The sequence below is a fragment of the Myotis lucifugus genome, unplaced genomic scaffold, assembly GCF_000147115.1.
Source record: "Myotis lucifugus unplaced genomic scaffold, Myoluc2.0 scaffold_178, whole genome shotgun sequence".
Lineage (NCBI taxonomy): Eukaryota > Metazoa > Chordata > Mammalia > Chiroptera > Vespertilionidae > Myotis > Myotis lucifugus.
The window spans coordinates 2436723-2580901 of NW_005871226.1; the positions used below are offsets into that span (position 1 = coordinate 2436723).

The 144179-nt window shown below is 41.9% G+C and overlaps 4 protein-coding genes, 1 non-coding gene and 1 pseudogene across 11 annotated transcripts in view; 4 read left to right on the forward strand and 2 right to left on the reverse strand.

Annotated features, from left to right (window-relative positions):
• The first annotated feature begins 12704 nt into the window (after window positions 1-12704).
• CUNH20orf196 (chromosome unknown C20orf196 homolog) lies at window positions 12705-72711 on the forward strand. Its single transcript, XM_023760318.1, has 2 exons — window positions 12705-13036; window positions 71524-72711. Exons 1-2 carry the CDS (start codon window positions 12859-12861, stop codon window positions 71964-71966), a joined length of 621 nt encoding a protein of 206 aa, XP_023616086.1. The 5' UTR covers window positions 12705-12858; the 3' UTR covers window positions 71967-72711.
• Window positions 72712-74231: 1520 nt separating this feature from the next.
• LOC106698426 lies at window positions 74232-75742 on the reverse strand (annotated as a pseudogene).
• Window positions 75743-91713: 15971 nt separating this feature from the next.
• On the forward strand, window positions 91714-103208 carry CHGB (chromogranin B). The gene is made up of 5 exons (XM_006096440.3): window positions 91714-91865; window positions 96574-96620; window positions 97118-97211; window positions 100438-102185; window positions 102991-103208. The coding sequence occupies exons 1-5, from the start codon at window positions 91817-91819 to the stop codon at window positions 103072-103074; spliced, it is 2022 nt and encodes a 673-aa protein (XP_006096502.1). The 5' UTR covers window positions 91714-91816; the 3' UTR covers window positions 103075-103208.
• Window positions 103209-107025: 3817 nt separating this feature from the next.
• On the reverse strand, window positions 107026-120114 carry TRMT6 (tRNA methyltransferase 6). Of its 2 annotated transcripts, XM_006096441.3 has the most exons (11): window positions 119853-120114; window positions 116152-116279; window positions 114577-114686; window positions 114017-114108; window positions 113811-113894; window positions 113439-113563; window positions 111562-111920; window positions 110858-110943; window positions 110160-110262; window positions 109968-110054; window positions 107026-108659 (listed from the first exon to the last, which is right to left on the reverse strand). In XM_006096441.3, exons 1-11 carry the CDS (start codon window positions 119978-119980, stop codon window positions 108468-108470), a joined length of 1494 nt encoding a protein of 497 aa, XP_006096503.1. In that variant the 5' UTR covers window positions 119981-120114; the 3' UTR covers window positions 107026-108467. The 2 variants fall into 2 exon arrangements, with proteins under 2 accessions (XP_006096503.1, XP_006096504.1); XM_006096442.2 differs by lacking the exon at window positions 114577-114686 and having other exon boundaries at window positions 119853-119980.
• Window positions 120115-120261: 147 nt separating this feature from the next.
• The window catches only part of MCM8 (minichromosome maintenance 8 homologous recombination repair factor), a 42679-nt gene continuing 18761 nt past the window's right edge, over window positions 120262-144179 (forward strand). For 2 of the 6 annotated variants that reach the window (XM_006096443.3, XM_023760312.1), the window contains exons 1-12: window positions 120262-120406; window positions 122652-122804; window positions 124636-124719; window positions 127434-127516; window positions 127890-128039; window positions 130257-130360; window positions 131355-131553; window positions 137189-137274; window positions 139062-139213; window positions 139599-139794; window positions 143258-143288; window positions 143933-144073. In XM_006096443.3, coding sequence (XP_006096505.1) covers window positions 122657-122804; window positions 124636-124719; window positions 127434-127516; window positions 127890-128039; window positions 130257-130360; window positions 131355-131553; window positions 137189-137274; window positions 139062-139213; window positions 139599-139794; window positions 143258-143288; window positions 143933-144073 — 1374 coding nt within the window. In that variant the 5' untranslated portion in view covers window positions 120262-120406; window positions 122652-122656. The other 4 variants (XM_023760310.1, XM_014462367.2, XM_023760311.1 and 1 more) reach the window with 4 other exon arrangements.
• On the forward strand, window positions 124038-124109 carry TRNAM-CAU. The gene has a single exon. It is a non-coding gene; the product is annotated as a tRNA-Met (tRNA).

Below are 144179 nucleotides of genomic sequence, written 5' to 3' on the forward strand. Positions count from 1 at the left end.
TTTTATAAAACAAGAACAGCAGGAAATGTGAGGCTGCTGACTCCGGGAGTGTCACCGCAGACATGCAGTGAGCACTCTACCTTCCTAATGAGTCTGTCAGGCCATCCACAACAAAGGAGGGAGCCGAATGGAAAATAATAAGCCCAATGAAAGGCATGTCTTCACACTTTCATTTTCTACATCAATCGGTTTGGAGCATTGGAGCTTTGTAGTTACACATTTCTCTTCGTGTATGCTTTTGTTAATAATTTTCCCCTCTCTAGGCCTTTAAACAAGCCACTTTAGCAACGAGGCACTCTGATGTGGAGTTTTTATGGCACACAGGAAGGATGCTTCTAAAACACAGAGATTTGGGTCACAGATATCCAGTACGGGGCTGTGTCTGTTCTATTTTAATAATATTTAAAAAAATAAATTATGACTTCAACGTTTTAAAATTACAACTTATTTTCAATTTTTTAAAATTAAAACTTACCTTCAAATTATTTTCTAATGCTAAGACTGTAACCAGATGGCGCCCAGGCCTGGAATGGGTCTGCCTTGGGCCCGGCAGCAGTGTGTGGGTTCTTGACTCTGTGCAGGAAAGATTTCAACACAAGTCCAGCTGATTTTGAGAGTACGTTTACTATAGCTGGGGACAATGAAATGAGGGAAGGGCTTAGAATAGAAAAATCAGCAGGAGACAGCTTAGGTGGGGCTGCTTTAGCTTTTTAAAAACGTTATAGGAAAGAAGTGGGCCACGTGGACTGCATGAACTCACTGAGAAGTAAAATCACAGTGACAGCCGAAACCGGTTTGGCTCAGTGGATAGAGCGTCGGCCTGCGGACTGAGAGGTCCCGGGTTCGATTCCGGTCAAGGGCATGTACCTGAGTTGCGGGCACATCCCCGGTGGGGGATGTGCAGGAGGCGGCGGATCGATGTTTCTCTCTCATCGATGTTTCTGACTCTCTGTCTCTCTCCCTTCCTCTCTGTGAAAAATCAATAAAAATATATATTAAAAAAAAAAAATCACAGTGACAGAAGTGAGCCAAGACAGGACTGCGGCTAGCTCACTTCAAAGTCAGAGAAAAAGGGCCCTGGGAGACAGGTTCAGGGGGTTAACCCAGGCTGAGCTGCTACTGCTCACTGCTCCCCTGGTTGCAAGTCTTGTGTGGACCCTTAGAGTTTAGGAGAAAGAGAGCAGAGATACATGCCTAAAGGAGAAAGATGTGGGTGTGCTCTAGAAAGAGAGCCCCTGTGTCCTTTGTCTTGAGGATCTTTATCTTTCATTAGCCAGTGGAAATCCTAGGGGAGGCCTCAGGGGAGGGTCTTAACAGAATATTCATTAGTTTTCCAGGTGTGTCCTTCAATATGTTGATTAATGTAAATGTGCATAAAGAGGGGTCAGGATTCTTTACTGGTTAGTTTTGTGTGTTTTTTTAGAAACAGGAGCAATCAGGGTGTTGCAATGGTTAGTTTCATTTTTATTTTATTTACTTATTTACTTTAAATATGTTTTTATTGATTTTTAGAGAAAGAAGAAGGGAGAGAGAGAGAGAGAGAGAGAGAGAAGAGAAGAGAAGAGAGAGAGAGAGAAACATTAATATACGCCCTCCTTATGTGCACCCCAGGTATGTGCCCTGACCAGGAATCCAACCAGCGACCTTTCAGTGCATGGGGCGATGCTCAACCAACTGAGCCACATCGGCCAGGGCTGGTTAGTTTCTTTCTTTCTTTTTTTAAAAAATATATTGTTATTGATTTTAGAGAGGAAGGGAGAGAGAGAGAAACATCAATGATGAGAGAGAATCATTGATCAGCTGCCTCCTGCACACCTCCTACTGGGGATGTGACTGCAACCAAGGTACATGCCCTTGACTGGAATTGAACCTGGGACCTTTCAGTCCACAGGCTAACGCTCTATCCACTGAGCAAAACTGGCTAGGGCAGTGGTCGGCAAACTGTGGTTCGGCAAACTGTGGCTCGCAAGTCACATGCGACTCTGGCCCCTTGAGTGTGGCTCTTCCACAAAATACCGGCTCTTCCACAAAATACCGACTTCTGCGCATGGGCCATGAAGTTTCAATTGCACTGTACGTGCGCACCCGCACGTGGTATTTTGTGGAAGAGCCACACTCCAGGGGCCAAAGAGGCATATGTGGCTCGCGAGCCATAGTTTGCCGACCACGGGGCTAGGGCAACAATTGATTTTTACATTTTTTAAAATATGTTTTTTTAAAAGAAGAATAAGTGACAAAGACTGGATATGGCCCACAAAGCTTAAAAAAATTTACTATCTGGTCTTTTACAGAAATAAAGTTGCCACGCCAGCTCTGAGGAATCCAGGCACCTGCTATAAGGACATGCATATAGCCCTGTGGAGAGGCCAATATGGAGAGGAACTGAGGCCTCCCACCCACAGCCAACACAAACTTGCTAGCCATGAGTGTGTCACTTTGAAAGTAGTCTCCCAACTCCCACCCAAGTCGCCAGAGGATTGCAGCCTCAGCCAATATTAGCCTGTCTCCTGGTGAAAGACACTGAGCCAGAACCATCCATCTAGCCAAGCCACTGCCCAATAACTGACCCACAGAAACTACAAAAGATAATGACTGACCCACAGATACAAAAAGATTATTGTTGTTTTAATAATTCTTCGAAGCAGTAGAATATCCTATATAATAAAAGGGTAATATGCAAATAGACTGAATGGCAGAACAACCAATCAAAGCATAATATGCTAATGATATGCTAAGGCTCCTTAATCACTCACTATGACATGCACTGACCACCAGGAGGCAGACAGTCAACTGGTCAACCAGTCGCTATGACATGCACTGACCACCAGGGTTAGCTTGCTGCTGGGGTCTGGCCGATTAGGACTGAGCAAAATGGGCCAGAAATGCTCTGGAGCCCTCCCTCAATCCCTCCCTGGCCAGATCATGCACCAGTGGGGTCTATCAGCCTGGCCTGGGCCCTCTCGCAATGTGGGACTTCTCAGGGGATGTCCGAGAGCTGGTTTCAGCCCCATCCTGCAGGCCACTCCCCTTGGGAGGGTGCCAGACATAGGGCTCATGGCTGGCGAGCGCTGCTGTGGCAGTGCAAGCCTCTTGGATCAGGACTGATTGGGCATGAGCCCACAGCAGGCACAGTGGGGCCGGGATGAGAGGAAGCGGCAGGCAGGACCTGCAGGCAGCCTTGGACTGTGGGTTTTGGCCTGACTCCTACAGGCCACCCAGAGGGACCCCACCCATGCACGAATTCGAGCACCGGGCCTCTAGTAAGTATATAAAACTCTTCATTACCACATTGTACCTGCTGATTTCTAAGCTTTGTAGTAGTTCCCAGAAGACTTGAGGCATCACATTCCAATAAATGGGTAATAATCAAATTATTTTTTTAGTATTCAGAAGCATTATCAGTGTCTGTAGCTAGAGTCTTCAAGTTGCATTTGTTTGCTGCTGACATGGAATACTTTCATTAAATCTAACATTCAAATCCTAAATTTGTGAGAGAAGTGATTTTATAATTGCTGGCCACCAATCCATCACTTATTCCAACAAGCAGGGTTTTTTAAGTAGTCCTGGAAGGCATTTATTGTTCCCTTTTTACAGATGAAAAAAAAAAAAGGCTCACAGAGGTTAAAAGGCTACTGTCATAAAATTGATTAGTAAGAGAGCTGGGATTAAAGCTCACTCTCCTAACTCCATATTCAAGCTGTTTGTTGATCCATCATTGAGTATAGACAATCCAGGGTGGTTTTGGGTGTTTTTCCCTAATATTGAGGGATGTCCATCAAACCATTTTTTTTAGCATCTTCACTATTTGCCTACCATTGTGCAAGTGTTGATTTCAGATACTAAGGTCCAAGTTTATGTTCGTTATAAGTACTCTGTATGAAAATATAATTAATCTAACCAAAAGTAACCTCACAAGATAATCTGATCATAAATTCCTAACTGGGCAAGTCAGGGTAGGTAGTCATGCTCAGGCCTGTGAAAGGATTGTCTTCAGTTTATTTATTTATTTTTAAAATATATTTTATTGATTTTTCACAGAGAGGAAGGGAGAGGGATACAGAGTTAGAAACATCAATGATGAGCAAAACATCGATTCAACTGCCTCTTGCACGCCCCCTACTGGGGATATGCCCGCAACCCAGGTACATGCCCTTGACGGGAATCGAACCTGGGACCCTTCAGTCCGACGAGCCAAACCGGTTAGGGTGGATTGTCTTCAGTTTAAGGAGCCCTGTCCATTGTTTCTGTGCATCTAAGTTAACACACCTTTGAAATGCCTCTTTCAGATCCATCCGAAGGGTAACCACCCTTGAGAGAGCACATAATCTTGTTAATTGTCCTGTAATCCAATCCCTGCCATGCTTGGGTGGGGATTAAAAAAAAATGTTAAACTATTTTCATTCTTTGTTAATTTCTCTCTACTTTAGTTTTTTAGTGCAGACATTCACATTTTAAAAATTTTTAAATAGTTTTTCTGTTCTCTGTAGTGTCCACCAAGCGCATTTTATTAATAAACCTTCTCTAGAAATTGCCCAAACTAGCCATGCGCCCTGGAAAGCTTGGGCGAATGCCCTTAGCCAAGATGGCCGTAACTACCTTCCATTGCCCTTGCTTGCCCTCAGCAAAGATGGCCCCAGCGACTTCCTTTTAAATTCACTTTTCCCTTAACAAACATGGCTCTTCCGCTTCCGGATTCCAGCTTGTCGCTGCTGCCTGATGGTGAGTGTAATTGACGAATATTTTGGGCGGGTGTCTGGGTTGATTCAGGAGTGCCTTGGGACTCGGGGTAGAGAGGGGAGGGGGTGCCCACAATGCTTTAGATCGTTATCTCACAATTGGGACGTTATGGCCGCTTCCCCTGGCACACTTCCAATTTCCTGCCATGCACCCCCTCCTCCACCCCAGGGTGCGGCCTCTGCAGCTTCAGCAGCCTTAGCTTTGGGGATCCCCGGCGTCTGCAGGCAGTGTGTCTGCATGAGCTTAGGTTTTTCTTCTTTAAAAAACCAAAAAAAAACACACCAGCTTTGTTGAGCTATAATTCACATAAAATAAAATTCACGTTTTTAAAGGTTTGGTGACATGTGACTATAGAAAAGTTTTGTGAATTTCTTTGAGCCTGTTGTCTTTCTTTTTTTTTTTTTTTAACCACTAGCTTTTTAAAATTAATGTTTTCAAAATTTGTCCTTGTAGCATGTGTCAGAACCTCATTCCTTTATTGCTGAAAAATATTCCAAGTATGCATATAGCAAATTTTATTTATCCATTCATTAGTTGATGGACATTTGGATTGTTTTCACTTTCTGTCTATTATGAATAAAGCTGCAATTAATATTTGTGAAGGTTTGTGTGAACACATGTTTTTATTTCTTGAGAATGTACCTACAAGTGAAATTGCCTGGACAAAGTGTAACTATTTATCCTTTGAGACACTGCCAAACTGTTTTCCAAAGTGCCTGCACCATTTTACTTTTTTTTTTTTTTTTAATGTGACTATCCAGTTATCTCAGTGTTGAAATGTTGAAAGGCAGTCTTTTCCCTGTAGAACTGTCTTGGCACCCTGTGGAAAATCGTTGATGAATAGACATATTTCTATAGAAGACATACAGATGGCTACAGACGCATGAAAAGATGCCCAACATCACTAAACATCAGGGAAATGCAAATCAAAACACAATCAGATATCAGCTCAGACCTGTTAGAGTAGCTATTATCAAAAAGACAATAGCCCTGACTGGTTTGGCTCAGTGGATAGAGTGTCGGCCTGTGGACTGAAGGGTCCCAGGTTCGATTCCAGTCAAGGGCATGTACCTTGGTTGTGGGCATGTCCCCAGTAGGGGGTGTGCAGGAGGCAGCTGATCAATGTTTCTCTCTCATTGATGTTTCTAACTCTCTATCCCTCTCTCTTCCTCTCTGTAAAAAATCAATAAAATATATAAAAATAAAAAAAGATAATAAATACCAAGTGTTGGTGAGGATGTGGAGAAAAGGGAACTCTAATGCACTGTTGGTGGGAATGTAAAGTGGTGTAGCCACTATGGAAAACAGTATGGAGGTTCCTCAAAAAATGAACGATTCAGCCCTAGCTGTTATGGCTTAGTGGATAGAATGTTGGCCTGTGGACCAAAGGGTCCCAGATTCTATTCCTGTCAAGGGCACATAGTTGCAGGCTCCTCCCCTGGCCTGGGCCCTGGTCAGAGCTCATGCAGGAGACAACCAATCGATGTATTTCTCTGTTCAATGTTTCTCTCTGTCTTTCCCTCTCTTCCACTCTAAAAGATCAATGGAAAAATATCCTCGGGTGAGGATTAACAAAAAACAAACAACAAAAAATGGACAATTTAGCAATTTCACTTCTGGGTATTTATCCAAAGAAAACAAAAACACTAATTAAAATGATATACCCTATGTTTATTGAAGCATTATTTACAATTGTCAAGATACAAAAGCAACCTGTGTTCATCAATAGATAAATGGATAAAGAACATGTGGTATATTTACTATATAATAAAAGGCTAATATGCAAATCGACACAACGACTGGTTGCTATGACGCACACTGACCACCAGGGGGCAGACGCTCAACACAGGAGCTGCCCCCTGGTGGTCAGTTCACTCCCCCAGGGGGAGCACCGCTCAGCCAGAAGCCCTGAGCTGGGCTCATGCCTGGCAAGTGCAGCAGCAGTGGCAGGAGCCTCTCCCGCCTCCACGGCAATGCTAAGGATGTCCAACTGCCAACTTAGGCCCGCTCCTGCAGGGAGCGGGCCTAAGCCATCAGTTGGACATCCCTCGAGGGCTCCCAGACTGCAAGAGAGCGCAGGCCAGGCTGAGGGACCCTCCCCCCCCGAAGTGCACGAATTTCATGCACCGGGCCTCTAGTATATATAGAATGGACTATTACTCAGCCATAAAAAGAATTAAATCTTGGCCCAGCCAGCATGGCTCAGTGGTTGAGTATTGACCTATGAACAAGGAGGTCACGGTTTAATTCCTGGGCAGGGCACATGCCTGGGTTGTAGCTCGATCCCCAGTGTGGGGATTGCAGGAGGCAGCGGATCAATGATTCTCATCATTGATGTTTCTATCTCTCTCTCCCTCTCCCTTCTTCTCTGAAACAATAAAAATAAAAAAGAATGAAATCTTGCCATTTGTGACAACATGGATGAATCTAGAGGGTATTATACTAAATGAAATAAATCAGAAAAAAATACCATATTATTTCACTTATATGTGGAATCTAAAAAAGAAAGCAAAACAAGATAGAAATAGACTCATAGATACAGAGAACAAACTGATGACTGCCAAAGGTGAGGGGGCGTGGGAGGATTCGAAAATACGTGAAGCGCATTAATAGATACAAACTTTCAGTTATAAAATAAATAAGTCAACAGGATATAAGGTAAAGCACAGGGAATATAGTCAATAATATTGTAATTACTTTGTATGGTAATAGATGGTTATAAGACTTATTGTGGTGATAATTTCATAAGATATATAAATATTGAACCACTAAGTTGTACACCTGAAACTAATATAATATTGTATATCACCTATACTTCAATTTTAAAAAAAGAAAATCAATTGACCATAAATGTAAGATTTTACAACTGGACTCTCAATTCTATTCCATTGATCTATATGTTCAATCTTTTGCCAGTACTATACAATTTTGATTATTGTAGCTTTTCAGTAAGTTTTGAAATTGAAAAATATGAGTCTTCCAACTTTGTTCTTCTTTTTCATAATTGTTTTGGCCATTCTGGGTATTGCATTTCCATATGAATTTTTGAAAATTTTGTCAAATGTGTACAAAAAAGAAAGGCAACTGAGATTTTGATAAGAATTGCATTGATCTGTAGATCAATTTGGGCAATAAAATATTAAGTCTATGAACATAGGATGTCTTTCCATTCATTTAGATCTTCAGTCTCTTTCAACATTTATTTTGTAGTTTTCAGTGTATATGCCTTATGCATTTTTATTAAATATATTCCTAAATATTTTATTTTTTGATGCTATTGTAAATGGAATTCTGTTCTTTTAATTTCAATTTAATTATTTCTTGCTAATGTATATAAATATATGAGTTCCACCTGGCCAGTGTTGCTCAGTGGTTGAGCATCAACCTATGAACCAGGAGGTCACAGTTTGATTCCCAGTCAGGGCACATGCCTGGGTCGTGGGCTTGATCCCCAGTAGGGAGTGTGAAGGAGGCAGCTGATCAAGTATTCTTTCTCATTGATATTTCTATCTCTTCCCCTCTCCCTTCCTCTCTGAAATCAATAAAGATATTTTTTAAATTAAATAAATAAACAAGTTCTGCATCTCAACCTCTGTCTCCAATTGGACTTTCTTGAGGCTTAACCCCAGGTTCTCTCCTCTTCTTTACTTGTGTGTGTGTGTGTGTGTGTGTGTGTGTGTGTGTGTGTGTGTATACATATTTTTAGAACCATTTGAGACTATGTTGTAGACATCATGTCCCCCTACCAATATATATTTGAGGGGCATTTCTAAAGAATAAGGTCATTCCCTTATACACCAGGTTTTGTTGAAAACGGGAGGGAGCAATTTGGGCATGTTGAAAAGTCTAAGTGACAGTCCAGTGGAACAGAAGTGAGAGAAGGGATTGTTGTCCCTGAAGGCTGTGGACAGATCCAAAGAGTGGCATCTAAGGCCCAGGCTGGCCCCTTGTCATTCAGGCTCTTTTAAGAAAGGAAAATATGCAATTCTGGAGAAGGAAGTTGAACCACATATGAAAAATTTGGGGGCAGCCAGGCCAGAGTGGCTCAATTGGTTGAGCATCTTCCTACACACCGAAGGGTTTCCAGGTCGATTCCCGGTCAGGGCACGTACTTGGGTTGTGGGTTTGGTCCCTGGCCGAGGCATGTGCAAAGGCATCTCCCCCTTCCTCTCTCTAAGCACGTCCTTGGGTGAAGATTTAAAAAGTTTTGGGGCAAAAAAGTAATCATTGTATTTTACTTGCCAGCCTACATGGTTTCAGACTATAATGAGAAGTGTCTCTTCTATACCTATTACTTGCTTTGTGCTTTACATGCACAAATTCTTATTTGTTCACATACCTAGTTTGGAATGTATTTGATGTTTAATGTGAGTGATTCTAAAAGAAAAGGTAGATGTCACATCAGTGTACTGTTTGTTTTCAAAAAGGATTTCTTTTGTTTTACATTGATAACAACACCTTCAGTTGATGGTTAATTTCAAGGCACCTTTGCAGGCAGGCATTCATTGACCTACCTATTTGATCCCTTCCAGAAGATTCCAGAGCAGTGTTTGGTAACATGAGGAGAGAAGGAGGAGCCACTGATAGCTTTCAGCAGAGATGTTTGCTGAAACTTCAGGCCTGATTGGCTAATGTAGCACGTGTGAAAAGACAGGACGTTCTTGCTTCTTTGGGCACATTAATCACTCCACTCCTTTCAGAAGCAATCAGCTGATGTCTTGGCCCACTCTCTGCTAGAGCAAATGTTCACAACAGCATGTGACTTGATGTCTTCAAACAAGAAGGGTCTTGCCAGGTCTCTCTGTTGATTTGTTTCCATCCACCTCCTCCTATCTGTGCCTGCTTAGGTCACAGTATGGAGGCTGTGCAGACAGAGGAGACTGGGAGGTCTTGGTGCTGAGTTCATCCTAGCTTGGTACTTTCTAGATGGGTTTCCTTGGGCAAGTTACTCTACTTGTCTCTGTGTCTGGGTCTGACTGACTGTAAATTAGGGTAATAATTGGATTACCTGCTTCATAGAGCGGTTGCAAATAAAGCTCAGCACAATACCTGGCATGCAATGAACACTTGATAAATATTCTTATTTTTTTAAAGATTTTTTATTGACTTTTAGAGAGAGAGGAAGGGAGAGGGAGAAGGAGAGGGAGAGGGATAGGAAGAGGGAGAGAGAGAGAGAGAGAGAGAGAGAGAGAGAGAGAGAGAGAGAGAAATACTAATGTGAGAGCAAGACATTCATTGGCTGCCTCCTGCACACACCCCACCGGAGACAAACCCACAACCCAGGCATGTGTCCTGACTGGGAATTGAACCCCACAAACTTTAGGTGCAGAGGATGACACCCAACCAACTGAGCCACACCAGCCAGGGCACCTACTCTTATTATTATACTAAAGGCCCGGTGCACGAAAATTCGTGCAAGAGTAGGCCTTTCTTCCCCTGGCTGCCGGCACTGACTGCCCTCCGGCACCCAGGACTCGAGCTGGCTTCCCTCGGCCCCCCCGTAGGCACCCAGGACCTAGGCTGGCTTCCCTCTGGCCCCAGCTTTGTCAGGAAGGACATCCGGAATGACGCCCGGAAGATGTCTGGTCTAATTAGCATATTACCCTTTTATTATTATAGACTGTCCATGTTATTCTGAAATTGCTTCTTTCATTCAAACATACATCTTTGAGGTCTTTCAAGTTCTGACTATCATTTTAATAGTTGCATAATATTACATAACTTGGAATACTGCCTCCTCCCAAACCCCTTTCTTCTATCTTCTCTACCTCAGTTGATAATACAATCCAGGTGCCATTCCTCATTGGCTCTCTATTTCTCCTTAGTTCCTTTATTCATTCAGTTATTTGGTTCTATTCTCATTTTCCTTCCTAACTATGTTCTCAATCTGCCCCTGCTCCTGACTGGTAGTGCCCTGCCCTGGTTCACAAGCTCTTCGTCTCTCACCAGGACCACTGCAGGTGAATGAATTCCTGTTGTGTTTTTTTGTTTGTTTGTTTGTTTGTTTAATATATTTTATTGATTTTTTACAGAGAGGAAGGGAGAGAGATAGAGAGTTAGAAACATCGATGAGAGAGAAACATCGACCAGCTGCCTCCTGCACATCTCCCACTGGGGATGTGCCCGCAACCCAGGTACATGCCCTTGACCGGAATCGAACCTGGGACCCTTCAGTCCGCAAGCCGACGCTCTATCCACTGAGCCAAACCGATTTCGGCTAATTCCTGTTGTTTTTGAGATTGCCTGCCACTGGGTGTAGGCCCTGCAAAGCCACCTATTTCCCAGCTGCCATATCTGCAGATCTGACTGTGTAACTCCTCTGCAGAGTACATGGTGGCCATGGCAGTCATGATGCATGATGTCTAGAATAAGCTTTATTGATGACAACAACTTATGAGCCAGAGAATAGCAGAGGATCCAGGATCTCCCCAGGCCCATGGTTATTTTACAGAGAGATAGGCAGGGTTGGATGCACTGCAAGGAGATCCCCCTCCCGCGATTAGAGAACCCAACCTACAGGTGGATATAGACCCAGGAGGAGTAAGGAACAACTATTTTTATTTATTTACTTTTTCCACAACTCATTAAAAAAAAGATAATTCCTGTCTTTTAAAAAAATATGCCCTTATTGATTTTTAGAGAGAGAAGAACAGAGAGGGAGAGAGAGAGACATAGATTGGCTGCTTCCTCCACTCCCCCTACCAGGGATCTAGCCCAGAACCCTGGCATGTACCCTGACCAGGAATCAAACTGGCAACCTCTTGGTGCATGGGATGACACTCAACCAACTGAGTCACATTGGCCAGGGCGGGAACAACTCATTTTTAACAAGAAATGTCCAAACACTGAACCTAATAAGCCACTTTCACAGTCCCCAGAGCTCAGCTAAAGAGTTTGTATATCTCCCTGGCTGGTGGCTCAGTGGTTGAGCATCGATCCATGCACCAAGAGGTCACAGGTTCGATTCCCAGTCAGGGCACATGCCCAGGTTGTGGGCTTGATCTCCTCGTGCACGAACAGCAGGGGGTGTGCAGAAGGCAGCCGATCGATGAATCTCATCATTGATGTTTCTATTTCTCCCTCTCCCTTTCTCTCTGAAATTAATACAGTACATTTTAAAAATTAATAAAAACATATTAAAAAAAGATTTTGTATATCCAAGTTGCTGACAGCAGCCAGCCTTGTTGTCCTCCCCAGACTTGGCACAGGAGGAGGAAAGGGTGCCAACTAAGACCACAGGGTTTGTCTCTCCAGTTACACAGTGCATGACTGTTCCTTGACTCTCACTTTAAACTCCTGACACCCCGTGCCACTGTGGTTGCCCAAGCTGGTTCTTCTGGTGTTCACACTGTCCCCTGGCCATGGCCTGGCCTGCCTTATGCACGGGGATTGCCTCCTACCCCTTTCCAGGCTCCACTCTGTTTTGTCATTGTGTTGACATGGTATGTTTCAGTGTTTGGATCACCCCAAACTGAGCAACTTGAAGGAAAAGCCTATCACGTTCATCTTTACATCCTCAGAGCCTGGCACCTGGCCTGGCATGTCAAATAATTGGCTAAATGCATGTTTGAGTAGGCCACAGAGGAAAATGCGAATCGCCTATAATCTCACTACCCGGAAATTAAACCACTGGATTAGTTACCAGTAAAATTGATTTGGGATACGCTCTTCAGGATTTGGTTTTTCTAGCTAGAGGTCTATATATTTCACGCGCACGCATCTCACACATGACATTTTATTTTACAGAATCTGGATCAAATCCTATCGTTTTAAAATCCATTTTTATGGAATAGCTCATGAACAATTTCCCTTCTCATTAAATATTCTTGTAGTCCTTGAATGATTTCATCCTCATCAGGCTCATGGGCTATTTTCCAGCTGGACTTGTTCATGGTTTCTTTCATGACAAGAACATTTGTTTCTCATGAGGAAGAAAATACGGTAAACAAATACTGGGTCTAAAGGACAGACAAGGAAGTAAAGACAGATTATCCTGGTTCTACTGTGCTTTGGCCTTTACGATTCTGGGACTTCAGTCCTTCAAGTCGTGACTGTCTGAATGGAGGCTTCTCTTTGCAATGCCTTTTGTGTTGATTGTTTTATTTTTCCCGTGGCAGGACTATGGCAACTCCGCAAGCCACTCCAGACAGCCAGTCAGAGGAGAGCAACTCTCTGGAGCTGCCGTCTGCTTGTGACATAAGAGATTACGTGCTGCGGGAACCCTGCCAGGAGGCCCACAGCGAGGCTGCTAGTTCTGCAGAAGGCCTTTCCGTTCTTTCCTCTTCTGAGGTGGATCCAGGTAAGGAGCAGAGTTTAAAACAAACTAACACTAAAAAAGACAACAACAAAAAACAAAAAACCCTAACATATACAGGGATGCAGTAGTTTGTTTCTCTCTCTCTGTGAAATGATTCAATGGCTCAGGTAGAAAAACGTCTCAACAAAACCAGGGAGACACTTCAAAGGACAGCCTCCCTGGTGTAACCACCACCAAAAGCTATTTCCTGGAAGCTGTTTTGTTTTGTTTTGTCTGAGTCCCTTTCTGATCTCCATCCAAATGCATCAGAGGCAGGGAAACACTTGGTTCAACAGGGAGAGTGGGATTGTTTTTTGGTTTTGTTCTCTTAAAACTTCAGAAAATAGCAGTGTGGGCCAGTTATGTGTTATAGACAATAGCAATAAGGGCTTTAATATTCCTCATATGAAGGATACCCTGAATTTAGGTAACAACTTTTCTATAAGCTTCTCTGACTCAGTTTACCCAAAAGTCTGTTATTTAAGCTTAATGATAATTCCTTGACGTAGTGACCATCCCTGGTTGTAAAGCTCACGTCTTCCCCCCATTCATTGCCCAGTTCAGACCTGCAGGTCCGCAGACCTGCATTCAGAGCCTGGCTCTGTTCCTCCAGAGAATTCAGTGTGGGCTCTGTTTTTATTTTTTATTGACTTTTGGATGAATAAACCATAGGAAAGCAACTGTTATCATTTCCAATTTGGTTGACAATTCTATAAGGGAGAAGCATGTTGAAAGATTTATATTGGAGTATTTGTTAATAATCTAGACATTTCATGCAAAAAAAATAAAGGTTCTTTTAGAAGTCCTGAGAGAGGTCTAAACATGGGAAGGCATGCTCAAGTGTTGAGACAAACATTTTGCAGGTATCAGTGGCGTAGTGCTGGGTCCGACGGTCTGGCTTGAATTCGGGTTTTGCTTCTTCCTGTGGTTTAACCTTGGGCAAGTCACTTGGCCTCTGTTTTGGTTTCCTCATTTGTAAACTGGAGATAATAACACCTACCTTGTTGTGGAGCGATATCATGAGAATGAATATGTGTGAGGCACGTGGTACTGGCACATGGTGGACTCTTGGAAATCCTACTCTTCATAACCTCGCAGCATCTGGGCCATTCAACCCACTACCACGCTGGCCAGGCTCTCTTTATCTTTATGGCACCCACCTCCAGGGCACCCTTCGTGCTGCCTATCCATCACACACTGTTTTCCTGAAGTTCATTCTCCCACCTCCTAGATGACTGTTTTATATCTTCTCTTCTCTTTGCAAACCTCCGTGACCTCCTCCTTCAGCCTTTCTGACACCTGATTAGCTGATGATCTGGTGAGCTGATTTTTAAAAAAATATTTTTTATTAATAATAATACATATATATATATTTATTTTTTTATTGATTTCAGAGAGGAAGGGAGAGGGAGAGATAGAAACATCAATGATGAGAGAGAATCACCAATCGCCTGCCTCCTGCATGCCCCCTACTGGGGATCGAGCCCACAACCCGGGCACGTGCCCTTGATCGGAGTCAAACCCGGGACCCTTTAGTCCGCAGGCCGATGCTCTATTCACTGAGCCAAACCACCTAGGGCTGATTTTTGTTTTATCGAAAAACCAGAAACAATCAGAAGAGAATGACCACACACACACTGCACATCCACCAGCTTCCTTTCCTCCTGTATCTGTGGCAGACCTATCCTGTTTTATCCTTCACTTCTGCACTAGATCCTGGCTTCTCTTGCCTGCTCAAGGTCGTCGCTCTGGCAGTCTTCTGTGCCATCCGATCCCTCTACTGGTCATTCTCATGAAAACACGCTATCATATTTCCCATCTTTAAAAAACATCCACCCTAGCTCTCTCATCACTGATGTTTCCATCTCTCCCTCTCCCTTCCTCTCTGAAATAAAGAAAAATATACTTAAAACAACAACAACAACAAACCATCCACCCTAGATCTAAAATTTTCCTCTAGTTATAGTCTTGTTTCTCTCTTCTTTACTACAGAAAAACTGCTTTCGCCCTAACCGGTTTGGCTTAGTGGATAGAGCGTCGGCCTGCGGACTGAAGGGTCCCAGGTTCGATTCTGGTCAAGGGCATGTACCTTGGTTGCAGGCACATCCCCTTTGGGGGTGTGCAGGAGGCAGCTGATCGATGTTTCTCTCTCATCAATGTTTCTGACTGTCTATCCCTCTCCCTTCCTCTCTGTAAAAAATTAATAAAATATATTTTTAAAAAAAAGAAAGAAAAAGAAAAACTGCTTTCTCCAGTTCCTTCTGTCACTTTTGTCAGGGTCACTGATGACCTCCACATTGTTAAGTCCAATGGACACTCCTCAAACCTCATCCTTCTTGCTCTATCAGCAGCATTTAGGCAGTTGACCTTTTCCTTCTTGAATTCTTTCCTCAATGGGTTTTCTGGGAAGCAGCCTGTTATGGTTCTTTTCTTACTTTACTTTCAATTTGTTCTCAGTCTGCTTTGCTGGTTTCTTCTTGCCTCTCCAGCCTTTTAATGTTGGAGAGCCCCAGGGCTGAGTCATCAGATTTCTTCTCTATTATCACTCACTTCCTGAATGATCTTACCCAGTTTGGGGGTCTTAACGCCCTCAGTACCCTGATCAATCTCAAATTTCTCTTTCTAGCTTGGCTCTCTAGCTTGACACTTAGACTATCTGTATATTTGACATCATCACTTAGATTTCCATTAGAGATCTTTTTTAAAAATTAATTTTTTAATTACTCTGATTGCTTAAATTTGACACATCCTAAACCAAATTCCCAATACGTCTGCGCCAAGCATGTCAAACGCGTGACCCACGGGCTGCATGCAGCCCACAGTGAATATTTTTGCGGCCCAGCCAATATAACTGTGTAAGAAACATTTTAATACAAATTTCGTAACTTAATTTTTACAATATCCTGTTATACATAATTATTAATAACGAACTACAATGTTCGCTAATGACTGAATACTATAATTGTGTTGCATTCATTTCCCTTATGTGCCTTACACTCAGTGCACCATTTCTCTCCACTAATACTAGCAGTGAATATTTTAGCAGCCGATTGCCACGTCACTAGTCTTGTACTGACCTGATTGGTGTGCACAACAGGAAATATTACGCTTTTGGAGAACAAGAAAAATAGGTTTATTTGCATTATGCTTATTTGTGCAGTTATTCAGTGTCTGGTAAGTTGATGTTCAAGAAAAAATATTAATTTTTATTAAAATTGTCTGTTATTTATGTTAACGATTACTCATTTATTTCAGCCTTTTGTATTTAGCATGTCTCTATCGAGATAAATCTACATTTCTATGAAAATTGAAGCTTTTGGTTTTTTGCGGCTCACATAAACTTAAACCTTGTTTATTTGGCCCGTGTTAGCCTTTGAGTCTGACATGCTTCGTCTACACCTTCCTTAGTCCCTTCCCCCTCATATACACATACACACACCTGTTATTTGAGGCTTTCTCATCTCAAAAAAGCACTTCTATCCTTCTGTTTACTTAGACAAAAATCTAGGAGTCATCCTCAATTCCTCTTTCTCTTGAACCTCACATCCAGCTCATTGGCAAATCCTGTCAACCCTACCTTCAGATTAAATCTAGAATCTGAACAGTTTTTGCCATCTCCATTGCTACCACCCTGGTCCCAGCCACTATCATCTGTCTTCTGGATTACTGTCACAGTGTCCTAACTGGATTTTTCCACACCCACCCTTATCTTCCTACCATCCCTTCTCAACACAGCAACCGGAAGGATCCTTTTAAATCAGATCATGCTAGTCCTTGGTATTAAACTCCCCATGGCTTCTCATCATGGCTTCTCAGAGCAAGAGCCAAAGTCCTTACCATGCCCTTTGGGCCCTGGGCCTCTCTGATCTCACCTCCTACCATCCCCACCCCTAAACCCCTACTTGCAACAGGGCTAGGCCTCTGCCACACCAAATTTGTTCCTCTACCCTATAGTCTCACCCTTCAGGGAGGCCCACCCCTGCCTCCTGTGTCTAAGAGCCAGCTCATGCTGATGCTCCTTCCTCATAAGCTTCCCCAGCTTTAATCTTCACCACAGATCTAGTGCCATCCAGCAGCCCATATATATGATGGTGGAGCAGGGACCCCTGAAAAAGCCAGGTTATAAGGCCATGGGCCCAGGCTTAAACCTAACTTTTATAAAGGACTAAAGGCCCAATGCACGATATTCGTGCAAGAGTAGGCCTTCCTTTCCCTGGCTGCCGGAACCGGCTTCCCTCTGGCACCTGGGACCTGGGCTTCCCTTGCAGTCCCGGCTTCGTCTGGAAGGTCATCTTGTCTAATTAGCATATTATGCTTTTATTATTATAGACTAGAGAACCGATGCACAAAATTTGTGCAAGAGCCTTGGCCCCGGCCTCCGCCCACCGCTGCAGCCCCTCCCAGGGGCTTCTGCCGCCTCTACCTCGGCCCCCACCCACTGCGGCTTTGTCAGGAAGGAAGAACGTCCAGAAGGATGTCTGGTCTAATTAGCATATTACGCTTTTATTATTATAGATTCCCCATTTCACCTTGCAGTTGCCTCTGGCTATGGGCCTATTACTCTCCTGCTCTTCCCAGGCTTTTAAAAAAAATTTAGTTTAACTTTATTATTAATATTTTTTAATCTTTATTGTTGAAAGTATTACAGCTGCCCCCTTTTTTTCACCTGTTGACCCCCTCCACCCTGCTCGCACCCCCTCCCCAGGTCTTCCCCACACTATTGATTGTCCATGGGCTGTACATATATGCTTGTAAGTTCTTTGGTGAATCTCTCCTGTCCCGCACCCCTCTGAAATGCGTCAGTCTATTGTATCTGCTGCATGTTTCAATTTCTCTGGATCTGTTTTGTTCATCAGTTTATTCTGTTCATTATATTCCACATATAAGTTGAGATCTCTGACTGGCTTATTTGCTTAGCATAATACTTTCCGGGATCCTCCATGCTGTCTCAAAGGGTAAGAGATCCTTCTTTTTTACAGCTGCATTCCATTGTGTAAATGTACCACAGTTTTATAATCCGTTCATCTACTGTTGGGCACTTGGGCTGTTTCCATGTCTTAGCTATTGTAAATAACACTGCTATGAACATAGAGGTGCATATATTCTTTCTGATTGGTGTTTCAGACTTCTTAGGATATATTCCTAATAGTGGGATCATTGGGTCAAATGGCAGTTCTATTTTTAATTTTTTGAGGAAACTCCACACTGTTTTCCATAATGGTTGTACCAGTCTGCATTCCCTCCAGCAGTGTACTAGGGTTCCTTTTTCTCCACATCCTCACCAGCACTTGCTGTTTGTTGATTTATTGATGGTAGCCATTCTGGCAGGTGTGAGGTGGTACCTCATTGTCATTTTAATTTGCATTTTTCTGATAATTAGTGACATTGAACATTTTTCATATGTCTCTTGGCCTTTTGTATGTCCTCTTTGGAGAAGTATCTATTTAGGTCCTCTGCCCTTTTTTTCAATTGGGTTGTTTGTCTTTCCTTTGTTGAGTTGTATGAGTACTTTATATATTTTGGAGATTAACCCTTTATAAGATGTACTTTTGGCAAAAATGTTCTCCCATGCAGTGGGTTCCCTTTTCAATTTGATGCTGGTTTGTTTTGCTATGCATAGCTTTTTAGGTTGATGTAGTCCCATTTGTTTTAGATGCTAAAATCCTCAACAAAATATTAGCAAATGGGATCCAACAATATATTAAAAAGATCATACACCATGATCAAATGGATATTTTTTCCAGGGATGCAAGGCTAGCACAATATTCGTAAATCAATAAATGTGATACATCACATAAACAAATTGAAAGACAAAAACCACATGATCATATCAATAGACACAGAAAAAGCATTTGACAAAATCCAACACCCATTTTTTTAAAAAATATTTTTTTATTGATTTCATAGAAGAAGGGAGAGGGAGAGAGAGAGAGAAACATCAATGATGAGAGAGAATCATTGATCGGTTGCCTCCTGCACACCCACTACTGGGAATCGAGTCCGCAACCTAGGCATGTGCCCTTGACCGAATTGAACCTGAGACCCTTCAGCCCACAGGCCAACACTCTATCCACTGAGCAAAACCAGCTAGGGCCCAGCACCCATTTTTTAAAAAATATGTTTTTATTTGTTTTATGGAGTGGAATGGAGAGGGAGAGAGATAGGAATATCAATGATGAGAGATAATCATTGATTGGCTGCCTCCTGCATACCCCCTACTGAGGATTGAGCCCCAAACCCAGGCATGTGCCCTGACTGGGAATCAAACTGTGACCTCCTGGTTCATGGGTTGGTGCTCAACTGCTGAGTAACATCGGCCAGGCCCAACACCCATTTTTAATTTAATTTATTATTTTATTTTATTTTATTATTTTATTTTATATTTTATTATTTTATTTATTTATTTAATTTTATTTACTTTACTTTATTTATTTTATTTCATTTCATTTCATTTCTAGAGGCCCGGTGCATGAGATTTGTGCAGTGGGGCTGGGGGAGGGGGAATTCCTTCAGCTCAGCCTGTGCCCTCTCACAGTCCAGGACCCATTGGGGCTCTCACAGTCTGGACCCCCTTGCTACTTTCTGCCCGCCTGCAGCGGAGGCGGGAGAGGCTCCCACCACTGCCACTGCGCTCACCAGCTGTGAGCCTGGCTTCTAGCTGAGCAGCGCTCCCCTTCTGGGAGCACACTGACCACCAAGGGGCAGCTCCTGCATTGAGTGTCTGCCCCCTGGTGGTGAGTGTGCATCATAGTGACCGGTCGTTCCGCCGTTCGGTCGATTTGCCTATTATGCTTTTATTATATAGGATTTTATTTATTTTTTATTTTATTTTTAAAATCCTCACCCAAGGGTATTTTTCCATTGATTTTCAGAGAGAGTGGAAGAGATAGGGAAAGACAGAAAGAAATATCAATGTGAGAGAAACACATCGATTGATTGCCTTCTGCATGAACCCTAACCAGGGCCTGGGCCAGGGAAGAGCCTGCAACCAAGGTACATGTCCTTGACTGGAATCAAACCCGGGACCTTTTGGTCCATGGTCCAAGCTCTATCCACTGAGCCAAACCAACTAGGGCCCAACACCCATTTTTTATAAAAACTCTCAGCAAAGTGGGAATAGAGGGATCATTTATATATATAAAACCCTAATATGCAAATAGACTGAATGGCGGAACAACTGAACAACCGAACAACCGGTTGCTATGATGTGCGCTGACCACCAGGGGGCACGCATGGACCATGGCAGGCGTTGGCAGCAGGCGCAGAGCGTGGAACATGGCGGGCATCGGCCACAGTGGGATGGTAGAGCAGGGGAGCGGGGACGCCAGACCAAGGCAGGGCGCTGGTTGCTGTCATCGGGGTGAACCTCTGGTGGTTACTGAAAATTCTTTGCTCCCATGCGCTGCACCTGCTGCCGGCTCCGGCCCCACTAGTACCCACTGCCGGCGCTGGAGCCAGCCCTGATTGCCCCTCATGGCTTCTCCACCTCCCCCTGCTTCTGAGGGGCGATTGGGGCCAGCAACCACCTCTCGGACCCACTGCCAGTGATGGCCCCGCTTGCACCCGCTGCTGGTGACAAAGCCGCCGCTCGCACCCACTGCCGGCGCCTGGTGCTGGTCCCAATTGCTCAGCGCCATCGCCCCTGAGGGCTTCTCCACCTCCCCCTGCTCCTGAAGGGCGATTGGGGCAGCAGCTGCCGCTCGCACCCGCTGATGGCACTGGCCCTACTCGCACCCGCTGCTGGCTCTGGCGCCAATCTCTCCACGCCATCAGCAGGTGTGAGCAGGGCTGGTACCATCAGTGCATGGGAGCATGGTGGCAGGAGCAGGGCTGCTGGCAGACAGGGAACCATGGCAGGAGGGGCCAGGCGAGGGCACGGAGGATGGGCCAAGACCCACCCCTGTGCTCACCACAGCCTTGCCACCCACAGTTCCTTCCAAGGTGCATGAATTCATGCACTGGGCCCCTAGTACATAATAAAGGCCATGTATGACAAACCTAGAGCCAACATCATACTCAACGGGCAAAACTAAAAGCATTCCCCCTAAGAACAGCAATAAGACAGGGATGTGCACTTCCACCACTCTTATTCACCATAGTACTGGAAGTCCTAGCCACAGAGGTCAGACAAGAAGAAAAAAATAAAAGGCATACAAGTTGGAAAGGAGGAAGTAAAACTGTCATTATTTACAGATGACATGATATTGTACATAGAAAACCCTAAAGACTCCAGGCAGGATTTTTTTTTTTTTTTTAATATATTGATTTCAGAGGGGAAGGGAAAGGGAGAGAGAGACAGAAACATCAATGATGAGAGAGAATCGTTGATTGGTTGCCTCCTGCACACCCCACACTGGGGATCGATCCTGAAACCTGGGCATGTGTCCTGACCAGAATCCAATCATGACCTACTGGTTCATAGGTCGAGGTTCAACTGCTGAGCCATGCCGGCAGGGCCAGGCAGTCTTTTTGAAGGAGTTGCCTACACTTCTTCATTCTATTTCATCTTATGATTGTTCCTCATTCCTGGGCACATGACCTCCATCCCCAGTACCCACTAGACCAGTGGTTCTCAACCTTCCTAATGCCGTGACCCTTTAATACAGTTCTTCATGTTGTGGTGACCCCCAATTTCATTGTTACAAATTGAACATAATTAAAACATAGTGATTAATCACAAAAAAATATGTAATTATATATGTGTTTTCCGATGGTCTTAGGCGACCCCTGTGAAAGGGTCGCTCGACCCCCAAAGGGGTCACAACCCACAGGTTGAAAACCACTGCACTAGACTAAGCCTTCTCTTGCTCAGATGCCAGTGACCTTCACCAGAAGCCACACCTAATGGACACTTTTCTGCCCTTATCTGTATGCTCACTGCCACATTACTGTTCATGCCCTGGAGGAGGACATTAGTGGCAAGGAACACGAGACTTAATAGCACTTTCTAAGAAACTAGTGGGTTGATAAGAACCTGAAAGTATTAGTCAGAAAAAGCTCAGAAGCCTTAGTCATTTGTCATTTCAGCCTCGGTACTCAAAGGTAGGCGAGGCCGGGTTATATTTGTTTAAGTAAATAGAGCTCAGCTGTCCTTAAATGACCAATGAGCCACTTCTCATGACGTGCTGATGCAGTAAACAGCCTGTCACCTAAGCCAGGCACAGGATTACGAAACTCCCTCCCTCTGCCCATCCTGCTGAGATAAGGCAAACGCCCCACACCCCAAGGTCTTCCTGAAACTCCGTTTCCATCCCTTTCCCCTCAGTGCCTTTGAGATTTCATCATCTCCCTCCACTTTCCTGCCAACTCCAGTCAAAGCTCCTGCGCCTCCTTGTCAGGACTCTGTTATCTGGTGTCAAGGGTGTTTGTTCAAAATATTTAACAAGCAGTTCGGCAGCACTGCAATATTTTAACAAGTGGCAAGGCTGTACAGGTGCACGCCAGCTGAGCAGAGGACCCTGCTGGTGTCTAACTACTCATTAACACAGGCCTGCCACTCCTGTTGGGCCTGTTTTTATGCTGACTCAGACCTCAATGCCACAGCTGAGCTGCATTGTTCTCCAACTTGAAGTGCGCCCCTTTCTCCCTAGTCTACTCCAGTCCACTCCAGAGACTGCTGAATCGAATCCATCAATTAGTCCTGAGTACGTCGCTGTTGATGTACTTGAACTCCTGCCTCTACAACACTTCTCTCCTTCCTCTTTTGTTACCGGGCAGAAGGAAAGCACAGAGTAAACAGAATAGAAGCCTCATGTGAAATAGCAAATGGTCTTGGATGAACCTCTCAAAAGCCAGGTCACAAAGGTTTCCTGGAGGGCAGTCCTGTGTGCATTACGACAGCTTGACAAACTCCGGGTGGCTCACATGGCGTATCTCATCAGGGCCTTCTGAAACCTTTGTCCTGGAAAGCACCCAAGATACATACTAACACAGGACAAAGGGTTTCTCTGAAGTTGTGCTCCGACATTACAATACGAGGTGGAAAATCTCAGGCCTTTCCTCCAACCTGAACTTCTAAGGTCAGTTGTTGGAGAAATTGGTTGCATGTACACAGCAAGTTGAATGTTAAACCCAATTAAGTCTTTGATGATTAAAGGCTCTCACTGACAGACAGCTATAGTCTAAAGTAAATAGGACTTTAATGCCTCCTTATTCTTAGGGAATCTGTCAACATCCCAATCTTCAAAGGCCATTTTATAACCTGTGTATTTAGGCATTTCACCCAAGAAATTTGATACTTAAAAGTAGAGTGAATATGCCTTATTTTCTTTTAATGATCATATTGTATCTATTTGTAATTCTAGAAAATTTTATTTTCATATGAAATAATAAGCTCTTAAATCCAGAATCTCAAAATAGAATTTGTACAATTCTGGATGTGTTGTTGTCATTTTGAATAGGTGGCAGGATATATTTTAGACAGGGAAATAATGTTAAAGACATTTGTTTTTTTTTAGAAGAAGAAAAAAGAAATAGTTCAATAAAAATATATTTATATGAGCATTCAAAATCCAAGTATTTACAATAAGAAACTTTTAAAATAAAGGTGTCAAAATACAATGTGGTAAACAAGAAGTAATACCTATAGTACATAAAAACTTGGATAATAAAAGTACAACAAAAATACTTACCAATATATAAAATATCCTGTTATATCTTAAATCATAATTACATTTAAATCTCCTTATATTTTTTAGCATTAGAAATAAATTTTAAGATAGGGAGGAGAAAATGACTCAGAGGAAAGAAAAGAGTGAAATAAAATAGGTAGAAAATTATTCATTTTAATAATATTTTTAAGTGATTCTTTGAAGATACAAAATAAATTTGTGAATGCACATGGCAGGCAAGCCCTTTGAAAGAATACTTTCTCATTGTAATGGACTGATTTCCTTCTTTAATGAAAAGAGCAATGCTAGTTTTAGGTACAAAGATTAACTTTTTCTCCTCGGGTTTTACTGACTTCTAAAATATGGATAAATTTAAAAGTGAAATAAAATGAAAATAAAACCTCATAAAACAGACAAATTTCATATTAAAGTTTCTTTTAAATTGAATTAAAATACATTTTTATAGGTACATTAAAAGATATCCAACCTAGTGGCTCATGACCCAGCACCTTCTAAACTGGACCTGAGATCCTGAGGAAGGGAAGGGAGAGTGAGGACCCACATCTCTGAGAAATCATACAGCAGAATCTGGTACTTCCTGTTATATATCAGGTTGACGGGTTTGTGTTCTGTCTTGTTTTTTGGAAAGTCTGAGTATTTTGTAGGACAGTGCATCTCTGCATTTGTTTCCACTTTCCGGATTGAGTTACGTGGATTCGGCCACCTAGACTTAATTTTCAGGTCCCAAATGGGATTTTGAACTCTGTGCTTGCTACTGTTGGAAGGCAGCAATGTGTCCTAATTGTGTGGCTCCAGTAGTGATGGGTAAGCCGTTAAGTGTATCTGATGAAGGCCCATAGAGTTAGTGAATGGCATAGCTTCTGGGCCAGGGGTTTTCAAACTGTACTTCAGGCAGCCGTTTAGGGACTACAGGGTCGGGATTGGAGGAAGTACTGAACTTATGGGGGCCCTGGACTCTCCACTGTTGCTCATCCATGTCAGCTTATTTACTGTGTGAGCTTCCAGATAAGCATTCACTGAAAGAAAGGATGTCAGGGCCAAAAAGAGTTTGAAAACCACCCAGCTCACCTACTTGTCTCATTTTCCGCAAAGGGAAGTGGAACCCCGGGATAATGAAGAAAGTCATCAAGGTCACAGAATAACCCGGCAACTCCTGTTTCTTAGGTGACCCTCTGTACAGACTTCTAACTGTGACTTTTCTGTCCCTTTTAAAATATACAGATATTTCTCTATTTAGGCTGCTAAACTGTAGATAACAGGAAACAGTCACTAGAGATGGTAATAGTTTAAGAGAATTCTTTTTAAAGGCTCAAGAATGCTATTTGCCAACCGTGACGTCTCTCGTCTCTCCTCACTTTTGAGTTTCAAGGACATGTGCTGTGGGAAAAGAGACTTGTTTACGTCTGTACTTCGCTGCAGTCACAGTTTTAAAAAGAAATCCCAGCTGAGTTGAAAAGCAGGCCGTGTTCCTGCTGAGAGCCACACCTCCAGGCATTTATCTTCCCAGTTCAGGTGTCCAGCAATGCCCGCTGGTCTGACCCGATAGCTCCTCAAGGGCTTCCCCAAGTGAACATTCACTCATGACTTGCCACTCAGCCGTGTCTTCTTAAAATATGGGAAAACAGCTTGATTAAAGTCGGTAAATACACACCGTCAGTAGTATCATTCACTGTTATATATTTACAGGACAGACATTGCGCTATGCATTTTATATATATACACTGTTCCTTCTAATTCTCACCTCTGCCCTCAAGAAATAAATACTATTGTAATCGTCATGTTACCTATGAGGAAATAGAGCTTTAGAGTGAGGTGAGGTATTAATGTGTTGCCTAAGGAATGGTGGAATGTTGAGGCTCAAATCTGGGTCAGGCTGACTTCAAAGGCAGAACTTGAAAGAAATTGCAAACATCCAGGAATGAGTAAGTACTAAGCAGTATTAAGTCTTAAATACTTACATTTTTTCTACTCACTCAGAACACCTTCAATATCAGCACCCTCTCAGGGGTGACCAGGCCTCGGGTTCATTTGACCAGCGTTGTGTCCACTGTCCACTGTGTTTCCCTTACAACCTCTCCTCTTCCCATTGTTGAAGACACTCTACCTACCTGCAGGTTAGTCAGAGAGAAGGCATTGTCTTCTCAGTTAAATTTTTCATACCAGCTTCTTATGTTAAATCAAAGGGAAAAACCCCACAAAAAACAAGGGAAGAAAACAAGTTGGGAATTTTAACTCTGTTTGCTGGAATGAATGAAACCCTTGATAACTTTTTCTATCCAGAAGAAATGTTCCCATCTGGCCTGGGAACTCTTCTTATTCTTGGCTCTTTGCCCTTTGAAGTTGTAAATCATGCTTTTTGTCTGTTGAGTGGCTGCCCGTTACAGACCAGCAAGCTCCCTGAAATTTTTGACAGAGCTGGGTTTTGCTAACATGCTTGATGTTAGAAAAACCCAGGTTATTGAAGCATAACTTTAAAAATATATATATTTTTATTGATTTCAGAGAGGAAGGGAGAGGGAGAGAGAGTTAGAAACCTCAGTGATGAGAGAGAATCATTGATTGGCTGCCTTCTGCATGCCCACACTGGGAATCGAGCTTGGGCATGTGCCCTGACCGGGAATCGAACCTCGACCTCCCAATTCGTAGGTCGATGCTCAACCACTGAGCCACGCTGGCTGGGTGAAGCATAACTTTTAAGGGTAAATGCTTTTTAATTAATTCCTCTTTGCCTGTCAGGGTTCATGTTTTGTTCTCTGTCTTGTCTAATCACAATGTCTGCAGCTGCTGCCTTCTAAACCTAGACCCTCACATGTGAGTAGAGAATAAGGGTACAGTGCCTGGCACATAGGTGCTCAGTAAAGGCTGGTTGAATGAATAAATAAAAAACACATATTAGTGAAATTGTGATATGATTTTAAAATAGACATAAGGTATCACAGTACCTTCATTGCCAGTTTATAACTTTATCATATTTAAGCTATGATTGATCTTATGTGTATTATAGGATGAGAAAGTTTCTAAGTTAAATAGAATATACTCTTACATAAGCCCTGCAGATTTGTTCAACTCAATGGCAAAGTCTTTAGGCTGGCTTGAACTGGTCTCTCTAAAGCCCCCTTATTAAAGTATGTAACTAAGTAAATAAATAAATAACCAGCAGAGAAATGAACATCTGCTGTAAGGATACCTAAGACTTCTTTTTTTAAAGCAATTTTCTTAAGAAAACTGTATTCCTATCACATTCTATAGCGTACAAGATTTTTTCTGCTTACAAAATAATGCAATTGAGTGGAACATTTAAATAAATTTTAAAAACAAACAACCACAGGTACTGAGTCCCATCCTATATAATAAAAGCCTAATATGCAAATCGACCAAACAGTGGAATGACTGGTTGCTATGATGCGCACTGACCACCAGGGGGCAAACGCTCAACACAGGAGCTGCCCCCAGCCCGCAGGCCCCAGGCCAGCCAAAGTGGGTGCCAGGGGGCCCCCCCGATTGCACCGCCGGTTGACCCACAGATTGGCCCTGATCACTGGCCAGGCCTAGGGACCCTACCCGTGCATGATTTCGTGCACCGGGCCTCTAGTTTCTTTATAATATATTTAGTAATTATGTCCAGAATTTTTTTTTTACAAAGAACTCTTAGAAAATACTAGGGAATACTAGGAATTAATTATCTAGCAGTGCCAGATAAACCACGCAGACCAATTAAAAAATGGGGAAGTTACCCATGAGCCAATGACATGTTAGAAATAGAGTTTGGGGGAAAATGGGTTAAAATAATATCCATGTTTTTAGGTAGTACCTACACAGCTGCTCTGGGTCTAGAGCTGAGTCTGTGCCTGGCAAGCTCTTGCTATTGGGCAGAGTGTGAGTCTACTGCCCTCTAGTGGCTACTTTTTAAAACATATTCTTGAGCCTTACCAAGAAAAAGAATTTAAATGTAACATGTCTTAAGTCTTTGTAATTCATTCTTTGCAGATTTTTGTGCCTACTAGGAATCAGACTAAAAGTTATTGGAGCTTATTTTACTCTTTTGAAATCTGAGAAGCTAACTTGTCTTGAGGCCAGCAATGTTAGGTCTACTTACTGGACATGCATTCTGTAACCTGAGGACACCTTTTCATTTATCTGGCTAGATTGATTGCAGGCTAATGCAGACATAAAGAACGATGTCTGGTTTTTCTCTGCCCATTGTGCTTTTTAAAAAAAGAAACAAAACAAGGATAAGACCAAAGGGTTTAAATTCACTTTATCTGATAAAATTATAGTAGCTTTAAAGGGTAATGAAAATTTTAAAATCTTTTGGGATTTCTAATCTGACAAGATGGAGTAGCCCTATTTCTCTCTGCTTCTCCCTGCTAAGTACAACTGTAAGCCCCGGAAACACAACAGGCAAGTAAATGGGAACATTTTGCAGGGGTAAGAAGATGAGTTGTTTTGGAGCCCCAGACTGAAGGAACAACATCAATGGAATAAGGTGCCCAGGACCTCATGCATCCCGACCTGAAATCTAGCCACAAGAAGGGGCCCAGGAAGGAGTCATTTCTTTCTGGGATTGACCTGTTGTCCATCCAACATCACGAGGCTAGCTTAGCACCCAGAAAGAGGGAATTGATAAAAGACCCACCACAGGAAGTGGCCACAGGAAGTGGCCTGAGACTTACATCCCCTGCTAAGCCAGACTTTGGCAGCCAGAAGGCATAAGCAAGGGGATTCTGCCAATGCATGAACAGTGACCTGGTCTGGAAAGTGCCTTTATGCCGGTGGGCCTGAGACTGCCCTCCCCCACGCACATTCTCTGGGGATACTGAAAAGGGGATCCCACCTAAATAAGCAGCTCAGCCTGGGAAGCCTCCTCCCCCCCCCCCAGGAGGTCTGAGCTCTCCCTCCTCCACCACGAGGCACCCATGGGCCAGGCCAGTCCTCAGGCAGCCCCAGCATGGGCCTGTGGGAGCCTCAGCAGTGCCAGAAAAACCACGCAGACCAAAATAAACAGCAAAGGCTCTGAAAATTACACTGTCATTGGAACCACAGCCCACAAAACTAGGCCACGGACTGCATGCTAAACCTAAAGAGGGTATTTGGGTGTTGAACTAAAAGACCAAAATTCTCCAAATGTAATATTCTCTAAACATAATAGACAAAATGCTCAGGATACAATCAAAGATCACCTATCTTGACACCAAGACCTCAAGATCACAACTCAAATGAAAAAGCAGTCACAGACATCAACATGATGAATCAAATGTTGGAATCATCTGACAAGTATTTTAAAGCAACCACCATGAAAATGTTTCAGCAATCTGAAACAAGTGAAAAAAATGGAAAAACCTCAGCGAAGAAATACAACTTATAAAAAGAAACAAATGGAAATGATAGAATTAAAAATTTGATAAATGTTAAATTATTCTTCAGGTTAAATTCCTAGAACTAATTTTTTTTACTATTCTTTTAAATTTCTCTTTGTTATACTCACCTGAGGATATTTTTCCATTGATTTTTATTTATTTTTTATTTTTAAAATCTTTATTGTTGAAAATATTTTATATGCCCCTCTTTTCCTCCCATTGACCCCTTCTAGTCCCTCCCTGCCTGTACCCACCCACCCCCCACCCCCACCCCACCCCAGGCCTTCACCACCCTATTGTCTATGTCCATGGGTTATGCATATGTGCAAACAAGTTCTTTGGTTGATCTCTTCCCACTCACCTCCCTGCCCAGAACTATTTAATGGCCCCATTTCCACAGTGCAGCCAGGAGGTGCAATCCTTTCAGTGGCCTGGAGAGGGGACAATTGGAAATAGTTCTCAGATAGCTTTACTGACTCCCTCAAAGGCCTGGGTATAGGGGATCTGATGGAAGGAAAAAGCCACAGCTTGAAGTGAGCACAGGGAAGAACTGTGGAGGGTGGGAGCTGCTGCTGGAGATATGGAGAACAGGAGGGACGTTGTTCAAAAAACAGTTATTTAGCCTGGTCCTTGTGGCTCAGTGGTTGAGTGTCTACCCATGAATCAAAAGGTCACTGGTTTGATTCCCGGCCAGGGCACTTGACTGGTGATTGATGTTTCTAGCTCTCTATCCCTCTCCCTTCTTCTCTCTCTAAAAAAATCAATAAAAACATATTAAAAAATACATATATAATGTTCTAGAGAATAAAGGTTTAAAAAACAACAAAAAACCAACAACAGTAATTTATTAGAGTACTGTAATAGGAATAGCCTGGTAAATTGACACCCAGGTATATCCCAGATATGGAAGAATTAGAAGTGCTCTATTTTAAAATTTAGAAATTTTTGATGTTTAAAAAATTGTTAATGTGCTGTGAAAATTATATAAATTCTCCCCTATAAAGTCTTGTGTTCGAAATCATTGTGCCTACTACAGTGCCTGTTACATATGTGCTCAGTAAATACTCACTAAATTGAATGATAGCTCTAATCTTACTGTGGGAAAAAGCAAACTTTTTTTTTAAATTATCATCATTATCATCATCAATCTGTTATCCTATTTCAGAGTTAAGATTGGTTTTGGAAACAGATCAGTGTCCTGATCCCTTGTGAGGTCACTTTAAGGAAGTTTTCCTGCCCAGCAAGCTGGCAACATCCAAATAAAAGGCTTGGGAATTAGTTCATGACTTTCTGTTTTTTAGCAGAGTCCTCATTTTCCTTTGCGACTTCCTTGACCCACACCCACCACCCTGCCCCTCTCACCTTCTTAGCTTTGTGAAAAGACGTCCCTGCTCCTCCAGACCCAGCTTTCCTGTCCTATCGGGACTCTGCAGATACTAGAAGTGAGGAGCGGGCTCTGGAGTCAGACCCGTTTGAGTTAAAATCTGTCATGTACTTCTTCTCACTTTGTGCAAGGTACTTCATTTTTGGGGCCTCATTTTCCTCATTTGCAAAATTTGAATAATGCTGGTACCTACATCATAAGGCACGGTGGTGAGCATTAAATGAAGTGATGCTTGGAACATTCTTAGGATGGTGCGGGCCCTTTGTGAGTACCTGATCCATGGTATGAGTTGTACTGTTGCCATCAGCACCACCAGCCCTCCAATCTCCAACCACACCCAGCTCCACGACTTCTCCCAGGAGGAGTCTCCATGTCTCTGCCCAGCTTTGCCGACCAGGATGGTGGTCTCTTGGACATTAGTTTGTTTTGTCATTTCCCAATACTCCAGAGTCCCAGGATGCCATTTTTAGGACTAGCTTAGTCTCAGGTTATTTCTAGCTTTTAACCCACATAGCTTCAAACAGTCATTTACTAGCTCTGTGCCCTGGTTTCTTTCTCTGTGAAACAGGAATAATACCTTTTTCTTCCTAATTCCCAGGGATTTGGGGGGTTTTTCTCCCCTTGTTTTTCTTCCTTGATTTTATCTTTTTTAATGCTGTCTCATCAACTTTTATGTGCCCTTAAAGTCACCCTCAGTCCTTGATGGGGAAAGGTAGAGCTATAAATAAATAAACACATCCTATATAATAAAAGCCTAATATGCAAATTAACCAAATGGTGGAACGACCAGTGGAACAACTGGTCGCTATGATGTGCACTGACCACCAGGGGGCATATGCTCAATGCAGGAGCTGCCCCCAGCCCACAGGCCCCAGGCAAGCCAAGGCGGATGCCAGTGGGCCCCCCCCAACTGCCCCACCAGTTGCCCCACAGAGGAAGGCAACTGGTGGGGGGGAGGCAGGGCCGCTGGCAAGTGGGTGGCAGTGAGGGGCGGGGGCTGGCCAGCAAGCGGGCTAGTGCTGCCCCCCGATCGCCCCGCCAGTCGCCCCACAGATGGGCCCTGATCGCCAGCCAGGCCTAGGGACCCTATCCATGCACGAATTTCATGCATTGGGCCTCTAATAAGTAAAATAAAGAGTAGCTGTGAAAGAAGTTCAAAGCATCATACATACAAAAGACATTTTTAGCTGTGTGTTATCAGTAGCAGATATTGGAAAGTCCCCTCTGTCATTATGTCTGTTGAGTTTAGAAATGTTCAAATTATTGTAGACTTTGTGTGATATCTCCAGAAAGTGGGATATAAGAAAAATATGGAGGAGATAAACTTGTGTGGATCCTTTGAAGAGAGAAGTTCTGAAATAGCTAAGCAGCAAAGATAAGAATATACTTTTAACACATGTGGCCACAAGTTCTTAAATGCAAGAATTAGCATAGAGGTCATAATACATCTCTCAGCCTCAGCAAGTGCTCACTGCAAATGTCACACACAAAGGGAGTAGGGAGTCATTTACAAATTAGCTGGTATTTACTGAATGTTTATTTGGCCTTTCTCCAGGTAATCCTTGAATAAACATAGGGAGACATTCTGTATTATCCCCATTTTACAGCAGAGAAAATAGGCCCAGCGAGGTTATTTAAGCAAGGTTACGGTGGATCTAGACTAACTCCAGGGCTTTGTCCGTGGCCACCGTAGTCGATACTGCACCTTAACCCAGTGGGTCCTTCCAGCCACAGCCTGGTAATGCCCACTGCCTCCCCAGGTTTCTCCTATTGCTTACACCATGGGATTCTCTGTCACACACTACAGGGCCAGGACCAGGGCCAGGACAAAGCAGTAGGGTTTACATTTTGCTCTGGCTTCTATCTGGCTTGTTTGCCAGCCCTGGCCTTCCCTTATCGCTGTCCTGGGTTTATTCTCACCCTCCTTGGCATACACCTGATTAGCCCACAACACTCAAAACTCAAGAGGGACTGTATTTCAATAGGTCATTGTTTAAGGGGTGGGAAGTATTGGTGATGGTCCCTTTTTTTAACTGAGATAATATTGGTTAATAACATTGTGTAAATTTCAGGTGCACATCATTGTAAGTTGATATCTGTATAAGCCCTTGTGTTCTCACTTTCCTTTGTCATCTTATATTTGAACCCAATTTGCCCTCCCCCATCCTTTACCTTCTGGTAATCACCATTCTGATGTCTGTACCTGTGAGTTTGTTTGTTTTGTTTTGTCAATTCGTTACTTTTTTGTTTTATATTCCATGCTAGTATATGAGTGAAATCATATGATTTTTGTCCTTTCTGTCTGACTTCACTTAGCATGATACCATCAAGATAATGAAAGTTTACATTGTCGCAAAAGGCAGTATTTCATCTTTTTGTGTGGCTGTTTCAATAGGACATCCCTGAAGGCTCAAAGGCATTTGTTCACCTTGTTTGATTGCAGATCCCTTTGAGAATCTGATAGAGAGAATGAAAACTGTCCCCAGAAAAAAAGGGGAAGTGTAAATATAGTGTGAGGTTTCAGGGACGCCCTCCCCCTGTATCCTAGGCCTGAATTTAACATTTGAAGGAATAAAGCAAGAGCGACAAGAGGAGGTGGTAGTGGGCTTGCTCTTTAGGGGTCGGGCACCTGTCTCCTGCCTCCTTATCAAAAGAGGAAGCGGCCTGCTCCTATAGCTGGTTCTTTAAACTAATGCCAAACAGTATAGAGCAAGAAACAAAGAATCTCGCTACCACTCTGCCTCCTGTATGTTTCTTATGTGACTTTAACCTGCAGATCAGTTTTATTGGTTCAGTGTCTGCCACATCCTTTCATCTTTCACTATCTTAGAGTGATCTGTGACTGTGCAAAGACACCTCAATTACGGCCAAGGTGTACCCCATGCAGAAGCTGCACTTGCTGCAGGCGTCCGTCGTCCATCAGCCGTTTCTGTCACCTAATGGTGTATCCCAGTGCCACTTGACATTCTGTGACTGGCACAGAAATGGTGCATCAGACAGGACCTGGCATACCGAAGCAGGATCTTGTTGCATGCGATGTTTTCTATTGACTCGGTCAGAAACTTGATGTGTTTGAAGGCAGGGGTAGAAAAAACAACCTGAGAAATTCTATGTATTCAGACTCCTTGGCAGTTTGTTTACTGAGAAGCGGGCTGTGTGCTGCTGGGGGTGAACTAAAGCCTTTGCCCTGCCCAGGAAATCTTGGTGGCGTCCAGGCAGCAGGAAGCCTGGCAACCTTCCACAGTGATCAGCTTCGGGGAAAAAAAAATTCCTCACCCCAAATGCCCCTTTCCCTCCCAGAAGATAGTATTGTCTTCATGCCCAGCTCTTGATCTAGCACTGATGAAGCCGTAGTAATATGACTGTGTTTCTATTTCTCCGTCTCCTTTATCAATCGGTTCCCCAATCTCCCCTTTGGTTTCTCTAAATTAAGAAATTAGACCTTTGTACAAGTGGTACATTTTTCAATTTCTTAGAAAGGGTAAAAGGTAGATATTATGGAGCAGACAGCAAACTAGGAATGTAAATGCTTGAACTGTACTACATTTGTGATCAGACAGAGGTGGGCCCAACGTGACAGGGCTGAGGGCTGGGCCAGGCAGAAAGTACAGCCTTTGGGGCTTGAGGGGTTTCATCACTTTCTACTTAGTGTCCTTAGACGTGTTAAAGAACTTCTCTGAGCCTCATTTTTTTCATCTGTTTTATGGGGATAATAATGGAATTGGATAGACAATAGGTGTCACAAATGACAGTCTCCACCCCAACACTGTTTAACCACCAGGCTCAATGATCCATAATGTATGGGTTTATGCATTGTACCTTTCTTCCTCCCTGTTGAAAATGAGAACATTTGCTTATCTCTTTTCTTCTATCATATATCAGATACCTTGTGAAGGTTACGAAGCACTGAACATTTTCCTGTATTGCTGTGAGGAAGCGGATTATCTGCAGTAAATGCCCTGTGTCCATTTCCACACTTCGCAGTCAGGCATGCGGTTTTGATAAACTACTTCCCAAGTGCTGGAGGGATTAGGTTTAGGCCTAAAAGAAGCCATGGTGTTGTCTCGGGAGCTGGAGAGGTTCCTGGCATCTGCTTCTGGCCCTTGGCAAAGTCAGCGTCACCATATCACTGCAGAGGGAGGGAGAGTTGGCTTTCCTGGCCATCTTGCCGGCCCATGGTATGCTGATCAGTTAAGATCCCAACGTTCCTTGTTTATACCCGTGTTTTCGTTTCTGTGCGCCTGGGGGATGTGAACTGAGTATCCTGGCGTGGGGGAAGGTGCAGAGTGGAGGCAGTGATAGTTGCCAGCCCTCTGTCACCACCTTCTCTACTAGAATGACATGCATTGTATCTTTCCACTGAGGAGACTTGGTTTTTAGCACCTGGAAGTGAGTGAGTGGCCTGGTAACCATTGCCTGTAATTTTCTGCCCGAGATTTTCATTTTGTTCATGAACACACTGGCTTAGAAATCAGTTGGCTAGCAGCCGAGGGCCAGGACAGTGCCCTCAGCACGCAGCGGGAGCCCTGCAGAGCTGTGCCTCTTCTCAGTCGGCCTTTGCTTTGTGTCCCTTGTCTGTGCTGGGCCAAGGGCAGCTCTTGCCTACATTTGACTGCGCTTGAATTGTGACTCAGAATTGGCACAGTGATTTCACTTCGGTTAAAAAAAAATCCAGAAATACAATCTAAACTCCCAACTTCTGAAAATAAGTGCTCATTCTAGTTATTCAAAGCAGTTTCAAAGTTACAGAGTCTTATTTCTGTGGAATGTTCTGATTTGGCGAGTTGCAAACCCTAGAGTTATTTTAACTTTGCTGAAAAAGAGGTACTCCTTAGATTTCCTTTTTGAGGACATAGCCTTTCTTTGCTAAGCCTCAGGATTCATGCTCCCTAGAATTCATTGGTGATTTCAGGCAACGAGCTATAGAGAACAACCCAAAGTATATCTTTGTTCTTTATGTAGATTTACCACAACTCGTCTTGGGGGGAGGTCCCCACTTTGGTATAATGTATGATAGTTATGGTACTTGTGATAAAGGCATTAGTCACTTTTTTCTTTAAAAAAATAACTAGACGGGTATGAAGTGAAAAAGCAAAGGCCTTGTCTCCATAGTGCTTCTCCCTAGAGGTAATCAGTGTAAATAACTTCTGTGTATCTTTACAGGTATTTTTTCTACACAATTATAAACATATGCATACATACAGGTATATATACATACATATATGCATGCACATATTACACACACATAAACAGCACATATATCTATTTTTTAGAAATACAAATGGCATTTTACCATATATACCAATTTTTTTTTATCTTGCTCTTTTCACTTAATGCTATATCAAGGCATCTTGCCAAACTAGTACATGTAGATCTCTCATATTTTTAGTGGCTGCATACTATTCCATTTTATCATTGAACCATAATTTATTTAGCATGATGTCTGTTTAGGTTGTTGCCACTTTTTCTTTCTCAATCTTGTGGCTCTCTTTGTACATATCTTACCCAATGCATTTGGTGAGTGAATATTCGCACTAGTTGAATTATGTCTTGAGAATTATATTGCTGTATTTTAAATATTAGTTAATATTGCCCTGGCTGAGTGGCTCAGTTGGTTGGAGTATTGTCCAATGCACCAGAAGGTGGTAAGGTTCAATTCCTGGTCAGAACACACATGGGTGCATATGGGAGACAACCAATTGATGTTTCTCTTTCTCTCTTTCCCTTCCTCTCTCTCTAAAAATCAATAAAAACATGTCCTCAGGTGAGGATTACATATTAGTTAATATTTATGATGAAGCCTAATGGTTAAGTAACAAAAGATTTTCTTTAAAATGTGCAAGAAATATTTACAGATGGTGGAAGTGTTATAGAAATCAGTTTGAGTTAAGTTAATCTTATTACTTGCTAAGAATTAATTCATGGTAAAATATTTGTTTTAGAACATCAAATTTATATACCATAAAGGAATTTCTGGGGGTGGCCTTTTTAATGAGTTGCCATAGTCGCAGATTCAGAGCTGTGACACGTACATCATTGGAGTGTGCTTCCAGAGGTGGAACTAAAAATAATAATTTCTCCTAAGAGGAGGTGAGAAATGTTGGGGGTGTATTTTTCTTTCTAAAACTGTGTTCATAAGTGATTAAATGACGGCTTTAAAAAAATCACTAAAGAACTAGATGTCTGACTAAACAGTAGAAAGCATCTGAACGTACATGTTTGCACAATATTAGACAATGAATAATTACTGTTTAGAGTAAATCTTGATAGGATTCATAGATAAGGCTCTCTTTAAATAAACCCATACAATCAGATTCATTTGCTCTGAGTACACAGCTAAATCTCTATTTTCCCTTTATGGGCACATTCCCAAGGTCATGTGTCTGATTAGCGGCATCCATGTAGGAAAAAGCTGTCTGTCTCGCCCTGGCCAGTGTGGTTCAGTTGGTTGAGCACTGTCCCAGGCATCCAGAGGTGGCAGGTTTAATTCCCAGTCAGGGCTCGATTCCCAGTAGGGGGCATGAGGCAGCCAATCAATGTTTTTCTCTCTGTTTCTCTTTCTCCCTCCCTCTCTCTTCCTCAAAGCAATAAAAACATTAAAAAAAAAAAAAAAAAAAAGCTGTCTGCCTCGTATGAGGTGGGCTCCAATGTCATAGCCCAGCCTGCTCCCGAGGGAACGGCCACCCTGCCCAAAGAATGGCCCAGTGCATTTGGCCTTGGCAGGTCCTGCTCCAGCCCAGGACAAGTTTTCTTCTGACTACTGATATCCTATATCTTGTAACAACTGCCTCCATCCTTCCTCATTTGTGTCGGTAACTTCAGCATTTACTCTACAACGGTGGTTCTCAACCAGGGATGAACTCCCCCCGCCCCACCCCCCACCCTCCCGCCCCCAGGGGACATCTGGCAATGTTTGGAGGCATGTTTGGTTGTCACAGCTAGGGATGTGCTACTGGCCTCAAGGAGGCGGAGGCCAGGCATGCCATTAAACACCTTACTCTGCACAGAACCGCCCCTCTGTCCCTCTGCCAGTTCCTGGAGCTCTTTCTCTGTGAGCTCCCTCTCCTCCAGCACTCGGCCTCACAGGTTCCAGGCACCTCAGGCTCCAGTCTCTGTCACCCCAGGGAGGAGACCGCTGTCCTCTGCTTGGCTTCCTCCTCCGTGCACTGCGGACCAGAAAGTACCCCTAGGCAAAACGTTGGGGCAATCAGACATCTTACTGTTCCCCTTCTCTCAGGGAGCAAAGTCCTATACTACCTGTGTCTAGTACCTGAAAACAGTTGTTCCATACATTTTGTCTGGCTTTCTTATTGCTCACAGCAGGAGGGCAAGTTGGGCACCAGTTACTTTGTCATTGCCAGAGGCTATTTACTCAGATTTTTTTCTCTCTTGGTATTTTTCTGCAGTAAGTAGAGGCAGGGATCCTGTCCCCACTTTATAGATGTGATGACACGGAGTTGTCAAGAGTGAATAAGAGGCTTGAAATCACAAACTGAGTTGTCAGGATGGCAGGAACCATGGATCACGTGACCTGGTCCTCGCCTCATTAAACTAGATCCCACCTGCAGAGCTGAGCACACCAGTGGGTGTTACTGGTAACCCTGGCAGAGACAAAGGCAGTGGAGCAAAAGAGAAGACGGTAAAAAAGGTGGTAAAAGAATGCGGTAGGAGAAGGCTCTACAGCTTCATATTAGGAGAGAAATTTGGGACAGCTATAATAATCCCAAGAGTGCATTAGATGTCACTGTCTGTCACCTAATAAGATACTGAAATAATAGCCACTGTTTACTCTCCCTTACCACTGTGCTGAGAGCCTTCGATGTATTATCTCATTTAGTCTTCATTCTCTACCTAAAGAAGAAACTATGACCCTTATTGTACAGATCAGGAAACGGGGCAAAGTTAACTGCCCAGAGAAACAGCTAATGTGCTGCCGTGCTGAGACTTGGCCAGATCTGCAGGCTCCTCCATTGTGGGTTCCCACAGGGGTTGCCTCTTCCTGACTCATTTTTGTTGACTTGCCTAATATTTTCCCTACGTTATTCCACCTCTTCGGGGGCACCATTTATTTTCTTCTGGCTTTAAAAACCAATACATACTAATTGTAGGAGAATTTGAAAATACAGAACATTAGAAGGAAAAAAAAATCACTTATAATCTTTCTTATCCTTATCTGTTATTTCCAGTCCCAAACTTTGCTTACTGTAATGCTCACCTTTATAACTGCTTTGCCTTCGTCACATGTGGTAAGTACTCAGTGAATGCTTATTAATTTCAGGCACCATAGGAACTACATAGAATATTTAAAACATCACACTGGCTGGAACAGTTACACCTTTATGTTTAGGCCTAAAGAACAACTGGAGTCCTAACCGGTTTGGCTCAGTGGATAGAGCGTCGGCCTGCGGGCTGAAGGGTCCCAGGTTCGATTCTGGTCAAGAGCATGTACCTTGGTTGTGGGCACATCCCCAGCGGGGGGTGTGCAGGAGGCAGCTGGTCGATGTTTCTCTCTCATCAATGTTTCTAACTCTCTATCTATCTCCTTTCCTCTCTGTAAAAAATCAATAAAATATATTTTTTTTAAAAAAGAACTACTGGATTCCAGTGGATACACAATGAGGACTTGATTGTCTTTCTAAGTGCATCCGGCATATGCCAAGTTAAGTTTCATGGCCCTTACATAGCTCCTTGCACCATGCTATACACATAGGCACTCAACAAGATACTTTGAGTGATTGATGGACCTTTAGAGATGAAAAGTCAATTCAATGCATTTGTTCATCAAATGTTCACCGAGCACCTACGACTAGTATGTGCCAGGCACTGTGCTAGCTCCTGGGGTGAAGTGAGAGCTAGATGCAGTCTCTGCCCTCTTGGGATTTACCTCCCAGTGATAGAAAACCCTAGAAACTGGCCTCTGAAGTGTTCAGAATAGAAGACTTCATACTCCCACAGTGAGAGTTGTTTGTCATGAGCAGGTTTAAAAAAGAATAGCCGTGAAAGACCAGGTAGAGTTCCTGAAATAAAGAAGGGGAAATGATACTTCGGGCTGATGTTAGCTGATAGGTTGGCCAGCTGCCATACTGTCTCACAGGAGGAAGGTTTTATCTGTCTCCTTTGGTCTCGTCTTCTTTTCATCTCCAGGTTTGCTGTCTGAGCTCTAGCCCGGGCCTTTGATTTACAGTGTGCTGGAGAGAGAGGCCAGGGATGACAAAGCCAGCCAGGCCGTGCCCGAGAGCCTGACGTGTTGTCCTAGATCCGGAGCTGACTTAGAGCCACACGGAGGGTTTCAGCAGATTGCACAGGGAGCACCTGCTGGGAAGGCAGCTCCCCTGCAGCCCCATAAAATAGGTTCCCAGTTCTTCTTTGGATGAGTTGTCCCTGCTTCTGTTTAAGGCTGACTCCTCCCCTCGTATGTAATCCCCAGCTCCTCTCCTAGTCACGGACATCACACCTCCAATTATCTCCTCTCTCCTGGATTTATTGATTTCTCCCTCTTGACTGGCTCATTTTTAGTGACAACATGCTGTAATATCTCCCATCTTAAAAAAGAAAGAAAAAAGAAAGAAATCCTCCCTTGATTTCATATTGCTCTTCAGTATGCTCTACTTCCCCATTTCTCTCTTCCTTTTTACTAGTATAGCAAAGGGCTGTGAAAGATGAATCTAATTTGTCGATACTCACTTTCTCCATTCTTCCCTTCCCGGTTTCTCTCCAACCCACTCCAGCCTTCTTCCTCTCCTCCCACCCCTCCACACACTCCACCACTGCTGTTGTTATGGCCTTATTCATATGGCCACACTTGGTAGCCAGGGAAGTGGGCAAATGCCACCCACCTGGGAGCTCATGGAAGAGGAAGTCAGATTTGGGGGCAGATAGGGTGATGCGAAGGAGAAAAGGGGACCCTTTCAGAGCTGCTACTTGTAGCCTAATGGAGCAGGAAACAATGTTTCCTCTCCTCTGTGTCAACCAGAACTGAAGAATTTCCAGAACCAGAGGCGATTCCGAATAATGCAGGCCCTGCCCACAGGTGTGGGGCTGCCCTTTGTGTAGTCAGAGCTGGAGGAATAGACCAGAATGCTTGCTTCCTGCGGCAGCCGGCCCCCAACCTTGACTTTAGAAGATGGAGGTTGCTTTTTTAGAAATTTATCTCATGTAAAGGATTAAATTCTTTATTAGTGATATCCATGAATGTTGCTATCCAGGAAAGTAATTTTCTTCTATATCATTGGTTAGTGTGTTTTTTTAATAAATAAGAACTTGAATTCTATTGCATGAAAAGGTACAAATATATATTTGTTAACCAAGATATATATGCATTTGTTAACACAGATATTTTGCTTTATAACTTGCACCTAAGATACCGGTACATGTAGCTGGTTCATTAGTTGTAATGAGGTTGCATTTTCAAGGGGAAAATGCACCCATGGAACAATTTTATGACAAAATCTCCAATTTTCTACAATGTAGATTGAAGTTTGAGTCTTCCCAATTTCATGTGAAGTTCCTAAATTTAGATTGCCTTTCCAAATCCTAATGTTCAGATTGCATTTTTCAAATCTAAAGTCATGGATCAGTTACACACTGTGGTCCATACACAGACCTTGGCCTTTATAGTTATCGGAGGCCTTAGTTTCCTTTTAGAAACCACTGGATGGCTTAGCGTGTTGTAAATGGGGATTAAGTCCCCCCTCGTCGGGACTTTAAGGATGATTTCAACACAACTGCAGAAATTTTACTTGGAGAGGCATGTGAAATGAAAGGATTTACTGTACTCACAGATCCTAGAGGTGGGAGGCACATGGGAGGAGCACCCTGGAAGCAGACTCAACCAAGCAGGAAGGGAGCTGAGAGTGAATACCCATGGGCAAGTGCCTCTATTGGGGTCAGGTACAATCCCTACACAAGCAAAAGGCATGAGGGGATTTTATTGGTGTATTTAAATGTCACTCGGTCACAGGGGAGGGTGATAAGAGGAACAAACTATAGCAGGAACCAGCCTTATGACACCAAATGGACCTAGTCACTTGGCAAGTACTCACACCTTATTATGGGGATGTTGAGTCATCTGAAGTTTTCAACATTGACAATACACTTAGCTAAACTAAAATACTTTATGAGATCTCTCTTGTTATACCCAAAGAAAGGGTGTACTCTTCTTTTTTTTAATCCTCACCCGGGAATAAGTCTATTGATTTTTATTTCTTTAGAGATAGAGGAAGGGAGAGAGAAAGAGAGAAACATTGATTGGTTACCCCCCATATGAACCCGAAACCTAGGTACATGCCCTGACCCCCTGACCGGGAATCGAACCCACAAACTTTTTGTTGTTGTACGGGATGATGCTCCAACCAACTGAGCCACCCAACCAGGGCGAGGATGTACTCTTCTAAAACAAATTAGCAGTTTGAACCTGAAAGGATATTCACACTAGTGTCAGCTTTTCTTGGCTCCTGTTAATATAAATGTATGGAACATCACTGATTGATAAGCATCATCTGCTGGCTGCCCCCTCTTGCACAGAAAACCAGCGTGTGCCTATGATCATGGCAACCTGCTTTTGGTGTTGAGTGAACAACTGCAGAAATGGACCAGTCTCCGTAGTCCCATCTTTATCTGTGCGTGGGACCCGGCCTGAGGATATGAGCAGAATAAGGCAGAGGCAGGTCAGCACCATCAGAAGCTATTATCACACCCCCACTGTGTGCCTGCAGGCCCCCGGCCGACGCGTCTAGAACTCGATATTGGAGTCCTCATTACAGCCTCAGCTGGGCTGGCACGCTTGGCAACCCACAGTGCAAATGGAAAATGTGAGTCTGACGAGGGAGCGTTTTTCTTTTCTCTCTCCTTAAAGAAAGTGATTGCTGTGGAAGTTATTTCTGATGTTAATAGGAACATGTTGTCATGGCTCTGCCGGCCGAAGGAAGACAGCCTGAGCTAATAGAGTGAAATGCCATTTAAAGTAAGTCACAGTAAGGGAGATGCCCCTAGCACCCCTCATTTTCCCGAGCACTGTTGTTTTCATGGTCTTATCTGCTGCAAGAGACCTGGTTATTACGCCCTTGACCATGTGGGAAGCACAATTTGCATTTTCTGGACCACTGTGGGTTGTGATGTGAGCACCATCGGAGGGAGCCCTGGGCCAGGCGGAAGGAAGCGGCCGCCCGCAGAGGCCAGCTGACGCCAAGGGTTTTTCTTTACCGTCAGTGGATATGAGCTTGGCTGCAGGTTATATCTCTGTGCCGTTCAAGCCATTTAGTATTTTTAGGTGGTAACAAAATATAATTAAACTCTTTTAGATGCTAACAAAATACAATACAATACGTAAGCTCCTACAGGAAAAATCATCTAGTCTTATGGACTCTGTGACCACAATCCTTTTCCCATATTGAAATAACTCTGTGATATGTTCTCGATAATACGGGGTTTTGTAGAAATGTAATTATGGTTTCACAGCAGACCTGACTCATTTATTTGGACAGTCATTTTTTAAGGATTTCTGCCATTCTGATACCCACACAGAGCTCTGCATTGTCACCCAGGCAGAGTTTGTATAAGGTAACACGGTTTTCTCCAAGTAGCCTTACTTCAGCAATCTACGCACATGGCTTCCCCAAGAGGCGTCATCACCAGGGCCTGCCACCTGCAAGGTCTTGAATTCTGAAGGCTCCTTTCCTGCCCCCGCCAGAGAGTCAGTCTGGCACAGAGGCTGAGAACACGACTCTGGTACTAGACTTCCCTGGATTCGAATCTGAGCTTCACCGCTTACTAGCTTGGGACTTTGAGAAAGTCACTAGATCTCTCTGTGTCTCTGTTTCCTCATCTGTTAAATGGGCTGCCTTGACATGATTGATGTTAAAGCCTGTGGATAGCGCCTGGCACGTGGTAGGTTTCACATAAATGCTGTGGTCTGGCTAGTCTGTGATTCCACCTCCCCCATCACCCTGCTCTTCACTGTCATGACCTTTCACCCTCTCCCGCCCCCTGCCCCTTCCTTCTCCCACAGGCGTCTCCCTCTCTGCATTTGCCTCTAATGCCTTCATCAGCCACCCTGATTTCCTTGCTGCATGACTGTATCAGTTCAGGTTCTGGTGGGGAACAGATAACACAGTCTAACCAGGTAATTTGTGGGAAGCTTAATAAATAGAATATGTACAGAGGTCTGAGCAGCTGGGAGGAAACCGCAGGGGAAGCACAGGACCTGGGCCTAGAAACCCGGAGCGGGTGTGCCCACAAGAGCTGTGTTGCGTGGGCTGCCTGACCAGAGCCGTGAGCTTGTGGAGGGATGCAGCCACCATATGGCAATTTCCCAGGAAAGGAGCCAGGGAAGTAAATAGTCCATCACCTTTCTCCCTCCTTGCATCTCCTGCCAGGCCTCCCTGTGGTTCCCAACTCCAAGACAGAGGGCAAGGGCACCCGGCCATGTTTCTGCCCTCTAGTCTCCTCCCCCGCCACTCAGCCAGTCTGCAGGCTGCCCATCCAACACGTCTTGACATTTGCACCTCTTTTCAACTTTTTGTGACCATTCCCTTGCCCTAGAGTCCCCTTCTCTCCTTCTTGGCCTAGAGAATGTTACCTATTCATATGATCCAGCCCCAAATGCCCTGCCTCCTGTTAGTTTCCTGACAGCTGACTCTCCATGTACTTCATTAGGCTGCATTGCGTGTTGTGGTCTGGGGGCCTATTTGTGGGACTGTAGGCCAGACCATTCACTGTTGAGGACGGACCACACCATACTCATCTTGGCATGTATGTATGTATGTATGTATATATGTATTTATGACAGAAGAGGTGATGTGTTGTACACATTCCATTCAGCCACCACTGTTATCTAGGCATTCTTTTGTGGCACCTTCAAGTGGCTGAAATAAATACGAGTGCTGAAAAAAATTAGTTGTATTGAAATGACTAATGGAAAGATGTGATAAATGTCACTCACCTGGCTAAAGATGGTGCTAGTTATGGTCATGAATTCATCATATTTAATACTGGTTAACTAAACCACATGTTGTGCATATCCAGGTCACTTCCTGACACCCTCCCCTCTCATCCAGATTTACTTGCTGTCCATTCACTGTGGGGGCACCCAAATGAGACTTACTAGAATTTATCTGTGTAGTTATTTATTCCTTGTTTTACCTTCTCTTCCAAATCTTCATCTGCATGAGAATAGAGACTATATCTGTGATATTCATCACAGAGGCTCCAGACCTTAGAACAGTGTATGGCACATAATAGATCCTTCAGAAATATCTGTTGAGTGAATAAATGTATTGGTCACAATACTATGCGGCATGTCACAACCTCAGGAGGCCAGCAGAGTGGAGATTTTAGATGCCATGGAAGGACCCATGAAGTTCCTTTCCATGCCCAAGTCACTCATTGCTGCTCAAAGGAGTCATTTCTTCATGACCCCGCTCACCCATCATCAGAGCAGCCACCCTTTCCACGTGCATGGGAGTAGGACTTGGACCAAGAACAAACTCCCTTTTCCTTCAGTCATCATAGGGAATATAATATTTGGGGAATTATTTATCTGAAATTATTCTATTTCTCATTTCTCTTTCCCAAATGCTGCCAACCAAAATATATTTGATTGTTATTTGGACCATTTCAAACCTATTCAGTAATTCTGAAAATGTATAATAGGCATTGTTGGGACTGTAATTGAAAATTGGCATCATTTTATATTACTCACTATTGTGATAGTCTAACCAGATTTTATTATGAATTAATGACTTCAGGGAGTTCTTTTTAAAGGTCACAAATGATGTTTAATATCCTCAAAAAAGATTTTACTTTTTAGAAACAGGAAGTAGCAACACAGCCTGGAAGCCTTAATTTATTTAAGCCCTACCATTGCGCAATCATCTTTTCATTTGCCATTTTTCTGAGGTTTAATATTTTGGGAAAAAAATGTTCTGAAAAGGAAATCAAACTTGGTATTTGAGATAACAGGGCTCTTATGAATCTTATATAATGAAGATAAAAAAAGATTCTGACAAAAAAAACAACAACCCAAACAACAAAAAGCAATTAATTTGGAAGGACTAAGTAGGATTGTCTAAAATGAAAACATGACAAAATTGGACAGATGGACTTCAGAAACTTGCAGAATATTAACTCTAGGCCCATGTTGTAACAGGTTTTCACTGACACATCTGTTGAAAACTAATTGCCTCTTTTCTGCCTGATAACTGAAGTTGAAATTTGGGGGTTTTGCAATAGAAGCAATTAAAAGCTCAACACTGTCATATTTTTCATTAATTTACCAGTGAGGGGTTGGATTTATATGGATAATTTGATTTATTTTGAGGATAATTATCATTATAAGTGTGTTTTACTAGACAGCTTGTCCTTTGTAATATCATTTGCCTTAACTACAGCACAATTTCTTCTGCCCTTCTGGTTTACAGCCTCTTCTTTAGGAAAAAAACACACACAAGCATAGACAATATCTATGAAGAAAATATTTTTAAGGTAGATGAGAATGGAATGGTTTGGGGGCTCTCAATCTTGGGTGATAGAAGATGAGATTTGGACCCGCTGTGGTATAGGACACCATCGTTAGAGCTAGGAACAGGCAAAACCAGAAATGGGTCCTTAATCCTCAGATGAGCTATTACACCTATACGTACTTACAGTGTCTCTAAAAGCTGAACATTTGTATACCCTGCAACCCAGCAGTTCCATTCCCAGGTACAGCCCTGAGAGAAATGCATCCATATTTTCATGGAAAGACACGTACTAAGATAGTCATAGCAGCACCAGTTATAGCAACCATAACTAGAAACTACCCAAATGCTCATCACCAGCAGAATGGACAAATAAGTGGTTATGTGTTCATACAATGGAATTCTGTATTTCACTGCAAATGAATAAACTGCAGCTCTATACAACAAAATGATGCTTCTCACAAGGTTGAGTGAAAGAAGCCAGATACCAAAGAGTACCTGCTGTAATTCCACTTGTATTCAGCATAAAAATGACAAAGCAATCTAGATGATTCAGGCACTTTCATATATGGTTATTATAATTTTCCAAAGAGTTTAAAATATATCCATTTAAAAACAGGACCTCGCTATAATTTTCAAGCAGACTCATTAGAAAAGGCAGAAGTTTACATTGACACTTTGACTGAAGGTTAAAAGGCACACAAGTACTGCACTGTCTTTTCTTTTGTTCATCCTCGCTCGAGGATATTTTTTCCATTGATTTTTAGAGAGAGGGAAAGAGAGGGGAGAGATAGAGAAATATCAATGTGGGAGAGACACATTGATTGGTTGCCTCCTGCATGCACCCAGGCCAGGAGACTGAGCCTGCAACCGAGGTACATACCCTTGACTGGAATCGAACCTGGGACCCTTCAGTCCTTGGGCCGATGCTCTATCCACTGAGCCAAACTGGCCAGGGCAGTACTACACTGTCTTTAAGCAGCCCATGTTATCTACCAACAGAAACTACTGAGACACTTCAACTCAGCTGTGATCTTTTTGTGAAGGACCATGGGAGCTCATCCAACCCCCATCTCCCTTAGGGGTCAGCTCTTTCTCCGGTCCAGTGAAACCTTCATGGCACTCTGACCTCTGTGCTCCACAAGCTCTGATTATAGCCACTTTGAAAACAAAAACAGAAACAGAACATGTCTTAGCAGTTGATAGTGCTCTAGGGGTTTTATTTCTTTGGATTCTTTCTTGACTGCAAGTTGATCAAGGCCAACAGCCCCCCCTTTCATTTCTCCATCCAGGGTCAGGCATTTGGTGGACATTTAATATATATTTGACAAATGGCTGTTGCCCTTGAAGAAATAGGAAAGAACAGAGGTTCAGCTTGAGGCAGAACAAGCATTTGCTTTTAAGTGGCAATAGTTGTGTTGGTTCCTTTGAGTTGCCTGTATTTGATTTTTCTAATTCCTTTGATCTCCGCTTCTCTCTGAAAATTCTCTTGTAGAAGATTGGGAAATATGAAAAGGCACAAAGAAGTAGAAGATAAACACCCATAATCCTTCCACTCAGAGAGCAACACTTTGATTATTTTGCAGTATTTTCCCAGAATGCCACTGTTTTTATGCTCCCTGTCCTCCTCTCCCACTCTCCTGTTTCTTGTTTTTATTTTATTTCTTAAGAATGATGGAAGTACCAAAACCGGTTTGGCTCAGTGGATAGAGCGTCGGCCTGCGGACTGAAGGGTCCCAGGTTCGATTCCGGTCAGGGGCATGTACCTGGGTTGCGGGCACATCTCCAATAGGAGATGTGCAGGAGGCAGCTGACCGATGTTTCTCTCTCATCGATGTTTCTAACTCTCTATCTCTCTCCCTTCCTCTCTGTAAAAAATCAATAAAATATATTTTTTTAAAAAAAAGAATGATGGAAGTGAGTCTAGGGGAGAAACTTCTCCAAATTTTTAAAGGATTTTTTGGTAGAGTAGAAAACGTATGTGTTACTGCCTCCGTTTTCTTTACTCTCCATATGTGAAGGTGTAAGTTAGATTAAGAGCTGGACTTTCATGCCTTGCTATAGAATAATATAACGTGACATGATCCAAGAGTTCCTCTAGGATAGACCATTGTGTTGACTACTATTATTGCCCTCAATCACATCCTGAAAGCAGGTGAGATCTTTCAGATTCTTAGATATTACCTGTTTTAGACCTTAAAATCCCATTAATCCTAGTTCTCTGCCTAGAATTTTAACAGAAGATTTGCCTCTCTGGGCTGAGATTTTTGGGTGGTTGCACAAGGCTGTGCTGTTCTTGATGTTTCTGGAACTGCACAGTAACTACCTACACCAGTGCTGTGTGGCTGCCATGGCTGCCTTCCTTGTCATGACCTGGAGCTCCAGGTCTGTCATGCTCCTGGTACATAGAGTGAACTTGACACGGGTGAACATAACATACAGTATTTGTATTCTTGCTTTCCTCCTAAAATAGTCTTAAAATAGACTCCTGTTTTTCCTTGACCTGTTTCAGGTTTTCCCCCAGATTACTTTGAGCTTTGTCCCTAGTTTCTCTTTAGACTCCTTAAGAATTCACATGACATTCATTTAAATGAGATTATTCATTGGTAAGAAGAAAAATCTCCCCTGTAAACACTGACATACTATTTCTCTTGACCTTTAAAATACCTTAATGGGTGCACTGTTTTGTTTGTTCAACTCCACTCTGGTTGGGGGCCATGTGACCTTTGCATTATCTCTAGGCCTCTGCTTAACCATGTTGCTATAAATGGTTGTTTGTCCTGAAGAGAGTCTGTCTAAAGTGAGTACCCTACTGTGTGTGCGTGTGTGTGTGTGTGTGTGTGTGTGTGTGTGTGTGAGAGAGAGAGAGAGAGAGAGAGAGAGAGAGAGAGAGAGAGAGAACAGTTGTTCAAAAAAGAGGAAGAGATATATAGCTTGGACTCACATCTTCATCATTTCCATTTTGTCTAATTTGGCCTGTGCTCAGTTACCCGAAGTGGCCCTATACTCCTCTCTCCTGGAACCCCATTCATCTGGGAGGCACCTGCTGTGTTTTGATTCCCTTCAACATTGTGACCTTAGAATATAGGTATCTGCTTATGGGTAAGTTTATTGATGTGATATTTTGTTATCATTATCAGGAAGGCAATGCTCAGTTCTTGGGAAAGCCACCGTTCACGTCCGAGCCTTCTGGAGGCCTCTGGGCGAATGGTTCTCCTATCCCGTGAGTCCTTTCCTTCCAATGCTAGTATAACTTTCCAAAGTAAAAAACAAACAAACAAACAAACCTGTTGGAGAAATTAACAATGTGTAACTTTATGCAGAGGAAGAACTAGGAAAGGGATTGTTTCTATAATAATAGAGGGAAATGAATATTACAGTTTCATCCAGCTGGGTGACTAATTCCTTTAGTAAAACAGCTTTTTTTAATTCTCAGTAATCTGCAGTCTATGAGATCCATGAGAATCTATGAGAAAAACTTGCAGAGTATAGATGGGTGAGAAGGGTAACAATAAGGAAACAGCAGCTAGCATTTCTCAAGCACTCAGCAGAACTTCACTGCATCATTCATTCCATCGGCCTCCAGTTCTGTGTGTGAGATACTACCGTGCAAAGGCCTATGGGGAAAAGGCCTGGTTAATGTCTTTAACCCCGCCATCTTGAACTTATTGTACAATCAAATCCCCCTTTACATGGAACACCTGCTGCCTTCTGCAGGACACAGATGGTATTCTGCAGACAGTTTGGAAAATGAGAGAGGTTTAGCCATCTCACAGCCTCCCAGGGCCTGAGCTGGGACCAGACACACTTGCCTCCCTCAACCCACAGCCAGCTTTCCAGATTCTTCCCCCTAATTGTGCTGGTGATGTCTTAGGATTGTCCTTTAGCATTAAAAGCTAGAGCAGTGCATTAATGCATTCGGTCTCATTCACTAAAACCAGTTACCTCAGCACTGTACCCCTTTGGTGTCCCACCATAGACAGGACAGGGCCACTGCTTCTAGGAAGTCACAGTTGGATATGGAAACAGCCACACACAAACTTTCAGGATGGAAATGGCGCTGAATACTGTGTACTGAGCGCAGGACCTGGGGTAGGGGACAGCCAGCTCCACCTGGAAGATTGAGGAGGCCTCACAGAGTAGGGGCATGACACTGGGTCCCCAAGGAACAGTAGATTCTCCAGGTGGAGAAAGCCAGGGAGGGGAGGGTCAAGAACGAGTTTGGCAAATGGCATGGCTTTTAGCAGGGTGCTAGTGGAGGGGCACAGATGGTGTTTAAAGTCAGCTCTGAGTCACTATGAAATGATAGAAATTCAAGGAGAAGGGTTTGGAAACCCTCCAGCAAATTATTTGACCTTCTAATCTCTCGGTAACCATTTCCTGTCTAGCTCATAAATGGAAGTTCTCTGTAAAAGTGTCACACAGGAGAAGTTGCAGAATAAAGAAAAATGGTTCTAATGCCTTAGCCTGCAGAGGGTTTACTTTCACCCTCTTGCGGGGCTTTTTACTAGCGAGTTGCCCCATGGCCCGGCGCTGACAAAGGCCCCTGTGCTGTGGATTCTCGATTCTTGCCCTATCTCCAGAAATGACTGAGTGGAGGTTAAATACAACTTCTGAAGCAGGCCCAGAAGACACTCAGCTTCTGAATGTGATAGTGCTTGAGGTGGAAACTCTATTTTCTGTCTAATTTTTTTCTTGTTGCCTTGGCAACTAGTGATTTTTTCCAAACTTTTGATTTTTCTCAACAACGTGAGCTGCTTCCTTTTGATCTAGCTTAGAAGTGTGTGGATCTGATTCAGAGAGTCTCTAGTGTGTTTATGTTTATAGATTTTTTAATTTTTAGAGTCTTCGCAGGGTTGAACGGAGATAGATAATTGCACATTACTGTTAGCCTGCCTGACTCTCCAAACAAAGGCAAGTGGTAGTGATTTTTTTGGTCTGATGTCAAATAGTATAGAAATGATTCAGATTCACTTTTAAAAAATGGTTTTATTTGAAAAACGTGCTTGTTAAAAATGACCAGCGTGGCTCAGTGGTTGAGCATCCACCTATGAACCAGGAGGTCACTGTTCAGTTCCTGGTCAGGGGACATGCCCAGGTTGTGGGCTCAATCCCCAGTGTAGGGTGTGCAAGAGGCAGCCAACTAATGATTCTCTCTCTTTCTCTCTCTCTCTCTCTCTCTCTCTCTCTCTCACACACACACACACACACACACACACACACACCATTGATGTTTCTATCTCTCTCCCTTTCTCTCTAAAATCAATAAAAAAAAATATATATATATATATTTTAAAAAGGGCAGCTGTAAAATACAGAGACCTCTGTAAGACAACTTGTATTTTCTTAAAGTGAAAGAATGGGTGGGATCCAAGGAATCGAAGAGGTAGCTGAACAACACAGGAGCATCTCCAAGTAATTTTCAGGAAATAGAGCAACAAATCTCAAAGTTAGACGTTCTAATCAAGGAATTCTTCTAACAACTGGTCTCATGGATGACCACCCCTCCCTGGTTAAGTGGGAAAGCATGACTTATTACTGCAAGCCAGTGACCCCACTACAAGTAACACCTTAGAACATAGTTTTATTCGATTTACTTTTATAAAATATGTCTAAATATTGTAGCATTTGGCTTTTTAATGTCTCTGACAAGGCCTGTGTGGAAATCGTTTCCATAAATGATAAATGCACAGGCTCCTTCCGTCTCCCCCTGGCTTACTCGCCATGGCCTTCTGGCTGGTCCTCATCCTCACTAAATCTGTTCCCATCTCCGCGTGTAGTGCCGATGTAAATAAGACTGACTCCAACTTTGTACCTCCTTGGTTTCTTTTCTGTTTAAGTCTTCATGCTGTGAACTCAGACTACCCTAACTATTCTCAGCAAGCATACCGAAGCCTTATGGTTAATGATTAGCTGTGTGCTGTAAGCTTACAGTGTCACCATAGAGATTCCTGTCAGTAACAGCCAGAATGGTGCAGCAACTGAGATAAATATCAAACTAGGTGTTAGTGTCAATTGTAAGCAATTATCCATCACAAGACCACCGGGAGGTATGGTTCCTGGCTCGTACTGCATTCTTTGTCTCTCTGTCTTGTCAATCACTTCATGCTTTAGCTATACTATAAAGCATTTAGCAGAGATTAGCTGCACACAGACTGCTGCATTGCCTGTTCCCTCCAATCCTACCCCTTGTAAGTTAACTTACCTCACAACACATTCAGTGATAATTTATGGCATTGCCTGCATCGTTTTCCGGTCTCAAGATACCTTTACTCCACATCAGACACTCAGGGACTCTGCATTTGCCATTTCCTCTCTCTGGAATCTGGCTGCCCCAGATATTTGCATCACTTTTCCCCCTCATGGCATTCAGGGCTCCAGTTAAATGCCACCTCATCAAAGAGGACTTTCTGCAGTTTCCTTGTCTAAAACAGCACCTATATCCATCCTTCTCTGGCCAGTGCAGAGATGAGAGGAGCCATCTTTGGAAAAGCTGAATGATTATCAGTCACCCTATATGAAGTCCACCAGTCCATAAGCCCTACCCATGGCAAGGGCTTCCAAATTAGCTTTTTAATGCCTTACCCTTCAATTATGAACTCACAGCCAGTGATCACCAGATATTTGTAGAAATCCTACATCAGAAAATATAGAGACCAAGTCTAATAAAAACTAAAGAAACTGAGATGGACCACAAGAAATCTGGAAGGAAGGAAGGAAGGAAGGAAGGAAGGAAGGAAGGAAGGAAGGAAGGAAGGAAGGGAAGGAGGGAGGGAGGAAGGAAGGTTGGGGCTGGAAAGAGAGAGAGAGAGAGAGAGAGAGAGAGAGAGAGAGAAGAGAGAGAGAAAGGTAGGAAATGGGAAAGAGGAATCATCATAGAAATAATACAAGAAATTTAGTAGAGCAACAGATGGAAGACCCGGGTCAACAGCTGTGGAGCAGGCCTGGAGAGCAACCTGGAGAAGAGGCTGGAGGGCTCTCAGAGGGACGTGACGAGGACAGCTGGGGACTTGAGAGATTATCCTGTCTTTCTGGCATGTAGAAAATTATACTGAGAGGCTCTTGTAGGGTGTGGATACAGTTAAAGAAAGTTACAAAGCAGCCCTAGCCGGTTTGGCTCAGTGGATAGAGCTTCCGCCTGCGGACTGGGGGGTCCCAGGTTCGATTCCAGAAGGGGGCACATGCCCAGATTCCAGGCTCTATCCCTCCCCCGCCCCCCATAGGGGTGTGCAGGAGGCGGCCAATCGATGATTCTCATAATTGATGTTTCTATTTCTCTCTCTCTTCCTTCCTCTCTGAAATCAATAAAAAAATATTTTAAAAAAAGAAAGTTGCAAAGCAAGCAGAAAAAATAACTATTCATCACAGAAACAATGATATTGTACAATAAAGGAAACATTCTTAGTATGTTTAGCAGTGATCAATTTTATATAGTTACAATAATAGAAACACTGAATGTTGACTTAATAAAAAAAAATTGACATAACCGTAGAGAATAGGTGAAGGTGCCTGTGCATATATAAGTCCTAGGGATGTCAACATATGTGATATAATTTATCATATGTGATTATATCAATTAGATGGATAAGATTTAAAAAACCAGAAGGAACGGCAAGTTGAAATGTAGACTTAGAAATGGGAAAGAGGATGGAGGAGGTTGGGCACCATTGTTCATTGTAAGACTTTTAGCCTCATTTGACTTTAGAAAGCTATGAGCATATATTACTTTGATAAACAAACATTAGTAAGAATTAAAATGTAATTGTTCAGCAGACCTTCTTCTGTGCACATGTCGCTGATACAATTTGATGTACATTTGAAACATAGTCCAGCATAAGACTGATGTCCTTGGCTGGCAGGCTCATTTGTTTAACCAAATCCATTTTCACTTGCATGTGGAGTAATTAAGTCAGACTCTTTTTATCGGAAGTCCTGCTGAAGACATTTATCATTTCCTCTACACCATGGGAATAGATTGGACTATGGCTCCTGGCTGTTGAGACTGTATGCTTATTAAAAATGGAGAGATGCATGCAATACTAAATTGAGCTTTTTAATTACTTTAGATTTAATGATGTACCTTTGCCATGTTCTTAATCTTCAGCAAATATTTACCCTTCCCAAACTGGCAGATTTGCAATTCATAACTTGTCATGTCAAATGACGCATTTTCTCTTTCCTCTGCCCCCAGAAGGATCTCTGATCAAAATTATGGTCTTTTAAAAATAGCTGACACATTCTCCTTTGTGGAGAACTTTTAACATTTCCATCCCGACTGTCAAACCTCAGAGGGAAAGTAGGGGAGGGTGGGGGTAAGGGGGAGAGATCAACCAAAGGACTTGTATGCATGCATATAAGTCCAACCAATGGACACAGACAACAGGGATGAAAGCATGAGTGTGTGTGTGTGTGTGTGGGGGGGGGGTTATGGGGGAATGAGGTCACATATGTAATACCTTAATCAATAAAGAAATTAAAAATTGGAAAAAAAATAGCTGACACATTCTCCTTTGTGGGGAACTTTTAACATTTCCATCCTTTGATTTGGAACTGACCCTTCTCACTCATATCAACCTTAGTCTGTACTTATTGATATATTTATTTTGGATACAGTTAATGTTTTTATTCTGCTATCTGGGTCATTCTCATAGAGAGATGGGTGGGTGGGTGGATGGATAAATGGAGATAGATAGATAGATAGATAGATAGATAGATAGATAGATAGATAGATCAAAACTACACTAAGAGTGTGTAGAAATACAGTTCAGATATCAGAGGATACATCAAGCTTTGGTCTCACAGTTTCCAGTCCACAAGAGCTGTGTAATGGTCATCTTCCCAAGCAGAGGTTAAACAGCCATCATTCTAATGCATCTAACACAGTTTCCAAAACCTTTTGATGAAAGTAGAATCAGGAAGATGTTCCATTAGAAAGTCTTGAAGTAACTTCAGGATACTTTTGAATATCCTTTTAATTTATACAGTGGAAGTAATGTGAGGAGCTTGAGCTGAGGTGGTTATTGAAGCCTGGGTATGGGCATCTTCAGTGACTATTTAGTGATAGAATCTTTTTTGATCCCCCCTCATCCAAAACACTTGCAAACACTTTCTAGACCAAAAATAAAATAGTCAAGTAAGTTAATGATACCTTTTTGAAATTTGAAGCTGAGAAACTATGAGATGAGACTTAAAATTCTAGCGGTGATGTTAGGATTTTTGAGTAAAATAAATTGGAAGTTGTTCTTTGTGAGCACAAAAATTTGTATGTCAGGACTGCAGGCCTCACGCCCATGAGCTTGCCTGTGCACTGTCTTATTATTCTCTAATATGCTTTATGAGTCCTTGGGGCATACTTCCTGCGTTTGCATCCTGACCCTGGCACTTCTAGCAGTGTGTCTTTAACCAAGTTTCTTAACCTCTGTGCCTCAGTTTCCTTATCTGTGAGTTTATCGATTAGCCCACACAATGCCTATTCCAACCTCGTCGTACCATGATTTCTTGTCTTACAGAGGGTGGAAATTCCATTTCCAGAATCTCTTGCACAGCCAGTGTTCTGGATGTAAGTTAGCTCTGTTAATCAAATGCATTCCCATAAACCTTTGAATTTAGACCTAGATTGTGTGGGAAGAGAGAAATGGGGCCAGTACATTCATTTTTAGCTGGTGTGTCTAATGGCAGAGGCACATGGTTCTGGAACTAGCAACTGTGGCGATAGCTTCCTGATTCAGCAGGCAGCTTCCTATTGAGAAGCTTCCAGTTGTAGCAGAAACTGTGTTACTTTGGTGCAGCCTTTGTAGCAGCAGCTTCCTAATTCTTTGGGTTCCTAATAGTGATAGAGGAGTAGCCCCTTTGGCTGTTTGTTGGAGTAGCAATTCCTAAAAGCTCAGCCTAGAGTGGGTTTCTGCAACCCTCCCAACAATGATGTGAACTGTGTTATACTTTTTAATACTGCTCTTTCTGCTTAAAGCAGCCAAAATGATTTATGTTGGCTGCAACTGAAGACCATGAACAGTCAACTTACCTCATAGAATTGTTGTGAGGGTTCATTAGAGAATGCATTTACAGTACTTACAACATTATCTGGCATACTTTTTAAAAAATAAATGTTTAGGGCTTTTTCTGGCCCAAGTCAATGGTATACCTACAACCATAAATAATATAGCTATTTATTAGTTTGTTGATTTGATCATTCATTCATTCATTCATTCATTCAAACAAATATTTGCTGAATGTCTATTCTAATGAAGACAAGTTCTAATTGCCTTAGGGTAGTGGTTACCAACATAACTGAACATTAGAACCTTCAGGAATCTTTTTTTAAAAACTTAATTTCTATGCCACATCCAAGACTTAGTGAAGACAGGAAGTGTGTGTATGTGTGTAGATATTTTTTAATTGAGATACAATTTTTACATAAAGTATACAAATCTTACATGTTAAATACAGCTTGGTAGATTATATGTACATACCTGGTTAACCACTGTTCAGATTAAGAGACAGAAAAACAGAAATGGGCATGAAAGATTTACTGTGTGCATGGGTTTTTAAGGGCTCCTTTTAGGAGCTAAAGTTACAAATGCATTTGAAGTTTTGCCACTCAGAGGTCAAAAAAATGTAGTCATCTGGAATAACCAGTATAATTAGGTCATCTTACTCTTTTTTCTTCTTCATAATACCCTACAAATTTGTATTCCTTTCTAGGCAATAAGGCGGTTTTATTTATATGTGAAATAAAATGAATTAAGGAGGACCTTATGTAACAGAAAATTCTAAAATACCAATAAGGTAGTAAATGTTACCAGTAATAACTTTGTGAGTAATAATCTTTGACTCTGTTTATCTTCTCATGATTAGCTTGGTTTATTTGCTAAAAGAGATTTAGCTACCTTCTTAATACTAAGTTATAAGGTTTCTTTTGTGTGATCTCTTCAAAGAGAGTGACTATCATGAGAGAGTAAAAATAATTATTTTCTCTTTTTTTCAAAAGAGTGTTTGGAGCAGATATCTTGTTATGTGGGTCATTGGCTGCACAATTAGTATTGTAATTCTGAGGCTACCAGAGAAGCAGGCATGAACTGAGTTATGAAGATAAAGTTTGTAATTAATTGAAAAGTAAGTAGAAATAGTTGGTTACAGAGAAAGAAAATATCAACTGCAAAACATTAAAAGCATCTGCATTTTTTAAAATAAAACCAACTAGAACAACTTTGATTTTTGAATGATTTTGTATAATTGGCTATTTATGGAATAAAACTTTCAGAAGCAAAATACAGGGTGGACATGAACTATACTTTTAAGATGATCACATGTGATTTGGGATCAAAGTCTAATATTGGAATACATTTTCAAAGATAGGTGGGCCATATTAATAAATTAAACCAACTCATGTCATCAAAGGGATAGAAAACACGAAAATTCATTTCTCTGTCTTCAGGCAAAATCTCCATAAATCAACCTAGGTGATATGAATATTGTCCATTTTAAGTTCTTAGAGGATGAACTTTGGACTTTATTTACTTTATTCCAGCTCAGTCACGCATTTTAAAAGATCTTAAAAAATATTTTACCCAGCATTTTTAAAATATTTGGTACAGGGAGGATTTGCTATGAAGGCAATCTGGCCCTGACATTTATCATTTTGTTGATCTGGCCAGTTAAGAGACTGCTATCTTAATTTCCTCGCCCACCATTTCCTGCATGGCCCTAGGTTGGCCATTCTTTTCGATTAGAACTTTAAAGATATTATTCCACTGCCTTCCTGCTTACATTGCTGCTATTGAGATAGCAGCCAACTTAATCATCATTCATTTATAGGTAATCTGTATTTTCCTATTGGGTGGTTGTAGAATTTTTATTCTTGCCTTTGATGATCTGCAGTTTTATCTTGTGCCTAGCTATAGAGTCCTTTTTATTTATCCTGCTTTTAAAACATTGTGATTGCTAAATTTGAGAATTCATGCTTTCATTAGGTCTAGGAAATTCTTACCCATTAATTCATTGTGTGTTGCCTTGCCCCTATTCTCTGTTATCTCTCTGAGAAATTCAAGTTAGAGGCATAGTAGAGCATCTCACTTTGACTTGTTATTTTTTCTGTTTTGTTTTCTCCATCTCCTTGTCTCTCTGTGCTAAATTCTAAGTAACATCTTTAAATTTGATTTCTATTTTCGATTTTTTTAGCAGTGTCTAACCTTGTTTTACCATTATGATTTGTCATTTCTCTAGTTATTTTTATTTCTTTTTCTAATTTACCTGTTCACTTAAACTTTCTATTTCCTATTGTATATTTTAACATATTAAGCACATTTGTTTTATGTTCTCTGTCCATTAACTCCAATACTTAATGTTCTGCAAGTCTTCTTTTGGTGCTGGCTCTTTTGTTTTCTCACTCTCAATACAGGAGACCTGTCCTGTTCAGTGTGTATTCTGTGAGTCATGTCCAATGGAACTTGATGTGTAGGGTTTCTTTTGAAGTTTGGGTTGAGAGTACACTTTTCTAAAGAGGATTTGCATTTGGTTTCTCTAAACATAGGAGGGTACATCAATCTGGAACCATATAAAAATAAATACCTGGCTTTGAGGTTTGTAGACCACAAAAATAGTCCCAACTGAGACTACAAACATATGTGAGGTCTGGCTTATGGTTAAATCTTAGGAGAGATGTGTACTCTCTCTCTCTCTCCTCACCTGAGGATATGTTTTTCTTGATTTGAGAGAGAGAGAGACATCGATGTGAAAGAGAAACATCGATGGATTGCCTTCCATATGCACTCCAACTGAGGGATCAAACCCCAAACCTTTTGATGCACGGGATGACGCTCCTACCAATTGAGCCAAAGCCAAGACAAACACGTTTTCTTACTGTGACCCTTTGCAAGGCATAAGTATTTTTTCTAGTTCATCTTTTCTCAGAGGGCTCTCAGATTTACACAGTGATCTTTCAAGCACCTCATCCTACCATGATGCTAGACTTTGTGTCCCGACCCCTGAGTGGCCATTAAAGCTGGTGTGCTAGGTCTCCTATATGCACTTGCCTCTTGGAATGCCTACTCTCATTTTGCTTTTGGTCTCTACGGACTTTATTTACTTTATTCCAGCTCAGTCATGCATTTTACAAGATTTTAAAAATAATATTTTACCCAGCATTGTTAGATGTTTGGTAACAGTGACGATTTTCAAAGTATCTTGTAAACCATATTCTTTCATCAAAAATATACAACTATCTCTGCGATCCTACTAGAAGTATCCTTGTAAAGGTGGAAATTCAATTCCATGTTTGCACCCACTTCTAGCCTTCATAATGAACCCATGTTAGAAACACTTTCAATACCAGTATGTCCTACATCCCTCATGTCCCATGTTTTCTGTCGTTCAGTCAGTCCCAGCTTCCACTTCTCTGCTGGTTATAGGTCTTTCTGCATAGGCTGCATCATATTATGCTATTTTAAATTTTGCTTGTGGAGTTTTCCATGTTCTCTGAAGATTTTGGACCATGAGAGAAAGCTCAAAGCTTTGCCTTCCTTCAGATTCAGCTGTAAATGGGGGAAGAGAGCAAGAGGAAAGATCAAAACTTATCTCCTAGAACTGTTCTCATTTGATTGCCAGGCTCATATCACCTTTTTAAGTTTAACTCAGCACTGCAATTCTGACTCAGCCAGCGGTCATCTTGTGACCCTAGACCTTTCCTGTCTATTTTCCCAACTTTCTTTTTTTAATGCAGCCTATTTCTTCTTCTTCAATATATTTACTCACCCAAAATTTTCCTAAGGCTCTTTGCTTGATTTATAGTTTCCATCAATTTCCAAAACCCAGCAGGCTCCCTGGAGATTGAGTCATTTCAGTCCCACCTACACTCCGGTGCTGGTCGCCCTTGGGGACACATGGGGGACAGCTGGAGGGCCCTGCAGCCTGGGCTTCTGTGTTTGACGCTCCCACACATGGAGCCACCTGCTGTTTCCACCCACACTGGGACCATGTTTGCTTTGCAGAGCGTGCACTTGGGACCTCTCTGTAGTCATAGTCCTACTGCTGTGAGATGGGTAATGCTCACTGTGACTCATCCCATCAGCTCTGATGCCAGGATGGGGCAGTAGCTATTGGCAAAGTGATGTTCCTTCTAGTCAGGAACGGATGTTTGTTCATCCCAGTGGTTCTCAACCTTCTGGCCCTTTAAATACAGTTCCTCCTGTTGTGACCCAACCATAAAATTATTTTCATTGCTACTTCATAACTGTAATGTTGCTACTGTTATGAATCGTAATGTAAATATCTGATATGCAGGATGGTCTTAGGTGACCCCTGTGAAAGGGTCATTCGACCGCCAAAGGGGTCGCGACCCACAGGTTGAGAACCGATAATCTAGACTTTCTTTATCATAGGCGTCTATCACTGAATAGTGGACATAGAGGAGCATTTGCAATCCACCCTTAAAAATCCCAGATGTTAAACGACAAAGACCTACTTCACCTGTGACAACTCTGCTGCCAATACTACTCTTATCACCATGGTAATGATTTTAAGTAGATTTTATTTATTTACTATGTGCTGGGCTTTATGCTAACGAATCATTAATTCTAACAACAGTCCTATGAAGTAGGAGCTGTTATTATCCCCAGTTCACAGGTGCGGACCTGGAAATTCAGCGATATTAAGTAACTTGCCCAAGGTCACATAGCCAGTGAGTGGTCAAGCTGGGACTCAAGCTCAAGCCTTTAAATGCAAAGTCAATGCTCACACGCATCTCGTCTGTCAGCACAGAAGCATTCGGCGTTCTGATTGATGGCTATGAGCCTTTTACAAAGGCCAGAACTTAAATCCATGTCAGGTCTGTCCTTTAAGGTAACACATCTGAAAGTATATACACATCGAAACCATGCTGCCTGCCCTAGCACAGAACTGGTTTGGGAACTGCTTTGTGGGAAATGCTTTTGGAACCAACTTTTAAAACATAAGAAAAGCAACTTTTGGAGATAAACCTTGATTTTATATATTTTTTCTTTTCAAATATCTTTTTATTTTTCAATCACAGTTGACATACAATATTATATTAGTTTCAGGTGAAAAGCAGAGCGATTAGACATTCATATTCCCAACCTTGCTTTCTAGCCCATGCTTCATCACCTCCATTATTTGTCAGATTTCACTCCTAATGCCTCTAGGCAGTTTCCAAAAAGGTAACTCTGCCCCCTGAGGATGGCGATTTGCCACCAATGAGGACAACCAGCAGACGGACACTGACAGAGGGGATGAAGTCACTTCCTAAGAGACGCCACTGTGCGCTCAGCAATGGCAGTGGCTTTAAAATAAGAGTCCCTCCTCCCCCAATATTTTGAAGAGGGAGCAGTCAGCTATGTTTTTACATTCTGATCGGTATACAATTCAATCTGTTACTTCATAGGTGTACTTATCGTCAATTTGATGTGGAGTGAAATCTGTTTACACAAATATGCATCTAACAAAAATTCTGTGTCTGGAAAAAACGTCTTACTGCTGAGGTCAACGTTGGATAGTAGTTCTGCTCCATTCCCCTTTAAATCTTAAAAGAAAGAAATATTGACGTGTGGATGTGGTCAGATTGTGAGGTTTCTGCTTTCCCAGCAAAGGAGAATGAGCTCCCTGCTGTATGTCTCCAGCAACACTCCAAGCAGCATTTTTAACGTGCTTATTTTTTCTGATAGTGAAGGTTAAGGTCAAAGTTTCCAGCATCATCTTAATTAGCTGCTCACATTTAACTTAACTCTGCTGAAGTAAACAGTGGCATTCAAAAAAAACAAACAAAAAAAAAGCAATGTTGCTATAGAAACCTAGATCTGAATCATTTGCTTTGCCTTTCTACTCCCAAGCGTTCCTTACTATCTAGGCCAGGATATGAAACAAATTTGCTGAGACCTCCCATGTAAAATGAAATGTAAAAAAAACCATTTTGGGGGAAACATTTTAAGTGATTACTTTAGGGGTTATGGCGAAGCTCCTAATTTCAAATGGCTGCTGAGGAGGACGGTCTATCGGGTTCCCTTCTCTGTCAGCCTCGCCTGCCTCATTGTCCCCTCTCAGGGCTTGATGGGGTCAGCAGGGATCGTTATTCTTGCTCCCGCTCCAGCTATAAGGTTCTGTTCCAGAAAGTGAGTAGGAGCAAATCATTCCCAATGGCTTTCCTAGCTGTAAAGGGCTCAGATTCTGATCCTTTAACTGGTTCTTACTTAACAAAGTGCAAAACGAAGCTGTTTTAAATTCAGCCTCAGGCTAAGCCTCAATCTCACAGCAAAGAAAAGAATTGTTAAGCATTTTTAGGATCCATGAAGAGCAGCTCAGACATACAAGGAATCAAGGAAATGAGAACCCAGATGAGAAGATACCATTTGAAACTTACTATCTGAATGGGCTAGGGAGGCTCTGAGCATCCCTGCCTGGCTCATCATCACCAACATGCAAATCTATGGCTGTCCTAATTATGGCAAATGATAACCAGATGGAGATAATTTTAACTACGATAAGAAATTAATAAGATTAGCCTTTTCCGGTTCTATTTGCCAATCCCTTCATCAAGGGATTCTGGAGACTTGGCCTTTGTCTCCGTTTTCTTGTCTGGATGAGACCAGGATGCTCCCCCGCTTCACCTCACCCCCTCCCACCACCACCACCACCACCCCCCCCCCACACACACACACCCATACACAGTATCATATTTTGGAAGTGATAAGCTAACACCGTGAGGGTTTTTTTGCTTGAGATTTGCCATTAAACCAAAACCAAACCTTGAGGCTTCTCATGAAGTCTTTTTTTCACTCTCACATTCTTTTTAATCCCCCTCAGACTGAGGTAAAGCAAAGAAAAGTCAAAGATACAGCAGCTTTCTTTGTAATTCATTTTGCATGCCATTAAAAAGGAGAGAGAAAAGAGACAAAACCCAATAAGAAAATGGTAAAGAATATGAGTAGACAGTTCACAGTATCAGAATCCCAAATGGCCAACACGTGTATGAAAAGCAGCTCAGACATACAAGGAATCAAGGAAATGAGAAGCCAGATGAGAAGATACCATTTGAAATGTCTGACAGTATCAGGGTTTGGCAAAGTGGTGGAGAAACAGGAAAACCCAGACTCTGCTGGGGAGGGTGAGGTGGGCGCAGGAGAGGGGACGGGGGGTGGTAAATGCTATAGCCACTTTGGATGAGGTAAAGTTGGATCCTAGTGAAACTGATAAGATTCCCTTCCACTCAGCAATTCTGCTTCTGGCTGTGTTTCCACGGAAAGCCTCACACAAGTGCACCAGGAGGCAGGCACCAGGGGCTCACTGAGGCCTTGTCTGTGATAATGAAAAATTAGACACAAGCTCTATACCCATCAGCAAGGGAATGGATGAAAAAATAATGCATTATGTTCCTATATTAGAATACTATATAAGGCAGATTCATATATATCAACATTAGCTAGAAGTAAAAAGTCATACAGTTGAGTGAAAAAAGCAAAAACTTGTTCATTGAACCTAAAATTAAAATGACCACCACACACAAAGCAACAATTCTATTGCTTGTGGAGACATATATATGTAAGGTATAAAAATGGGCTGGAAGGAATAAATTTCTGTAGAAATTTAGTTGAAATGTTTAATTCGTTAATAAGAAAAAAGAAGCAAATATATCTTAATTGCCGATTTGGGGTGCTATAAACTTGGATATTAGGGTTCCCTGTAAATTTCAGAGCATTTCCATTTCTGAAGAAAAGTATAATATGCCAAGGTAAATGTAAGATAGCTTACAGATCAGGCAGTGGAAACTGGCCTTATATAACTGGCCGAGGCACCTAATTTTAGGGCTGTCGCACATATCTGTTTTTCCCCCAGCATTCATTTTGTTTCTCAGCAGTTGCATTTTGCAGGGCCCTGTCCTCTGCCCATTGCATCTGTTAGTCATTAGGATGAAGGTGACAGCATATGCCACCGCCCCTCGGGTGATTCATTCAGGTTTAGCTTCAGATGTAAACAAGTCCAGAGACTGTGGTTGCAAAAGCACCTGACCAGATCTCCCATCCTTTTAAGGTGTTAAGTTGGATTAAATGTCTTCATATCCACACCCTTGCCCTTCCCCCTTCCCCCTTCCCCCTTTGTAAGTATATTGATTTTATCCTTTAAAGGAACAGTTGCACATTCTAAAATGTAGAAACCAGCAGGGTCACTATCAGGCAAAAGGTAGCTTAAGCTTATTGCTTTTTTTTTTTGGTCATTAGTTTTATGCTATTAATAACATTGGAAACAAAGTGTCTTAACACTCCAATGCAGGAACTTCAACATACACCTTTTTCCTATAGGAGAATTTTTCTTCCTCGTTCTTTTGTAATCAGGCTTGGCCACATGATTTAACATTGGCCAGTGATAGGTAAACAGAGTGACAGTTTTCCCAGTCACTGCCTCCTTTACCACACTCTTTCCCTCTGTTGTAGTTGAGACCCTGGCTGCCCCATCAGCTTGGGTTCCAGGACAAGGACAAAGATGATGCAGATCTACTTGTATGACACTGAGCTGGAAGATGAGAGGGAAAAAAATCCCTTGTTGTTTTATGCCCCTGAGATTTGGGGCTTGCTTGCTATGTGTCATAACGTAGCCCAGTGATCGGCAAACTGCGGCTCCTTGAGTGTGGCTCTTCCACAAAATACCACGTGCGGGTGCACACGTACAGTGCGATTGAAACTTCGTGGCCACACTCAAGGGGCCAAAGAGCCGTATGTGGCTCGAGAGCCGCAGTTTGCCGACCACTGACCTAGCCCATCCTGGCCTCACTGAGAAGGTCACATCTAAGCAGAGACCAGAAGGAGGAGAGGAGACCAGCCATGCAGATACGTGGAGAAAGCACGTTCCACTCGGAGAACAGCAAGTGCAAAGGTTCCAAAGAGGGAGCTTGCTTTTTTTTTTTTTTTTAATAAGCAAAAGTTTATTTAGAAAGTCACTGAGGTAGAAGAAATGGGTTCAGGAAACAAGTTACAGAGGCAAAAGAAAGGCCCTTGGAGCTTAGAAGAAAGAGAAAGGTAAAGGTACACAGCCTGGGGGCAAGAAGCCGGGGACTGGAAAGGCTGGGGCAGTTTCCATCCTAAGAGCTTTTAAGGGTGGGGATTTTAGGGGAGGATCTTAATAGTATAGTCATCAGCTTTTCAGGTACATCTTTTCAGAGTCATGGTCTCTACTGGTAGGTAGGCACCAGCACAGGGGGTGTTTAGTCAATGCAGCTGGTCCTGAGGCAGCCATGGCATCACTTGTCTGATGTTGCTGCTTTTCTGGGCCTGGAGCTGAAACACAACTGAGGCCTAGATGTATTTGATGTGGGTCAGAACCTATTGTCCTGGGGGCTTAATGCTTAAGGGCTATTCTCCGGCCCCCTTGTTTGTTCCCCCTCTAAGGGGTCTAACTGGCATGAGTAGCAACATGCCAGGGGAGGAAAGGTCAGGGAGGTCTGAACCTCGTGATCTGATATGCTAGGGGAGGGAAGGTTACCCTTGGGCGAGGTCCTTGTTTTCCTTGTTTTGTGCGTTGCTAGGCACCCGGGAAGTTCTGCCCTGGTGACCTTGTGCACCTGACCTATCTGCTCTGCTCATGTCTGTCTGACTCCTACCACATTCCCCCATGAAGGGAGGGAGCTCTCTTGATGCATTCAAGGACTGGAAGGAAGCCAGATTTTTCAAGGCAATGACGCCAAAGTGTGAGCAACCAGTCAGACTTTCACTCAGCCTGTAGGGCTGGAAATAGGGCTTAATCTTGTTGATCCTGTTCACTCCTCTATGGAGTGGGAAGGCAGGAGTGAGAGAAATAGAAGAGGGGATGAAAGAAAAGAAAGTCAGATCTGGAGCAGGCAGATGCAGACTAGCAGAGCAGGACCCCCAGATCCACGGGCCACAGCCCCTCATATACTAAACTGGTAGTGTCACCGTGTGGAGAACTTGTGAGGCCTCTGAAGTTTGACCACTGCCATAAAGAAAGTGAGTCCTTGCATCAACAAGTGGCCACTGATAACCAGAACATCCCTCTCCCCCATTCACCTTGTTCTTCTCATGCCCATGAATTTTTCTTAAAGCCACACAGAACCCAGGCAACCTCCAACAGGCAAACCAAGGCAGCAGGGTTTGTCTTAGAAGTGTGCTGGGCAGTGCCCAGCAAAAGGGGCAGCTTCCCCTCTGAGCAACATAGGAGACTGTGCATGCCACATATTACTTCTTTCCTTAAATCCTGATAATTCTCCATGTTTTAAAATTAAGGCTCTGTGCAGACTTAAAACCACAGATCCTCCCAATTAGCAGTTGTTAGTAAAAGAAACGCTGGGCAAATAAGGCTGAGTGGGCAGTGATTGATGCTGATGCAAGAAGGAGACAGAATTCTAAATATCAAATTTATGCAGAGGAAACTTGATAGAGTTGCAGAGGTAAAATCCTGCTCTGTGTATCAGCCACAGAAATAGCCAGGAAGATTCTCTGGAAGAAACCCCTGTTAACCACTTGGGTTTCTAAAAGCTAATGGCGTCTCTCGCAGAACACAACCATTAATCTCAAATGCTCCATGCTAATTGGTTGTCTCAGATTACTGAACTCAAATTAGCATCTGTAACTCCTAAAGATATAAAAAATAGGTCTATAAGAATCTCAAATATCTGTATGTTTTCTCTCTTTGCTCAAAAGAAAAGTTAACAGCCCTGGCCAATGTGGCTCAGTTGGTTGGAGTATTGTCCTGTACACAAAGGCTAACACGGGCCAAATAAACAAGGTTTAAGATTATGTGGGCCACAAAAAAAACAAAAGCTTCAATTTTCATAGAAACGTAGGTTTATTTCGATAGAGACATGCTGAATACAAAGGGCTGAGTAATCGTTAACATAAAATAATAGAACATTTTAGCCCTATCTGGTTTGGCTCAATTGATAGAGCGTCGGCCTGCAGACTGAAGAGTCCTAGGTTCGATTCTGGCCAAGGGCACATGCCTGGGTTGCTGGCTCGATCCTCAGTAGGGGGCATGCAGGAGGCAGCCAATCAATAATTTTCTCTCATCATTAATGTTTCTATCTCTCTCTCCCTCTCCCTTCCTCTCTAAAATCAATAAAATATATTTTTTAAAAATAGAACATTTTAATAAAAATTAATGTTTTTTCTTGAACATTAACTTACCAGACACTGAATAACTGCACAAATTAATAAGCATAACACAAATAAACTTATTTTTCTTGTTCTCCTAAAGCGAAATACTTTCTATTGCGCACACCAAACAAGACAGTCCTAGACTAATGACATGGCAATTGGCTGCTAAAATATTCGCTGTTAGTATTAGTGGAAAGAAGTGGTGTGCCTGCGCTTAAGGTGCCTAAGGGAAATGAATGCAACACGATTATAGTAATCAGTCATTAGCGAACATTGTAGTTCATTATGAATAATTATGTATAACAGGATATTGTAAAAGTTAAGTTATGAGATATTTATTAAAACATTTCATACCGTTATATTGGCTGGGCCACAAAAATATTTATTGTGGGCCACGTGCAGCCTACAGGCCTCGGGTTTGACATACACTGAAGGGTGCGGGTTCAGTCCCCAATAGGAGCACGTGCAGGAGGCAGCCAATCAATGTTTCACGCTCACATCGATGTTTCTCTCTCTCTCTCTCTCTCCCTCTCCCCTACTATCTCTCTAAAATCAATAAAAGCATGTCCTTGGGTGAGGATTACAAAAAAGAAGAGTTAAGAAACAGATGTTCTGGTAGATAGATGGCCTTAACACAGTGCATGCAAAAGCATTGTCATAGAAAGCCCTGTCCTCCTTTTCTTCTTATTAATTCCTAAAGAAACTTTATTTGTAATTGAAAGCCTATTGAAATGAAAAGGGAAGTTCCGTCCAATTTAAGTAATGCCAGAATTAGGATTGGTGGTTAGGCCCTTGCTTAGGGAAAAAACAACACAAAAAACTCAAGGTCTGAGAAGGCAGGAATGCATAATTTGAATGGGTACCAGCAAGAAATCCATTGTGCAAGAATCAACAGCAAAGGCGAGCTCAGGGCGAATCAATATATTACAATGCAGTAGGATTCAGCCTTCACTTCCCACTCCTTCCACAATCCATCCTGAGCCAGAGTTCCTGAGAGAGTAAGGGGCACTACTGGAATTTGGGGACATTATGGTTCTTGGTTTATGGAATTATCCTCTACATCAGTGATTTTCAACCTTTTTCATCCTGTGGCACACATAAACTAATAACTAAAATTCTGCAGCACACCAAGAAATATATTTTTTGCCAATCTGACCAAAAAATGGTATAATTTTGATTCATTCACACCAGTCAACTATTGCTGTGTTGACTGTTGTCATTTTTATATTTGACAATCTCAGGGGAAAGAGGTCAGTGCTCCTGACTAAATAGTCAGGTATTGCATGTTTTTTTGTTTGTTGTTGTTTTTTAATATATTTTATTGATCTTTTTTTACAGAGAGGAAAGGAGATGGATAGAGAGTTAGAAACATCGATGAGAGAGAAACATTGATCAGCTGCCTCCTGCACACCCCTTCCTGGGGATGTGCCCGCAACCAAGGAACATGCCTTTGACCGGAATCAAACCTGGGATCCTTGAGTCCACAGGCCAATGCTCTATCCACTGAGCCAAACCGGTTAGGGCTGGTATTGCATGTTTTAACAATTCTCCTAGCATGCTGGTTGAAAATCACTATTCTAACTTGTAGGGTATTTACATCCTTGACCCCATCACTAAATGCAAGTAGCATTTTCCAATCACTGGCACAAACAGGTCCCCAGTCTCTCCCTAGAGTAGACATTATAGTCCCAAGCTGAGAGCCCTATAAGTCATGGCTATATCAACAGGTAGAATATGGTGGGGCTTGAACATAGCTGTGAGAATGCAACATTGAGCAGCAATTGACCAAGTTATCAAAGATCCATCCTTCTGTCTACATTTAGTGCATTAGGAAAAGAGAAACAATTAGCTTTATTTGCTGGCGAAGAAGCAGTGATGTCCAAAAGGCCACACCAGACACATGATTAAAGAGATGGCTTTGTAGTTGGCAGTAATGCAAATTTTAAAAGGAAATCAAAGACTGAAATGAGCTGGAGGCAGGTTCAAAAGAACTGACTAAAGCAGTGACTGATTCAACCCATATTGTTATTGCTCTTTGGAAAGAGATTGGGGGGAGCTGGGGTGTCTTTGAAGATGAATTGCAGTCTGCTTGACATTTGCAAGAAAAATAGAGAAAACAGGCTAATTTTTTTTTGGATTCTTTTGGACACTGAGTTTAGGACACCTAATTTCAAAAATAAGTATAATAATGAAACTCCGATGAAAACTTAAAATCCTGCATATCAAAGTTGTTGACCAGTTAATAAGTCCATGCTATGCTCCTTGGAATGTTCTGTATAGATGCTGCCTCGGGTGGGCAGTTTCAGGAACTCTCCAACTTCCCCAGTGTTACTATGGAGCAGCTCCTTCTCTCTTTCATTCTTCCCACTGACAACTAAACACAACACATGATTCTCAACCAGACCTTTTTGCTACGAAGAACATGATCGGGACCGCTTGATGGGGGCTAGGATTAGATGGCAGTAATGTTGTCCCTGTTAATTTCCTGATTTTGATGGTTGCGTTGGGGTTATGTGGAAGAATGTCCTTGCTGGTAGGAAAATCAGGGTGGGCGTCAGGTTGGCAAATAATTAATGAGAAATAGTTGTTTGTATTGTACTTGCAAGTTTCCTATGAGTTTGAGATCATTTCAAGAAAAAAATTAAAACAAACCTCTTTCGGTGGCCTACTTATTATTAAAACAAACAAACAAAAGACTTAGCCCAGGGCTTGGCAAATAGTACTCGCCTAATGAATGGTACTGCTGTTAGAGAGCCAAGGGAAGGGGCGAAGGGGTCCTGCAGTGGCAGGGTGAGGGGTCCCTACCCATCTGCTTCCCCACAGATGATTGGTCCGGGGGCCATAAGGCAGGACTCCTAACAAGGGCTGAGAGATTGAACCTGCAACCCAAGTACGTGCCCTTGACTGGGAATCGAACCCAAGACCCTTTGGTGTGTGGGCCAACACTCTACCTGAGCCACACCGGCCAGGATACCGATATTTTTATTATAACCACTAATTGAGTAAGTGGATGGGGAGTGGGTGTGTAGAATTAAAGCTAGTAATTAATTACAGCATATATTAGAGCAAAAAAGGGAAAATATATTATGTTGATTTAAAGTATAACAGTTTAAAGCATAAAGCTGGTGGCTGTATAAGGAATTCAGCAACTCACAAATTATTTGTGCAAAATTTTTTCTAGAAAAAAATGATATGAAAGTTCTTTGTTTCAAAAGACTTAAGAGATTCCTATGTTAAGAATTAGGGTGTCCAGAGAGGTACAGAAAGTTAGGTCAAGGACTAGGATTTGGCTCCAATTCTGGTTTCTTACTGTCTATTATTAAATCTCTTAGTTTATTTGTTACTCTTCCTTTAAAAAACAAAAAGGTGGTTTTAATTTAGAGATAAAGAGTCTATAGGATTATGTAGGGCATAAAGAAAGAAATATCTGAGCTGTGTAAATGCCCAGAACTGTCTGCATTGGGGGTCTGCACTGTGTCTGTGCAGTGCATCCCTTTGGCATCTGGTGGAGCCCATGAACGCAGAATAAAGTTTTTAACTGCATGAAGTAAAACATATAGGCTTACCAAGGGAAAACACTAAAACGTAGCTATTAAAATACGTAAAGAACAAAATGTGTGATATTGTAACGAATATATGTTTTTTAAATTAATGTCTAAATAATAAGATCTAGCGTCAGGACCAATAACTGTGGTGATTTCATAGTGGTTGTCTTAGTCTACTTGGGCTGCCATAACAAAATACCATAAACTGAATGGCTTAAACAAAAGAAATTATTTTCTCACAATTCTGGACACTGGAAGTCCGAGGCAGGGAATCAGCATGGTCAGGTGTGGTGAGGACTCTCTCCCTGGCTTGGAGAAGGCCTCCTTCTTGTTGTATCCTCAATGGCCTTTCCTCAGTTCCTTCACATGATGAGAAAGAGGGGGAGAGAGAAAGAAAAATGAGAGAGGTCTTCCTCTTCTTAGAAGGCCACCCATCTTATCTGATTGAGGCCCCACCTTTATGACCTCATTTAATCTTAGTAACCTCCTAAAAGGCCCATCTCCTTTAAGGATTAAGACTTTAACATATGAATTTTGGAGAAACACAGTTCAGTCCATAGCATAGTGATGGGCATACATGATATTTCAAAACATGTTCAACAAATTATAATGTGATATGAAAATAGCTGTGATCTACTGGTGATAAAGTCACACGTATTGCTGCTAATGGGTTTATTGCCTACATTCATCATGGAAGGAAATGCGTGATTTTAGGTAGAGGTTAGTGAAAATAAAGATATGATACTTTTCCCATCCAAGTTCACAGCCACTCTGAACTTCTTTACAAGGACCTCAGGTTAGGAACCCCTGAAATATGTTCTTGTTTTGGGCAAACAAGTGGCATACCCCCAGGACAGTGGGAACAGATTCAGAAATCATCTGATTCTGCCCATTGCCCATTACCCAGGAGCAGTAAGTGTGTTGCATTAGAAAGAGAAATCACCTGCTTTGGGCTGGTTTTCTGATATTTTTGAGTATGTGTTTGAGTATTGGGATGTGTTTGTCTTACAGACAGCGGTCACCTAAATACTACACAACGTGATTCCTGGGCCTCTGAGAACTTCTGGCTCGACCCTTCTGTGAATGGCCAACCAGAGACCAAGGCAGAGGATGAGGAACTTCGGAAATCCCTGGATAGATTCTATGAGATGTTTGGCCACCCACCACCAGCCTCTCGAAACCCACTCTCTGCATCTGTCTGCCAGTGCCTGTCTCAGAAAATCGACGAACTGCAGGGCCAGGAGAGCCAGAAGTACGCCCTCCGCAGTTTTCAAATGGCCCGGGTCATTTTCAACCGGGATGGCTGCACCTTGTTACAGAGGTATTCCAGGGACGCCCGATTCTACCCGCTGGGAGAAGGAAGTCAGTCTCTGGATGACGAAAAGCCGACCCCAGGACTTTCCAAAGACATTGTTCGTTTCCTCTTGCAGCAGAATGTGATGGAAGACCCATAACTGGTGCCTGGTGGCCAGAGCAGGCCACTGTCAGTGCACCACCCAGGTCCCCTCCGGTCTGTCTTGCCAGCTGTGTGCCCCGCCCCCAGCTAAGTGCTCTGCAGCCAACAGCTGGCATCTGTGACCAAGTATTAGAGGCTGGTCAGCCCAAATAGAGAGCCATCGGTCGGTACCTGGGAATTTTACAGCCCCCGCGGCCACATGCCCTCCTACCTTTCCCTTTGGCCTGAGGCCAGTGATGGACTGGTTTGGGAGTTCAAAAAGCCCAGTTTCCTTGTCTCAAAGGAAGACATGCTCTGTGACATAATTTACTCTTTGGAGCTCCAGGCTGATGCTGTCTTTCCATTCATTCACCTATTGGTGCCACCTATGGGCCTTTCCTCAATAAATCGCTTGTACTTGAATCCTTGACTCAGAGTCCACTTCTGGGAGAACCAGACCTAAGGGAACAGGCTTCCATCAGATGGATTTTTTGAAGGGAATAAAACTATGCTGAATCAAGTAAAGAATTATACCATGTCGTAAAACTGTGACCACGCGATTGAGAGCATCTGTCCCAGAAGAATACAAAGATTTCAGTACGCTTCCAAAAAAGTGCTTCGCATCTTAGTCAGGCCCTTGCCTCTCCAAATCCAGAACTGCCTATTTTATAATACCACCTGGGAGTGGAGGGGACATGTGCACCTCCTAAAATAACAGCTAGGATTCGCAAATTAAAGAAAAAATAGTCTCTTCGTCTCCGCCAGATTGCAAATGTGAAAGGTGAGGAGAAAATAAAGGTTCTCCACACACCCAAGTACGCGCAAGCTCAGGATGATGGGCTGGGCGGGCCAGTGGCCTCGTCAGCTTGTGGTGGGAGAGAGAGAGGAGTCCTTTGCCCAGGTGCACTCCTTCCTCTGGTGGTTTCTGCCTTCTGCCTGCCGCCAGCACCTCTGCCACCTTCTGAATGGTTGACCCCCTCACCCCTGCCCTGTCCTGACTTCACCAGGGAGTGGCTTTACCTTTTCTTTTTAGATTATTTTTTAAATTTATCTCTTAGTTATAGTTAAAAAATACAATATAATATTATATTATTTCAGGCATATAACAGTGATTAGACATTTATGTACCTTTTTAAAAAATATGTTTTTATTGATTTCAGAGAGGGAGAGAGAGATAGAAACATCAGTGATGAGAGGGAGTCATTGATTGGCTGACTCCTGCATGTCCCTTACTGGGGAATGGAGCTCGCAACCCAGGCATGTGCCCTTGACCAAAATTGAACCCAGGACCCTTCAATCTGCAGGCCGACGTTCTATCCACTGAGCCAAACCAGTTAGGGTGACATTTATGTACATTATGAAGTGATCCCCCAATAAGTGTGATATCCATCTGACATCATACAATATTGACTATATTCCTTGTGGCTTTAAATCGCCAATGCAGGCTTGTGTTGGCAGGTGCTCTGCTCCACAACCATGTCCTGAACCCCCATTTGAGACTCAGTTGGTAGATGACATCACCTGGGACCAAGTTCCCTGCAACTGTCATTGGAAGCCTCGCAGTAATCCTTACCCAGACAGTTCTCCAAACAAACTGCATTGACAGGAAAGGGTTATATCAATTGTTTCGGGGGGAACAAGAAGAGAAGCTGGCAATGCTGTGCAGTTAGATTTGGAGCAACTTCTGATGAAATTTAATTGGCATAAGATCCCCTAAGCTTTTCAGAAACCGTATTAGGCAACTAGATCAGCCTAACCGTGACCATTCAGAGTGAATGTGTCCTCGCAGGCAGGTTCCTTGGGGACTCTTGGATGGAGACAGAAGGAGACAGAAGCCTTTTAAAGGTCAGACATAAGAAACATTTCAGACGTAAGACACAGTTCCACACTGACGTGCAGACGCACCACTGGAAGGAGACCTAAGTGGTAGGAAACAGGAAATGAACAGGCCTCTGAGAGACTTGAGAAAACAAGCCTCCCAATGTTCCTCCGACCAGCAGTCTTCCCCCACGGGCCTCTCCTATTCAACTGGCCCCACATAGTCTGAAACCAATGGGACTTATAATAGAAAATCTACAGGTTGAATTTGAAGGTCAACCTAGTTTTATTGTTTTTTAATGTGAAGCAAATTAATAGATGCCCTTGAAGAATGTTGTAGTTCTTAGTATCATGCAGTCACTGAAATATTGGAGATTAGTTTCCATGGCTACCAACAAAAAAGAAACTGACTTATTTTATGCTGTTCTTTTTTTTTTCTTTCCTAACTGAGATTTTATTGTTTGTCTTGAGGATCAGTACACAGACATATCAATTTGTACACAATTCTTAACATACGTACCCAAAATGTAAAGTCATGTAGTTGTGATTCTTTTCTAAACAGTTATTCCAGTGACTTTCAAGCTTAAAATGTAGAGGCTAACTTTCCTTAATAGAGTATCAAGTACCAATATCTTCAAATGTTGATACGCTCTTACATCAAAGTCCCACTAATTCACAATTTAATAGCATATATACTACATAATCAAATTTTCAATCTTTCACAGCACTCTGACAGAGTTACTAGGAAAACTGGACTACCACCAAAGATGTTACAGATGCACAGAATTCTGACAGGGAGAGCCAAGATCAAGGAGTGGTTTTCTTTAGGAAACAATGCTACCAAAAAACATGTGAATAGAAGTAATTTAAAATGTTCAAGACATAGCAAATGCATGACTGACTCCAAATTGCCAGTTAGTATGCTTTGTATTATAGGATATAAAAACTACCCCCATCAATGGAATGTTAAGCTGACACCCAAGACAATCAAAGTCTCCCATATTCAATATCCCACTATTTTCTGGTTGTACCAAAAAATAAACAACCAGCAAATGATTTCACCTCTTTAAAAAAATAGCATTTACAGTTTTAAAAAAATGGGATGAGGTGGAATTCCCTCCTTCTTAAAAATGTTTCTAGAGCTACTAAAAAACTTGCATTTACGAAATAGTTGATAAAAATATTCCTCTGGATTGTATAAGAAGGGAGACAGGGACCACTAATAAGACATGGTATGTGACATTAATCAGACTTGGCTTCTTTTTCTCCTTCATCTGAGGTTGGACTCTCCTCGTTTTTACTAGCCGTTTTTACTAGTAGTTTCTCCGTTTTCCGCAGGTAGATCTTCAGGTTCCTGGTCAGCCACTTGGGCCTGCTTCCCCTTTACTCTCCTTTCCCCTTTGGTTTGCACTTTTTTGTCTGCAGATTTATCCTTTCCTGCTGCCTTTTTGGGCTTCGTTTCCACTTTCGCAGGAGCAGGTTTGGCTGACAACCTGGCTGACCTCCTCATGGGCTCCTCCTTGGCCGCCCCCACCGCAGGCTGACCTTCCTCTTGGGCATCGTGGAGGCGGGCTGGGCGCGTGCTGGGTGCCTGAGGGCCTGGGCGCCTAGTGTCTGGGCGAACCTGGGCTGCCAGGCCGCTGCCCGGTCTCCTGCGGCCCAAGCTGCTCTTTTATACTGTTTTTAAAGGACAAAAGATATAAGCTATTTGACTCTCCATGCCCGGAGGCAGCAGCTTCTCTTGGGCAGTGAGATTTTAGTGTCAATAATTTTGTTAACTTCATCAGTGCTATGGGCTCTCAGCCAGCGGTTAGACTCTAAAAGCAGAGAATTAACAAGTCTAAAAGCCAGAAGCACCTGATGGTAAAAAAAGGAGTGTGGCCTGTTCTTGTTTGTATCTGAGTAAGTGCTTGTGACAGGTCAGAACAAGATATCTGATTCCCTGCAATCTCGTACCTTAATTTGATCTCCGTGGGTCAGGATGGCATTTTCCATTTATCTCTGTTTACCTTCAATAAAGACTAAGAGGAAACGACATTGAGGCTCTGACCCTTGGCATTATTATTTAATTCTGCCCTACACATCACTCACTGACATATTACCATCCTACCAAGGTTCTGACTGGCCTGTGATACCACCTGTGGCCCTTTGGTCTTGGGGAGGATGGATTTGCTTGCAGGAATGCCAAAAAAGAGAACTGCTGCCATGTTTTAACTTCATGAAACTATTATTCACTTCATTAGTCTATTTCTTTGCTTGACCTATGTAAGGGCACATGTAATGGATTTTTTTTTAATTACGTTTTTATTGATTTGAGAGAGGAAGGGAGAGGGATAGAGAGATAGAAACATCAATGATGAGAGAGAATTACTGATCAACTGCCTCCTGCATGCCTCCCACTAGGGATTCAGCCCAAAACCCCTGTATGTGTCCTGACCAAGAATCAAACCATGACCTCCAGGTTCATGGGTCCACACTCAACCACTGAGCCATACCGGCCGGGCCACATGTAATAGATCTTATTAACACAAAACAACACAGTAATACTTTCAAAACTTTAAAGCTTAGTTGGAAAACTTTTTATTGGGTTACAATAATCTTGTCGAAAGTGTTTATAAGTAAACATCTTGATGATTTTCATAGACTGAACCCACCTATGCAATCGACAGCTGTGAGCAGCTAGTCCCTGTGGCCCCTTCTGAGTGGAAATTTTCATCTGGAAAACTGAGGAGACTGGTTTGCTCAGACCAGTGCTTCTCAAACTGCTGGTAGTACACAAAATAATGTCTATGCACAGACAATGTTTATTTTCATTGTTGTCTATTCAGTTTAATATATTAGAGAAATATAACTACTATGTCTAATCTATGCTTCTACAGATATTACATAGGATAAGCCTAATATAAATATTTAAAATATAAAAGTGAATTGAACTATTGAAAGTGTTAAATTAATAATAGCTCAGGTGACATATAGGTGTGTCAAAAATTATAAAAGCGGTATACTGGAAATGACTGAAATTCAGAATACAATGAGTTAGGTAAGCTATTCTATGTCTCCCACCATCTCTCTCCTGGAATGCTGTGAGAAACTCCCATCAGGTGAACCCACATCTAGCTTTGCCTCTCTTTACCTTGCACCCATAGTGCAAATCTTTTTTAAAAGCAAAGCATGCATGAATGGCCAGAAGATTAAAAAGCAGGGTCTAGCCTTATCAAATATGAAAACATTTTAACTCTACAATAATTAAAGCAGCAATAAAACAGAAAAGAAAAAGAGTTCAGTCCGTAAATAGATATGAATGCAAGAGGAAACTGAGTATATGATGAAGCTAGCATTTCAAATGCATAATGAAAAGATTAAGTTTTTTAGCAAATGGTCTCTTTTCTTTTCTTTTCTCTTCTTTTCTTTTCTTTTTCAAATGGTCTTAGAGAAACTGGCTTCCCACACTGGAAGGGGAGAGTAAAAAAGCCTGACTCCTCACCTCACTCCTGATATCAAAATGAATTCTAGATGCTCTGGGGTCACCAAGGATGAGATGGTTAGTGCCTGGGTGGGCGCTTTAGGCTGGGTGGTCCGAGAAAGACTGAAGAAGTAGCCTTTGAGCCGAGAGCTGCAGGATTCACAAGAACCAGCTGCACAAAGGCTGGAGTGGAGCATCGGGAAGAGGAAGGAGCATTTGCAGAGCTGGTGCGAAACTCAGCCTGAAATGAGCTCGAGCTGGACAGAAGGAAGTCCCGTGTTTGGAGCACAGCATACAGGGGCAGAATAGCAGGTGAATTTCAGAAGCAGGTGAGGGCCTTTTAAGCCAGGGCAAGGAATTTGAATTTTATTCTAAAGGTCATAGGAAATGATTTCTGGATTTTAAGCAAGAGAATAAGAAAATATTCATGGAAATTTAGTATGTGTTAAGGGTAACATTTCAAAATACTCGTAAAGTTTGAATTCCTAAATATTCAATCAACAGATCCTCACATCACACTATACACAAACACAGATTCCAGATGGATTAAAGATCTAACTGTAAAAAATAAGACTACAAAAGTTGCAGATGACACTATTGGTATTTTAATCATCTTTTCCTCCCTCTATTTCCATTCTCTCAGGTCACGTTGCAATGGCGCCTCCCTCCACTTTCTTCTCCACGGGAACATCACTCTCCCTATGGGTCAGAGAACTCAATGTTCCCAACAAGTTCAAGTTCAGAGAAAGAACATGCTGTGGTGATCCAAACGACAGCCCTTTGGGAGAAATGATTCTTTAGTCCAAGAAGCTTGTGGACCAGACTCAGGCATGTTTGCCTGTTTACAACCCACTGGCCTTATTCTCTCATTGCTTTTTGAGAAACATTGGCCCGAGCAAACCATTTTTACATCTGCCGTTTTCTTCCTCTTGCCATTGCTGTCACCTGCTCCAAGCTTTCATCTCCGGAAAGCCCTCCTCAAGGTTCTCCCTGCTGCCAGCCTCTCTCACACACTGGTCTTCCTAAATCCAGTCAGTACTGGATCCCATCCCGTCCCCCACAGAAACCTCCCAAGCTCCTTAACACCCACAGGGTGAAGCACAGACCCAGGTCCACACTATTCTAACCTGGCTGTCCTGCCCCCTCCTCATTCCTAGAACCTTATATCCAAGCTCAATGGCAGTGGTTCTCAACCTTCCTAATGCCGCGACCTTTTAATACAGTTCCTCATATTGTGGTGACCCCCAATTTCATTGTTACAAATAGAACATAATTAAAGCATAGTGATTAATCACAAAAACAATATGTAATTATATATGTGTTTTCCGATGGTCTTAGGCAACCCCTGTGAAAGGGTCATTCGATCCCCAAAGGGGTCGCGACCCACAGGTTGAGAACCGCTGCTCTATGGCCTCCAAACATTCCATCCTTTCTCCAGCCCCCACGGCTCTGCTCTACTGATTTATGCTTTAATCCTACACAGCAGGACCATCCTCTATTAACATGTGTCCATCTTCCTTCCAATGGACAGAGCGCTTAACTTCCCCAGGCTCAGCACAGAACAGTGCTGGGCAAACACTGATCATGAGCTTGTTCTGCAGTCATGTCTCCTGTTCAGCCTCCTGGTGGAGCCAGCTTGACAAATTCTTTCTCTTTCCTGTAACTGAAGCCATGAATTTTAAGCCAGGAGCAAGGGGTGGGGGTGGGAGATGGAATTGTACCTTCTGAGAGACATCATGGCAAAAGCAAGAGTCCAAGTGTAGGCGTCAGAGGCAACAACTCGGCCATTAACAAGTGGGATGTTCAGTGAGGCTCATATAATCCCTCTGGGCCTCATTTCCTTCTGCAAAATGAGGACATTAGCAAAGCTCCAAGTCTCCCTCAGGCTCAAACATTCTGTGCAAATCTCCATGAGGGCGGATTCAGGAAACTGATTTTCCAATTGATTGAGCGGTGTGGCGTTATTGCATGGAGAATGAAACTACTGTTCATCACAATTCATTTCCTGAGTGTAGCCCATCAGCCAATGTTTATTAAGTACCATTTACTCTGCAGTACCCTGGATTAAGTGCTGTGGAGACACAGAAGTGGTACCTCACAGGATCCTTGGCCTCAAAGAGTTTATTACATAAGCAGAATTTATTATATAATAAAAGCTCACCAAGGAAGTTACTTTCTGTTTGTTTACCCACCTAAGACTTCTGTAAAGTTTTACTTGAACCATTACATAAAATCCCTGTGTGAACTATGTATTCTATGTATCATTTCTATATTATTTTATTCGACACACACACACACACATGCATACGCTTTATGTTTAGCTATAAATATATGCATTGAAAATGTGTATATTTAAAATATCTCCATGGACAGGCTGAGTTTGGGGGTTTTTTTTTGTTTTTTGTTTTTACTTTTTAATAAACCAAAGGATGTGGATTTTAAAACCTTCATAAAAGTAGAGAGAATTGTGCTACCTGCCCATTACCTGGGTTCAATAGCAATCAGCTTTCTGCCATTCTTTTTATTGTTCCCCTCACTCTCCTTTGTGTGTGTGTGTGTGTGTGTGTGTGTGTGTGTGTGTGCTCTTTAGCACACACAAATACCCAGTTCCAGTGTATTTGGGGGTGTGGGAGAGTGGTTCCCTCACCACCAAACAATTCTTAGACATCAGCTGGGTGTCCTACAATTCAACTCAATTCTGACACTATCTACCTGGAGATAGCATCAGATCCTGTAGGTAGAGGGCTCAGTCCCATCGCCTCCTCTGCCCTCCACTTCAGAAATCAATCCCAAATCCAGGTTGTTACCTTTGCCTCTGACCAACTGGCTATAAATCAAAGGTTTGCACAACCCCTTCATAGGTTTGATTAATGTGCTGGAGTAACTCACAGAACTCAGGGGACCGTTTATTCACTAGATTACCAATTTATTACAAACGATATGAATCAACAGCCAGAAGAAGAGATACATATCGCAAGGTACCATACAAAGGAGATTCTGTCTTCATGGAGCCTGGGCCCCAGCATGGTGGCAGGTGGATGCATTCTGGTTCACCAAGCCTGGAAGCTCTCCAAACACCCTCCTCTTGGGTGTTTAGGGAGGCTCCATTACATAGGTGTGGCTGATTAAATCAACCATTTTCAACTGGTGTGCCACAAGAAATTTTGAAACATGCAATAACTGACTATTTAGTCAGGGGCACTGACCTCTTCTCCTTTAGATTGTCAGATAAAAAAAATGATAACAGCCAACACAACAAGAGTTGTCAGTGTGAATGAATCAAGATTATACCTATTTTTTGGTGTGCCAAAGAATTTTAGTTATTAGTTTGTGTGCCGTAAGGTAAAAAATGCTGAAAATCGCTGGATTAAATCATTGGCCATTGGTGATTTATTCAACCTCCATGCCCTCTCCCCTCCCCAGAGGTCAGGTGGATGGGACTAAAAGTTCCAAACCTCCAATCACATGGTTGGTTTCTCTGGCAACCAGCCCCCATTTTTGGTGCTTTCTAAAAGTCACCTACTTAACACAATAAATTCAGGTGTGATTAAAAAAGGTATGTTGTGAATATCAAGACACCTTTATCGCTCTTAAGAAATTTGACGGGTTTTAGGAGCTCTGTGCTAGAAACAGGGACAAAGACCAAATACATATTTGTTATAAATCATAACATCACAAGCCACATACAAAAATTTTGTTACATCAGAATGAGTAGTACATTTAACCTAAAATGAATATTTAATTTTAATTCTCTCCTCCTCTGGCCACATACACAAATGTGAGTGGAACAGAGATTGACCACTGTTAATCACACTCCCTAAAGTGTAAGAGGATGAGCCTTTTCGTTCTGACTTCAAAGGACATGAATTGAAGTGAGAAGTGAAGCCTGTGCCTGATGAATTTCATTCATGCCCTGTCTTTGCTGGCCAGCCTCCCAGAACCAGAAAGCAGGCTCAATTATCTCTGATATGGTGATAAAAATAATTTATTCTCAGAGAAGCAATCACTGTACTTTGAGAACTTGCTGTGTTTGATCACATCTTGTTCCATCTGAACTAGGCTGGGCTGGAAAACATGCAGTTGACACGTGCAGCTGTGATTTCGCCCTGGGTTCTTTGGGCCTCACAGTAGTTAACAAGACCTGTGATTCCAGACCAAACAGCAGCTCAGGTTGCCACATTCATTGAAGCCTCCTTAAGCATATGAGCTGACTTCTCGGCCAAGACAATGATGTTTCTTGATGAAATTGAGAACATGGGAGATAAGACAAAGTAAGAGCAAATCCCTGCGGCTTCTTTAGCCTGGGACATTTACTAAGTAACTTTGCTTTCCTGTAGGAACTGTGCCTCTAAGAGACCAGTATTTTTCCTGCAGGAAAAAGACTGACCCTAGGCAAAGTTTCAAAACAGACTCTCATTCATTGTGGTGTTTCTGAATTCTCAAAAAATATAAATCTTTGGGACTTGGAAGTGAAACATCAGAAATTCTTTACTCGTTATTATGGATTTATTAAAATATTTTCAATAAATAAGAAATAACAGTTTAGTAGTCTTTATAAAGAACTGTAACCTATAGCAGATATCCAAATGTTGTAAAATTCCATGATTTTGAATAATTTAACATTCAAATCTAACCCAGCAAGTTTAACAGCATCACACACAAAAAATCACAATTCAAAATCACCAGTTGATGAACTTATTTTGCTTCCAAAAGTTATTTCTTGGAACACCACGCTTAGGATCTGCATAAAGTATAAAGTATGTCATAAGAGGTTATAAAGTTATTGATATTTATTTTGTTTGGGAGAATGCCTCACTATACAGGGCCATGAGCACATCCTTACAATATGGCAACAGCTACAAGCCACATAGACCAATCCCTGTGTGACATCTGTGACCGGCTCCTGTCCTGCTCCCAGAAACCTTCCCTCACCCTTTAACCCTGCTGCTAGCCTTTCCTGGTCTTGCTTATTAATGGATCCCTCGGTGGATCCCTTTCTTTTTCAAATTTTTATTATTTGTTGTTGTTCATCCTCGCCCAAGGAAATTTTTTTTCATTGATTTTTAGAGAGAGTGGAAGGGAGGGAGAGAGCAGAGAATAGGTACGTGTGTGTATGCCACTCTGCCTCTTATACACTCTTTGTTTCCTTTCTCCCTGTACATCCCCACTGTCAAAACAGTGTTCAGAGGACCACAATAAAGCGCTAAATAATTATGCAAACAAATTGCTCCAGCTTTTGGAGATGCTGTCTATCCATTTCACGGAGTCCTTGGGTGAATTCAAGAATGGGGGTAATTCAGGTTCACTTTTCTGTGACTAAACCATTTCCCTTTAGGCAACTCCCATCACCCCCGGCTGCTCTGAGCTTTCTTTAATCTCTCTCTGGGCTATAGATTCAGTGGGGTTTTTTGGATGCCCCTTTACTTCGTCTACCTCTAAGCTAGAAGCTGCCCCTTATTCCAGTAGACTCGAGCCTGATGAATCCTGAGGTTTCTGCTTTAGTCTTCAGGACCTGAGGTACCACATTGCCCGTTGGGTCATATTCTTGCAAAGGCACTTTCTCCTTTCCTAAGTTAGCTATGAATTCTGCATCCACTGTACTTACGGGAAGAAGTACCAAATCTACTAAGTTTTCCAATATCTCTCTTTATACCTGAGAGAATACCAGGTTTGTCTGCTAAAAGACAAAAATATTTGAGTTGAGACTGTCTCATCCATTGGTAATTTACAATTTAAACAGTACCATGTTGCCCGACCGATGTTACTCAGTGGTTGAGCATGGACCCAGGAGGTCACACTTTGATTCATGGTCAGTGCACATGCCCAGGTTGCAGACTCAGTCCCCAGTGTGGGGCATACAGGATGCAGCTGATCAATGATTCTCTCTCATCATTGATGTTTCTATCTCTCTCTCCCTCTCCCTTCCTCTCTGAAATCAATAAAAATATATTTAAAAAAATAAACAGTACCATGTTTATCTAGCAATATTATATTAGTTGGTTCTCTTTTCTCAGCTTTGCGAGTGAATGTAAAAGAAAGGAAAGGCAGCAAGGGGAGATGGAGAAAGACACAGAGAGCAATCCATTAATAAACTGATGAGAAGTGGCCTACTTGCATATACATCTTTGTTACCCACATCAAAAATATGGGCCATGACGTCTTGGGAGGTTTCAGACTATGCATATTTACTTAACAATAATGGCTCCTCCAGGACCATTATGAATTATTGGGAAATAAAATATTCATACTGTAAAACTGAAATTAGCCTACACAGAGTTTTCCTGGAGTTTACATCTACAGAATACATTTTTGTTGAGGAGAGGCCTGCCTGGAAGTTATGCTCTAATGTTCCCCTAAATAATTAAAAAAGTCAGCAGCAGCAGAATACCTCCTCCCAGAGAAAAGGGAGCTTACTGTCCACCAGCTCTTTCAGAATCACAGAGGCAGAACCAAGTTACATTTCATTACTCCCGAGGATGACACACAGAGAAAGGCCAGGGGAGTTCAGCGAGCAGAACACAGGAGGGAGATCTCAAAACAACCAGCAATGCACTGCTTCTGACTCCCAGTATCAGCCATATTGATCTGAACATGCTGTGATTTCAAGGTCATGACCACACTTTCTGGCTTGGTGCTGGAAATCCCACAAATTAAAATACATATTTTGGAATGAGACCAAATTTCAAAAGTTTCTATGAAGAGTGCCATCAAGAGAAGGCTGAAGAAGGAGAAAGAGGCTGTGGGTACCAAAGCATCAGAGATGGAGAAAAGTTACTACTAAGAGGTGAAAGGAACCCAGCAGAACAGGATGCAGGTCCCGACATCTCTGCTACCCACCGCTTGGCACAAGTGCTGAAGAAGGGGGGGCGGGCACACCACCTGTGTGCCTCTGCCAGGTACCACCCAAAGTCCTCAACAGTCACCCCCAGATTCCCTCCTGCTTCTGGGCTTGGAGGAATCCCGAAGCCCCTCCAATCTTTGTCATTGGTCCTGTTGTAGGGGCTGTGATTCTTCTCCTTCAATCTGAAACCATCTGCTTTTACCCTTTGAAGATTCCTTATGATTTCTGTCCCAGAGCATTCCCTCTCATATTGCAGCACTCCTATATGTAAGTATTTTTCTTTTTTTTTAATTTTTAGTGAGAGGAAGGAGGAGAGAGAGAGAGAGAGAGAGAGAGAGAGAGAGAGAAGAGAGAGAGAGAGAAACATGGACAAGAGAGTAAAACATTGATCAGGTGCCTCCTGCACATGCCCTGACCAGGACTGAGCCTGCAACCTGGGTATGTGCCCTGACTGGGAATCAAACCCACCACCTTTTGGTGCATGGGACGATGCTCCAAACAACTGTGCCACACCAGGCAGGGCTGCAGGCATTTTTCAATCCTATATTACACATATGCCAGTTGAACATGCTGAACTTGGAAGGTAACACTCAGGAGACAACTTCATCTTCTCTCATAACCGCTTTCCAGAATGTTCTGACAAATCTCCCTGATCCTTGAACAGTATCTGAAGCAGAGATGCCAGCTTTTTATTCACTCTGGACCATTACAACAGTTCACACTTTTATTTTTCACCCAATTCAAAGCTCCTCCAGCTCCCAGCTGCTGTCTGACCTCGAACCAGTCATGGGGAAGATGGAAGGGGTCCCATTCTGCCCATTCTTTTGCTGCCTTGTTTCTTTCTTACCTACCTACCCACCCCCCCTGCACCCTCAGCTCCTTCTAGTTTGGAACAAGGTCAAGGATCAGAGAAGACAGAGGAGGGATCAGAGGTCATCACTGCCAGTGTCTTCTGCAGTCCTCTCCTGAATAGCATATGCCCTCTGCCAAGCACACCTCTAGGTTCTGGCTTGCCCTTTTACAGGAGACCTTTGCCAGTTCTTCAGAGTTCTCCATGACAACCTCCTCACCCCACCAATCCCTGACAAGGGTGATGCTGTCTGGTCTCTCACAAAGCCACTCAGCTACCATCGTCAGTACATCCCAGAGGTCCACTTGCTCCATCAAGAAGGGACCTTTTCGGATAACTTGAGACTAGTAACATTCCAAGGAGTCCACTTGGCCAAGGGGAAAACTCTGGATGTGGGGACACTCCAGCTGCTGTCCTCTCTGCTCTTTGCTGGCTGCTCTAGCTGACCTCCCACCCACCTCCGCCTTCTTCACTTAACCCTCCAACCCTTGGGAATACTAATTAAGTTGCCCATGGTCTCCTTCCTACTTTCCTCTAGTAGAATTACAGGGGTCTTTGAATTTCTGCAACTCAGCAAGCACCCAGCCAGGAAATGGGACATCAGTCTTCTTTCCTGCAGACAACCCCGTTTTTTATAAGCTGTTTTCTTGCCGCTCACTTGGCAGTTAGAAAGAAGTATCATGAGCCCTGCCCAGTTTGGCTCAGTGGATAGAACGTCAGTCTGCAGACAAAAGGGTCCCGAGTTCGATTCCAGTCAAAGGCACATGCCTTGGGTTGCAGGTTCTTCCCGGGTCCAAATCCTGGTCAGGGCTCATGCAGGAGGCAACCAATCGATGTGTTTCTCTCACATCAATGTTTCTCTCAGTCTTTCCCTCTCTCTTCCACTCTCCTTAAAATTCAATGGAAAAATATCCTCGGGTGAAGATTAGTGGGGGCGGGGGGAGGGAGAAGAAAGAAAGAAAAGAAAGAAGCAGCATCATGAAACAATACAGAGCTCCCTACAAATTCCCTTCAAATAAATTCTTTCTCTAATTTGACCCTTTGCATTGGCCTTACACAGATGTTGTGAGTGAGAGCCACTGGCCAGTTCAGCCCCATGTTAATAAGTCTTGTAGAGATTGGCTCTTCTGTTTGGAATAGTTGGGCACTTAAAACCATGTTCTCCAGCTCTGAGGCCTCAGCCAAAACTCAGACGTAATAAGAAAAATTCTATTTAACAGCCTGTTATAGGTTTGTGAATCTATGTGTCATAGTTTAATTTCTCCCAGAAGCAGACCCCGAGGCAAAGATTGGACTGCAAGTAATTTATTTTGGACATAATTCCAAGAAATAGCAACAGAGAGTGGAGAAATGATTTGGGGAAGGAAAGGCAGCCATAAAGAGCTTGCTATCAAGAAAGTTTCCACTGTGGGTAACTAAAGTTCAGTGCCACTGGGAAACTCTCAGAACCTAGGCAGAACACACATCCCAGAGGACTCTGGGAATCCAGAATATTTAAATATTTTTGAACTGATTTTTGAGGTAGAGGGAGAGAAACATCTATGTGAGAGAGGAACATCTAACGGCTGCCTCTTGCATGCCCCCAACCAGGGATCGAGCCTGAAACCCAGGCATGTGCCCTGACCTGGAATCGAGTCAGTGACCTCTCAGTGCACAGGAAATGCCCAACCAACTGAGCTACATCAGCCATGGCGGATCTGGGGTATTTATACACCAACTCTTGGCAGTCTTTGAGTGAGGGCTGCTCCTGGGGGCCTTACTTCCTCAGCACTTCTGGCACAGCTCTGGTGACCAGAGAAAGCATCGGGCAAAGAAATGTTGGTCTTGATCACTATAAGTCAAACCAGTGTGCTCCAAAGTGGTAAGAATGAGGGAAATGAGCAGAAAACCAGCAGCATTTACCGCAGTGGGGGAGGAGGCTGGGGAGGAGGAGAAGGAGGAGGGATATATGAGAGATCGGGAGGCATTCTTCATCCATTCTAGATCTTTACCATGTGACATGTTGCTAACCAGAATAGATTTGTCAAAACTGGTCTTATCAACTCACCAGACCCAACCATAGTCATCCCATGTAGTTCAAAATCCATTCTTTGCTTTATCTCCAATATATAAACAAATAATTGAATCTGTTTATCTATCACATCCAATTTTCTGCAAACTCCGAAATGAAGAGGAGCAGCCCCTGCTTTGTCAAACCTAAATGGTTGTGGCTCTATCTTTTGACTTCTTTTGAAAAATGTTAATTTTTATTTATTTATTTTAAATTATTTATTTATTTTAACATGTATTTTTATTGTTGACAGTATTACAGATGTCCCCCATGTCCTCCACTTTTTGACCACTGCCACCCAGCCCCTGCCCCACTAATATGTATCTACCTGCAAGCTACAAGTAGTTACATTACCTACAGTTTAATAGATTAAAAAATTGCTTCTATCTTCTCTTAAGATGAGGATTTTATTGTGATTTCTTAATTCTGTCAAAGTGTATTAGGAATCTGACCTGACATAAGAAACCAGGTACTAAATATATTCTAGGACCAAACTACTAAGGAAATTACTTGTTGACTTGGTCCTATTTATTAGGGGGAAAAAACACCTTGAAGTCCAAAGCAATACATAATTGTCTTATTGGCTTCAAACACAGATAATTCTGTCAATATATGTTTGGAAGGCAGTAGTTTGCACGGTCATGCCATTGTCCTGGCACGCTATGCTCTCTCACCCTCCTCTGTAGACCTGGAGTCTACCCCACACCTCTCCCGCCTTTACTCCCTGACTGGCTGGCGAACTCTGCTAGAACAGGTAGAGTATGTTTCCTTTCACCATTAATGTTGGGATTGACCATGTGACTTGTAGCCAAAGGATATGCGTCTACCACAGTGCTTGACACATAGTGAGCATTTACATATGCAAATAAAAGTAATTTTGAGAGAAAAATCTAAATTCAGTACCTATACTGCTAAGTAGTTTTGATTTATGTGCCATTCATCTCTCTGTTTGCTTTCTGATGATTCCTTCCTTCCTCTGTTCTGTTTCACTGGCGGGACTGGCCTTTGCAAATGCTATTTCCCAGGCTTCCCTGTCAGTCCTTTCCAGGTATATTCAGCCACTAGCACTAAAGAAAGGAAGAAGCCAGGGTGATACTCTCCCTTTCTCTTCTTGGAAGGATGGGCTACATCTCTAGCAGTGGCTGCTTCTCTTCCATGGTCCCAGCTCCGACCAAGTAGACCTTCTCCCAAAGCTGCCCCCAAATCCCACCTTCCTAGCGGCAGAGTTTTACACTCCTAGCAAGTGGCCCACATTTCTGGGTTTCAGTAAGGACACATTCTTCTTTTACCTCTCCATTCCCAGGGGTGCAGCAGTTGCCTGCGGTTACTAATGTCTGGGTTTCCTCATTTCCCCCTATTTTAACTTTTCTAATCCCTGGACATTATTTCCTGTGTTAAATTCCTTCTAGTGGTTTCATTTTCCTGGCCAGACCCTGATGGATAATCTATTCAGGAGTCTTATACAAAATCATGGTTAATCTCCTAGAGGAGATATGTTTTTCTCCTCAATTCTTCTTTGAGAGCATTCCTGAGACATTCTCTTTCCTATGGCTTTTTCTCTTTTCCTGTGGTAATGGAATTTTGTGCTGCTTGAGATAAGATTATATCCAGAATATTATCAGCAATCAAAAAGCCAAGTTTGCTCAATCTTGTAAAGATGTTATCTGTTCCCGAATTGATCTACAGATTAAAGCTGTCACCTGTTCTCAAATTAATCTATAGATTTCATGTAATTCCTATCAAAATCCTAACGGGGTTTTTTTTTTCATGGAAATTGACAACTAATTTTAAAATTTACATGAAAATGCAAAGGACCAAGAATGACCAATACCCTCATGAAGAAAAACAAGACGTGAAGACTTTTTCCATCAGATACTAAGACATTAAAAAGTTATGGTGCTAGAGAAAGTGTGGTAAGTGTGGTAGTGCTCCAAGGATAAACAAATAGACCAATGAAATGGAATGAATCAATATTCTGGAAGAATCCAGAAACATACCCATACACATGTGGACTAGATTTTTTTCAAAGTGACATGGCAGAGCAGGTGGCAAAGGATAGTCACTTCAATTAAAAAAAAAATCCCAAGGTAATTAGGTGGTGATATGGTAAAAAAAATTTTTTTTTAAACCTGACTATATCCTTATCTCATACCATATTTTTTCTAAACCCTGGTTCCTAAGAAAAATACTGGTTTTCCTCCATCATCCTGGTTTGATAAAATTCCTGAGAAAAGCTCCTCCCCAAAGTCCTTTTCCTTCTGGTACATGGAGAGCTAAATGTGAAAGCAAAATAATAAAAATGTTATTAAATAATGAGAAAAAAGAAAGGTAAGTCTGAATATAGGAAATGGCTGTGGGCCAACTGACAATAATGAAAAGACTTTTCTTGATGAGTAATTAACTCAGAGCAAGTTCAGTCTGAGAAGCCACAGATGACGTTAACATTTTAAACCCTGTGTTTTTCAAGGCAACAAGGGAAATCCCATTAGAAAACTGGAATGCAGATGCTCCTGGAAGATGACAATTTCAAAGCCCTACTGGCAATCAGTGCATTTAAAAGAGCAGTTGGGCCCAGTCAGTGTGGCTCAGTGGTTGAGCATCAACCCATGAACCAGGAGGTCAAGGTTCCATTCTCAGTCAGGGCATGTGCCAGGGTTGCAGGCTTGATCCCCAGTAGGGGGTGTGCAGGAGGCAGCCAATCAATGATTAACTCTCATCATTGATTTTCTGTCTCTCTCTCCCCCTTTCTTCCTCTCTCTGAAATCAATAAAAACGTATTTGAAAAAAGAGAGCAGTTGGAACCCTTATATAATTTCAATAGTAGAGGAAGAAATTATCCCAGATCAGTACCTAAGGAGGGGCCTTAATCCAACACCTTCATTTTCTGAACCCACTGCTTTCAGAGATTTTTAAACAGATTCTTTTGTGCCAGGAACATTTTTTTGTTTGTTTTAAAATAATATCAGATTTTGGAAACATGCAAAAATAGTATTAAAATTTTTCATACACTTTTCCCAAATGTTATCATGTTGCCCTGCTCACCTTAGTATTCTTTCTTTAGTATTTTCTTCACCTTAGTATTCTTCCCCTAACTCTACCATTACATTTTTTCTAAAACATTTTAGAATCAATTGTACATGTGGCACCCTTTTATCTCTAGATACTTGAAAATGTATTTTCTAAAAACAAGGACATTTTCTTACATAATCACAGTACAATCCTCAAGATCAGATCATTAACACTGATACAACATTTATTATGTAATCTACAGGTCTTATTCAAATTTTTCCAATTATTCCACTAATATCCTTTATAAGATTCTTCTTTGAAATATTCTGTGGCTGTGGTCTTGGTGAACTAATTCTCGGCCTTTGTAGGAAGATGTAGCCATGCACTCAGCACATGCAAAATAATTTAAGCCTCATTGATTTTCAGGAAAAGGACACTGAAGCCTCCTTTTAGCTGTGCATGAAGACATCTGTCTTCCCGGAAAAGGACCCCAAATGAAGCCTCTCTCTATTCTCCGAAGCCTGTGTTATCATCGGAGAAGTTTCTGAATTGTTTCTCTTTTGTGCAGGGCATTTGCCTGCTGCTTTCCTGATTCCTCATTAGACTGAGAGAACTGAAATAAAAAATATCCTGGAAGATGTTTTCGCTTTCCTCTCACACATTACAACAAAGTAATTTCCTATTTCAATTTTAAATCAAGAGAAGATGCACATGGCTTGTGGGATGCACTAGTTCCTACAAGCAGGTTATTCCATTCCCAGCCCCTGAGACTATGACCCTGCTATAAAGGAGTAATGAGGCCAAAGGATAACAACCTAAATAAATGCCCATCAGAAAGGGGACTAAGGAAATTCTAGTGCATACAATTAATGTAATACTGTGCAACCATTCAAATGAAGATGCAACTGTGTATGGTCCCCAAGTAAATCAAGCCTAACGACAGAAAGTGGTTAAGTCATTTTGACTCTGCAGAGGGGAACTGGGGAACTTGGCGAATTAGAGGTGGAGGAGAAACATTTATAGTAAACCCTTTTGTAGCATCTGCTTTTTTCATTTTTACCATATGTATATGTAATGTGTTGGGAGAATCGTAGATAGATGATTAGATAGATAGATAGCTGATAGATAGAATGAATCATGGGTAAGTAGATTTAAGACCAAAAGTTTGAAAAAAAACCACACACACAAAAACAACAGGTTCCATGTTCTCCAGCTGCACCTTTTGTTTTTAAAGCCATCACTCCTTTTTCCATTTTCACCACGGTTTAGTTCTCTCTTGTTAGCAGGAGTCTTATCCTTCCTTCCTTAGGTAGTGGAGACTCAAAGCAGACTTAATCATTCATAGACAAACTCTGAACAGAACCGCACACCATACACAGCCTCCAACACACTTTTTTAGACTTGGAAGTGCAGGGGGCGGGGGAAGATGAGGAGCAATCTTGGGCGAACTAAGTGGGACCTCGCCTCTCCCTGGTCTCAGATTGGCATTACTTCCCCTCACCCTTCTATTCCTTCATCTGGCTTTCTCTCCACCCCCGCTCCAGACCCAGAGCATCCAGGCGACTGGGCTGGTGCAAATTGCCGCCCACTTGTGCCACCGCCCACGGGGCTGCCTCGTGACGTCAGGGCTGAGCGAGGGGGCGCCGCCTCCTAGGTGCCCGCCCCTCCCGGCCCTGCAACCGGACTTGCCCTTTAAAAGAGCGGGGGCCTGCGCCACACCGCGGGCACCACCGACACACGACTGCTTTCTGGAGCATCTTCATCTCTTCTTCGGTCCGCATCTCGCTCCACTGGACCAGCTGCCCATCTTCTCCGCGCAGATTCGGGCGAGCCCGGCCATGCAGCCGGCTGTGCTTCTTGGCCTCCTGGGAGCCACGATGGTGGCCGGTGAGTGGGCGCGGCGGGCTGTTCAGCACCGCGGACAGCGCCAGGCTCTTGTCTTCCCCGTGGCCCGGCATCTTAGCTGGATGCTCCTGGGAGAGAAAGAGGGTTCAGTGGAAGGGTTCTCCCTCTTGCTTGAGGTTCTTAATGTCTTCTCTTCCCTGGGTGATTCCCTTCAACTCCCCGCTCCACCGTCTGACTTGGAAAAAGCCAGAGGGCTTCCTAGCCCAACCAGAGGAGTCTCCGTCTTTTCATATCTGGGTCTCCCTGCCATAGGGAGAAAAGGTGCCCGTGCCTCCAGGGCACGCTGTGCTCAGGTCTAAATTGTCAGGCCCTCTCTACCGGCCTAGAGAGACGCTGTTATGGTCTTATGCTGTATCTGATTTAAGTATTTGTTTGGCTTTTTTAAAAACTAGATAACCAAGGAGTGACAGGAATTCATGTAATATGATATAATTGGCACCTGCATATTTCCCTTTGTTATTATTGTTATTATATTAACATGATGAGATAAACGTCTCATATGTCTATAAGATATCATATCTTTTTATTATCATGTTCATATATAATATATACGTGTGGGTGTTCATGTATGTGTGTGCACAGGGTTAATGTAATATTTTTCTGTATTTTGTATTTCCGTCACTGGAGAAAGGTAATTCCACACTCAAGTTAATATATTTTTAAGTTATGAATGGAAACTTCAGCAGACAATTTTATTTTTGTATTCCAGAAAAGCAATATAATAGAAAGTGACTACAAAAATATCCTCAGGAGTAATAAAAAATTGTTTTAGTCAATTTGGGAGGATAAGCTTTTTCTATTTTTTTAAATTGAGGTATAATTGACATATAACAGGGTGAAATATTTGAGTCTCTCTCTCTTTTTTTAAAATCCTCACCTGAGAATATTTTTTCATTGATTTTTAGAGAGAGGAGAAGGGAGAGAGGAAGGGAAGACACACAGAGAGAGAAACATTGATGTGAGAGAGACAGATAATCGGTTGTCTTCCACATAAGCCCTGACCTGGGCCAGGGATCCAGCCTGCAACTGAGGTACATGCCCTTGACCAGGAATAGAACCTGCGACCCTCAGGTCCTCAGGCCAACGCTCTAACCACTGAGCAAAACAGACTAGGGTGACAGTTTCTCTTGATGTGGGTAAAAATGTGGGATTAATCTTTCAAACTAGCTCTGGAGATTTTTAAAAAGTGTGTGTGTGTGTGTGTGTGTGTGTGTGTGTGTGTGTGTATGTGTTTTGAAGTAAAGTCATTAGAAATATTGAGACCATTAAGGAGTAAATAGATCACCAGATTAAACTGGAGGTTTTCTTTGGCTGTTTTAATGACCTCATAGAAAATTTTTTTATCTGAGATTGAGATTCTAACTAGAATTGAGGTGTTGCCATTCATGAATATGAAGCTTTTATTGACAACAATTGCCGGATCCAAAATGTAAAGAGACAAAAGGAAAGCCAGTGGTCATTTATTTTATTGCAAGCTACATACATTTAGAATTTTCTAAAATGCTTGCATTCTTACAAATTGCCTATAAGTGTTTTCAGTTTAATTAAAGAAATCCAAATGAATAATCTGGAATATTTCTAGTCAAAAATATCTTCAGAAAGGAATTGCTTAAGAAGCCAAAGCTGTGCTATGCATTGTACTGTGCATCACAATAACAGTGACATTTGTGAAGCTCATTTAACAATAGTGGTAAAATTCTTACAGCTCTCTTATAGAAGAGAATATTTTAAGAAGGATTCATATTTTAATATGAGCTAAAATGGAGACATTGTATTTAAAATTTATATTAGCTATAATTTACCCACCCTTTAAAGTGCCTAATTTAGTGATATTTAGTATATTCACAGATTGTATAACCACTATCAAATTTCAGAACACTTTCATTACCCAGAAAGAAACCCCATATCCATTAACAGCTATTTTCCAATCCCACCTCCCCCAGTACCTGGAAATGAGATGTGATAACCTTCAAGCAGAATTTGTTATTTAGCAAAATCTCAGGGCTGGGAAGAAACCTCAGGAAACCATATGGCTCATTTTCTACCCTTCAGAGCTTCTGGAGGAAGGGCTACACATTTTTACAGTAGCTACTGTGCACTCTATAAATTAACATGAGAGAAGTGGCAGTATGATAACCATATTATACCAGGTTAGATGGTTTCTGCATTCAAAGGGCTGGCTTAACTTGTTATTGTATAGCTTTATGTTCAATCTGGGATCAAACCTTGATACTCTTATGAGATATTAATATCATACAATATTATTTGACATTTTTCTACCATTTACTACTTTATTTTAACATAATCACTGGCTTTTCTTTCATGCCTCCTGAATCTTTATTCAAAAACAGGAAAGGTAACTACTTTAGGGAAATCAAGATGTTTTGATTATTACTTTTTTGTCACGGATTCTGTTAGAAGAAATACAATCACACTTATATGTCTCACCAAGATGCGCAATGTACTTTCACAAGGAGACCTTAGTTCCTTTCCATCAAAAAGATTTCTGAAGAGCTTCAATCAGAGAAACAATACTGTTTTGTAATAATAAACATGAGCTGAAAATTGTTTAGAGCAACAAAAGAAAAATATTTCTCTCCCCCCAAATCTGATTACTGTTAATACTTTGGCAATATCAGTAGTTATTAAAAACACCTACTTTACATTTGTCAGGGGGAAAAGAGGGAAGTATAAGCAAGAAGCTACAATACCAAAGAAATATAATAAAGCTAGGTTTTTAAAGGCACCTTCTAGTTTATGAGAGGAGGAATTATCTCAGTTATTTTTTTTCCAGAGGATTTTACAGATTTCATGTGGAAAGAGTAAGTGCCAAAGTGAGAATGTTCCCAAATAGCACTGATTGGGGGGCGGGGGGAGGGGGGATAATGGCTCAGCATAGTGGAGCCTGGGTGCCAAAGGTGGGTCATCTGGATCTTGTCCGAACTACATTTCAGGAAGAATATGGGGTCTTCATACCTTGTTAGCCACTTCTTAAACACTTCACAAATGATTTTAATATGCTGGATATCTTTGGGCCTCTGGAAACTATTGAAATAGATCCCAGGTCATACTTTGAAGAGGAAAATTCAGTGAGGTGAGTAAATGAAATAGTGTTGTATTTCTAGGTTGAGCCCTATGATATGTAGGTGATTGGATGGAAGTGGTTAAAGAGGCTTGGGGAGCAAACACTTAGGAAGGAAAGGTCAGGTTGCTGATTATAAATAACTGCATTTGAGTAGCTTACATCTCCGATGTCTGAGAGTTTTGCTCTAGCTCTTCTCTTGTTTGAGGGACCTAGAAGAACTTTCTGCACTGAGCTTCTCCTCCAGGAAGTGCCAGGAGAACTGAGGAAATGAGCTTCTATGTACATAAATGCTTTGAGCTTGTCCAATGGAAAAGGCTTAGACAACACAAAGTCAAAGTGAAACATAAAAGTATCAAAACAGCTTTGAAAGAAAAAAAGAAGGCACTGGAAAATTAAAATCACCTGAAGCATTTCCCAAGAAGACAAACATACTTCAATCTGGTTTAAAATAAGCAGAATCTCATGAAATTTAATTTAAATGAGTTAAAAATTATCCATTTAAACTGCCTTCATACATAGTTGTTAAACTAAAATATCCTCATAAGTAGTTATTAAACACTTACTTGCATAGTATGTTATGGACTTGATGCTCTATTAGTTAGAATTAGATACCTCCATGTTCTTTGCATGGCTGCAGACAATGGGGATTCTATACAGCATGGACTGATACAGATGCATAAGCAAGTCTATTCAGCCAGAGAGCTTCTGGCAGGTAAAAATGAGGTAATTGATTATGTGAGATAGTCACAACCATGTTTCTGTAAAGGAAGTTAATTTTGGGGAGGATATTTTTTCGGAGGGAGGGGAGGACAGGCATAGGTATAGGAAAGCACAAATCTTTACCCTTTAGAATGGGCAGAAGGGTGGAGGAGGGCATGCTGGTTTCATCTAAACTAGGTTTATTTTAAACTTTTTATTGAAGTGTAATGGCAGATTGAAAACTGCACAGATCATAAGTATACAGCTTAGTGAATTTTTCATGCATTGAGCACACCAGTGTCATCAGCACCAAGATCAAGAAACAGAACATTAGCCCTAGCCGGCTTGGCTCAGTGGATAGAGCATCAGCCTGCGACTGAAGGGTCCCAGGTTCGATTCCGGCCAAGGGCACATGCCTGGGTTGCGGGCTCGTTCCCCAGTGGGGGGTGTGCAGGAGGCAGCCAATCAATGATTCTCTCTCATCATTGATGTTTCTATCTCTCTCTCTTCCTCTCTGAAATCAATAAAGAAATATATTTTTTAAAAAGAAACAGAACATTACCAGTACCCCCAAATCTCCCCATGTCTGTGCTTTGAATTTGATTTATACTGGGTATAAGATAGCATTAATTTCCAAATCATGTTTAAGACATTGCTAGGGAACACAGCGCTCTCTCTCTCTCTCTCTCTCTCTCTCTCTCTCTCTCTCTCTTTTGGTTTTGTGTGTGTGTGTGTGTGTGTGTGTGCGCGCGCATCAAACATACCCAACTATCTCCACTCTGTTCAGCGCTAATTTTGACCCTGTCTCCAAGTATTCCATGTGTGAGGTGGGATAATTCCATGTTTGGATTCACACCACTTTCAAAATTAACTCAAGTCATTTCCCATTCTTTTTCTCTTTCAAAGCTGTCAGTTCTATGCCAGTGGACAACAGGAACCACAATGAAGAAATGGTAAGTTGAAATATAAGTCCAGAATCTAGACTTATATCTATATTGTAGATTCTCCCACTTCTTATTACACCAAACCAAACAAAATAAACAAAAACGAACAACAACAAAAAACACATCATAGTCTTACAAAACCAGGTTTTCATCCCTGAGAGAATGAGGGCAAAGGATGTCCCTCCTGCCCTGGACTCGCACCTCCTTCCTGGATGTTTTAGTGCCTCTGAGGATAACTGTCTCATCTCACCATCTTCCTCCCAACTTGTTCAGAAATGGGTATTTATTTCTCTTCTCAGGGTGATCTTGGCCCAATGCCATCTTGCATTGCTCTGTGGAGAGGCCTGGGAGGTTTCATTAGTCCTGTAAATCTACATTCCTACCCCAAGGATTCTGCATCAGTACAGCTCACAGAGCCAAGCCTTTCTGGGCATCAGCTCTGGGTTGAATAGTCTGTCATCCCATTGGTACCAGCTTTTGCCAACCTGCTTTTGGGTTTCCCCCAGGTGACTCGCTGCATCATCGAGGTTCTCTCAAATGCCTTGTCGAAGTCCAATGCTCCACCCATCACCCCTGAGTGCCGACAAGCCCTGAAGACGAGTAAGTTTCCTGCACTACCAGGGAGCGTTGTCCCTCCAGTGATCCTTGTTCCTGCTCCCTCTAGTTCACCTGCCACTTTACCTTCAAATGAACCTGGAACATAATGCAGTGGGGGGAGTATAGACTAGACTGGTATCAGGGGAAGCAGAAGATATGGCTTCTAGGCTCTACTCTGCCACTTGATAGCTACACGACCATGGGAAAGTTTCCTGCACTGCATCCCTTGCCCCTTTGGGCTTATTCCTCAAAGTAAAATGAGCGGGTTGGACTCAATGATTGTCTTTGAGATGTCTATCAGTTCTTAAATTCCTTGGTTCCAGAGTTTGGATTTTCATTTGGGTGCAGGAAGATGTGGGGAGTGCTTGTTTGTGATTGGAGGAGGGAGGATTGAGTGTTCTGGGAATGTTGGAAGATGGAAGAATAGAAGAGTACCATATTCTCCTCTTTGCCTTCTACTCTTGACAGTGATGATCTTCCAAGTTAGAAGCTGGGAAAGGTGACTTGGAAACTTGTTTACATGACAGATTGGTTAAGCCATTTTAATGCAGAGATTATTCGAAGAAAGGGACTACCAAATGGTACCAGGAATTCCTGGCCTGAGAACTGGAAAGGGCGAGGGTAGAAGCAGAGCATCCAATAAGTCAGAGCAATAACCTTCTGAATCTAGATGGGATGTTTTCTCTACACAAATCTGCTTCTGTTGAAAACAAAACCTGAATAGTGATGCAAGCAGTATCCATTGGGAGTTGACGTTAAGAGAGCAATTTTGTAAAACTATGCAGTCTCTCTTATGAATGAAGTCAAACAGATTTAAACAAATCCAAAAACACTGTTCCCTTCAACACCTCTTAATGCTTTTAAATTTTTAGTCAGGCTGGGAACAGTGGACTTTTCTTTTTCTTTTCACCTTCAAAATTTCTCATTGCACTTAAATGCATCGCCCATGGACACAGACAACAGTGCAGTGAAGGCCAGGGATGGGGCAGGAGCCAGGCAGAAGGGGGCAAAGGGGAAGAATAGGGAACATCTGTAATACCCTCAACAATAAAAATAAAATTTTTAAAATTTCTCATTGTGATATAATACTCTCTTGCTATTGCTGCACATGAACCCTCAAGCATAAAATGGTAAAAACAAATATTAGCAATTGACCAAAAGAATTGCCTGGGGGACTCAATCCACCATTGGAAGTTTCAGGGTAACCATAGTAGGTATATGAATCTCTTCCACTGGGTTGAACTGGTCATCCTTGCAACATTATAGAGATGGAACACGCAAGTTCCCCTTTTCACTTGAAAGAATGAGCTTTACGCCTTGGTTTTACAGATGGACAGTGACTGTGCTGCTAATCACAGTCCTCCTCTGATCTCACCTGCGGGGGCTTAAAGCTAAATTTAGGAGGAAGTGCTAAGCTTCAGGCACAAGCTGCTATTGGCAGCACACGTTTAACTGGGGAAAAATAAAAATACTCTGTTCCTGACCAGCAGGCAGTAGGAAGGGGCCACACGGTCTCTGCCCCGGGAAGCTGAGATCCTGCCTGATCATGGCATTATTGCAGCCGACTCTCAAAATGACATCGGTATCTGGCCAAAGCCTCCCTGCTTACCTGAGCCTACCTGGCCAGCCCCACCAGCCTCAATGCTGCACATACCACCACTGGCTCTTAAAAGGCAAAGGGACTGGTGAGGGGCCAGCCCTCAGGTGTCTGGGTGTGAAAGGTCAGAGACATTTCAACTGTCTCATAAAACATGAGAATGTTATCATGGCAGGCTGGGCAGTAAGCAGAGGGATACAGACCTTCCACTGTTTCTTGGACACTTTTGCAGAACAGACCAATTCTTTGCTATTTTGCAAATGTCAGTTCAACATGACTCATCAGAGCCATGAAAATGAAAATATAATGTGAACCACAAATATAATTTCAAGTTTTCTAGTAGCCACATTAAAAAGATAAAAAGACAAGTGAAATCAATTTTAATAATATATTTAATTTTATCTAACATATTGTATTTACTATATAATTTGTATACATCCAATATATTTATGGTATATAGTATCCAAAACATTCAAAATATTGTCATTTAATCACATAATCAATATGAAAAATTAAGATGTTTTACAATTTTTATATGAAGTTTTCAAAGTCTGGTGCTTACCTTACGCTTATAGCACGCCTTCAGTTTGGACCAGTCACATTTCAAGTGCTAAATAGCCAGAGAGCTGGTGGGCCCTACAATGGAGAGCCCAGATGTAGACCCAGAGCTCTGAGTGTCATTGGCTGCAGGCATTCTATCTGAACTCAGTGATAGAAGTTGAAATCCAAACCTCCCAGCTAACAAGTCCGACAGTGTTAACTGCATATCTCCTTTCATGGGATGTCCTTGAGTTAAGGAGGGTTTAGTACAGGAGCTGTCGACATTTGAAAAAGACGGGAGAGAACAGCATTCAATTAAAATATTGGGGTATACCATCTACTGTTGACTCTTGGAAATACAAAGAAAACTCAGTATACTGACCTTCATCCTCAACATTTGAGAGCATGTTGGGCAGATGGGACTGAGTGAAGGAAGAAATGGCCTTTCCACTGCTGTGTAGTTTTCTCAGTAAAGAAATATACACCCTTCTTCTCACCAAAACTGTTATATTGTCATGACTGCTAGGTTTAATTTAGATAGTTGATTGGACAATAAAAGTCAGATAAACTAAAAATTTAAAATGTTTCAATTTTTCGTTTTATTTTGATATTTTTTATTTTGGCTATTTAACTTTATTTAGCTGGATTCTAGGTAGAGCCATTAATACAATGGTAACTTTTCAATCCCTGCTTAGAGCAAAGATGGAAAGAATAGTCCCAAATCACACTTCTCTTACTCTCAAGGTCTTAGTCTGCAAAAAGATGCATTAGACAAATTCTAAGGTTTCTTCTGGTTCTAAATTCTAATATTTCATAAATCTATACTTGGATTTCAGTGTGATCATCGATAGGACCAATGACAGATGCTGGTTGGGTATTATGAAAACATAAAAATAGAGAATTTATTATTAGATTGAAACAGCCAAGGAGTTTTGATACCACTTGCTTTTAAAAGGAATCTAAGTATATTCTATATTAACTTAAACATTTTTCAAGTGATTGTTCAGCATCCTTAGGATTTGTAGTGGTCACTGAGATTGAACCACAAGCAATTCTGAAGTTATACTTACTCTTTTAAGTGTTTCATTACAGGTGGAAAAGAGGTTAAAGATGAAGAAAAAAGTGAAAACGAAAAAACAAGGTTCGAAGTAAGATTGTTAAGAGACCAAGCTGACGCCTCAGAAGCCCACAGGCCCTCCAGCAGGGAGGACACAGGAGACCCAGAGGAGGCGGGCCTCCAAGGCCCGTCAGTGGCCAACACAGAGGGAGGTGGGCACAGCCGAGAGGGAGCAGGCGAGCCCCAAGGGAGCCTCCATCCCTCTGAGAGTCAAGTCTCCAAAGAAGCAAAGACATACCATCCTGAGAAGAGCGAGGGAGAGGACGGTGAGGAAGAGGAAGGAGAGAAATACGCAAAAAGGGAGCATGGGGAAGGTGGCAGTGAAGAGAAACACCTGGAAGAGCCAGGCGAGACACAAAATGCCTTTCTTGACAAAAGAAACCCGGCTGCAGCTAAGAAAAAAGAGGAGATAATGTCCAGATACAATACACACTCTGCCAGGCTCCCCGAGGAGAAGACACACAGCAGGGAGAGGAGTAGCCAAGAGAGTAGAGAAGAGACAAGGAACCCGGAGAAACACTCCCACGGGTCTAAAAGCCAATCTGGGAGCCAGGAAGACTCTGAGGAAAGTGAGGAAGACGCCAGCCATGAGATGGACAAACGACACTGGAGGCCGAGACATCACCACGGGCGGAGCAGGCCTGACAGATCCTCTCAAGAAAGGAATCTTCCCTCAGAGGAAAGGGGGCAACCCCATGCGGAATCCGAAGAGCCCAACGTGGGCATGGCCAGCTTAGGGGACAAGAGGGACCGTTATCCAACCCACTACAGGGCTTCAGAGGAAGAACCCGAATATGGGGAAGTCGTGAGGAGTTATATAGGGGTTCCGGCTCCTGAGAACCCGGAGGGGGCGCGTTATGGGGCCAGAGGAAATGAGAAGTACGGGGCTCCAAGGCCTCCCAGTGATGCGAGCCAGGAAGAGGACAGGCGAACTCCCCCCAACGCAGAGCTTGACAACATGGCATATGGATATGGTGAGGAAAGTGCGGAGGAGAGGGGCCCTGAGTGGGGATACCGCCACAGAGCCAGGGTCGGGGAGCCTGGGGCCTATGCCAGCCCAGACAAAGAAGAGAAACGATTTTTGGGTGAAGGACACTACCGTGTTCAAGAAAACCAGATGGACAAGACAAGGAGGCACCCGCAGGGCGAGTGGAAAGAGCAGGACAGGAATGACCTCAACTATGATGAGGAAAACGGTGAGGAGGGGGCCCAGGGGAAGTGGCAGCGGCAGGAGGACCTGCTAGGCACTAAGGAGAACAGGGAGGAAGCCCGGCTTCCAGGCAAGCAGTATGCGCCCTACCACACCACGGAGAAGAGGAGGAGGTTAGGGGAGCTGCTGAACCCTTACTACGCCCCTTCCCAGGTGAAGAGCGGCCATTTTGAGAGAAAAGATGACATAGATGACAATCTTCTTGAGGGTGAAGATGAAAATGGCCTGACCTTGAATGAGAAGAATTTCTTCCCAGAATACAGCTATGACTGGTGGGAGAGAAAGCCCTTTGAGGAGGATGTGAACTGGGGATATGAGAAGAGAAACCTGGTCCCCAAACTGGATCTGAAAAGGCAGTACGACCGTGTGGCCCAACTGGACCAGCTCCTGCACTTCAGGAAGAAGTCGGCTGAATTTCCGGATTTCTATGACCCCGGGGAGCCACTGAGCCCACACCACGCAGCGGAAGGTGAAAAGGACAGGGCTGGCCCCGGAGTTCTGACCGAGGAAGAGGTACAGTGTGGGGATTTTGTTTAAAATTAACTTAAGACGGTTAATGTTAATATGCTCAAGACTATCTAGTATTAATGGGGAGAAACTGGAAATTAATCACCATGATAATGCACCCCTAGTTAACGGAGTGGAGACAACTTCTGTTTGATTACTGCCCCCCCCCCCCATATCTTGCCACTGTCAGCATCCCTGCCCACCTGCTGCTCAACCTTGACCGCACACTGCAACCCCCTGGAGAGCTTGCAGAATTACTGATGTCTGGGACTCACCCAGAGATCCTGTTTGGTACTGGGTGCTGCCTGGGCATCAGACTTTTTTAAAGCTCCCAGGTGGTTTCAGTATTCAGCCAAGGTTGACAACCAACCACTGCTCTGGTGTCTTCCCTTGCTTATTTGGCGCTGCATCACTATTTCCCAAGGAAGAACAGATGATAGAGAAATTAGTTGTTTTGGTCTTTCCTTGCCAGCACATGGCCGGTAATAATCAGAAATTTACACCTGGGAGAGGTAACATGATCAGGGCTGTCCTCTTTTCCTCATATTGATCACATAGGTGCTTCTCAAACCTGACTGTGCATCAGCATCTGGAATTCAGTAAGTCCCAGGTGGAGTCCAAGAATCTGCATTTCTGAGGAGTTCCTCAGTGACGCCGCTGCCCGGGGGCTACACTTTAAGAACCACTGATGTAGGGTGTCTCATATAACCTCTAACATATCAACAATTCCCCTTTCTGTACCTGCTGCCTTAAACTACAATGACATAAATTGATCTGGGACCTCATGCTTCTATTTTTCTGTGTTTTTTAGGAAAAAGAACTTGAAAACTTGGCTGCAATGGATTTGGAACTACAGAAAATAGCTGAGAAGTTCAGTGGTAATCGAAGGGGCTGAGGGTCGATGGAGCCAAGGGCCATTTTAAGAAGCAGCCTTCACATTATCTATTTCCCACCACCATTTATTTAGCCAAAGGCAGAAAATAGAATTTACTATTCATTAAGTGCTTGAAGCAATCAGGAATGTCTTTAATTTTTGCCAGAATGCTATTGAAAATAAGAATAGCATGACTTGTAGCATATTCTCTCGCAAAATCAACATATTAACATGCTTGTGATAATGACTGTGCTACCATCCTTGAAAAAAATATGTTTGTATCCGTTTAAAATAATAAAAGATTCATCTGAAACCTAAAGTTTCATGTTCTCAGCTTCCTTTGGGCTAATATGGAGGAGTGTGATTTCCAAGTCCATTCTTTAAAGTGAATTCTAAAGACAGCACTAGGATTTATTGGTCTTGGATTTATAATAGGAAAACAATGCAAACCTTTCAAGGATATAAAGAGAGATCAGGAAAAGACATTTGCTCCTGCAGGCTGGAGAAAGATTAAATAGGCTTGAAGAACCTGTTTGGAAAAAATAAATAAAAAGAGCTAAGACATTACTTTAAAAATCCTATAATCTGGAGAGCTCTGGGAATATCTGGCCCATGGTCAGTTTTCAGGGCTGAGGAGAAAGCCTGGATAATGGGAAGAACTCAGGATTGGGAATCACATCTGGTCCAGAAAGATCGCTGGACCATCCGGGCCTGATTTCTACTCTGTAAGGCAGGGATGGGGAACCTTTTTTCTGCCAAGGGCCATTTGGATATTTATAACATCATTCTCGGGCCATACAAAATTATCAACTTAAAAATTAGCCTGCTATATTTGGTCGAACATTTAATTAATCCACTCCTAATGCTTTGGCAGGGTAGGAGGTTAGTGGTTGAGCATCGACCCATGAACCAGGAGGTCATAGTTCGATTGCCGGGTTGCAGGCTCGATCCCCATAGCGGGTATGCAGGAGGCAACTGATTGATGATTCTCTCTCATCATTGATATTTCTATCTCTCTCTCTCCCTCTCCATTCCTCTCTTTGAATCAATAAAAACATATTTAAAAACATAGAAGTCAAGGATTGCCCAGGGCCACCAACTTCTTTTAATTACAATAATATATGTTTAAGGTGAAAACAGCAAGTTAATGACGAGAACACTCTGGTTGTTGGGTTGAGCTAAGGCAGTGGGGAAGTGAGGGCGGAGATGCAGAAGCCAGTCAGGAGGCCACTGCAATAATCCTGGTGGGTCATCGTAATGTCTGGGACCAGGGTGAAGGCCCTGATGGTGGGAGTAGTCACCCTCTGACCTATTTGAGAGAGACATGACAGGTAGGGCTATTGGATTTGGTGTGGCATGAGAAAGAGGCGTCACAGACGATACCAAGGTTTTAGGCCTGAAGAACAGGTGGGAAGACTGCAGGAGGGACTGTCTTGGGAGGGGAGGTATGAGGAGCGCAGGTTGGGGTATGTTGAGTTTGATATGTGACCGGACACCAAGTTGAAATGTTGAGTTGGGTATATGGGCCTGGAGCTTAAGGAAAGGTCGGTGCTAAAGACATACTGTGGGAGTCATCATCATAGAGATGGTATTTAAAGCCTTAAAACTGGTGTGCTAGGGTGAGGGACTGCGGCATGGAAGGGTTACAGAATGTTACAGAATGTGCTAAGGGGAGGAAATGCGACATGAGAAATTGAATGTGCTCGGAGGGAGGGGGATGTATGAGGAAGGATTGTGTTGTCAGGATATGGAGAAGGATTGTGTATGTGCTGGGAGGGGGGACTGACGTATGGAGAGGGATTGCAGGGTTAGGAACGATGGAAGAAAAATTGCTAGATTGTCTTAGAAAAACAATGTGTTATGATACGATCCAGCCAGGTGTGACTCTGTTTAACGCCCCCCCCCCCCCTTTGTTCTTATGAACTTTCTGTGAACTTCTAAGGTAACACTGTTTTGCTATAAAGGATCATACTGCACCCTTGATCTCTGCCACATGCCGCGAGGCTTCCCAGAGGGGGAAGGTACGGGCTGTGGTCAGCTGGCCAGCTTAATAAAGGCTATTAAATTTAAATTCTGAATCGGTGGTCTATCTCGTTGAGCCAACCCATAACACTGGGCGAGATCACCTCCTTTTTTATAAATGAGCCAAAGACAGCCTCTGTGCATTAGCCCCGTAGGTTATTTCTTCACTGTAGGCTGAGAAGTATTAGTTCAAAAACCTGCCAGGGCCAGATACAAATATTACATATCCATTTATTTTTAAACATCATCCAAATGAGCAAATGTTTAGGCATTTAGGACCCACCTGCCTACCTCTGCCAAAGTACACCTGGCATCTGCTGGCCATTGATAAGATAGTCTTGTGCTTATAAAACCCCAAGCCTTATAAATTATGGCATTTTTTTTTTTTTGCCCCTCAGAGCTCTCAGACCCAGCAACTCCCTGCCACACTGCTGAGCAACATTGAGACAAAAGGCACCTCTCTGACTCCCCTCTCTTGTCCCGCTTCCCATCTGAGTAGCAACTCCAAGGTATAGCTTCTGGATAGATTTCTGCTGTGAGGGTCATCTCCGTTCCACCTTCAAAACCTGTCAGGTGTCACCCATTACACAGTAAAACATGTGGGTGCTACTGCCACCTCATGGTCATATCTTTTTCTTTCATCATTTCTCAAATCCCTCCATCTAGGGAGTGAGTGTAGACAAAAGTAGACAAAAAAGTGAAGAGGTGCAATGTTTCCCTAAACATTCATCTCAGCGGTGATGAGGAACCAGCAGCGGATGGAGGAAGAAAGGCCGAAAGGCAGGAGGGAAACCAGGAGAGTGCTGTCCTAGAAGCCACAGGAGGAAAATTGTAGCAAACAGAGGGGTCAACCATGTCAGATGCTGCCAGCAGGTTTGGGGGGCCCAGAAGGATCACTTAAATCCATGGTCAGCATACTTTCTTTTCTTTTTAAAAAATATATTTTTATTGATTTCAGAGAGGAAGGGAGAGAGAAACATCAATGATGAGAATCATTGATAGGCTGCCCCCTGCATACCCCCTACTAGGGACTGAGCCTGAAACCCAGACATGTGACCAGGAATCCAACCATGACCTCCTGATTCATGGGTTGACACTCAATCACTGAGCCACACCAGCTAGGCAGCACTTTTTCTTAAAGAGCCAGATGGCACACACTTTAGGTTTTAAGGGCCATATGGTCTCTGTCACAACTGTTGGCTTCTGCCACAGAATGAAAGCAGCCAGGAACCATATTATACACAAATTACCATGGCTGTGCTCTACTAAAACTTAATTTATGGGCACTGCAATTTGAATGCTATGTAATTTTTGCAAGTCACAGGACTATTCTTCTGTTGCTTTCCCCCTCAACCATTTAAAAATGGAAAAGTCATTTTTAGCTTTCAGGCTATACTGGCAATGAGCAAGATTAGACTTGTGGGCTCTATTTTGGTGACCCTAATTTAAATCAATCACATTTTTTCTTTTTTGCCTCTCTTCCTTGAGTCTGTCACCGTATGTTTAGACAGGTTTTCAAACCACAAATCATCAGTCCTCAAAGTAAACTATATTGAGAGGAAAATAACTTTCAAAGGTTAGGGTTAACTTGCTGCTAGGGCATGAGATCAGTCCACAAGTCAACCCCAGCGGCAGCTCGGTGGGCACACAGTAGTGCAGGACAACAGACTGAATGGATAGAATGGAACTTGGGAATGGGCTGAATCCCAAGGGGGCGATGGTTCTAACAGTCACCAGTGGAGACCAGCCACTACTGAATGAGTCTATGCACCGTTCCCCTTGACCAAACTTAACTGGTTGTACCTGGGTGACACCTGCAAGGATTGTTTGCAAAGAAAGTCTAGTGAGGGGCCACTCAGGACATGTTTTCTTACAGACCATGTGTCACAATCGGCAGAAAGCCAGTGAACGCGGTGTCACAGACGGCATCATTAATGTCAGTACAACAGATCCCAGTAGAAAACACTTTTATTCTTTGAAAGCAATTGTTTTAAGAAAAAAGAATCAGAACTGTACCTGGTAATCACACTGGCCATTATTAAAATAGTGCATGCTATTAGGAAACGCTTTTTTTTCTGAGATGCTCCTGGCTGATGATTTGCATCTGTACTCTAACGATGTGAACAATACGTACACACAATGAGCGTATTTAAGTGAGCAAGACTCGTGGACAAGAGCCTTGGCTGACTTGAAATACTTTTCTTGGCTGCAGCAGATGCCCAAATAATGTGATTATATTTTTTCAGAGCTTAAAAAGACTAAACAACTAATCATGCCAGAGCTCAACAAACCAGCATTAATAATCACCAAAAAGGCACTTTAAAATACATTGGACAAGGAGTGACACTAATGCAATGAGAACTGGTCTAAGCCCTGTGCTAAACTTTGTCAGAGTCATAGGAATAGTGCATCCTGTCTCCGTGTGTATGTGTATATATATATATAAATATCTATATATATGAATATATACTAACATCCATATACAGCAGGTCCTCAGATAACATCGGTTCATTCAGTGTAATTTCATTATAACATTGATGAGATGCCGTAAGAACTTAACTGTTGTTTCTATGAACTAGCCTATGGTAAAATTGGTTTCAGTATACATTGTTTTTGCTTCAAGTCACAGAATCTACTGACAACGTTAAATGAGGACTCACTGTACGTATATTTGTGTATACAATTATGTATCTCCATACGTCTCTGGGGAGGGAAAAAACCATTTGTTTCCTTTAATTGAATAGTACTCCAAAATTCTAGTCACTTTATTTAGAATAAAGAATGAGGAGATTGGTAAATTAATACAAAAAAGCACCCTACTACACCTTTCTATCAACAAAAAAAGCAATAAAATAAATACTTGACTTTCCTAGGTTGTCAACTATTAAAATAAAACATCTGGCATTTTAAAAGTTTCTTCCACTGCAGGGAAGAGGGTGGACATTTTTGGTACTGTAAATCTAACACACACATCAGTATTGCTTAGGTTGCAGAAAGTGGAACAGGGAAAATTTTCCACAAATTCCTTCCTTAAAGTACCCACCAAGTTTTAACTATGCTGTTATTCTGCTTAACACATAAACAAAGTCTTGTATAAATATATCTTTAGGATGTCTAAATTCTCAAGATATCTGCATGGAGTACTAAAAGTACTTAGTGTATTGCTGTGAAATAAACAGAATTGGCCATATCTCAGCCCACTGCATACCCAGGCCTGGGTATTTTGGCTCAAGGTTTTGACAGACCAGATCCATCTGTCAGAGGTGAACAAAAGGCTTACTTATCTTTCTCAGGAACAAGTGTACAGACATCATCTTATTCTTAGGACATTTAAAGTTTACTTCCTAACTGTATAACGCCTAAGAACAAAAATCAAAGCAGCTTTCAAAAGGTTAAGAGTCAGACTCCGGGCATTTCCGTTTTTTAGCTGCTGGTTCTTCAGTCTTGCGTAATTCTAAAGTGCTTGAGTTGGATTTGAGACCAGGGTCTGCTTTAAGGTTGTCCATGGTGACAGTGAAGCCTGAGAGAAGGTACCCGCCACCTCCACTCATCAGCAGTTTGGGATGACTTCGATCTGGTAAAACCTAATCAAGACAGAAAGAGAGACACTCATGTTTTCCTAAGCAGGTGAAGTACATGCTAACAATATACATGCCAGAAACCAGAATTTAAATGACATAGATTCTCTTGAACATTTAAATGAGCCAATTCCTAAGGAGCTCCACCCCTTAAATGATTGTTAATAAAAGTACCGAAAGTGATTTAAGTGATTTTCTTGTGAAAAATAAAACTGAAGCTGCTTCTCTTCACCCTGAAGCAAGTTTCTCTTGGCAAATGGTTTGTGCAGTGCTCTGGGTCTGGATGCATCATGGCCAATGGTGGGGCTTGGGTCCCTGGAGATGTAGCTACTGGACATATGCCAGTCTCCCTTTCCTATGCCCTGTTGACTCTGACAAGACTTCTCTCCTGCTACCACAGCTAAATACGATGGCTGCCCTGGAGGGCAGGACGGCCCAGGGCAGTAGCGTCCTGTAAGACAAGCAAGATGTCCAAGCAGCAGGGCAGAGCCTGTGGCAGCATGGAGGTGTTCCCTCAGCTCTTTCAAGAGGGAACTGGCTGTGAGGATTTCAAGCAGCAGAAAGCTTCTAGCAGCTGCTCCTTTGGGATCTGCTGGAGCCTTCACTCCCATGGAGGCCATGGCTGCTCCAAGTTGATAACGGAATGGCTACCAGGACTGCACCATTTCTGCCCAACACAGGGCTCCTTTAGTGGGAAGTCTTTGCTCTGGGGCTCCCCATGATCCTGGCTGGCACTTTCTCAGAGCAGCACTGCAGCCTTCTTCCCCTACCCCTTTGTCCCCCTCTTTTCATAGGCACCAGACCTGCATCATGGTCTGACAACTCTCCCTACCTAATCCTGTTCCCTCTCTCCTTATCTTTCAGAGGCATTTTCCCTGAAAAAAAATCTCTTACACTTCTAATTCCATCTTGACATATGCCTTCCAGAGGACCTGAACTGACACAGAGCCCACTAACAATCCTGAAGCTTGATGCAAAAATATCTGAGCAGAGATGGGAGGGTCCCTTTCTTGGCTTGGGGATTTTGCTATTGTCAGTTGTTTCCCCCACAGTGATCTTGAGGCCTTGAGTAAACACAACCAGAATGCTTTGCATATTAAATGTTCCTAGAGTTACACAGTAACAGACCCTGACACGAAAGGAGAAAGAAAGGGTCAGGAAAGATCAGGGCCCTTTCTCTGAGTCATAGGCGTGAGAGACAGTGTCATCTCTATACAGAAATGGGGATATCTGTATTTGACAACTTCCGGCACTACTGCAAGCAGCTAGAGACTCCGGCGAGCAGCTCCTGGGACTGCCTGTAAGAACACGTACCTGGTAATTTCTGAGCCAGGTTTCAGACAGCCTGAGGTTGATGACCCCTCCTCTTTCCCGCAGTTTTGTGTAGCATTCCAACAAAGGCTGAAGGCACAGAGAAAGTTCTGTTAAGAATTACTTCTAGGGCCACACAATTTGAGAATCAATATTCGGATACAAGAATTCCCCTCCATTCTGTTTTAGTATTACCTCTTTATACTGGCAGTAGACCACAAATGGCCTTGAAGGGGCCACGAAGTCCAGCAACGACAGCAGCAGTGGAGTGGGATGGAAACGACTGGCTACAATTAAACTGCAAGAAAGATGTTGGATATGTTCCTCTCTATGCTCCCAAAATGGAGCATAGGTTTTAAAATACATCTAAAATGATCAGTATTTGCATGTCTTGCACAAAGAGGAGCTTTGTGTACATTCCAGAAACTCCAAATAAAATTATGAGCTATTAATTTCTAGAAAACAAACTGAATTATAAGCTCTCATGGTGCCTGGCAACTCTAAGTAGCACTTAACATTCTTGATTTTTAAAAAAATCATCTAGAAACAAATCCAACATCATGATGCTGGCTTTGCAGGCAACCGAATCTCTCTCTCTTTGGCAGGTCTCCCTACCCCTCGCATTAGCCAATTTCAAATCAATCTGAATGCCCCACCATCCGCAGCCCCAGCAGATGCACCATCATTGGAGAAATTTCAAATATCTTTAAAAACTCTGAAACCAGTCCAATTTCCCACTTCCACCAGATGCAGCCTCCTTTCTTTAAAAACCCAAGACACAATTATTATCTCTGCCCCCACTAGAATCAAAGCAGACAAGCAGAGAATGCTGATCTGTTTGAGGCAGAGCCCACATGCAGCAAGGTATTGCCCGCATTCTTTCATCAACGCACCCATCTGCGTTCCTTTCACTCAGCAGAGCAGCAGCCTCTAACTGTCTTCTCCTCTGCTCTTCTTGTCTCCTCTGCTTTTCCTGAATCTTCAAGAAAAAAATGAGAAACCAATGTACTGAGGTCATTCAGTCAGGCTTATGGAAATGCTGGTTTGCCAAAACATTTTAACATTTATCAACTTGGACTAAAGCAGTGGTTCTCAACCTTCTGGCCCTTTAAATACAGTTCCTCATGTTGTGACCCAACCATAAAATTATTTTCGTTGCTACTTCATAACTGTAATGTTGCTACTGTTATGAATCGTAATGTAAATATCTGATACGCAGGATGGTCTTAGGCGACCCCTGTGAAAGGGTCGTTCGACCGCCAAAGGGGTCGCGACCCACAGGTTGAGAACCGCTGGACTAAAGCAACAGGAGGCCATTGCTAAGGAAGCTGAAAACATACAAGACAGCCCATTGTGTTATTAAACCATCGTTAAACTACTATATACAACATTTCTGTATCATAAAACTCCATCTCAAAGATTATATCACACACACGTGTGCACCCACACACACACTCTTTCTCCATCTGTTGTGTGTGGTATTTATTATTTTGGGAGCTGATGCTGCAAAGCCAAATCAAATCTCAGTGCTTAAACAAAATTAACTGAGGTCCTGAGGGGAGTATTATGAGGGCAGTGGGGACTCTAACGTTCTTACATAATCCTTTTTGCTTCCTCTCTCTTTAGGATCCTTATACTCTGGGTCTTGAGAGACAATTTCCATGGTTTCTTGCTCTTTGGGGTGAGTGCTCTCTGGGGCCTCTGCCACGCTGTCTTCGTTCTCTTGTTCTGGAGTCCGTTTTTCCTCCGGTGTGCCATTATTTTCTTCCACTGAAGCACTGTCTTTTAGCTCTGAAGATAACATCTCGGCAGAAAATGTTCCTTTTAGGAGACTGTCCACTTTGTTGAGTGGGAATTCATAAAGACCACTGAGGAATGATTTTGGAAATCCAAAACATGTTGTTGCTGCCCGAACTGGGCCACCTCCAGGGTACAGCTGAATAATGGAACCAAAACCTGAACAGACAAAAGAAACAAACATCTCTTGAAGAAAGTGACTCTAGATCAGTGGTTCTCAACCTGTGGGTCTCGACTCCTTTGGGGGTCGAACAATCCTTTCACAGGGGTCGCCTAAGACCATTGGAAAACTCATATATAATTACATATTGTTTTTGTGATTAATCACTATGCTTTAATTATGTTCAATTTGTAACAATGAAAATACTTCCTGCATATCAGATATTTACATTACGATTCATAACAGTAGCAAAATTACAGTTATGAAGTAGCAACGAAAATAATTTTATAGTTGGGGGTCACCACAACATGAGGAACTGTATTAAAGGGTCGCGGCATTAGGAAGGTTGAGAACCACTGCTCTAGATTTTGCAAATCCTCATGGTCCTCCGCAGTAAGAAGACTCAAATTCTCTCTACTTGACTCTGCTCAGAGGCTGACAGATGATGGGAGTTTGGAGTCTATGAGTACTCTCAATGGATGTAATACAATTCCCAAACAGATAAACAGGGAGTTTAAACAAGCTTACCCCCACTTGATACTATCGTAAAACCCCGTGATTGTGTAAATTTGGATATCACATGATTGGTGACTGGTTCTCAGCTTCCCCCCAGCCCAGTGTCATTACTTTCAAACAAGATGGTTGAAATTTTTTTATCTTTTTTAAAATATATTTGTATTAATTTCAGAGAGGAAGGGAGAGGGAGAGATAGAAACATCAATGATGAGAGAATCATTGATCAGCTGCCTCCTGCACACCCCCAATTGGGGATTGAGCCTACAACCCAAGCAGGTGCCCTGACTGGGAATTGAACTGTGACCTCGTGGTTCATAGGTTGATGCTCAACCACTGGGCCACACGGGCCAGGCAAAAGTTCTTATCTTCTATGGGTCAGAGAAAGAACAGGCAAATCAGCCCTACCAATTTGGTTCAGTGGATAGAACGTGTCGGCCTGAAGGGTTCCAGGTTCGATTCCGGTCAAGGGCATGTACCTTGGTTGCGGGCACATCCCCAGTAAAGGGTGTGCAAGAGGCAGCTGATCGATGTTTCTCTCTCATCGATGTTTCTAACTCTCTATCCCTCTTCTTTCCTCTCTGTAAAAAATCAATAAAAAAAAAAAAAAAAAAGAACAGGCAAATCAGCCTATGTTATATCTTCCAGGAGAGAATATATCCTTAGTATTTTCCCCACTTAATTCAGACCAGTAAGATGAGCACCAGCTATCTGAGTTTACTGAAATCATTGCCCTGGAGGTCTTAGCCAGCCACAGGCTTGAGAACCATCCCCACTGCTCCTGAAGCTGTGAAGCTGGGAAGGACAACTGCCATCTGTGGGTGCCAACAGAGCACAGGCTGGGAGATGTGGGCTGCGCAGCATGGTCCTGGGGGCTGGAGCTGTGCAAGCCCAAGTCATTTCAATAACCTCACAGTAATTCAACCCCACTTTCCATGAGATTACGTTTTTTATTTTTTAGACTCCTCTACTCAAATCATGAACTTGAAAATGTTAAAACTTACCTCCCATTCGTTCCATCATAGCACCCAGCACTAAGCCTGCACACGTTTCCATCACAATCATTTTATTGCCAGCACGAATGTTTCCCAATGTCAACATCTGGGCTAGTGTATCATATCTCATGTGGCTAAAATAAAATAAAAAAGAATGATTCACTCACTTTAGCTAAGCAAGTCCCATTATTTTAATGATCATTTTTCAAGATTTGTTTCATTAAAAGTATGTTGATTATCGAGGCAATAGTAAAAAGAACTTACAGTTTCTGAGGTAGAATACTTTATTCAGGTGAGCAAGTTTTTCACTTTACTTAAAATCATGACTTTCTTAAAGATAAATTTTCCCCCAATTATACTTTTGAAAGAAACAAAGCGTACTTAATTTTTCCAGGTTCTCTGGCATAATACATAATTGAAAGGATGCGGGTAGTTGGTTTCACAACAGTAATGATGGCTTCATATCTGGGGGAAGAAAAAAACAGAGCGCCAAGTTTAAAAAACTGGTTTAAAATGTTTTATTTTTAATAACATGTTTTTTAAAGCTACAAAAATGTTTAATGTTTCCTTTTCAAACAAAAACTTACTTCTTTTTCTTCTTTTTAATATATTTATCTTGAGCAAATTCTGTCTTGTCTCGGAATGTTGTGCTATTTTCTATTAACTGCTGAACTATTTCCTATAAGAAAAGAAGCAGGCAGATTTCCTGATATTTTATTTTAGGTTTCTTACCCCAGAGTGTAGACAAATGTCTGATTCTCCAGTCCCTTTTCCATAGAAGTCCAAATGGATGAACTTTGTAGTTTTTTACTCTATCTAGAATTTGTATTCAAATACAAGTACTTTATAACTCCATTTAAACCAAGATAAAAGAACAGAGATATACAGTAAAAACACAAGAGAGGGCAAGGCAACTGTCATTCTTGAAGACACTAGCTGAAAACATTGCTGAAAATAAAGTTAAGCTCTAACAGGCACTAAGTTATTAAATGAAATTTTTGATATACTGAATTGCATGTACATTCCAAGCTATTTCTAACAAGTATGCAGTATTTTTACATTTTACCTTGGGTAAATTCTGCTTTAAACACCAAGCAATTCCCTAAATACCAAACAAAAACAAAACACAGTATCCTTTGAATATTACCTCTCCTTTAATGCCCTTGTCCTTTAAAGCTTTTATGTCATCTTGAGTAAGTTTCTGAGATTTCCCATCATCAACTATATTTCGATTATCAGTGCCCGCTTCTTTGGTCTCTAAGGAAGGAAATTGCTTTATGACATTTATGATCTGAAATTATTTTAAAATCTTCCTTCTTCTAAGTTCATATCCACAATCAGCCCATCAGTCACTCAAATTTGCCTTCCAGTTCCACTGGAATGTACATGCAAATTTTGCCTTCCAGTTCCACCATCCTATCTTGTCATGACTACTCCAATTCTCTAACTCACCTTCCTGCTCCCACTCTTGCAATACACCTGACACCAGAGTTCTCTAAAATGCAAACTGGCTTATTTATTTTGATGCACAAAACCACAGAGGCTTCCTCTAGCAATTAGAATACAATCCAAAGATGACCTGCAAAGTTGTGTATGATCTGGCTCCTGGCTATCTTCTTTTGGCCTCATTTTTTGACCCCCATACTCAACCACATTGCCCTTCTTTCTGTTCCTAAGCCCCTAAGCATGGTCCCAGAGCGGGGCGTTGGTACTTGCTGCTCTCTCTGCCTGCAATGCTCTTATGACAGATGTGAGTGGCTGGATCTTTTCCATCACTCAGGGCTGAGCTCTATCATCTCAGCCAAGTCTCAGCTCATCCAGTCAGCCTCCATATACCTCCCTGCTTTGTCATCTTCATAGCACACATCACCATCTGGTTTGCTTACCTACCAGATTATTTTTGGTGTTTCCCACTAATAAATTTTATGGCATGATCCGTCTCATGAATTGCTATAATCGCAATGACTAATCATTTCTGGAACATATCTGGTACTTAATAAAAATACGGATGTTAATTAAAAAATATTTAATGAACTGGTTTGAACCAGAACTTGAATAGTATTTTAATCATTTACTTTTAAAATTACTTAAGAATATTTATTTTATTAATAAAGTATTTTAATTACATCTTTTTAAACAAATTTTAAGTATTTCATTTTAATTAATAATAACAGCTAAAATTATGGGACCTTTACTATAAGCAAGGTACTATTAAGAACTTTCTATATGTCATGTGACTGAATGCTCACTATATCCTAGGCATTAAATGTTTATAGCCCCATTTTACAGATAAGGATATAAGACTTAGAGAAACCAATTAACTTGCCCAAGGTTACACGGCAAGTAATAGAGCTGAAACTTCAACCTAATGAGCCAGACCTCTTAACCTCCACCCTATTCGTAAACTACCTCAAAGCTTTACTCAGCTTCTGGGCACTGAAAGGGCTCTGCATCTGCGCTTACACTGAAACAGCAAGGACTCATGGAATTAAATGCCTGGTTTAAGGTCAGAGAGTGAGTTAACAATGGGCTGGAGGCAGAATCCAAGTATCTCGAAGCCAAAGGCAGACCTTGCTTCATTCCACCAAGCTATAGTTCTTAGATTATGAGTTTAGACTTCTTTGGAGATTGGCTGGACTAGCACTTTAGAACGAATTGGGGGTGACAGATTTCTGACTAGCCAGATCAAGAACACCTATTCCATACACCCAAAGTAGTGCACCTGAAGTAGGCTCTTCCTTTTTCTTCGTAGGCTGAAGACTTCCTCCACTGGTCACTTCAAATGTGGTTCCATAACTATGGCCAATGACGTTATCCAGATAGAACCACTGTTTTTCAAAAGTTACTTTTCTGGGGAAGAAAATGCAATCATTAGCTGCAGCTCATTTGCATTCTGAATAGAAAAGATATGTTTGATCTAGTTTACTTTAAAACTGGTCTTCACAGCTCTAACCGGTTTGGCTCAGTGGATAGAGCGTCAGCCTGCGGACTCAAGGGTCCCAGGATCGATTCCGGTCAAGGGCATGTACCTTGGTTGCAGGCACATCCCCAGTAGGGAGTGTGCAGGAGGCAGCTGATCGATGCTTCTAACACTCTATCCCTCTCCCTTCCTCTCTGTAAAAAATCAATAAAATATATATTTTTTAAAAAGAATTAGTCACAAAAATTTAAAAAAAAAACAAAAACTGGTCTTCACAAAGGATGATCTACAGCATTATCTCTGAACATGAACTGACAAATGAACTAGAAGCAATTGGGTTGTGGCAGCAGAGACATAACATTAATGAAGAAGCCACAGAAACATTTATTTTGGAATGAGAAACAAGGACAAGACATTCCTCTTCCGAGGCAGTGGTGTGACTCCAATTAGCACTGTCGACAGGATGTCCAAACTCACAGCCTTGCAGACTTCCTAAGTAGCATAAAGGGTTGTCAAGATTACCCGTCTGCTGGACACACACTGATACCTCTTGCAACTTACATAAGAAAATCTCAAAACTAAGCAATATTGAGGTGATGGGGATTTAACTAATTCCCTAGCCCAGTGGTCGGCAAACTCATTAGTCAACAGAGCCAAATACCAACAGTACAACGACTGAAATTTCTTTTGAGAGCCAAATTTTTTAAACTTAAACTATATAGGTAGGTACACTGTTATTAACTTAATTAGGGTACTCCTAAGGCTTAGGAAGAGCCACACTCGAGGGGCCAAAGAACCGCATGTGGCTCACGAGCCACAGTTTGCCGACCACGGCCCTAGCCTAAGTGGCCATTTTCTTTGAAACTTACCTAGTAAAAGCAAATTACATTTACAAATAAACCACCCAGATTTTTTTTTTTCCAATGAGAATAACATTTATTGAGAATGGCTGACTGCAAACAAAATCCCATTACCCAGATTTTTATCTTATTACAATTTTATTTTATTTATTTTTAATTCTCACCCAAGGATATTTTTTCCATTGATTTTTCAAGAGTGGAAGAGAGAGGGAAAGACAGAGAGAAATATCAATGTGAGAGAAACACATTGGCTGATGGCCTCCTGCACGCACCCCGACCAGGGCCTGGGCCGGAGAGGAGCCTGCAACCTAGGTACGTGCTCTTGACCAGAATGGAACCCAGGACCCTTTGGTCCACAGGCCGAGGCTCTATCCCCTGAGCAAAACGGCTAGGGCTCTTATTACAACTTTAAAGAGAAGTTTCACAAAAACAAAAATCTTTTCTTTCTTAAGAAGAAAACTAACATCCGCTGAATGTCAATCAGGGGCTAGGCAGTATATGCTAGCTGTTTCATACTTGTTTATTTGATTCTAGCAGTAATCCTGGGGCACCCTATTTCCAGATGAGCAATCTGAGGCTCAGGGAAACGTGTCTTGTCCAAGATTCACAGTTAAAAAGTGGGAACAGGTATTCAAATCCAAGTCTGCCTGCCCCCAAAGCCTGGTTTTTCCACTATGCCACACAGTCTACCCAGCAAAGGCCAATGCATCTCAGGATGCTTAGGACATGGCACACATTGAGAAAACTCTGAATCCAGGAAAGCACGGCCCAGTCAGAGGGGTGTGGGGCCAAGGCTTCACTGGAAAAGAGTGGGATTTGCAAGTCTCCTTCTAGATACCCAGGATTGCTTCTGCCCAACCAGATGAGGGTAGCACTAAGGGAAGGGAGAATCTGGCCTGGGATTTAGCTGAGCTTAGAGGGTCATTTTCTAAATAAAATGTAAACTAATGCTGTGGCTTCTGGTAAGAAAAGTGATTGCAAATTTTTAAAAAATCCTCAAGAGTACTTTTTAGAAATAAAGATGTTGCTGACTGTCTCCTCGTTAATAAAAAAGTTCTTGTCTAAAAGGGAACATTATTAAGAAGCACACTCAAACAACCACATTTCAAAATTAGGCAACTTAAAAGGACAGTATGAAAAAAAGAAGTTTCACTTGCACGGTCATTATACAGTTGTATAACCTTGAGATCATTCATTGAACTTACAACCTAAGAATGTTGCTGCTCTATTAAACTTCAATGAAAAGTTTAAATAATTATTATTGGCACTTTCCAAAACTTATGTACTTGGGAGCAAGCACACATTTCTAATCAGATAGTCTGGGGGGGGGGGGGGGGAGGGAGTGCTGGTTTCAAGAATACGAAAAGTACAGTAGTGATGAGGGATATATTATAAAATTTCTCTAATTTCAACCACCAAAATGAGTATTTTATCAACGGAAAATTTTAAAAATGTCTAAAAGCTGGTGTAGATATTACATTTCTGGACTAAAATCCCTCCCCCCACTTGTATTTCTTTTCTTTAGTGGATTGGTGCTTGTGCAAAAAGCTCGGTTGTCACCATTTGGTGCTTTCGGGACTATTATTAGATTATTTTCTTACGCTATTTGTTTCACGTTCGACACCAGTTTCAAAGAAGTAAAATAATTCATCTGAACTGAGCACTCACCAGAAATCCTAAGTCTCCCAATCCCTAGACTCACGGTCTGCTAGCTGTTCTCTTGACACTGCATGGAACTTACTGCTGGGTCAAAAGCTGTATAACAACCCAACTCAAAAGAAAGCGTGGCTGTACTTTTCAGATAATTAACCAATAACCAAAACACCCCAGTACATTTCCACCATTAATAAGCAACTGGGACTTAACCTCACCACCCCTGCTAAAAGTTATGCAAAATCCCCACTTTTCTAATACTAAATCAGAGTGATTAATTAATCTGCAGGTTCACAAACCAAACCTAATTTCAAGTTCTGAGACCTTGAGCAAACTAAACTGCCTCTGGGCAATTTAACTTTTCCAAGCCACGCATCCCCCGATGTAAAATTTGGAATCCTAGAGCGATCCCACACTCCACAGTAAGTTATTCAGTGTAGACAGGCAGTCCCTGTAGACGGAGAGAAGAGCCCAGAAGACCACCGAAGGTCGGAGAGGTTTCATTTTTGTGGGAGTGATCCTGGCTGAGGGATTAGGGAGGAACAAGGGCCTAGGGGAGAAGGGGGTTGGGGGGAGGATGGGCTGAGAGGCAAGGATGAGATCGGAGGGTGAACAGTGAGTTCTGTGAGAAAACAGGAGAGAAGATCTTAAGGACCTAGGGGGGAGAACCCCAGGACAGGGAGTGGGGTGAGCATGCTGGTGGAAAAGGCACTCTGTGCAAAGACTGAGAAGGATGCTGAAGGCAGAGGGCCGGATATGCGACCATAGAAGGCGGACTCTGCAGAAAGACAGGAGGGAATAGGAAGACATTGAGGGCCAAGGGTGGCATCCTGGGGGGCGGGGGAGAGGACATCACTAGAGAGGACGTTGGGGATGCAGAGAGCCAAGAATGGGACCCCGATGGGAGGGTACGTGGCGTAGGAAGACCTGGAGGTAGGGGGTATCTAAAGGATGGGGCATTGGGCCCCTAAGGTCAGCGACCGGACTCACTTTCTTCTCTGGACTTGCACTGCTTTGAACACATCTTCCCGTTTCAGCACCACGAAGTCGCCGTCGCCGATGCGGTGGTCCCCGGGCTGCGGTGGCTGTGGGCCCGGCTGCTCCCCTGAGCCCTCCATGGCGCTCGGCGGGTCTCCCGACCCCGCAGCCTCCCTCCAAGCCCCCGCACCCCGTCCCTGGAGCTCAGCGCCCGCCGCGGCCAGCTTCCCTTCCCAGGAACCAAGAGAACGCAGAACCCTCCCACCGACACGGCCCCCACGTGCTGAGCGCCGCTTCCTCTTTCCGGTCAGACCCTCGGGGCAGCTTCCGGGAGCCTCGGGTTTTCCGTTTGGCCGAACTCCTTGATTGGCTGCACTACGTCCCGCCCCTCCCGTCTCGCCGCTCCTTGGGCGGAAGTTGCGTCACGGCAGCGCCAAAAAAGAATTTGGGGGACAGCTGGACCGAAGCTGGAGGTGGTGCGCGTCTCTCCATGGGCCCTCCAGGCCGTAGTGGAGACACAGGTCCCTGAGCTGCTCCGACGGATGAGACAGCCCCGCGCGGGGACGGTAGGGGAGCTGCCGCTGAAGGGAGCCGCGGAGCGTGGGCCGGGGTCGCCCGAGGACTCGGAATCTCCTCGCGGCCCCGCCGTGCTTCTCCCCGAGCGGAAGGGAGAGCCGGCCGGGCGTGAAGGAGGAAAGCTTTCGGGTCCCTGTTCTTTGCCAGTAAGGACTTAGCCTGAGGAGGCCTGAGCGAAGGAGGGCATTTAACGAAGCACAGCGGGCCCACGATGGCTGGCCCCTTTGCTTATTTTCTAGCCCTACTTCTTGCATTTGTGTTGGAATTTTTCCCAGTTTTGTTCACCCCCACGATCTCATTGAGGAAGGTAGGACTCCAGCTGGCGAGTCTGAGACGAGGCTTTGAGCCCAGTACTGCCACCAAACAACTTTGATCTGGATCAGTTCCTCTGGGCTTTACTTTCTTAGCGTGTTCTGTGGTCTAGACAGTTATCGAAGCCCTGCCTTGCCCTAACATCATGAACTTGTTATTAACTCACTTAAATCCCTTTAAAGAAAGATCCGGATACACGTTCTTGTAAGGAGTTGCACTGCAGTATACGGATGTATTATTTTTATATTTAGGATATGAATTGTTTTTTTTCTTAAGACTATTATTTAAAACCGTTTTAGGTTTACAGAAAAATTGCACGAAGTACAAAGCGTTCCCATACACATCTCTACCCCTCCTCCCATACCTTCCTATTAGCATCCTGCATTAGCTACAAATTTGTTGAAGTTGATGGGCCAGATTCATTACATTATTATTAGCTAAGGTCCATAGTTTACATCAGGGTTCTCTCTTTGTGTTGTACAGTTCCATGAGTTTTGACAAATGCATAATGTCACATACCCATTACAGTATCATACCGAATGGTTTCACTGCCCTAAAAATGCCCTGTGTTCCACCTATATGAATTATTTTAAAACCCATTTTTAAAGGTCAGTTATATTTCAATTTGTTGATACTCGCCTAGGAACTATATGGGTTTAAGTTTAATTAAAATGAGTATCTTGCTATGTACAAAATAGAAAAAATATGAGGGATAATTAGCAAAAAAGATAACATTAATAAGTATGGATATGCTTTCCAAGAAAACTTGCATTTCAACAAATTTATCTAAAAACTGTAAATAATCCATCTAATCAATATTGACCTAGAAATAAACTTGCTTCCATTGTCTTTTAAGACAGTAATGGAAGTTTCCTGGAAAATTAACATCTTTCACATTTGGGCCCCTATGGAAATAAAAAGGTTGAAACATGTATGTATGTACCCTGTCCCACTCCTGTGTTTCCCCAGAAAGTTCTATCTCTAATGCCTATGTAAGAGTATCCTTGCATCTCTGATAAAAAGTGTGTATGACACTGCAGGACAGACTGTATAGAAGGAGCTAAGAGCATACATTCCTAGCATCCCACAGGTCAGGATTATGTTCAGCCAGTGCTGCCCTATAATAAGTCTCAAAACACTGCAAACCTGTTATCTTAGAGCAGTGATGGCGAACCTATGACACGCGTGTCAGAGGTGACACGCGAACTCATTTTTTTGGTTGATTTTTCTTTGTTAAATGGCATTTAAAAATATACATCTTTGTTTTACTATGGTTGCAAATATCAAAAAATTTCTGTATGTGACACGGCACCAGAGTTAAGTTAGGGTTTTTCAAAATGCTGACACGCCGAGCTCAAAAGGTTTGCCATCACTGTCTTAGAGTTAATTGCCTATCTTGTTTTCATTTCTATTGTGGGAGCTCCTTAAAAACAGGTACAGTACTGCCCTAGCTGGTTTTTCCCAGTGGATAGAGCAGACTGAAGGGTCCTGGGTTCGATTCTGGCCAAGGGCACATGCCTGGGTTGCGGGTCTATTCCCAGTAGGGGACATGCAGGAGGGAGCCAGTCAGTGATTCTCATCATTGATGTTTCTATCTCTCGCCCTTTCGCTTCCTCTCTGAAATCAATAAAAATATATTGAAAACAAAAAGAAAACAGGTACAGTACCTTTTCTTATTTCTGTCTCATGAGCATCCAGTATATTTGGTTAAACATCTGTATATACCTTAAAAAGAGATGGGGATTAAAAGAGTAACTGCAGATTAGAAGAGTAAGGGATTTATATCAGGTATACTATGCTGCAAGCCTGTTGACTAGTGTCAAACTAGAATGTATTATTTTTCACTGATTTACTAGTTAATGCATTCTTAGGAGCACTATTTCCCCTATAATTTTGGTGACTTTCCTAACTTCTATCTTTTAGAAGACATGAATGGAGAGTATAGAGGCAGAGGATTTGGACGAGGAAGATTTCAAAGCTGGAAAAGAGGAAGAGGTGGTGGGAGCTTCTCAGGAAAATGGAGAGAAAGAGAACACAGACCTGACCTGAATAAACCCACAGGAAAACATGGTTCTGGTAGGGGCTGCAATGATTATTCAATTTTTAAATTTTTTCATGAAGGAATCTATTCATGCCTGGCATTCAAAACACTTTAACCTCAAATTTCAGTGTGTCTTTTATTGATGTTAGCCCTTTAAGGTAGTATTTGAATGTTAATATCCAAGATTATTTTTTTTTTTTACAAGACCAAGAAAGAGCCCTAGTAGGAAATACTTTTTTTTTTCTTAGGAAAAAAAAATTTCCAGGCATGAACAGTTGACATTTCAACAACAAAGTACTGGTTGAGAGAGGCTGGGGATTCTACAATATGAAGAAAAGTTGGTAACCTGCTTCACTAGAGATGGGAGACTTCTGGCTACTAAGTCAGCATAAGAATTCAGTGGGATGACATTTACTTCCGTGGTTTATTTTTATTTTCTTTCCTGTCTCCCCCAGCCCTCAGAAATGCCACCATATAGAGCCCAGGAGCAGTTAGCTCAGGCTCCAGTCTTCCCCTTGGGTGAGAAAGGGTGGAGAGAAGGGAGTCACTCCTGAGCCTCCATGCTTTCCTCCTCCTCTCCTTGAGGTGGTTCTTCTGTATTCTCCTCCTCTTCCTCCCCTTCCTCCTTCTCTGGTGGCTTCTCATAAGCCTTTTCTGAAGGGGTCACTATCACTCCATCCCTGGCATCACCCTCCTGGCCAAGGAGCTTCCTAAAGCCACCATGAAAGGACAGAGGCCTGTTCAGCACAATTAGGAGCAAGGTCCTGATTTTTCAGCAATGCCTCACTGAAGGAAGGTTCATCAGGTGCTGGTTTAACCCGAGGGAAGGCCATTTCACACAAGTAGAAATCAAATGGGATGTGGGGCACCAAGGGCCTGAACCCTCCTCCCAGGCCTCCTCGGGAACCAAAGCGCCCGCCAGGACCTCGGCCTCTGTCCCTCCTCATGGCGCCCCGGATCCTGAACAATGGAAGCCACACCAACCGCCCCTCTCCTCCAAGCTGCCTACGGGTGCAGAGGCGGCGTGCCGGTAGCCAACAAACCACGGCGCCATTGGCTCCCGCCTCGCTCCTCCGCTTATGCCTATTGGGGCTTGTAAACCAATTAAAAATCCCTGCTGCGTCAGGAACTAGCCAATCAGATTAGACTAGACAGTAATGATTTTTTTTTTTTTTAACCAGACATTGGACGGCGCTGTGTAAAGAGATTAGGACAGAGATTACATAGGAAACTTTCTATAGGAATCGGGAGGCATTAATATCCGTGGAAGCAGAGTGGCGCAGCGGGAGCGTGCTGGGCCCATAACCCAGAGGTCGATGGATCGAAACCATCCTCTGCTAGCAGTACTTTTTTCTTTTTTCCCTCACTAGAATAAAAAAGAATGTTTACTTTTTCAGTAAAAGTAAACGTCATCCTTCTACTTTTTCCTCCCTCGAAAAATGCAATCTTTTGAAGCTGTTTTTGCCATTAGTGGTGAAATGAGGGAATAGGAAGGGACTTTAAGCAGCAATGGACACTACTCAGAAGAAGCGGCTCTGAGAAAAGGAGGCGTGTGTGGATTGAATCAGGGGGGAAAGCACTGATGGTGAGGGACTAGAAGGGAAACTGAGGCTGCTTCGGAAAGAGATTTCAGAGAAAGCGAGCAAGGGAAGAAGCAAGGAGAGAAGGACTCGGCCCATCCCCGTGGCAGTTTCCCCGCACTCCACAAACGGACGGATTTTTCAATATCCAAAATTCTTACTGAAGCCTGTAATTTAGATATTCTATTAATATGTCAATTTCTCATTGTTGGTAGGAGAAGCAAATTGGAAAAAAATGTTTGCTCTGTCTCTACTAACCTAGTTTTCTGTTTTGTTTTGTTTTCAGAACAAAACTCACAGTCTTTGCTACTACAGTCAACATTGGATCAGTTCATACCATATAAAGGCTGGAAGCTTTATCTCTCTGAAGGTAGAATTAATAGTGTAAAAAGTGCCATCTATCTATAATCTATAATAATAAAAGGGTAATATGCTAATTAGACTGGAAGTCCTTCCAGGGCTGCTGCTGTGAGGGCCGGGGTGGGGCTGCTGCTGCAAGGGTTGGGGCAGCAGCCAGGGCTGCCACCTTGGCCCACAGAGCCCCTTGCACGAATTTCATGCATCGGGCCTGTAGGCTATAATAATAAAAGGGTACTATGCTAATTAGACCAGACAACCTTCCAGAGGCTGCGATAGAAGCCTGGGTCCCGGGTGCCTGCCAGTGGTGGGAGGGAAGCCCGGATCCCAGGTGTCAGAGGGAAGCCGATGTTGGCAGCCAGGGGAAGGAAGGCCTACTCTTGCATGAATTTCGTGCATCGGGCCTCTAATAAATTATATTTTCTTAACTTGTCTTTGGATGCTACATCTCAGATAATTCATTTGTTTACTGATATATAGCCCTTCTTTAATATTAATTCATCCAAACAGTGAAATCATGTTTATGTTATAAGAACATTATGTTAATATAGGGAGATTGGTTATAAAGATGAAAGACTTAAAAGGGTACATTGAAATAAGCTTCCAGATAGTAGTAACTTTAGGGAGCAGCAACTGTCCTTATAAATGAGGAATAAAAGATAAGAAGTTCTGAGGTTACCAGAATCTAAGAATTCTAAGGAGGGCCTCTGAGGTATATCCTAAAAAATTGTGGTTAAACAACTGAGGTGAATTAAATGGGTTGCTGCTGGTAACTCTGGTGGAAAGATGGCACAGTAGGTGCTAGAAGTGGGAACTGTAGCTAACCTCTGCAGCTGGAGAGATGCTGAAAAGAATTGAAAATAAGAATAAATTATTTTCTTCTTTCCTCCCATCTTCTAGTCTCTTATAGTGCCTCTAATTGGCAGAACCTAAGTGGTCTGGGAAATTCAGTGTGCAGATCTTGATCATAAGATCACAAAACAGAAGATAGAAGGGTAGGCTTGGAACCAAGAGCTGATAACCAATACAGGTTTCTATAGAAACACAGTTAAGGAATATCCCTTTTATCTTATTTTTATTTTTTAAATGTATTTTTTATTGATTTCAGAGAGGAAGGGAGGGGGAGGGAGAGGAAACATCAATGATGAGAGAGAATCATCGATTGGCTGCCTCCTGCATGCCCCCTACTGGGGATTGAGCCTGCAACCAGGGCATGTGCCTTGACTAGGAATTGAACCGTGACCTACTGGCCACTGAGCCACGCTGGCCAGGCAGGAATCGCCCTTTTATAATCAAGAATGTCATACATCTGTCCATACAGGTTTGGAGAATTGTCTTTTCTGTGCTTTTATAGAATATATATGCTTGTTATGTCTCTTATGAGAAAGAAAGAAAGATAGATAAAAGATAGATCAATGGTCTTTCCTACTAGACAGAAATTTTCAACCGATGTTCTGTGGCACACTGGTACACTTCAAGAATTTTTAAAACATGCAATACCTGACTATTTAGTTAGGGGAATTGGCCTCTTTTCCCTTGGATTGTCAAATAAATAAATGACAATAGCTAACACAACAAGAGCCATCTGGTGTGAATGAATCAAAATTATACCTATTTTTTGTTAAATTGCAGAATTTTAGTAATTTATGTGTGCTAGAAGATGAAAAGGGTTGAAAATCACTGCACCGGCCTGTGCAATGCTTAATGGCAATGATCTCGCTCCGTAACAGGAACTCACTATTTATTTTGTGAATGAATAAAGTACTTTACAAATATTTTTTGTATTGAGTCTTTTTTTCTATTATATACACAGATATGTTTCATACTACTTCCTTGTACTGTTGTGTACTTTTTAAAAATTGATTTTAGAGAGAGGACAGGAGAGAGGGGAGGAAGGAAGAAAGAGAAACATCAATTTTGTTGTTTCACTTATTTATGCATTCATTGGTTAATGCTTGTATGTGCCCTGACCGGGATCAAACCCACAACCTTGGCCTACTGAGACGATGCTCTAACCAACTGAACTACCTGGCCAGGCTTCATCGTACTGTTTCTGTGTGGGAGACCAGTTCAAAAATGTTATAGAACTTTAGAGTGTAAAAGATAGCTTTACAGGTTCAAAACCAGAGTTAAGTAGTAGACTGTCTCTCCCCTTATCTCAGGAAGGGATTTGGCAGGTGGCAATTTGGACTAGTAGAATTTACTTTGTAGAGACTGTCTTTAGCTCTGTTTCAGAATAAGAGTTTAGTTCATGTGTCTACCTTTGGCTTTATTAGTTTTTGTTTTGCTTTATTATGTAACCTATTTGAACTAATAGGTTCTATTATATGTCAAAATTTTAATACAAAGATACCCAGATATTGGTGCTTTTAGTTTTTTTAAAATAATATTTTTATTTTTTAATGACAGTTGACACATTAGTTTTAGGTGTACAACATAATGATTTGACATTTATATAACTTACGAAATGCTCACCCTATAAGTCTAGTATACATCTGACATAAATGTTGGTACTTTTAAAGAGTCACTTCCTGTCTGCATTTCAGATTATGTAAACCTAAATTTGTTTTAGAATCTTAAGTACATATTCCATACCACTTCTTATCTAAATGTAATCAGAAGGCAAAGCAGTTGGAAAAAGTCATTTACTGTGTGTCTAGTGTTTCTTCTGTCTCATGAAAATTATGCTTGTGTGTGATTATTAGTGCTAATGCCATATTTGATTAGTTTACAGTGATAGTTCTCCTTTTATTGAGAAGATTCAAGCATTTGAAAATTTTTTCACAAGGCGTATTGATTTATATGATAAGGTAAGATTTCTACACAACAAAAAACTACTAATCCCAATTTTTGTGTCATCTAACTGAACAATGTATTTGAGGTGCTGGGTGATCATAGACACTGGAGCCAGACTGCTTTGATCCAGCCCTGCCACTTACCTGCAATGTGGACTTTGTTGAATTAGTCACCTTCTCTGTACCTCAATTGTCTCATATATCAAATGAGGATAATAGGATTATTAATACCAATCACAAGGGTTAAGAGGCATAAATAATAAGCTTATATAGTTAGACACAAAATTTATAGTACTTATTTTCACCATATAAACATATGCTTTTGCAAAGTGGGTAATTGGATGCTCTGAAAAAGCAATTACTGTTTTTATTCCTAAATATTTTATAGGACGAAATAGAAAGAAAGGGAAGTATTTTGGTGGATTTTAAAGAATTGACAAAAGACGATGAAATAGCTAAATTGATACCAAATATAGCAAATGAATTAAGGGATGCACCTGAGAAAACCTTGGCTTGCATGGGTCTGGCAATACATCAGGTAAGTATTTGTTTTGTGAAACTTTTGTCAAAATTTTAAAGGAACTTCACAGTAATAGAACCTTCTCTAAAAGATACTTAGTTTTTACCAACAGACATTAGATAGAATGAAAAGGTTGCTGTACTATCCTGAATGATACCATTTATTCTAATACAACTGCTTACTTTAAATATAACATTTACTTCTAATTTATTTCAATTAGTTTGATCTTATTAAAGATTATGAGGAAATTAAGCCTTGTTTCAAGGAGCTATATAAGCTCATAGGGAAGATAAGACGAGGCACCATGGTGATATCAGTTAGTAATTTGGAACAAAAAGACCAACCTCAGATTTTAGTTCAATTTAATCTCCCTGGGTGTCCCCATATATAAATTGAAAATAGCAATACCTGCTGTGCCTAATGAGTTTTTCTCAGGGTCTGATGGCACAACATACATAAAAGCACTTTTTAGACTGGCAAACACAAATGCTTCAAGGCAAAGTAATAAATCTCAGGACTGACAGAGAAAGTGCTGGGAATGTTCAGATACAGAGAGAAGATTCTCATTTGTTGTGGAGGAATGGGGAAAGCTCAGGAAGAGTGTGTAGAGGTGATATGGTTTATGATGGATCTTAAAGGGGTATTTTGCAGGGGAGGTAAGGGATCCAGACAAAGGAACAGTTCATTACAAAGATGTGTACCCTGCTAGTAACCCAAGTCTGGGAACCGTGGCTGCTGTCTTCAGACTCCTGTTGCTCCTTAGTTCTCAGTATCCAAGTCACTACAGCCTTTCATTTCTATTTCTAAAATATCTCTTAACTCCAGCTCTTTTCCATCCTACTGCCTCTGTCTTAAGCCTTAATTATTTTTCCTGAATTGTTGCCATACATGGTAAACATGATTTGTCCTTGGAAACTGGTGACATTTCTATCAAATGAAGTCCACATCCTTTAAATGGCATTAAAAGCTTTCCATGAGCTGGTTCAACTTTCTTTCCTCTTAATTCTCCTTCATTCACTACCATCCAGCTAAACTGAGTTCTTTCTGGGATTTTCTAAATAACTTCTACCTCTTGCATGTGCTGTCCATTCAGCATAGAATGCCCCTTTTTTTTTTCCTTTTCTTTTTTTAATTATCTTTATTTTTTTTAATATGTTTTATTGATTTTTTTACAGAGAGAAAGGGAGAGGGATAGAGTTAGAAACATCAATGAGAGAGAAACATCGATCAGCTGCCTCCTGCACACCTCCCACTGAGGATGTTCCCGCAACCAAGGTACATGCCCTTGACCAGAATCGAACCTGGGACCTTTCAGTCCGCAGGCCGATGCTCTATCCACTGAGCCAAACCGGTCAGGGCCCCCTTTTCTTGCATATCCAAATTTTTAGGGCCTAACTGAATCATCTCTCTGTGAAACCTTTCTAATGACCCCTTCTCAAAACTCTCATGATATTTCTACATGTTATTCGTGGTCCTTGTAACAATTATAGTTGTATAAGTGTGTCTCATTTTTTCTCTTAGATCAGCATACTGCTTACAATTATAGTTGTATATGTGTCTCATTTTTTCTCTTAGATCAGCATACTGCTTATATGTATGCAAATAGACATTAAGTATTTATTTTATTGTCAAATGCCAAGGGAATGGGTATTGGGTATTTCAAAAGTCATGTTTATTTTCTCTGTCTTTTTTTAAATCCTCAAGGATATGTTTTTCATTGATTCTAGAGAATACGGAAAGGAGAAGGAGAGAGAGGAGGGTGAGGAGGAGGAGGCGGGGGAGAAACATTGATTGGTTGCCTCCCATATGTGCCCCATCTGGGATCAAACCTGAGACCCTTTGGTACACGGGACGATGCTCTAACCAACTGAGCAGGGCTGTTTTCTCTATCAGTGAATATGGAGAAGAAAAAGAATATTTTTTCATCATAAGCCATCTAGGACGTAATAGTTTGGGGGGCAACCATGAGGACTTTTAAGATTAGCTTTAGTTGGGACAAAAGGTAGCAGACAGGGATGCTGATGTTTTCCAATCCATGGACAACAAAATCCCAGATAAAACATGATTCAGTATAAAAGAAGTCATAATTAAATATCAGGTTTTAAGGGACTATTATAGAGTCCTGTTGGTGTTCTGTTCTGACCTGTTCATAAACTTTATATTTTCTATAAAAGTGTTCTGCTTCAAGATGATATTTTATTTTCCAACTTTTGAATAAATGTCTGCCCTGTTTAGGTATTAACAAAGGATCTCGAAAGGCATGCAGCTGAATTACAAGCCCAAGAAGGATTGTCTAGAGATGGAGAAACAATGGTAAATGTGCCACATATTCATGCAAGGTAAGGAATTTGCTGGTTTTACAGTTATTTAGAATTAAGCACTGAAGACTGTTTAAGAATGAGAACCTCATTTTATAAATAAAAAAAATCAGTACAATAAATATGGTCATCACAGCCAAGTAAATCCACTGAGAATTCTTCAAGGAGAACATGACAGAAATAAACCTTTTCTGCCCAAATAAGTTGATTACCCAACCTCCAGATTTTTGTAAATGTTGAATTTGGATGTGTACTTATCCAAACCCTACTGTTTAAATTTAATAATCCATGTAATACACTAAGTGGTATGATTATATTTTGTTAAAATTATGTTGCTACCAGACACAGAACAAATGAAATTTTGTTTTTCTTTAATTCATCTTTATTGTATTTTAAGATTTAATTTCTCATTAAAAGAGATTAATAAGGTAATCATCAGGGTTTTGTTTTTCTTTTCCAGAATTTATAGAAGACACTTCCTAATAGTTCTCAAAAAAGAAGTTAGAAACTCAAAATTTGCTGAATCTGTAGACTTTCCTTTTGACATGATTTTTTTTTCCTTTTTCACTAGAGAACAGCCAGGGGGACCAGAAGAAAAGGGAAGATTTAGCATTTTTTATTTTTGGAATGATTTAATTTTCATGAAGTTTCTGATATTTATAGGGATGATATGGTTTGAGAATTCCATATTTGCTCCTAAAAGGATCTATAGACAGCCTCAATTTTCTTTTTTTTTAAATATATTTTTATTGATTTCAGAGAGGAAGGGAGAGGGAGAGAGAGCGATAGAAACATCAATGATGATAGAGAATTGTTGATTGACTGCCTCCTGCATGCCCCCTACTGGGGATCACGCCTGCAATCCAGGCATGTGCCCTTGGCCGGAATCGAACCTGGGACCCTTCAGTCCACAGGCCGATGCTCAATCCACTGAGCCAAACCATCCAGGGCGACAGTCTCAATTTTCTGTCCATTGTAAATTCATGGATAAATATGTTCTTATTTTTCATTTTAGGATATACAACTATGAGCCCTTGACACAGCTCAAGAATGTCCGAGCAAATTACTATGGAAAATACGTTGCTCTGAGAGGGACAGTGGTTCGCGTCAGTAACATAAAGCCTCTTTGCACCAAGATGGCTTTTCTTTGTGCTGCATGTGGAGAAGTTCAGAGTCTTTCTCTTCCAGATGGAAAGTATAATCTCCCCACAAAGGTGACATCATGTTCTTTATTTATCTTAGTAAAGAAGGCAATTCGATTTACAGAAAACAGTTACCGATGTTTCTGAACACAGAGCTTACTGTATTTTTAGTTTACAAATATTGAAATACAGGGAACAGAAAATAAAGAAGTAAACATTCCTCTGTCCACTGCTTAAAATTTACATTTTGCCCTAACCCAGTGGTTCTCAATCTTCCTAATGCCGCGACCCTTTAATACAGTTCCTCATGTTGTGGTGACCCCCAATTTCATTGTTACAAATTGAACATAATTAAAGCATAGTGATTAATCACAAAAACAGTATGTAATTATATATGTGTTTTCCGATGGTCTTGGGCGACTCCTGTGAAAGGATCGTTCGACTCCCAAAGGGGTCGCGACCCACAGGTTGAGAACCGCTGCCTCAGCCGGTTTGGCTCAGTGGATAGAGCGTCAGCCTGCGGACTGAAGGGTCCCAGGTTCGATTCTGGTCAAGGGCATGTACCTAGGTTGCGGGCACATCCCCAGTAGGGGGTGTGCAGGAGGCAGCTGATCGATGTTTCTCTCTCATTGATGTTTCTAACTCTTTATCCCTCTCCCTTCTTCTCTGTAAAAAATCAAAATATATTTTCAAAAAAATTTACATTTTGCCAGCTCCAGATATATTTTTAAAGATATAAAGCATTATTGATAAAAATTAGTGTCTATTTGCCCCTTGCATGGGCTGTTCCCAGTGACCATAATTATCCTGAGTTAATGTGTATCCTTTCCATTCACATTTTTATATTTTGACTTAATAGGTACACACATCAAGTTTTCTTTATTCTGCTGTTTGAAAGTGTTCCCTTTTTCTTAACACTTTTTTTAAACTAGATTTTTAAAACCATAAAAAAGTACTTTTTAAAACCAAGAAAATAGTGTAACCAACATCTGTATACCCATTATGAGTTGGCAAATATTAATATTTATGGTTTTAGCTATTTTTTTAAACAAGAATAGTATTACAGTTAAAGTAGAAGTCCCTCTGTTCCTCTCTCCAGTTCCATCCACTTTGTTCCATTCTTAGAGGCAGCCACTTTCTGAAATTGGCATGTAGTCTTCAAGTCTGCATTTCCTTTTCTTTATTTTAAAATTGATTTTAGAGAGAGAAAAATATCAATTTGTTGTTCCACTTATTTGTGCAATCATTGGTTGATTCTTGTATGTGCCTGACTGACAATCAGACCTGCAACCTTGGCATATCAGGACGTGCTCTAACCAACTGAGCTACCCAACCAGGGCCAAGTCTACATTTTCATACTTGCCTATACATGTAGGGTTTGTTTTCTTGTGTGTATTCACATAAATGGTATACTGAACATCACATTCTGTAACTTTTTTGTTCATGTGCTTTGGAGTTCTACTTATCTTTTTTTTGAGGGGGGTGTTAATCCTCACCTAAGGATATTTTTTCCATTGCTTTTCAGAGAGAGTAGAAGGGAGGGAGAGAGAAACATCAGTTGGTTGCCTCCTGCACGTGCTCTGACGGGGTCAGGGAGCAAACCAGCAACCGGGGTACATACCCTTGAACCAGAATCAAACCTGTGACCTTTAGGTTCACAGGCCAACGCTCTAACCATTAGCAACACCAGCCAGATCAGTTGTGCCTATCTTGATACACATCTAATTCTTTCATTTTTACTGTTGTGGATTATTCCATTAAATGAATAGCTACTAATTATCCGGTGAACATTTGTGTTGTCTCCTTGCTGTAAAGAACATGTCTCCTTAACAAAGAAATTTCTCAGTTATAGGATATGCTTATTTTTAACTTTATTAGATGTTGCCAAATTACTTTCCAGAGTGTTGGTCCCAACTTACATCCCTACTTGGTAATGTTAAGCACTTGGCATTTTCTCATGTTTTCATTAACACTTGGTGTTGCTAGGCTTTTTAATGTTTGCCAATCTGATGGGTGTGAAATAGAATTTCATTTTTAATATGAATTGCTATGATTTTTGTTACACTTGAGTATCTTTTCACATCTTTATTGGCCATTCATCTGTATTTTTTTTCTTTAAGATTAAAAAAAAATTATTTTTAGAGAGAGGGGTCTGGGTAGAGAGAAACATTGATTGGCTGCCTCCTACATGCCCCCTACGGGCGATTGAGCCCTCAACCCGGGCATGTGCTCCGACCAGGAATTGGACTGGCAACCTTCGGTGTACGTGACGATGCCCAGCCAACTGAGCCACACTGGCCAGGACTCATTTTTATTATTTTCTGAATTTTATGTTTATATCTTCTATTCATTTTTCTGTTTATACATTAGTTCCCCTCTTATCTGCAGGAGATACATTCCAAGACCCCCATGGACGCCCGAAACGGCATTTAGTACTGAACCCTATATATATGTTTTTTCCTACATGTACATAACTTTTCACGTAAAGGAAACACTTTACGTCTTCTCGGGAATTGCCAGCATCACTGCTCTTGTACTTTGGAGCCATAATTAAGTAAAATAAGGGTTACTTGAACATAAGCACTGTGATACTGGGACAGTTGATCTGATAACCCAGCCAGTACTAAGTGACTAAAAGGTGGGGAGTGTATGCAGCATGGATATGTTGGACAAAGGGGTGATTCACGTTCTGGGAGGGACAGAGTGGGATGGGGCGAGATTTTATGATGCTACTCAGATCAGCACACAATTTGAAACATAAAAATTGTTTATTTCTGGAATTTAAACCTTGTTTTTCATATTTAGATCTTTCATCCATCCAGAATTTAATTTTGTCAGTGGCAAAAAACTAAGGTTCTAATATTCTTTCAGGTGAAAAGTCAGTTGTCAACAATGATTAATTAAGCCCACTATTTATTACTGCTGACATATAATGCTTCTTCTGTAGTACACCGTGTTCCTATAGACATGCGATTCTGTTTCGTTTCACTGGTCCTGTGTCAACTCTTTATGATCTTATTTACATTGATCTTATTAAAACTTTTGGTAAGGTAGTTAGATTTTCCATATTCTTCTTTTCCAGAGTTGCCTTTACCATCCTTGGACTTTAATAAATTTTTTATTATACATTTACTCAAATTGGAATTCCTAAGGCCTATTTCTCTCTCTCTTTTTTTTTTTAAATATATTTTATTGATTTTTTACAGAGAGGAAGGGAGAAGGATAGAGAGTTAGAAACATCAATCAGCTGCCTCCTGCACACTCCCCACTGGGATGTGCCTGCAACCAAGGTACAGGCCCTTGACCGAATCGACCTGGGACCCTTGAGTCCGCAGGCCAACGCTCTATCCGCTGAGCCAAACCGGTTAGGGCAGGCCTATTTCTCTTACAGGAAGAACAGGATGTGTTAGATTCAGCCATTGGTTCTGAATAATCAGCAGTGTTGATAAATTGGTGTCATCCACTGTTTGGGCTTAAGTTTCAGGCAGTGCCTTAGCTCAGAGGCCAGAAATTAAATCCTCATTTAACATATTTTTATTAATGTCAGAGTGGAAGGGAGAGGGAGAGAGAGATAGAAACATCAGTGCTGACAGAGAATCATTGATCGGCTGCCTCTTGCACGCCCCACACTGGGGATCAAGCCCACAACCTGGGCATGTGCCCTGACTGGGAATCTAACTGTGATTTCCTGGTTCATGGGTCGATGCTCAACCACTGAGCCACACCAGCCAGGCTAAATCCTTTTTAAATCAGGTATTTTTTTTTGGTAAACTGTGTTTGGTCAGGATATTTTCGTGCCCTCTAACATAGTGGGTCATAACACTGATTCATAAGATGAGTAATTCATAAAATGAGTGTGAAGAGGTCCTGCGTGTGTGTCTAAAATTCAGTTAACTGAAATGACTAGAAAGATGGTTGTTTCAAGCAATCTCTTCCAGTCACTGTTGCTGCCTAACAGATCATCCTAAAATGTGGTGGTTCAAAATAACAACAATCATTTTATTATTTCTTCTGGTTTCTGTGGGTCAGGGGTTTGGAAGAACTGCTTGGCTGGGTAGTTCTGGCTCTAGATCTCTCATGTAGCTGTAGTCAAATGGTGGCTGGAGCTGGAATAGCAAGGGCTAGAGTGGCTGGGGGCTGGCCAGTCATCTCTCCTCCATATGGCTTTTCTGTGTGGGCTGATTTTGGCTTCTCATATACCAGTGATGGCGAACCTTTTGAGCTCAGCGTGTCAGCATTTTGAAAAACCCTAACTTAACTCTGGTGCCGTGTCACATAAAGAAATTTTTTGATATTTGCAACCATAGTAAAACAAAGACATATTTTTGATATTTATTTTATATATTTAAATGCCATTTAACAAAGAAAAATCAACCAAAAAAATGAGTTCGCCTGTCACCTCTGACACGCGTGTCATAGGTTCGCCATCACTGTCATACACAGTATGACAGCTCAGGACACGTAGGCTGTTCATATGGCTGCTGATTGCTTTAAGAAGTCCAGCTGATAGGCATAAATGGTTTGTCTCTTTTGAGCTAGTCTCAGAAGTCAGGTGGCATCAATTCTCTCATATTCCATTGGTTACAAAGTGAGTCACAAGCCTGTCCAGATTCCAAAAAGGGGAGATTAGACTCCATTTCTTGATGGGGCAGTGGCAAGGTTGTATAAAGGCTTATGGGGAGATATTGTTACAACCATATTTGGAAAATACAGTCTGCCACAGTCTCTGAATTTATAAATGCACCTTAAAGTCCACTTAGCAAACAAGTGACTTATGAAAACTTGAACACAACTTATTCATTTGTTATTTATCATAGCACACAGGTATGTATGTTATGATAAACAGTACAAAAGGAGGCTAAATGGGAGAGCTGCTGATTAAAGAAGACCCAGGAAAGGCTTTTGAAAAGGGAAAGATTGAGGTTGAGTATGTGGGACCATATGCGAGAGGCCATTCAGGATCAGGAGACTGCCTGGGCACAAAGGAATGAATAGAGCTTAGGGTGAGAGGCAAATTAGGGTGAGGAGCCTTGCATATCCCCAGCAGAAGAAGTAAAAGCAGTGATCAAGAGGGACCAGCTGAGCCGAACCGGTTTGGCTCAGTGGATAGAGCGTCAGCCTGCGGACTCAAGGGTCCCAGGTTCGATTCCGGTCAAGGGCATGTACCTTGGTTGCAGGCACATCCCCGGTGGGGGGCGTGCAGGAGGCAGCTGATCGATCTCTCTCATCGATGTTTCTAACTCTATCCCTCTCCCTTCTTCTCTGTAAAAAATCAATAAAAATATATTTAAAAAAAAAAAAAAAAAAAGAGGGACCAGCTGAAAAAGTGGCTAGTCCCTCAAAAGCTTGTGATACAGAATCAGTGCAGAAGGAAATTGGAAAACATTGTAGCTCTTACTGCATTTTCCATTCTGAGAATTTTTTTTTTAATCCTCACCTGAGGATATATTTTTATTGATTTTAGATAGGGAGTAAGGGAAAGAGAGAAACATCAATGTGAGAGAGGGACATTGATCTATTGATTGAAACCCAGGTATGTGCCCTGATCCGGAATTGAACTCGCAACCTTTTGGTGTATGGGACAATGCTCCAACCTACTGACCCACCTGGCCAGGAGCGACAGCACTTTTAAAAACAATATTAAATAAAGCAGAAACTTGAAATGTGATTGTGCTTTATCAAAATCTGAATGTGAATCTTGTTGCAGTGTCCTGTGCCTACATGTCGAGGGAAGTCATTTACTGCTCTCCCTAGCTCTCCTCTCACAGTGACAATGGACTGGCAGTCAATCAAGTAAGCAATCACACTATTTCACTACTTAGTAAAAGGCAGGTGTAAGATACTTCAACTGCAAAGAAAATCTATAATTTTCCTATATTATACTATGGTTCTTATTTGTATACATTGGTAAAGTGTATAATAAAAGGCTTGATTAGGAGTTTATGTGTTGAAATGATAATTGTCTTTATTCAAAATCTCTTCTCTATCGGATACCAGAAAGGATTTGATGTGCAAATATTATGTCCTTTTGCTACTGAGAAATAGTTCATGGTATTTCTCACTTATGTGATTCATTGAACTGGATGTAGACCATAAACAAAACTATATCTATATTATAAAAGGCCAGTGGCCAGAACGACCAAATGACCAGTCACCAGGAGGTGCATGGAGCACCTCTCGATCCCTCCGCTGCCACCCGTGAGCCGCTTGTGGCGCGCGGGGCTCGCACACGGCGGGTCTGGGGTCCTGCTGGCGTGGCGGGTCTTGGTCTCGCACGATTTCGGGCGCTGGGGCTCTAGTAATTTCCATAATGAGTTATGATAAAAATAATACTGTTTTGAAAGCTTAAAATAAAGAATTTCTTACAAATGGGCATGTTTCATTTTATGTTCTCATGATCCATGAGGCATTTTACTGTAGATTTTTTTTTTAAAAAGCTATTTTTTAAAACAAGTCAAATTGTGTGTGTGTGTGTTTAATCTAACAATTTATTTAATTTTTCTAGCTATAGTTCCGTAACTACATCCTAAATATAAAATAATAGGTAGTTTTGAAGTTAGAATGCTCTCTAGGAAAACCTGGCTAAAACAGGAGATGGTCTTAAATACTAAAATCTAGGGGAAAAGTGAAGTAGATTGCTTCCACGCTCTACCTTTACCCGCTTCTGCACTGTAAAAACCAAGATCAACGTATGTAATAATTGTTCTCTATGCTGAGATATTTACAAATACTCTATTTTATAAAAGAGGAAATGTTTAAGACTCCTCCTGAGTGTGATTGTGTCTCTGGTGAGTGGGGGAGCCTGGTCCAGCCCACGTTTACAGTACTTTCACCACTGAAGGGTGTAATGAGGGCTTCAGAGGTGCTAAAAGGGCCACAATAGAATATATGCATAGAAGATCCAGGGTAATTTAATTATTTGAACAAAGTCTCTTTATTTTCAGGTAAAAATAGCAGAAAGAAAATGAGCTTAAATATTTTAATTGGATTTTTTCTCACTTAAAAAAAATTTTTCAATTATAACTGACATACAATATTGTATTAGTTTTAGGTGTACAACATAGTGACTAGACATTTATATAACTTATGAAGTGCTCACCCCAGTAAGTCCAGTACCCATTTGACACCAATATTTTAAATGAATTTGAACAGTGACCTCCTGATATTAGGAAATCACACCTAGGGGTATAAAACATTCCACTTTTCTGTATCTTATTCCTGTATATGTTGTAGACATCATTTTGTTTTGTCCATCAATACTTTCCCATTTACTGTTTTCTAAAATTTAGTATCTCTTGTTCAATGCACACCCTAAAATTTCTCTTTACTCTTTTAGTAAGTGTAATTTTGGGTGGACATTTTGGAGGGAGACAAATGCACATGCTCATCCTGCCATCCCATCTTTAACTGCAAACTGCTGAAGTGATTTTAGATACATCATTGAACGTTTTAAACTAATTTTAAAAAACTAATTGGTCCTTTATATAGCTTAGCACTATGTGGACCCTGACTAGTTAATATGTAGAAGAAATAACCCAAAGTCAATATGCGTACTCACTGAAAATTGCTCACCTATTTAGAATCCAGGAGCTGATGTCTGACGATCAGCGAGAAGCAGGTCGGATTCCAAGAACGATAGAATGTGAGCTTGTTCATGATCTTGTGGATAGCTGCGTTCCAGGAGACACAGTGACTATTACTGGAATTGTCAAAGTCTCAAATGCTGAAGAAGGTGTGGTACAACTCTTCCCTCATTTGGATTGTCCCTCAGTAATTTGTCAACATTTGTCTTTTTTAAAGATACTTCTGAATCTCCATTAATTTAAAGAGTTCCTTGTTCTTATTTCTTACACTAGAGGCCCAATGCACAAAATTCATGCAAGGGGCTCGGCCCTCATGGCCCCGCCTCCCCCCCCCCTCCCCCGTCATTCAGGAAGGTCATTCCGCCATCCGGTCTAATTAGCATATTAGCTCTTTGTTATATAGGATAGGTGAAACGTTCCCTCTGAAAGAAAGGTTTATTTGTAGTTCATTGTGCCTTTCTTGTACATTCTACTTGAATCTTTGTAGGGAAAATGAAAATACCAATTATTACATTTCACACTTTGAATTTACAGGTTCTCGGAATAAGAATGACAAATGTATGTTCCTTTTATACATCGAAGCAAATTCTGTTAGCAACAGCAAAGGACAGAAACCAAACGCTTCCGAGGAGGGGTGTAAACATGGAGCATTGCTGGAGTTCTCACTTAAAGACCTTTACGCCATCCAAGAGATTCAAGCTGAAGAGAACCTGTTCAAACTCATTGTCAAGTATGTATGACCCTACCTGAAATTTTATTATGTATGTGCATGTTGGGTTGTTATTGGCTGCAAGTAACAAGAAATTAGTCAAAATGGTTGCAAAATAGAGTTCACCAGCTAACTGCCCATTTTTGTTTGACCCATGAGCTAAAAATGGTTTTTACTTTTTTTTTAGATTTTTAAAATTCATTTTTAGAGAGAGAGAGGGAGGAACATTGGTGAGAGAGAGAAACATCTATCAGCTGTCTCCTGCATACCACCTACTGGGGATCAAGCCCGCAATCCCGGGCATATGCCCTGACCCAGAATGGAACCCAGCAACTTTTGGTACTCAGAATGACACCCAACCACTGAGTCACACCGGCCAGAGCAGTTTTTACATTTTTTAATGGCTGAAAAAGAATGAAAAGGAGGCTATCTCATGACATGCAAAATTATATGAAATTCAGATTTTGCTGCTTATAAATAAATTTTTATTGGAATACAGCCACACTCATTTAAAAGAATTCAGAGTGAGACAGAGAACAAATGGCTCACAAATGCTTACTGTCTAGTCCCCTACAGAAAAGTTTGCTGACCTCTACTGTAAGCACTAAGGAAAAGTTACTCAGCAGAAGAGTAATTGTACAGTGAATTCCAGAGTTATTTCAGTTAGTTGCATGTAGGGTTTTCTTGTTTTTCTTTTAGAACTAAGAAAGAGATTCACATAGAAATTACTTACATTGGATTATTTCCTTGTTTTTGCCATACAATAGAGAAGAAGCAAAAGGAAGGCATCCTGTTTCAACCAACTATTTCTGGTGTGGTCTGGGGCATGTTACCTAATTTTTCCTTCATTTTTATGGAGATAATACTTGTCTCAGAAGGTTGTTCTGGAGGTTAAATGAAATTTGTATTACCTCACAATGCTGTTATTTTGAGACTTTTTTGACAATTTTTTGGATAGTTTTGAAGAAATAGGGGGAAATGAGGCAGAATAATACATATGTCTAAGAGAGATAAAGAACTGAGGTTTTGAAGTGCATTATATTAGAAAATTGATCTAGACTTTGGGCTCTAGGAGAATTTGACACTTTTTCTGCCTTTAATATGTTAATTAGCTGAGTAAGAAAAGTATGGAGTTCCTCAGGGGTTCTTTGTTCTTAAACTCTCTGAGACTTCCCAACTTCCCTGAGGGAGCGCTAGGGTTGAGGGTTTGATCTGGTGAGAAGTGAAGGTGTGAGTGGTCTCTAATGGGATCTGAGGAACTACCTGGTTGAGGATCAGAACACCTCCTTTTGGTTCCTCTCATCAGTTATAAATAAAAATGAACATATGGCCCTAGCCTGTTTGGCTTAGTGGATAGAGTGTAGGCCTGCAGACTGAAGGGTCCTGAGTTTGATTCTGGTCAAGGGCACATGCCTGGGTTGTGGGCTTGATCCCCAGTGGGGGGCCATGCAGAAGGCAACCAATCAATGATTCTCTCTCATCGTTGTTTCTATCTCTCTCCCTCTCCCTTCCTCTCTGAAATGTATAAAAATATATTAAAAAGAAAATGAACATATGTAGTGGTCCTTCTTCTGCAGTGTATTTACAAAAGATAAAGTAGTATGAAAAACAAGCGTTTTCACCCTGGCTGGTTTCACTCAGTGGTTAGAGTGTCAGCCTGCAGACTGAAGGGTCTTGGGTTCGATTCCTAGTCAAGGGCACATACCTTGGTTGTAGGTTCCTTAGCCCCACTAGGGGTGAGTGCGGGAGGCAGCCAAACTCTCTTTCTTTCTCTTTCTCTTCCTCTCTTCCTTCCACACATTCTAGAAATCATTGGAAAAAATATCTTCGGGTGAGGATTAAAAAAACAACACACCAACAAACAAAAAACTAGCATTTTCTTACCATGGTTTACCTTTTAGTTCTAAGTTTGTGATTTTAGCATTAAAACTAAATTTTTTTAATTTTATTTTTTTTAATATATTTTTATTGATTTCATTGATTTCAGAGAGGAAGAGAGAGATAGAAACATCAGTGATGAGAGAGACTCGTTGATTGATTGCCTCCTGCATGCCCCACACTAGGGATCAAGCCTGCAATCCGGGCATGTGCCCTGACCGGGAATCAAACCCGGGACCTCTTGGTCCATGGATGATGCTCAAACCACTGAGCAACTACTGCCAGGCTAAATTTTTGTTGTTGTTAATCTTGCAAGGGTTGGTCAAACAGGCAGAGAAAACTCGTTTTGTATATAAAGTTTTATTAGAACACAGCCCCACCCATTCATTTACAAATTGTTGATGGTTGTTTCCCACAAGTTAAGTAGTTGTGTCCAAGATAGTAGAACTGGAAATATTTACTTTCTGGCCCTTTAAGAAAAGGTTTGTTGACCCTTGCCAGATTAACAAATGGAGGACCATGAAAGGAGAATGGAAAGACAGTAGAAGGTTGTTTAATTTAGGTTTCTTTAGAAGCAGTGATATTATTTGGGAAGCAGTTTATTTGGGAGGTGGTCCCCAAATATACTGGTGGGATGGGAAGTGAGACAGAGAAAGGATGGCAGTCAGTATATGGTGCTGTGCCTCAATGAACAAATTATTTGAACAAGTTATTACTAGCATCCAGGGCTTATTCCTCCTGAGGCTTCTGGGGCGCTAGACTGTAGAACTCAGTATTTTTCCATGCAAGGTTCTGGGTTTGGCGCTGCTCCTGGGAATATTAGGTAACCTAGCACTCTAGCCTGCCCAGCCTGTCTGCAGCCAGAGAAAGCCCTTCGACAGACAGGTGCAGGTGTGTGGTAGGAAGCCAGCAGTGATTATGCAGGAACATACTGACCAGTAGTGCCAAGGGATATGGCAGGACACGGACATCATGTTTACATATAGTAAAAGGGATAATGGTTCACAGTTTACTCTTGAGTATATCTCTTCCACCTGGTCTATTTTTTGTTTGTTTCTTGTTTGTACAATAGGTAAGTGTAAATATACTTCTTTATATTCAGATATGATTTTACTTGTTATGATCATTTGACTTGAACTGAAAAAATGAAATTTTATCTAGTCTTAAAATGTGTATGCAGTTCACCTTTTTGTCTCCTTTCAGTGACTTGGCTGCACAAGTCTAAAGATGTCTGTTCACATAAAATACAATATAACTTATATCCTAAAGTGGAAGACCATGATTATGGTGCATTTTAAACTCTAGTAATGTAAAATGATCAACAGTATATTTGGTTACTTTAAAATACTTTACAAGTATCCTGTCTTCCTTACTCTGGCACAATATTTAAGCATTTTCCCCTTTATAGGTTGATCAAGAATTTTGAGAAAATTATTGAATAACAGAATAAAATGTATTGAGTTGTTTGGGAGGGGGTGTACATTTTTTATTTTTATCTTTTTTTTTTTTATAAAATGTGTAGTAAGTTAAGCAAACTGCAAAGTAGATCTTATAATAGATTAATGAAGGGGATGTTAGAATTTATGAGTTGTATTCTGTTTTTCAGCTCACTTTGCCCTGTCATTTTTGGCCATGAAGTAAGTATTTTACTTCATCTTTGCTAAAAATATATAAAGTTGGCAAAAACCCTATATAATAAAGAGCTAATATGCTAATTAGACCAGATGATGGAATCACCTTCTGGAATGACCAGTGGGTGGGGCCACTGCGAGGGCCAAGCCCCTTGCACAAATTTTGTGCATCGGGCCTCTAGTAAAATATAAAGACTTTATAAAAAAAATAGCTAATTTCTACTGGCCAGTTAGTTGCTCATATTTTAATATGAGTCATTATTCTCCATAAATGAATGTCATGATGGGAAAACTACAGCCCCTTATAGGAAAAAGCTACTTACCAATTAAAGTTAATAGGATATGCTTCCTTTAAACTGACTCCAAGTATTTTTTAGTTTTGTGGCATGGATTCATGCCTTGCAAGGTAGGTCTTCACTTAGGAACTTTTAAGATACTGCTCTGATTTTATATGCTTTCTAGTTTTTGCTTTTTTAATCATATACATTATAATAGTTCATATTAGACTTGCTTTTCTTAGGAAAAATAGTTCAATCATGTTTTAAAAGAAAACCCCTAAACAAATAAATGTAATCATAAGAGGAGTAGTGCCCCTTTTGCTAGTCATCTTGATGTTCTTACTTATTTTTTTTCCTTCTTTCACATTTGAGCTTGTTAAAGCAGGATTGGCATTAGCACTCTTTGGAGGAAGCCAGAAATACGCAGATGACAAAAACAGAATTCCAATTCGGGGAGATCCACATGTCCTTATTGTTGGAGATCCAGGCTTGGGAAAGAGTCAAATGCTACAGGTAGGATTATATGTAAGATGCTACAAATAATCACTTAATATTTGACCTTTTGCTTAGTATACACATGAATAATTCACAAATGAATTTGCTCAAAGCATGTTGTGTT

Excerpts from the sequence above, each read along its gene's own strand:
- CUNH20orf196 (XM_023760318.1), top strand. The coding sequence starts at position 12,859 with ATGGCAACTCCGCAAGCCACTCCAGACAGCCAGTCAGAGGAGAGCAAC. Across the intron at positions 13,037-71,523 it reads CTCTTCTGAGGTGGATCCAG|ACAGCGGTCACCTAAATACT; the intron begins GTAAGGAGCAGA and ends TTTGTCTTACAG.
- CHGB (XM_006096440.3), top strand. The coding sequence starts at position 91,817 with ATGCAGCCGGCTGTGCTTCTTGGCCTCCTGGGAGCCACGATGGTGGCC. Across the intron at positions 96,621-97,117 it reads GGAACCACAATGAAGAAATG|GTGACTCGCTGCATCATCGA; the intron begins GTAAGTTGAAAT and ends GGTTTCCCCCAG. Across the intron at positions 97,212-100,437 it reads CCGACAAGCCCTGAAGACGA|GTGGAAAAGAGGTTAAAGAT; the intron begins GTAAGTTTCCTG and ends GTTTCATTACAG.
- TRMT6 (XM_006096441.3), bottom strand. The coding sequence starts at position 119,980 with ATGGAGGGCTCAGGGGAGCAGCCGGGCCCACAGCCACCGCAGCCCGGG. Across the intron at positions 113,895-114,016 it reads ATTAAAAAGAAGAAAAAGAA|ATATGAAGCCATCATTACTG; the intron begins GTAAGTTTTTGT and ends TTCTTCCCCCAG. Across the intron at positions 110,263-110,857 it reads AGTGAAAGGAACGCAGATGG|TTTAATTGTAGCCAGTCGTT; the intron begins GTGCGTTGATGA and ends TCTTTCTTGCAG.